The 121896-nt window shown below is 44.7% G+C and overlaps 2 protein-coding genes across 2 annotated transcripts in view; both read right to left on the bottom strand.

Moving 5' to 3' along the window:
* Window positions 1-4212: 4212 nt before the first annotated feature.
* LOC138661539 (class I histocompatibility antigen, F10 alpha chain-like) lies at window positions 4213-87145 on the bottom strand. The gene is made up of 7 exons (XM_069746337.1): window positions 87017-87145; window positions 52317-52577; window positions 41045-41323; window positions 32507-32779; window positions 28792-28890; window positions 22825-22854; window positions 4213-5741 (listed from the first exon to the last, which is right to left on the bottom strand). Exons 1-7 carry the CDS (start codon window positions 87108-87110, stop codon window positions 5680-5682), a joined length of 1098 nt encoding a protein of 365 aa, XP_069602438.1. The 5' UTR covers window positions 87111-87145; the 3' UTR covers window positions 4213-5679.
* Window positions 87146-111857: 24712 nt separating this feature from the next.
* LOC138661537 (HLA class II histocompatibility antigen, DM beta chain) overlaps window positions 111858-121896 on the bottom strand; it is a 19590-nt gene continuing 9551 nt past the window's right edge. The window contains exons 5-6 of the mRNA XM_069746335.1: window positions 112655-112703; window positions 111858-112330 (exon numbers count right to left, since the gene is read on the bottom strand). Of these exons, the coding sequence (XP_069602436.1) occupies window positions 112666-112703 (38 nt within the window). The 3' untranslated portion in view covers window positions 111858-112330; window positions 112655-112665. The remainder of the gene's footprint in view (window positions 112331-112654; window positions 112704-121896) is intronic.

The raw sequence follows: 121896 nt of genomic DNA, 5'->3' as shown, positions 1-121896 counted from the left end.
GTCCGTGATCCTCGTGGTCAGTGTGGTTACAGAGAACATGTCTTGCTCTTGCCTCCGGATGGCTGTTATACCCAGCAGTAACTGACAATCCACAGATATGAATAAGCGCTGTATTGTGAGCGGCAGCCAGGGCCGTAGTCATGGCCCACATAGGTGTCTGCTTTAGCGTGAGCTGACCACCCGCATCACATATATACAGTCCCACTGTCTCACTTGCCTGGTTCTCAGAGGCCTCCCTTAGACACAGGGACACTTCTTCACATAAAGAGACAGAGTCCAATTCCAACTTAAAACGTAGAACTTTGCTTGTTTCCAATCGCAGCACGTCCACATCAGTTACAGCATCAACACAGAGTGCTGCACAGTTCACATCCTTTGCTTTCCCTGTGCTCCTCCCTATGTCATTTAAGTTGTACCTGGTTTGTCCCGTCTCGACCAGTACTGCAGCACACTCCCTGTTCAGATTCACTACGTTCAGGTATTCCCCTGTCTGTTTCGCACAAGTAGAAAGCTGCCACATTTCAGAGTGACCTGCGTTTCTGTTCTGCGGTGACTTCTGCTATCACCTCTGCTCTCACTTCTGCTTTTTCTGCTGCTCTCACTTCTGCTGTCCTGGACGACTGGGCTTACGTGGTGGCTCCGCCCCAACATGGCGGCGCCCACTGGGTATTTCTGCTTGGCACTTACCCAGGTAAGATGCCTGAGTATCTTTGTCGCTGTGACTCCTGCTTCGTTCTAGGTGTTCCTCGTCGTCCCCAGGTAACGTTTCTGCTTGCCCACTCACTAGCCAGTGCTTTACCCATTCTGCCTAGCCAGTTACCTTTCCTCCTCTGATTGTGTTTTTGTACCTCGATTTACTGTTTTGTTTCTTTTTCAGCTCTCTGCCTTCAGCCATCTCCAGTCCCTGAGTCTTCCTTGTTTTCCAGCATTTTCACCTATCCGCGTCTTGATCCAGTCGTCCCTTTGGCTCCGGCAGTAGCGGGTCCATCCCCCTTGGGCCTGTTCCTAACACTCCCTGTATAAGGGGTGCATCCATCAGGTTTGCGCGTCCTCGGGGGCTCTAAGGCCGCGACCCAGAGGGTCCACTTTTGGGTTTACCTTCCCTTTGTCTTCTCTCCGTGATAGTATAATATGCTGTGGTACTTCAGACCACACGGCCCCTTCAGACGTTCTGACCCTCTAGGTCCGTCTGCTCTCTTCTGTGTCTGCAACTTTCTGAACCCTTTCCCTCCAGATCAGGATGTCGTTATAGGGGAGTTCACCTTAAACTAGGCTTAGAGCTCCCCCTTCTGGTCTGGAGTGTGAACATGTTGTATGCATTGTGGTTACCTGATAAAGATCTCCTTCATCGCTTCCAAATGTAACATCACTCTCCCCGTGAGGAAAGCAATGTCACTGTCACGACCAGGACCCTGGGGCATCACACCAGGAAGATACATTGCTGTGTAGGCTTGACCCAAGTTTTCACTAGGAGCACTTGCCTCCATAAAGCAGAGCCATTTCTTTGACCAGATTTAGTAAGTTTCTTGCATTAATCCTTTTAATTTTATTTAATTGTAGATATTGTATCGTTTTGTCCGCTTTGTAAAATCTTTCTATATTTTTATAAACACTGACAATCTTTCTGGATTAAATATCAAATTTAATAGCTTTGTTCCTTTTGTTTTGTAAACCGCACACTGAAGCCATACGTTACCTGTAACAGGTTTCCAATCGGCCTGTATAAACGATTAGTGGTGGCAGTGAATTGTTCTTTTTGCTTTTATGGAGCTGGCAGTGACTGTACTGGGGTATACATAAATCCATGCGTTGGAATCGGAGGTGTATATACCATACGCTCACTGTGAGTTCCCTGATATCCGGCCTTGCAGTGGAAGCAGCCGCCGCCTCTTCCATCACTCGTCAGATAACTAACTACATAATTGTCCAGACAATCTACAGTCTGGGTAGAGGCACAAAAAATGTAATGGGCCCCCAGACAAATTAAATCCGCTCCACAAATAGCATGCAGAACAAGGAGAACAAGGAACAAAACACGAAATTATATATAAACAATTACTTTTATTAATGCAAATTTAAAAAAATAGTTATCAGTAGTGAGTCATAGTAAAGACGTTTCCAATAAATAAGTGAAGCGGAAACCACCTCCCCAAAACACTCCTCACTGTCCGTCCCTAAAATAGGGGTAACATCATGCATCATGTAAGTAATCAGGGCAAGTCAGCAAAAGAGACGACCCCCGACGCGTGTTTCGCGGCGCTGCACGCCTCATCCCCTTGAGTAAGCGGCGTGCAGCGCTGCGAAACGCGCGTCGGGGGTCGCTTTCTGGCTGTGCCCTTCACTCCTCATCCCTCCTCTGGTAAGCCCATTCGTCTCTTTTGCTGACTTGCCCTGATTACTTACATGATGCATGATGTCACCCCTATTTTAGGGACGGACGATTTGTGGCATACAGTGCATTTACGCTTATATGGGTTCACTTACTGAATATCCCTGCAGGGATTATGCTCTGCTCTGCATTTTGGGCCATTATCTACGAACAGTGAGGAGTGTTTTGGGGAGGTGGTTTCCCCTTCACTTATTTATTGGAAACGTCTTTAGTATGACTCATTACTGATAACTATTTTTTAATATTTGTATTAATAAAAGTAATTGTTCATATATAATTCCGTGTTTTGCTCCTTGTTCTCCTTATGTTTATATGTGTCATAAGAAGGTAAGTGACTGTGGGAACATAGATGGGAGAAACTGGCGAGATGAGCTTGGGAGACAATCTGGAAATCAATCTTCCATACCATCGCTGTTATGGATTAGGTAAATAAATCAGTTATTACTTTACACCCAGCAATATCTACTGTGAGTAAATAAATTAGTGAGGATACGACAGTGACAGGAAGAACAAGCGTTATCTGTATTTTCTCACTATAAAAGCGTCCTAAACTACACCGGAGAAAATAATCCACCTAAAGCAGACGGTGCGTCTCCAGTCTACCCGGGACATCACATGGCAACGCAATATTTCCATGCCATAGCTCTCATACTCTGATATCAACACCATCCATAGATACATCTGTGATAGGGGAACATAGTCGCTTCTGCGGGTTCAGGTGCCAGGATTTTCGGCATTGGGTAACCACAGAAATATATATTAATTAACATGGATAGGTGTCACTGTTGTCTGTTTTTTTTTTCCGGCACCTTTTTAAATATGTTTTCCAATTGTTTGTTAAATTAAATTAATAAATATTTTTCAACCTGTTTGAAACATATACATTCTGTTTTCTCCTTTTTTTTGCAAAACCACAGAAATATAGTATCTCCCCAATTTATGGATATATTATAGTCATGTTTGGTGTGTCTAGGATGCTGACAGTATGATCTGAAATATGGTGGTCATATTATTCCACTACGAGGGTCCGATGAGAAATATGACATAAATGAGTATTTATGCCTTTCCACCCATGTTTTCTTGCATACAATTACTCCTCCTCCACTCACCTGCCCCGGAGGAGGAGGAGTGTGAATGAGATCCTATATAATATCTCATCGAGAAAATCTAATGTCGCTCCCAAATCTAATTGTAAGAACCTTCTTGAATTTTTCCTTCATGTTTTCTGCAGTTTTAGCCTCTTATTTATGTCTCTCTGCTATTTCATCTTATTATCAGTTTTTTATCACTGTCCTTTTTCCCCATATATTAAATCTAAAATGTAATAAGTGCTTGCTGCTCTAAACCTACCCACAACCTAGAAGAGGGCACTATCATCTGCCTGTGTTACCCCGTGTATGTCAGAGTGCTGGCTGTGTACCCGTCAGGTGCTTGGGAAAGCTGGGTGGCGTGTGTTACCCCGGGCAGGCATCAGCTGCGCTCACTGTAACCTGCAAAATGGTGATAATTACAGTCAAAATTATCTGTATAAGTTTCTTCAGTTCAAAATAAAATCTCGGACATCTTAAACATGTTACGGACAGTCCTGGAATTTCTGGATGGTTGATAACCCTTGTCCGGAGTCACATGTGTAGCAAGTGGGTGATGGTTGTGACATACAATGTGTCACAAGATACATTTCTCAGAATCACCGGAATGTGTTGAAGAATTTCAGAGTTATTCCCACAAAAAGTGACGCATATCGGATTTTAAAAATGGGGCTGCGTCATTAAGGTCAAAATCGTCTCAGCACCTAAGGGGTTAAGAAAAAACCACAAGAGAGATTTATTTTTGCAATCAATTTTACAGCATTCAGAATACGCAGAGTATCATATACAAACATCATATTCCGCAGCGCTTTACAGACGTTATCATCACTGTCCCCAATGGGACTCACAATCTAAATTCCCTATCAGTACGTCTTTGGAATTTATACACATGAGAAATGGCAAAAAAACACAAAACTGTATAAGGAAAAATGCAAGAAAAACAGTTCTCCGCACCTACTGCAATATACGGGATCAAAAAGTCACACTCAATGATCCAGCTGATTGCTTGTATCTGCCCAAACGGAGACCGGGTGCTCATTCATGGATGTAAAAATTCATGTCCAACAAAACAAAAAAAAATATGTCATAGTTCACGTTCTCCTTTTGTCCAATCACTTGTGTGGAATAAAGGACTGGAATTTTATGGATGGTGAGTGCTCTTCTTCATTGTTTTTTTTGTTTGGATAAAACTGTATAAGCTTCAAAATATTCCTCTTTATTTAAGTATATGCAGCTCAGTGGTTAGCACTATAAGTATATGCAGCTCAGTGGTTAGCACTATAAGCATATGCAGCTCAGTGGTTAGCACTATAAGTATATGCAGCTCAGTGGTTAGCACTATAAGTATATGCAGCTCAGTGGTTAGCACTATAAGTATATGCAGCTCAGTGGTTAGCACTATAAGCATGCAGCTCAGTGGTTAGCACTATGAGCATATGCAGCTCAGTGGTTAGCACTATAAGCATATGCAGCTCAGTGGTTAGCACTATAAGCATATGCAGCTCAGTGGTTAGCACTATAAGCATATGCAGCTCAGTGGTTAGCACTATAAGTATATGCAGCTCAGTGGTTAGCACTATAAGCATGCAGCTCAGTGGTTAGCACTATAAGCATATGCAGCTCAGTGGTTAGCACTATAAGCATATGCAGCTCAGTGGTTAGCACTATAAGCATATGCAGCTCAGTGGTTAGCACTGTTGCTTTGCAGCTCAGTGGTTAGCACCATAAGCATGCTGCTCAGTGGTTAGCACTATAAGCATATGCAGCTCAGTGGTTAGCACTATAAGCATATGCAGCTCAGTGGTTAGCACTATAAGCATATGCAGCTCAGTGGTTAGCACTGTTGCTTTGCAGCTCAGTGGTTAGCACCATAAGCATGCTGCTCAGTGGTTAGCACTATAAGCATATGCAGCTCAGTGGTTAGCACTATAAGCATATGCAGCTCAGTGGTTAGCACTATAAGCATATGCAGCTCAGTGGTTAGCACTGTAAGCATATGCAGCTCAGTAGTTAGTACTGTTGCTTTGCAGCGCTGGGGTCCTGGGTTCAAACTCGACCAAGGACGATATCTGAAAGGCATCTGTATGTTCTCCCCGTGCTGGTGTTGGTTTCCTCCCACTGATGATGGAGCTTGTGAGCCCCGATGTGGAGAGTGATGATATCTGTAAAGCGTTGTGATGCGGAGCAATATGCATTGTTTTTTCATATAAGCACCAGCTTCTTTATCTGTCTTTTTCCGATGGGTGACTCTTCTACAGTGTAACCTAAAATATTAAAATACAAGAAAACACAACGTTCAGCGTTAACCCTTCTCAAGTGTTCATCAGATTGGAAATTATATTTAACATTAGTAACAAAAGTTTTATAAATTACCGCACCTGTATATTTCCCCAAATCTGCTCTCATCTCCACGATTGTCTATTTAATCTCAATAAACTGATAAAGTCCAGGGGAAATGGGAGTATGGTGGTCTTAACCAGGTAGTGTCAGGGGAATTTAATGTAAAGTCTTATCCTTGTTTATAGAGTTAAAGTGAATTTTTCATCATACTTTGTAATCTGAGAGCAGCATGATATGGGGCAGAGACCCTGATTCCAGCAATATATCACGTATTGGGCTGCTTGCTGTAGTTTTGATGACCTTCTGCTGATAAAACATTGATTTTATCACTAGAGGACTAGTAAACCAGGTAGTCCATCCACGCCCTCACCACTGAGTGGCAGCTTTCTGTGTACACTGTTTATAGGCAATTAGTGGTGGTAGTGGGGTTATACACAGCTCAGCAATCAGAGCTCCGCTACATTTTCAGCAGAGGAAACAAGGATTTTATCACAACTGCAGCAACTAGTAAATTAAGTGACACATCATTGGAATCAAGGTCTCTGCCCCTACATAATGCTGCTCTAATTTAAGTGAGCAAAAACTTGGTGATGTTCCCTTTAATTTGCTTGAAGGATGCCTTTTAATGTCAGTGTTACAGTAATCTTTCGATGTAAGCACACTGCCAATCACACAATAAACGAGCATAACGCTTGTACAGATCAAAAGATCATTGTTCTAGGTGGTGCATCACCCTGTTACCGATCGCTCAGTGCGCATCACCCCATGGTTTCTGCCTGTGTAAACAGGTCATTAAAGTACCACTGAATGGTAAATGTTTAACGATATGTGGCCGTTTAGTGCCGCCGGTCGGTTTGTTAAAAGTTAATTTATTTCAGTTCTTCAATACAAAAAGTGAAACTCATATATAGAGTCATTACAGAGTGATCTACTTCACGTTTTTATTTCTGTTAATGTTGATGATTATGGCTTACAGCCAATGAAAACCCCAAAGTCATTATCTCAGTAAATTAGAATAATTAATAATAAACACCTGTAAAGGCTTCCTAAAGGTACCGTCACACTAAGCGACGCTGCAGCGATACCGACAACGATGTCGATCGCTGCAGCGTCGCCGTTTGGTCGCTGGAGTCGCTGGAGAGCTGTCACACAGACAGCTCTCCAGCGACCAACGATCCCGAGGTCCCCGGTAACCAGGGTAAACATCGGGTTACTAAGCGCAGGGCCGCGCTTAGTAACCCGATGTTTACCATGGTTACCAGTGTAAACGTTAAAAAAACAAACACTACATACTTACCTTCCGTTGTCTGTCCTCCGGCGCTCTGCTTTCCTCTGCACTGTCAGCGCCGGTCAGCCGGAAAGCAGAGCGGTGACGTCACCGCTCTGCTTTCCGGCTGGCCGGCGCTGACACAGGATGCAGGAGGAGTGCAGAGAAGCAGAGCGCCGGGGACCTATGGGCGTGGAGAGGCGTGAATACCATTTCTCTTTAATAGCGGGCAGCGTTAGCCGCAGGCTGCAGCTAACACTGCCCTCATGTAAAGCCGCACCACACACACACAGCACCGCACACATACACACACATGCAGGCACACAGACTCACACAGAGCAGCTCACCTCCCGGCGTCCTGCTTCCAGCCAGGAAGAGGCTGATGGGATGAGCTAATGCTGCGGGAAGGTGAGCTGTGCTGTGTGCCTGCATGTCTGTGCCTGTGTGTCTGTGCCTGCGTGTGTCTGTGCCTGCATGTGTGTGTCTGTGCCTGCGTGTGTGTGTGTGATGAGCTTTTGCTGCGGTGAGGTGTGTGTGTGGTGGTGAAGGACAATGATATTGGTGGGGGGAGACAATGATGGAGGTGATGGGCAATGATGGTGGTGGTGGGGAGACAATGATGGAGGTGATAGGCAATGATGGTGGTGGTGGGGAGACAATTATGGAGTTAATGGGCAATGATTATGGTGGGGGAGACAATTAAGAAGGTGATAGGCAATGATGGAGGTGATAGGCAATGATGGAGGTGATGGGCAATGATGGTGGTGGGGGAGGCAATGATGGAGGTGATGGGCAATGGTGGTTGTGAGAGGCAATGAAATGGGCAATGATGGTGGTGAGAGGTGATAGGCAATAATGGTGGGGAGGCAATGATGGAGGTGATGGGCAATGATGGTGGTGGGGGAGGCAATGATGGAGGTGATGGGCAATGTTGGTTGTGGGAGGCAATGAAATAGGCAATGATGGTGGTGGGGGAGGCAATGATGGAGGTGATGGGCAATGATGGAGGTGAGAGGTGATAGGCAATGATGGTGGGGAGGCAATGATGGAAGTGATGGGCAATGATGGTGGTGGGGGAGGCAATGATGGAGGTGATGGGCAATGGTGGTGGTGGGAGGCAATGATGGAGGTGATGAAATGGGCAATGATGGTGGTGGGGGAGGCAATGATGGAGGTGATGGGCAATGGTGGTGGTGGGGGGAGGCAATGATGGAGGTGCTGATGGAGGAGATGAAATGGACAATGATGGTGGAGAGGAGGCAATGATGCAGGTGGTGGGATGGGCAGTGATGGAGGTGGTGGGGGAGAATGATAGGGGTGGAGGGGGAGAAGGCAATGATGGAGGTGGTGATGAGGACAATGATGGGGGTGGAGAGGAGCTGCATTATACTTTATGAGGGGGCTACATTATATTCTGTGGGAGGACTGCATTATTTTCAAGGGACTATACTACATTATATTATGGGGGGCTACATCATACTATATGAGGGGGCTACAGTATACTCTATGAGGGCTGCATTATAGGCTGTGGTGGGGCTACATTCTTTCAGGTGACTACATTATATTCTGTGGTGGGCTGCATTATACTATATGAGGGGTGCTGCATTATACCCTATGAGGGTGCTACATTATATTCTATGGTGGGGACTGCGTTATACCAGAGGGGGTTGCATTATATTTTGTGGGTTGCTGCATTATATTCTATGAGAAGGGACTGCATTATATTTTATGAGGGGGCTACATTATATTCTGTGAGGGGGCTACCCCAACCCCTGCTACATAATTAAGACGTGAACTACCTTATATTATACCCTGATATTAGCGCTTTCTACCGCACAATTTGTGGTCTTGTATCTATTTCTATGTAGCTACATAGTGGGCCCCAAGAAACATTTTCTCTGGTGGGCCCAAGGTGCTCCAGTCCGACGCTGTGGGCATTTACTGAATATACATTTCAGTAGGCCAACATTTCGGATTTTAAAATCATTTTACAAGATGGTGTTATAAAGTATTCTAATTTACTGAGATAGTGACTTTTGGGCTTTCATTGACTGTAAGCCATAATCATCAACATTAACAGAAACAATCACGTGAAATAGATCACTCTGTGTGTAATGACTCTATATAATATATGAGATTCACTTTTTGTATTGAAGAACTGAAATAAATTCACTTTTTCATGATATTCTAATTTAGACAGAAGCACTTATATATTTTGCTACAATATAAATGGGAGTGAAAAGCCTTAGTGTCAAAACGTTGAATGCAGATATAGGGCTTGTTCACACGCTGCATCTTTTCAGCATTTTTTTTTTTCAGTCATTCTTTAAGGGTAAAAAACGCTGCACTTTACAGTTCTATAATAATGATTGCGACTTCTAACATATCATGCACATGCACTTTACAGTTCCATAATAATGAATGAGACTTCTGACATCTCATGCACATGCACTTTACAGTTCCATAATAATGAATGAGACTTCTGACATCTCATGCACATGCACTTTACAGTTCCATAATAATGAATGAGACCTCTGACATCTCATGCACATGCACTTTACAGTTCCATAATAATGAATGAGACTTCTGACATCTCATGCGCATGCACTTTACAGTTCCATAATAATGAATGAGACCTCTGACATCTCATGCACATGCACTTTGCTGTTTGATCCAGTGATTTTTCTAATCTGCAGCATGAGTCGATTCTTTAACTGTATTTGCAGTTTTTTTAATCCATTCAAATAAATGGAGAAAAATGCATCAAAACGTGAGGATGAGGATTTTACTGCAGTTTTTTGCCAACACTTGAGTATTTGCAAAAGATTTTTTTGCATCAAAAGCTAAACACGTGCACATAACCTTAAAGGGATTTTCCACAAGTTTTGTTTAGCAAAGTGAAATGCATGTAAAACAACAAAACCAGCTAGTACTCACCCCCGAGTCCGGCTCCTGCTTCTGTAGCTGATCTGTTCTCAGAGCTGTCACTATTCAGCCAATCACAAAGCTCGGCAGCTCTGCTGATGTCGATGGCACAAGCCGCTGAGCTCAGTGATTGTTGAAAGTTAACAATCACTTTAAGGGGATCCATCCCAAACCTTTATAGAACAAATGAGTCCATGCTGATATTAAAATGTAAAAAAAAATATGCTCCTATGTTCCTCGCTGGTCTTCTTTTCCTCTTTGGAAGAGGAATGGATAATCATGGCTGCACAGTAGCAGCTGACTGGCTGCAGCGTCACATGATGGTTCCTGCTTCGTGCCCTTTTGTTTCATAAAATGGTGTAGGGGACAACCACTTTACATGGAATGTGCCATCAGAATATGGCTTATGACTGACACCTGGAGATTTTGTAGACTCATACTTCATGTTCTTCTTTCTGTACTTGTATATAGAGGTGTTATCAGTCATTGTACAGGAGGAGGAGGTGACCTGTGACATCACCTATTGTGAATGGTGGATCCTGTGTTTTCTACTGTATTTAGAGGTGTTATCAGTCATTGTACAGGTCGAGGAGGAGGTGAGCTGTGACATAATCTATTGTGAATGGTGGATCCTGTGTTTTCTACTGTATTTAGAGGTGTTATCAGTCATTGTACAGGAGGAGGAGGAGGTGAGCTGTGACATCACCTATTGTGAATGATGGATCCTGTGTTATCTACTGTATATAGAGGTGTTATCAGTCATTGTACGGGAGAGGGAGGAGGTGAGCTGTGACATCACCTATTGTGAATGATGGATCCTGTGTTATCTACTGTATATAGAGGTGTTATCAGTCATTGTACAGGAGGAGGAGGAGGTGAGCTATTGCATCACCTATTGTGAATGGTGGATCCTGTGTTATCTACTGTATATAGAGGTGTTATCAGTCATTGTACAGGAGGAGGAGGTGAGCTGTGACATCACCTATTGTGAATTGTGGATCCTGTGTTATCTACTGTATATAGAGGTGTTATCAGTCATTGTACAGGAGGAGGAGGGGAGCTGTGACATCACCTATTGTGAATGGTGGATCCTGTATTATCTACTGTATATAGAGGTGTTATCAGTCATTGTACAGAAGGAGGAGGAGGTGAGCTGTGACATCACCTACTGTGAATTGTAGATCCTGTGTTATCTACTGTATATAGAGGTGCTATCGGTCATTGTACAGGAGGAGGTGAGCTGTGACATCACCTACTGTGAATGGTGGATCCTGTGTAATTTTATGTATATAGAGGTGTTATCAGTCATTGTACAGAAGGAGGAGGAGGTGAGCTGTGACATCACCTACTGTGAATTGTAGATCCTGTGTTATCTACTGTATATAGAGGTGCTATCGTTCATTGTACAGGAGGAGGAGTGGGTGAGCTGTGACATAACCTACTGTGAATGGTGGATCCTGTGTAATTTTATGTATATAGAGGTGTTTTACATCATTGTAATCCTGCTTGTGTGATTTCTTCTGTAAAAAGCAGGAAGTGCGAGTTTAAAATGGCCTCAGTGGTCAGTGTGCAAACTGAAAGATTTCTACATTTTTAATGCACATTGTGATTATTGACAATTCAATAATATGATAATATGGAAACAAGAGGAACAACCATTCATTACACAAATATACAGTAATAAATATGCAGCCTTAAGAGAACTTGTCAGCAGGATTGGGCTCAGTAGACTACAGACAGTGTCAGTTTAGCACCATTATAACTGATTGAAATGATACCGTGGTTGATGAATTCTGTCTTGTGGTTGTTGTTTAATCTTTATTTGTAACAAATACAGTTAGGGCCAGAAATATTTGGACAGTGACACAATTTTCGCGAGTTGGGCTCTGCATGCCACCACATTGGATTTGAAATGAAACCTCTACAACAGAATTCAAGTGCAGATTGTAACGTTTAATTTGAAGGGTTGAACAAAAATATCTGATAGAAAATGTAGGAATTGTACACATTTCTTTACAAACACTCCACATTTCAGGAGGTCAAAAGTAATTGGACAAATAAACATAACCCATACAAAATATTTTTATTTTCAATATTTTGTTGCAAATCCTTTGGAGGCAATCACTGCCTTAAGTCTGGAACCCATGGACATCACCAAACGCTGGGTTTCCTCCTTCTTAATGCTTTGCCAGGCCTTTACAGCCGCAGCCTTCAGGTCTTGCTTGTTTGTGGGTCTTTCCGTCTTAAGTCTGGATTTGAGCAAGTGAAATGCATGCTCAATTGGGTTTAGATCTGGAGATTGACTTGGCCATTGCAGAATGTGCTACTTTTTGGCACTCATGAACTCCTGGGTAGCTTTGGATGTATGCTTGGGGTCATTGTCCATCTGTACTATGAAGCGCCGTCCAATCAACTTTGCAGCATTTGGCTGAATCTGGGCTGAAAGTATATCCCGGTACACTTCAGAATTCATCCGGCTACTCTTGTCTGCTCTTATGTCATCAATAAACACAAGTGACCCAGTGCCATTGAAAGCCATGCATGCCCATGCCATCACGTTGCCTCCACCATGTTTTACAGAGGATGTGGTGTGCCTTGGATCATGTGCCGTTCCCTTTCTTCTCCAAACTTTTTTCTTCCCATCATTCTGGTACAGGTTGATCTTTGTCTCATCTGTCCATAGAATACTTTTCCAGAACTGAGCTGGCTTCTTGAGGTGTTTTTCTGCAAATTTAACTCTGGCCTGTCTATTTTTGGTATTGATGAATGGTTTGCATCTAGATGTGAACCCTTTGTATTTACTGTCATGGAGTCTTCTCTTTACTGTTGACTTAGAGACAGATACACCTACTTCACTGAGAGTGTTCTGGACTTCAGTTGATGTTGTGAACGGGTTCTTCTTCACCAAATTAAGTATGCGGCGATCATCCACCACTGTTGTCATCCGTGGACGCCCAGGCCTTTTTGAGTTCCCAAGCTCACCAGTCAATTCCTTTTTTCTCAGAATGTACCCAACTGTTGATTTTGCTACTCCAAGCATGTCTGCTATCTCTCTGATGGATTTTTTCTTTTTTTTCAGCCTCAGGATGTTCTGCTTCACCACAATTGAGAGTTCCTTTGACCGCATGTTGTCTGCTCACAGCAACAGCTTCCAAATGCAAAACCACACACCTGGAATCCACCCCTGACCTTTTAACTACTTCATTGATTACAGGTTAACGAGGGAGACGCCTTCAGAGTTAATTGCAGCCCTTAGAGTCCATTGTCCAATTACTTTTGGTCCCTTGAAAAAGAGGACGCTATGCATTACAGAGCTATGATTCCTAAACCCTTTCTCCGATTTGGATGTGGAAACTATCATATTGCAGCTGGGAGTGTGCACTTTCAGCCCATATTATATATATAATTGTATTTCTGAACATGTTTTTGTAAACCGCTAAAATAACAAAACTTGTGTCACTGTCCAAATATTTCTGGCCCTAACTGTAGATGAATGGCTGCACTCAATTGTACTAAAGCAAATGAATGTGCGATAGATGAAATGGGAATAGCATAATGGCTTGTGAAATCTATGAAAAAACACATGAGATGCCCAGCACACGATTTGGCCAAAAAATGTGAGCCCATCCACCAACGTCAAGGGAATCTCATGAATCGGATGGGTCCCTGACCTAACTGCCTAGTGTGAACACTTACCTCTGGCTAATGTCATGGTAAAGCCTGTATTTATAGGAAGGTCGGAACCAACTGTGTTTGGATGTAATTAAAATCATCTAATATATACAGTAATTGCCTAGAATACTACTTCCTGCAATTTGTGCCAACTTCCTGTCCGGAGCTAATGTCCGGAGCTAATGTCCGGAGCTAATGTCCGGAGATAAGTGACATCAACAGTGTCCAGTGTCTGATTGGTTGCCGCCTGCTGCGAGCGACCAATCAGAAACGTGCCGTACTGTGACACACTCCGCCCGCCATTTTGGTGTGATTTTTGAATTTTTACCTCACAGCAAGTTTCTACTGCGTGGAGGCGGGCCCAGTGACGTTGCTCTTCAAGCTCCTGCCGAATTTCGTCAAAAAAATTATAATACCATTTACCAAAACTATATATATTTAGTTGTGAAGTGGTTCAGTGACATTTTCACACCAATTTTGAACTTTTGTTTGGTGTTTTCTCCATATACTGCCTATTATTCACTGACTGTTATACTGAGAGACTGCGGTTTATTAACCTCTTCTTTGCCACATTGGGTATATTGCTCTATTATTTGCCACATAAGGACATTGTCCATTATTGCCCAGCAATTTCTCTGCAATATAAACTGCCTATTTATTAATATCTGCATTCCTGCAAAGAACTATTGCCTATTATTAACTGGCTATTTTCCTACTACCTGACACTGCCTCTTATTAACCTGTTGTTTGCCACCACCACGCTTAAAGCTGTTTAGCTTAGCCAACATGAGCTCTAATAGTAAGGATACTAATGACACAGAGCCCAAAGCTGCTGATGGCGCACGTAAGATTAGGTCTGATATAAAGTATACTGTTATGAAAGGCAATCCAGTGACACAGTGTACCAAGCGATCAGAGCACATACAGTGATCTGATAATAACCCAAAAACAATAGCACGAGCTCTGAGACGTGGAATCTCTGTAGATTGCAATACCTGAACCTATCCTAAACACAACTAAAGGCGGCTGCGGATTGCGCATGACAATACCTATGCAACTCGGCACAGCCTGAGAAACTGACTAGCCTGAAGATAGAAAAATAAGCCTGGCTTGCCTCAGAGAAATACCCCAAAGGAAAAGGCAGCCCCCCACATGTAATGACTGTGAGTAAGATGAAAAGACAAAACATAGGGATGAAATAGATTCAGCAAAGTGAGGCCCGATATTCTAAATAGAGCGAGGATAGTAAAGAGAACTTTGCAGTCTACAAAAAACCCTAAAGAAAAAACCACGCAAAGGGGGCAAAAAGAACCACCGTGCCGAACTAACGGCACGGCGGTACACCCTTTGCGTCTCAGAGCTTCCAGCAAAACCAAAGGACAAGCTGGACAAAAAATAAAACAACAAAATAGCAAGGAAGCACTTAGCTCAGCAGAGCAGCAGGTCACAGGAACGATCAGGAGAAGCTTAGATCCAACACTGGAACATTGACAGGGAGCAAGGAAAACAGTATCAGGTGGAGTTAAATAATGAAGCAGCTAACGAGCTCACCAGATCACCTGAAGGAGGAAGCTCAGAAGCTGCAGTACCACTTGTGACCACAGGAGTGAATTCAGCCACAGAATTCACAACAGTACCCCCCCCTTGAGGAGGGGTCACCGAACCCTCACCAGAACCCCCAGGCCGACCAGGATGCGCCACATGAAAGGCACGAACAAGATCGGGGGCATGGACATCAGAGGCAAAAACCCAGGAATTATCTTCCTGAGCATAACCCTTCCACTTAACCAGATACTGGAGTTTCCGTCTAGAAATACGAGAATCCAAAATCTTCTCCACAATATACTCCAATTCCCCCTCCACCAACACCGGGGCAGGAGGCTCAACAGATGGAACCATAGGTACCACATATCTCCGCAACAACGACCTATGGAAGACATTATGTATGGAAAAAGAGTCCGGGAGAGTCAGACGAAAAGACACAGGATTAAGAACCTCAGAAATCCTATACTGACCAATAAAACGAGGCTTAAATTTAGGAGAGGAAACCTTCATAGGAATATGACGAGAAGACAACCAAACCAGATCCCCAACACGAAGTCGAGGACCCACACGGCGTCTGCGATTAGCGAAAAGTTGAGCCTTCTCCTGGGACAAGGTCAAATTGTCCACTACCTGAGTCCAAATCTGCTGCAACCTGTCCACCACAGTATCCACACCAGGACAGTCCGAAGCCTCAACCTGTCCTGAAGAGAAACGAGGATGGAACCCAGAATTGCAGAAAAATGGAGAAACCAAGGTAGCCGAGCTGGCCCGATTATTAAGGGCGAACTCAGCCAACGGCAAAAAGGACACCCAGTCATCCTGGTCTGCAGAAACAAAACATCTCAGATATGTTTCCAAGGTCTGATTGGTTCGGTCGGTCTGGCCATTAGTCTGAGGATGGAAAGCCGAGGAAAAAGATAGGTCAATGCCCATCCTACCACAAAAGGCTCGCCAAAACCTTGAAACAAACTGGGAACCTCTGTCAGAAACAATATTCTCAGGAATGCCATGCAAACGAACCACATGCTGGAAGAACAAAGGCACCAAATCAGAGGAGGAAGGCAATTTAACCAAGGGCACCAGATGGACCATTTTAGAAAAGCGATCACAGACCACCCAAATGACTGACATCTTTTGAGAAACGGGAAGGTCAGAAATAAAATCCATCGAGATATGTGTCCAAGGTCTCTTTGGGACCGGCAAGGGCAAGAGCAACCCACTGGCACGAGAACAGCAGGGCTTAGCCCTAGCACAAATCCCACAGGACTGCACAAAAGTACGTACATCCCGTGACAGAGATGGCCACCAGAAGGATCTAGCCACCAACTCTCTGGTACCAAAGATTCCAGGATGACCAGCCAACACCGAACAATGAAGTTCAGAGATAACTTTATTTGTCCACCTATCAGGGACGAACAGTTTCTCCGCTGGACAACGATCAGGTTTATTAGCCTGAAATTTTTGCAGCACCCTCCGCAAATCAGGGGAGATAGCAGACAAAATGACACCTTCCTTGAGAATACCCGCCGGTTCAGATAAACCCGGAGAGTCGGGCACAAAACTCCTAGACAGAGCATCCGCCTTCACATTTTTAGAGCCCGGAAGGTACGAAATCACAAAGTCGAAACGGGCAAAAAATAACGACCAACGGGCCTGTCTAGGATTCAAGCGCTTGGCAGACTCGAGATAGGTCAAGTTCTTATGATCAGTCAATACCACCACACGATGTTTAGCTCTTCAAGCCAATGATGCCACTCCTCGAATGCCCACTTCATGGCCAGCAACTCTCGGTTGCCCACATCATAATTACGCTCAGCGGGCGAAAACTTCCTGGAAAAGAAAGCACATGGTTTCATCACTGAGCAACCAGAACCTCTCTGTGACAAGACCGCCCCTGCTCCAATCTCAGAAGCATCCACCTCGACCTGGAACGGAAGAGAAACATCTGGCTGACACAACACTGGGGCAGAACAAAAACGACGCTTCAACTCCTGAAAAGCTTCCACAGCAGCAGAAGACCAATTAACCAAATCAGCACCCTTCTTGGTCAAATCGGTCAATGGTTTGGCAATGCTAGAAAAATTACAGATGAAGCGACGATAAAAATTAGCAAAGCCCAGGAACTTTTGCAGACTTTTCAGAGATGTCGGCTGAGTCCAATCTTGGATGGCTTGGACCTTAACCGGATCCATCTCGATAGTAGAAGGGGAAAAGATGAACCCCAAAAATGAAACTTTCTGCACACCAAAGAGACACTTTGATCCCTTCACAAACAAAGAATTAGCACGCAGGACCTGAAAAACCATTCTGACCTGCTTCACATGAGACTCCCAATCATCCGAGAAGATCAAAATGTCATCCAAGTAAACAATCAGGAATTTATCCAGATACTCACGGAAGATGTCATGCATAAAAGACTGAAACACAGATGGAGCATTGGCAAGTCCGAACGGCATCACTAGATACTCAAAATGACCCTCGGGCGTATTAAATGCAGTTTTCCATTCATCTCCTTGCCTGATTCTCACCAGATTATACGCACCACGAAGATCTATCTTAGTGAACCAACTAGCCCCCTTAATCCGAGCAAACAAGTCAGATAACAATGGCAAGGGATACTGAAATTTAACAGTGATCTTATTAAGAAGGTGGTAATCAATACACGGTCTCAGCGAACCATCCTTCTTGGCTACAAAAAAGAACCCTGCTCCCAGTGGTGATGACGATGGGCGAATATGCCCCTTCTCCAGGGATTCCTTCACATAACTGCGCATAGCGGCGTGTTCAGGCACGGATAAATTAAATAATCGACCTTTAGGGAACTTACTACCAGGAATCAAATTGATAGCACAATCACAATCCCTATGTGGAGGTAGGGCATCGGACTTGGGCTCTTCAAATACATCCTGATAATCAGACAAGAACTCTGGGACCTCAGAAGGGGTGGATGATGAAATTGACAAAACTGGAACATCACCATGTGCCCCCTGACAACCCCAGCTGGATACCGACATGGAATTCCAATCCAATACTGGATTATGGGTTTGCAGCCATGGCAACCCCAACACGACCACATCATGCAGATTATGTAGCACCAGAAAGCGAATAACCTCCTGATGTGCAGGAGCCATGCACATGGTCAGCTGGGCCCAGTACTGAGGTTTATTCTTGGCCAAAGGTGTAGCATCAATTCCTCTCAATGGAATAGGACACCGCAAAGGCTCTAAGAAAAACCCACAACGTTTAGCATAGTCCAAATCCATCAGATTCAGGGCAGCGCCTGAATCCACAAACGCCATGACAGAATACGATGACAAAGAGCATATCAAGGTAACGGACAGAAGGAATTTGGACTGTACAGTACCAATGACGGCAGACCTAGCGAACCGCTTAGTGCGCTTAGGACAATCAGAAATAGTATGAGTGGAATCACCACAGTAGAAACACAGCCCATTCAGATGTCTGTGTTCTTGCCGTTCAACTCTGGTCATAGTCCTATCGCACTGCAAAGGCTCAGGTTTAATCTCAGGCAATACCGCCAAATGGTGCACAGATTTACGCTCGCGCAAGCGTCGACCGATCTGAATGGCCAAAGACATAGACTCATTCAAACCAGCAGGCATAGGAAATCCCACCATGACATCCTTAAGAGCCTCAGAGAGACCCTTTCTGAACAAAGCTGCCAGCGCAGATTCATTCCACTGAGTGAGTACTGACCACTTCCTAAATTTCTGACAATATACTTCTATCTCATCCTGACCCTGGCACAAAGCCAGCAAATTTTTCTCAGCCTGATCCACTGAATTAGGCTCATCATACAGTAATCCGAGCGCCAGAAAAAACGCATCGACACTACTCAATGCAGGATCTCCTGGCGCAAGGGAAAATGCCCAGTCCTGAGGGTCGCCGCGCAAAAAAGAAATAATAATCAAAACCTGTTGAATTGGATTACCAGAAGAATGAGGTTTCAAGGCCAGAAATAGCTTACAATTATTTTTGAAGCTCAGAAACTTAGTTCTATCACCAAAAAACAAATCAGGAATAGGAATTCTTGGTTCTAGCATAGATTTCTGATCAATAGTATCTTGAATCTTTTGTACATTTATAACGAGATTATCCATTGAAGAGCACAGACCCTGAATATCCATGTCCACACCTGTGTCCTGAAACACCCAAATGTCTAGGGGAAAAAAAAGACTGAACACAGAGCTGAGAAAAAAAAATGATGTCAGAACTTCTTTTTTCCCTCTATTGAGAATCATTAGTGTTGGCTCCCTGTACTGTTATGAAAGGCAATCCAGTGACACAGTGTACCAAGCGATCAGAGCACATACAGTGATCTGATAATAACCCAAAAACAATAGCACGAGCTCTGAGACGTGGAATCTCTGTAGATTGCAATACCTGAACCTATCCTAAACACAACTAAAGGCGGCTGTGGATTGCGCCTGACAATACCTATGCAACTCGGCACAGCCTGAGAAACTGACTAGCCTGAAGATAGAAAAATAAGCCTGGCTTGCCTCAGAGAAATACCCCAAAGGAAAAGGCAGCCCCCCACATGTAATGACTGTGAGTAAGATGAAAAGACAAAACATAGGGATGAAATAGATTCAGCAAAGTGAGGCCCGATATTCTAAATAGAGCGAGGATAGTAAAGAGAACTTTGCAGTCTACAAAAAACCCTAAAGAAAAAACCACGCAAAGGGGGCAAAAAGAACCACCGTGCCGAACTAACGGCACGGCGGTACACCCTTTGCGTCTCAGAGCTTCCAGCAAAACCAAAGGACAAGCTGGACAAAAAATAAAACAACAAAATAGCAAGGAAGCACTTAGCTCAGCAGAGCAGCAGGTCACAGGAACGATCAGGAGAAGCTCAGATCCAACACTGGAACATTGACAGGGAGCAAGGAAAACAGTATCAGGTGGAGTTAAATAATGAAGCAGCTAACGAGCTCACCAGATCACCTGAGGGAGGAAGCTCAGAAGCTGCAGTACCACTTGTGACCACAGGAGTGAATTCAGCCACAGAATTCACAACAGTATACTAATAATGCAGAGCAAAAAGACGCCGTTGCCGCACGTAAGCGCAAACAGCGTGCTAACAAGAGTACAGAGGATAGATGCAAGCGCCTGGATACTGTTAAGTATACTAATGACACAGAGTCAAAAGCTGCTGATGGCGCACGTAAGATCAGGTCTGATATAAAGTATGGTAATGATGCAGAGCGAAAAGCCGCCGATGCCGCACGTAAGCGCAAACAGCGTGCTAACAAGAGTACAGAGGAGAGATGCAAGCGAAGTTGTCGTCTGATGTCTTTCATCCCTCCCCTCATAAGCATGTTCATGGATCCTGTGTAACTGTACCTTAAATAACAAGAATTGTCAAGAGCTGGTGAGTGCAGCCATTTTTTGTTCTTTCTTACTATTATTTATTAATTGTATTATTCTTACATTTGAATAAATAAAGTATATATGGATTCTAGACTCCCGATTCTTTAGAATCGGGCTGCCATCTAGTAGTAAATATAGGTAAACTGACTGAACAGAGATCTAGTCTGAACTGGTGCATAACCAAAAACAACTTACATAGCAAATAGATAGTTGAGTGCAGCCATTTATCTATTTGCTATGTAAGTTGTTTTTGGTTATGCACCAGTTCAGACTAGTTCTCTGTTCAGTCAGTTTACCATTACTTGGTAATCTTTATTTGTATTTATCAGTGAATGAGATTCTCGTGCTCTTGGGCGGGACTGTGGGTGGGGCTGTGGGTGTGGGTGGGGTTGTGGGTGTGGCTGTGGGCGCAGCTGTGGGTGGAACTGTGGGATCGGCTGTGGGCATGGCTGTGGGCGGGACTGTGGGTGGGGCTGTGGGCGGGGTTTAATGTGGTGATCCGCTTACATTTTCATCTGTGTGGCTTATAACAGGTCGCTGATCCCTCACTGACTGCCCCTATTTTACATGCTGTATATCTTATTGTTTTGAAATACATTCATCATGCCGACAGCAGCGCCTGCGCTGTAGCATGATCAGATCTATAATATCCATATATTCATTTTATTTACTGATACAAATTTGTTGAGAAAATTAAAAACTCATACGATAGATGCTATTGCGCAGGCGCCACTGGTGCCATCTTGGTGGAGTCAATTTTCTTTTTTCCACCAGCGATGGCGCCTGTAGCATTTATCATGTTCCGAATTATGCTACTGCGCAGGTGCGGCCGGCACTATTTTGAGGGAGACATTTTTTTTTCTCAACAAATTTATATCACTAAATAAAGGAGTCAGCACAATATATACTGCAAAAATAAGTAATACATATCGGATAAGTCAGATACTCCATGCATATCAGGGCATATCAACAGCATAGCACAGTGTTGACTTGTGGTGTCACCCACCTATAGATTACAATCAAGAGTTAATCAGTAATCAGCAGATATTTACATACATATGATAGTACCATTGCCTCCTGCAGGATGCGCTGCCCAGCACCGACGTACGTTTCAGCACAACGCCTCCTGCTGGTCTTTTTGTTGTGATACCACTTGCTCGTTTCCCACTTTTTATTTATTTATTTTTGTAAACAGTTTCATTGTTTTCAGTACAGCTTCATTTTTTATTATATTCTGGTTCTTTGCCTATGATTTTTTCCTTATACGCTACAATTCATCAATGTAAAAAATAAACAGGTATTGCGGGACTTTTTACTGGCCACAGACTGCTGACATTTAGCTGACAATTAAGGACCTTGTCTTCTCTTTTATTAAACTTTTTAGGCAAAACATTTCTATTTCACATAAACACCAACACATAAGTGAGGGCCGAGACAAGTTTATTTCAGGAGCGATTCTGGTGACATTGGACATTCTCAGTAATGTCATTCACGCCACTATGGGCATGTTTGTAAAGCTGCTAACTAGTGATGAGCGAGTATTCTCATTGCTCGGGCGATCTCTGAGTATTTGGGTGTGCTCGGAGATTCAGTTTTCTTCGCCTCAGCTGCATGAGTTATGGCTGCTGGACAGCCTGAATACATGTGGGGGTTGCCAGCTTGCTAGGGAATCCTAACATGTATTCAGCCTGTCTAGCAGCTGTAAATCATGCAGCTGCATGGCCAAAAACTACCGTAAATCTCCGAGCACTAACAATTACTCGGAGACCACCCGAGCGTGCTCGTGAAAACCCAAGCAACAAGTATTCTCACTCATCACTACTAAAGACCTGAAACATCTGGTGTTTTAGCACAAATCCAGTGACAGGTTCCCTGTGGGGATATGTTCACAAAGTATTGCTAATGGGCAGCGCAAAGGGTAAAATATGCAGCTTAAACGCACCACTTCCATAATGAAATTTGCAGTTCTATTTACCTCTGCGGATTTCACTGCATTTTTCACTACAGGAGGTTTGCAGTGGATATCACTCATGTCCGTGTTCCCCTATACTGTGTAATGTTGTGAAATGTTAATGAAGTGATGTCCTACACTGAGTCCGGAGATTGCTCAATATACCCCTCAGCCTTCCCTATTGTCATTATTATTATTCACCCCTCACCATCACAGGGCGTGCAACATCTCGGCACAGGCACACAATACTCACCACTGGGCGCCTTGTACCGTCCTTTCCTTTCTATAATAACAAGAAAAGACAAAATTAGAACAAATCCCCACATCCTACTTGTCATCTGGTCCATCTTCCCTCCATTATCACAGCTGCCATTGAAAATAACAGAAACACAATGGACGCCGTGCACCAAGGCTATGTGCACATGTTGCGGATTTTGCTGCAGATCTGCAGCGGATTGGCCGCTGCGGATTTGCAGCAGTTTTCCATGAGTTTACAATACCATGTAAACCTATGGAAAACAAAATCCACAGTGCACATGCTGCGGAAAAAAAACACGTGGAAACGCTGCGTTGTTTATTCCGCAGCATGTCAATTCTTTATGTGGATTCCACAGCGGTTTACACCTGCTCTTCAATAGGAATCCGCAGGTGTAAATCCTCAGGTGGAATCCGCACAAAAACCGCGGTAAATCCATGGTAATTCCGCAGGAAATCCACAGTGCGGATTTATCAATATCAGTGCGGAAAAATCCGCACACCATTCCCGCAATGTGTGCACATACCCTAATAGGCAAGGCCGTACATATGGGTCATCATGTCGGGTGAGTAAAGGCACCATTTTTCACATTGTAAAAATTATTTGAAGTTATTATAAAAAATAGCTAAAAACTCTACAGCTCGGTGGAGGAAATATAAAAAAAAAGATGAATGCTAAAAATAAAATACCTTGATATCCAAAATATATATTATTGAAGAATTTTATAGGATCAGCTGCACACAGAATATACAGTATTTACAGATTGATAGCCAGTATTTTACTATATTTCAGTGACGCTATATCTTTCTGCACTGACTATATACTGTATCCAGGGAGGCCACATAATTATATACATCTGTCCTGATAGCAGAGCCATACATGGCTCTGGACTGATGGATGTCTCCAGTTCTGATCTCTGCAGATCTAAGACTCTAATGTCCGGTCCTAGCGGTAGAGAGCAGCGGAGGAGCACACTACAGAAATTTAAGGGTTAGTAAATCATTTGCTCTATACCAGGAAAGATCTTTAAACAAATTATTAAGCAACATGTATTCAAGTAACTTTATGAGAATTAAATGATTAACCAGAGCCAGCATGGGTTTGTAATTAAGTCACGTCAGACTAACTTAATTTCCTTCTATGATAGAATCACTGACTGGGTGGATCAGGGAAATGCAGTAGATAAAGTAGATCTTGACTTCAGCAAAATATTTGATAAAGTATCTCATACTAACCTTATTGAAAAAATGGCCAAGTATGGGATTGACAAGGCTACGGTTAGGTGGATGGATAACTGGCTCAGTTATCGGACACGAAGAGTGGTAATAAATGGTTCCACATCCAGTTGGAAGAATGTCTTAAGTGTGGTACCACAAGGCTCTCTCCTGGGCCCAGTGTCGTTTAACATCTTTATCAATGATTTAGATGAAGGCATTGAGGGTAAACTGATTAAATTTACTGCTGACACAAAGCTAGGAGGGATAGCTAATACTAGAGAAGAGAGAGAGGATTCAAAACAATCTAAACAAATTGGAACTGTGGGCAGAAACTAAGAGAATGTTTTTTAACAGGGATAAATGCAAAGTCCTACATCTGGGCAAGAAAATTGAAAAATGTATATACAGAATGGGAGGAATAGAACTAATCAACAGCACATGTAAAAAATACTTGGGTATACTAATAGATCACAGACTGCACATGAGTCAACAGAATGATGCAGCAGCAAAAAAGGCAAACACAGTTCTAAGATGTATTAACAGAAGCACAGAGTCTAGATCACATGAAGTAATTATCCCCCTCTACTCCTCCTTGGTCAGGCACATCTTGAATACTGTGTCCAGTTCTGGGCACATTTTAAAAAAGACAATAAAAAACTATAGCAAGTTCAGAGAAGAGCTACCAGGATGGTGAGCGGACTGCAAAGTATGTTCTACGAGGAACGGTTAAAGGGTCTGGGAATGTTTTGCTTGCAAAAGAGAAGGCTGAGAGCAGACTTAGTTGCTGTCTACAAATATCTGAAGGGCTGTCACAGTGTAGAGGGATCATTATTTTCATTTGCACATGGAAACACGAGAAGCAATGGAATTAAACTGAAAGGGAGAAGATACCGATTAGATATTAGAAAAAAACGTTTTGACAGTGAGGGTGATCAATGAGTGGAACAGGCTGCCACGAGAGCTGGTGAGTTCTTCTTCATTGGAAGTCTTCAAACAGATGGTTTAGTGAAGATGTCTGAGATAGTTTAGTGAATCCTGCGCTGTACTGAGTAGGGGGTTGGACACGATGATAGGTAATTGGGAAAAGGAAAAAAGAGGGGAAAGAATGTGATTAAAAATTAACTTTTATTTATTAAATAATATGTTTTATTAAAACAAATTCACATACATACATAGTAAGGATCCTAGTAAGGATGTATATTCAGTCACAGTTAGTTGTCTTGTTATATTCACAACTGTGACAGATTATAACGGAGTACCAGCTATATCATACCAGTTACATAATTTATTGATAATACATATTACTGAACACTGAGGTCAATAACACATCTTTGACCCTGTGCCATGCGTCTATTGGACATCATCAATTTATATATTTTATATCAGGCATAAAATCTGAGACTCTATTTATGGATATATACGAAACCCAACCAATAATTAACAAGAGATAATGGTTAGGGATCCTATCTAATTGTATCTCTGCAGTCAGGTTTTATATCAGGACCTTAGTGGGTCACAGTTGTGATTATAACATAACAAGACAACTAACTGGGACTTACTCAAATCCTTACTGGGATGCATGTGAATTTGTTTTAATAAAACATATATTATTTAATAATTCATTAATAAATGTTAATTTTTCTTCACATTTTTCCCCTCTTTTTACCTTTTCCCAAATTACATTCTACCTCTTGTTGGTGTCCACCTATGTGAATAATGTCTGATGAGATTTGACGACATAACTGCTGTTAGACATGATGACCCTGGAGGTCCCGTCCAACTCTACCCTTCTATGTAGCTAACATAAAATATAGAACTCAGAAAGTGACATGTATATGCAGTGCACAGCACCAGGTCTCACTGTAGGCACTGTGCATTTACAAAAATTAATTTAGAAAAATGCCTGGTGCCTACAGTGAGACATGGTGGAGGCACTGTCCTTACGTGGGGCTGCATGAGCGCTGCTGGTGTTTGAGAACTACAATTCATTGATGATATAATGAATTTTCAGATGTGGTGACTTTATAGTGAAAAAGAAGATGCCACCATCACTCTGGGCCTGTGGTAGACATATACCTCTCCAACATCTAAGGCCACTGTTGCATTTCTGAAAAAGCACAGGGTAAAGCGATTCAGTGGCCAAGTGTCTCCTGATCTTACCCAACCGAACATCTATGAGGAAGTCTGAAGAGATAAGTTGTCATATTTCTCCATCCAGCAACTGGGGTCTAAAAGAGCTCGTTCTTGTAGAATGGAGAAAGATAGGTGCTACAATATGTCACCAACTTCTTCATCAAAGGCCTAGAAGACTTGGTGCCGTCCTTAATAATCAGGAAGGTCATATGTGGCACCCCAGGAGTTTGGGTACCACAGTGATGCTGCCCTCCTCTCGGGGAGGGTAGTGCCATGCTTGGAGACAAGTGGAATCCCTTTGGCAGGTAAATCTTACACATAACACCTTCTCAATCAGGCCAGGAGGGGGAGCTCTAAACCCGGTTTTAGGGTAGCTTCCTTAAATAAAGATCCTGGTCTGGAGGAGGAGTCAGACAGTTGGTCCCAGGAGACCAGTGAGAGCAGACAGTGTGTGAGTGAACAGTGAAAGGGAAGGAGCAGAGGAGAGATTGAGAGCTCAAGGAGGCTGCAATTGGGCCTTCTAGGAGCCATAGCGCAGAGATCGGGTGCCGGGAGCCCGAGGCTGTGGGGAGCTGCAAGCCCCATAGCAGAACCGGAGGGCATAGAACGCTAAGCAAATTGCCCATACAATGCCTGAGGTACAACAACAGTTGGAGCCTGGAGTTACCACGTCAGAGACCCCAAGAGAACGGCTCAAGTTGCCTACCGTGCAGGTACTGTCCCAGGACAGGAGAGAAAGGGGTACCTTGCCTGCAAACTATAAGCAGCAAGGGACCAGAATACCAGCGCATAGTGGAAGGCTCTTAACCTGACCTGCAAAGGGGACTTCGACTTGTTTTCACACTGCCTGGACTCCTTCTGGACCTGTTGCCGGTACCCTGGACTGAGGCTGACAACAACTTCAGTACACCAGGTAAAGACTGCAGCCCTGTGTCCTCCGTTATTTACCGGCAACCCATCATCCTTGCCATACACCTTGGGAGCCCTGGGGACCCCGCTTCACCTGTGGGAAGCGTTACCATCTTGCTGCAACAACATCACCCCAGAGGACCCCTTTAAGCAGCGTTGGTCCCGTCTGAGCGAGATCCACAGGTAGCATCACGAACATAGACTTATCAAATCCCCTTAAAAGATCTTTCCCCTTTTAATTGAGCGCCCAGGGCCACGGACCGGGTCGCAGCCACTGTGACATCCCCTTTAAGTGCGACCGGACCCGGTACCGAGTATCCCCACAGCCCTGGGGGCGACTCACATACACAATACTAGACATAGGAGTATTTGATGTGGGTGTACTCATTTTTGCATCAACCAATTTCAGTAAAACAACATTTTGTAAAGAAAGTTATGTTATTAACCTCACTGTCATGTTATAAGTGAAAAAAATGTTTTATGAGACTGAGTTTTGTCAAAATTTGGAAAATTGTTCGTGTTCAGTGAGATATTGATTAAAATTGTACTTTTCGAAAGGGGTGTACTTATTTATGCTGATTGCTGTATATGACAATTACTTTTTTTCTAGAAATGCTCTTTGACAGTAATCCTAGTGTGGCACCCCAGGAGTTCGGGCACGACAGTGGTATCGCCTTCCTCTCAGGGAGAGTGATGCCATGCTTGGAAACGAGGAGGATACCTTTGACAGGTAACCTGTACATTCAACACGTTCTGATTCCAGGCAAGATGAGGGAGCTCTAGACCCGGTTTCAGGGGAGCTTCCCTATGTATATGTTCTGGCTTGGAGGAGGAGTTAGAGTAGTCTGTAGAGAGTGAGAAGAAGGAATGAGCAGAGGAGAAGTGAGGAGCTGGAGGGGAGCTGCGACTGGGCTCCCACCACGCTGAAGCGCAGGAACCGCACACCGGGAGTCCGAGGCTGTGTGGGACTGTATGCCCCACAGCAGAAACTGGAGGGCATGAGATTGAAAGTTACTTGCCCACAACTACACCCGAAGGCAGGGCAGCATACAGAGCCCGGTGTCACCGTACATAGAGACACCTGTAAAAAGGCTTGTGCTGCCTGCCATGCATGTACTGTCCTAGTACACAGAGAAAGAAAGAGAGAGGACCTTGTGAGAAGCCATAGGCAGCAAGGAACGCACCTTACAGCGCAGCAAGGAAGGCTCCTAATTCCACCTGGCTAAGGGGATCCCTAATCGTTTCCAGGCTGCCTGGACCTCACCATCACCTGTTACCGATACCCTGGACTGTGGCCGTAAACCATCAGTAAAAGGTAAAGAGACTGCAACCTTGTGTCCTCTAATTCTTTCTGGCACCATACCATCTATCATCTTTGCCTACTACACCAGGAGCCCTTGAGATCCAGCTTCACTTGTGGGAAGACAAACCATCCCTGCTGCAGTACCATCATCCCTAGTGGACCCCTTTAAGCAGTGTCGGTCATCCCTGACCGAATACCACAGGTGGCGTCACGAACATTCATTATTCTAAATAACCCCTTTAAAGATCTTCCCTTTAACTTGGACACCCAGGGCCACGTACCGGGTCACTGCCACCGTGACCTCCCCTTTAATGATGACCGGACCCGGCCAGAGTTCCCCGAGGCTCTAGTGGGTGCTCCACTAGTGTAGAAGAGAAGAGATGCGATATTACTGGCACTTACTTCTACACACGAGAAATCCAACAATGCTGACAATAATGACCATACCGATCAACACAATGATGATCACGATTATGACCTGGAAACTTGACGATATTGGTTCTGGTTATTAAAAAGAAAGATAAATATGAGCTGCAGATTATACTGAGAGCGTCATGTATCACATTAGTCTCCCCTGTGGTGATTATGTATGTGTAGTGTGTAGTATTACATACATCTCCATCTCTATATCATGTATCACTCACATTAGTCTCCTCTGTAATGATGATGTAGGTGTAGTGTATAGTATTATATACATGTACATCTACATCTCTCTCATGTATCACTCACATTAGTCTCCTCTGTAATGATGACGTATGTGTAGTGTATAGTATTATATACATGTACATCTCTATCGAATGTATCACTCATATTAATTTCTGTGGTGATGACGTATGTGTAGTGTACAGTATTATATACATGTACATCTCTATCTTGTGTATCACGCACATTAGTCTCCTCTGTAATGTTGACGTAGAGCAGATGAAATAAGTATTGAACACGTCACCAATTTTCTAAATAAATAGATTTCTAAAGGTGATATTGACAGAAAATTCTCACCAGATACTAGTAACAACCCATCCAATCCATACAGGCAAAGAAATCAAACCACAGATGTCAACAAAATTAAGTTATGTGTAATAATGAGAAATGACACAGGAAAAAAGTATTGAACACCTGACGAAATACAAGTGTTATAAGCCCTGCAAAGTGCTGGCACCAGCTGAAGCCTATCAGTAATTAGAAAGCAATCCTGCCATTTAGTTAAAAGTAATATCAGCTGGTTCAACTGATGGCCTATAAAAATATGTCTCATTACCAAGATGCTGTAAAAGAAATATCTTACGATGGGTAAAACCAGTGAACTGTGACAAGATCTTTGCAACCTTATTGTTGCAAAACTTGCTGATGGCATTGGTTACAGAAGAATTTCTAAACTACTGAAGGTTCCAGTTAGCACTGTTGGGGACATAATCCAGAAGTGGAAAGAACATCATTTCACCATAAACCGGCCACGACCAGGTGCTCCCCACAAGATTTCAAACAGAGGAGTGAAAAGAATTATCAGTAAAGTTGGCCAAGAGCCAAGGACCACCTATGGAGAGCTACAGAAAGACTTGGAATCAGCAAGTACAATTGTTTAAAAGAAAACAAAAAGTAATGCACTCAACCTCAATGTTGTGTATGGACGCTCACCACAGAAGACTCCATTGTTAAAGAAAAAGCATGTCCAGGGGAGTTTAAAGCTTGCTCAACAACATTTAGACAAGCCTGTGAAATACTGGGATAATATAGTCAGGTCAGATGAGACCAAAATGTAACTCTTTACAAGCCATAATACACATCATGTTTGGAGGCCAAAAGGCACGGCATATCAACTCAAAAACACCATACCAACAGTGAATTTTGGAGGTGGGAACATCATGTGGGGCTGTTTTTCTTCATACAGTACTGGCAAACTTCATATAATTGAAGAAAAGATGAATGGACAAATGTACCGAGACATTCTTGATAAAGATCTGCTGCCATCTACCAGGATGAAGAAGATGAAATGAGGGTGGACATCTCAGCAAGACAATGATTCCAAGCATACAGCCAGGGAAACTCTCAACTGGTTTCAGAGAAAGAAAATAAAGCTGCTAGAATGGCCGAACCAATTACTGGACCTGAACCCAATAGAAAATGTATGGAAGCAACTAAAGCTCAGAGCTCATAGAAGGAGCCCATGGAGTCTTATGATGGGCCGAGAGTTTGCATGGAAGACTGGTCCAAAATCCCACCTGAGCAATGCCTGTGACTAGTTTCTCCGTACAGGAGGCGTCTTGAAGCTTCATCACCAACAAAACGTTTTGTAAGAAGTATTAATTAAATGTCAAGAAAATGTATTCAATACTTTTTCCCTTTGTCATTCTCATTATTACACATACCTTAATTTATGGACATTTTCTATGGTTTGATTTCTTTGCCTGTGTGGATTGGATGGGTTGTTACTGACATCTGGTGAGAATTTCATGTCAATAGCATCTTTAGAAAGCTATTTACTTAGAAAATTGGTGACGTGTTAAATACTTATTTCACCCACTGTATATGTAGTGTATAGTATTTCATACATGTACAGCTACATGAATCACCCATATTAGTCTCCTCCACTGTAGTCAGGGCCGGCGTCAGCACCCGGCGCACCCGGGCAAATGCCGGGGCCCTGGCAAGACGGGGGGGCCCATTTGGTAGTACACGTGACGTCAGCCGCCAGCGCGCGTCACTCACTACATCCGTCCCCCGGCGGCGCCTTGGCTGCAGGGGGCACAGTCAGCTGTGTCTCTGAGGCCATTTAGCTGGCGCCTGACGCTGCGCAGCTGCAATAGCAGCAATACTCACCGCCGCCCGGCCCTCACCATGGATACAGAAGAGAGAAGACACTTCCGGGTCGCGACGCTGGGTCATCTCTCCTTACATCCAGTCGGCGGGCAGAGAGGACAGAGAGAGAGAGAGCTGCAGTTCGGAGTTGGACCGCGCCGCCTGAAGCCTTCCCATTCCAGGCACTGGTTCAGAATCTATCTGTCCAGGCTGCGTCCACCATCCAGATGATCCAGCACAGGAGAGGACAGATCCGGACTGGCAGCGCCAAGCAGGAGGAGAAGAGGACGAGTAGCAGCTGCAGCCTGCAGTGTGGACGGTGCACACCCTCTCCTGCTGTGTCCACAACGAGGGGGCCGGCGAAGCAGTGAGTAATGTCTCTCAGTGTGAGTCTGTCAGTGTCAGTGAATCATCTTCGGTGAGGGTCCGTCCCAACTCCCAACGCTGCACTTTGCGGGGGAAAGGGCGGGGGGGACCGGCCGGGGGACTGTGGAAGTAAGCGCTGCCTATAACTACTGAGTCAGTGGTGGTAGTTATGACTAAGTAAATGTGAATCTAATGTATTCAGCCACCTGTGATACTCGTACAATCTGCAGCTTTCATGTTTGTTTTTTTTTGTAACAGATTTAAATCGTGAACTGAAAGTCTGAAAGTCACATCTGTGCCCATATACATCATGGTTCGCTGACAGTGTAGACTCACGGGCTGTGCGTTATATACTGCGTGGGCTGTGTGTGTTATATACTGCGTGGGCTGTGTGTGTTATATACTGCGTGGGCTGTGTGTGTTATATACTGCGTGGGCTGTGCGTTATATACTGCGTGGGCTGTGCGTTATATACTGCGTGGGCTGTGCGTTATATACTGCGTGGGCTGTGCGTTATATACTGCGTGGGCTGTGCGTTATATACTGCGTGGGCTGTGCGTTATATACTGCGTGGGCTGTGCGTTATATACTGCGTGGGCTGTGTGTGTTATATACTGCGTGGGCTGTGTGTGTTATATACTGCGTGGGCTGTGTGTTATATACTGCGTGGGCTGTGTGTTATATACTGCGTCACAGACTCACGGGCTGTGCGTTATATCCTGCGTGGGCTGTGCGTTATATACTGAGTGGGCTGCGTGGGCTACGTGCATCATGAATCGTGGTATAAATGTGTTAAAGGGGGGTTTGGGGGGGCCCACTGAGACTCGTTCGCCCGGGGCCCTCAAAAACCTGGAGCCGGCCCTGACTGTAGTGATGACGTATGTAAAGTGACATCAGTCAATCCTCCCAAAAGACTATGTTGATGAGTTATCCTCCCGGTACGGACACTACTCACCCCATTGTATAAGGAGCGGCTCCTCCAGGCTGCTGTGATCCACATAACAGCCGTATCTGTCGCCATCTTTGGGGGTCACTTCCGCGCTGACCCTGATCTGATAGGTGCCGTCAGGATTGGGGAGGATGTTTGTGGTCTCATAGGAGTGAACCTCGTCCTCCCCGTTCTTCATCCACTTCACATCCACAGATCGGGGGTGAAATCCGTACACCTGGCAGTGAAGCTTCATGGCGTCTCCTTTCTCCTGACCGGACACCTTCACCTGGGGCCGAACTGAAAGGAAAGAAGAGAGAAATGGAGACCGTGGAGCACAGATCTGACCCGTCCTCCTGTCTGGGGGTCCGTACAATCATCAGAGCCCCCTGTACTGTGTATAACACTCAGGAGACCCTCGTGCTTTTGGGGTATAATAAGAATTAACGTTTCTGCCGTCAACCGATCGCTCTAACCTACGGCCATATGTTCACAATGGCTCACATTTATTATTCAGGCTGGTTCATTTTGGCAGAAATGCCATAGTACGGGTTATCCAAGAAGTATCGTTTCTCCTTGCGGAGAGTGACATGATAAGCATGTCGAGGTGAGGAGACTTAAAGCCGCAATGCTCCTCTGGAAAATATGCAAATTGTCTCTTCAGAGAGGAAGAGGACTAGAACTCTAGTGCCACCTATTGGAAGTAGCAATCCTACTTGACTGTTAGGATCGCTACTTCCAATAGGTGGCACTAGAGTTTTAGTCCTCTTCCTCTCTGAAGAGACAATTGGCATAGTACAGGTTAAAAAGAGGAATTGAAAATTACATCAAATTTGTACAAAAATTTGCAAAATTTCTCCCGGTGTGGTAAAGCTGTCAAAAAACGTTTACCGTATATACTCGAGTATAAGCCGAGATTTTCAGCCCAAATTTTTGGGCTGAAAGTGCCCCCCTCGGCTTATACTCGAGTCACGGTAGCGGTGGGGTCGGCAGGTGAGGGGCTGAGGGCGCTGAGGTATACTTACCTAGTCCCAGCGATCCTGGCGCTGTCCCTGCCGTCCCACGGGCTTCGGCACTGCAGTTTCTTCCTCTCTTCAGCGGTCACGTGGGACCGCTCATTACAGAAATGAATAAGCGGCTCCACCTCCCATAGGGGCGGAGCCGCTTATTCATTTCTCTAATCAGCGGTGCCGGTGACCGCTGATAGAGAAAGAAGCTGCGGCACCGAAGACAGGAGGGGACAGCGCGAGGATCGCCAGGACTAGGTGAGTATAGCATATTCACCTGTCCTCGTTCCAGCCGCCGGGCGCCGATCCATCTTCCCGGCCGGCGCCTCCATCTTCCCGGCGTCTCTGCTCTCTGACTGATCAGGCAGAGGGCGCGATGACGCATATAGTGTGCGCGGCGCCCTCTGCCTGATCAGTCAGAGCAGAGACGCCGGGAAGATGGAGGCGCCGGAACGAGACGCCGGGAGCTGCAATCAAGGGAGGTGAGTATGTGTTTTTTTTCTTTATTGCGGCAGCGGCGGCACAAATTTATGTGGAACATCTATGGGGCACAGTGAACGGTGCAGAGCACCGTATATGGCACAGCACAGCTATGGGGCACAGTGAACGGTGCAGAGCACCGTATATGGCACAGCACAGCTATGGGGCACAGTGAACGGTGCAGAGCACCGTATATGGCACAGCACAGCTATGGGGCACAGTGAACGGTGCAGAGCACCGTATATGGCACAGCACAGCTATGGGGCACAGTGAACGGTGCAGAGCACCGTATATGGCACAGCACAGCTATGGGGCACAGTGAACGGTGCAGAGCACCGTATATGGCACAGCACAGCGAACGGTGCAGAGCACCGTATATGGCACAGCACAGCTATGTATGGGGCACAGTGAACGGTGCAGAGCACCGTATATGGCACAGCACAGCTATGGGGCACAGTGAACGGTGCAGAGCACCGTATATGGCACAGCACAGCTATGTATGGGGCACAGTGAACGGTGCAGAGCACCGTATATGGCACAGCACAGCTATGTATGGGGCACAGTGAACGGTGCAGAGCACCGTATATGGCACAGCACAGCTATGGGGCACAGTGAACGGTGCAGAGCACCGTATATGGCACAGCACAGCTATGGGGCACAGTGAACGGTGCAGAGCACCGTATATGGCACAGCACAGCTATGGGGCACAGTGAACGGTGCAGAGCACCGTATATGGCACAGCACAGCTATGGGGCACAGTGAACGGTGCAGAGCACCGTATATGGCACAGCACAGCTATGTATGGGGCACAGTGAACAGTGCAGAGCACCGTATATGGCACAGCACAGCTATGGGGCACAGTGAACGGTGCAGAGCACCGTATATGGCACAGCACAGCTATGGGGCACAGTGAACGGTGCAGAGCACCGTATATGGCACAGCACAGCTATGGGGCACAGTGAACGGTGCAGAGCACCGTATATGGCACAGCACAGCTATGGGGCACAGTGAACGGTGCAGAGCACCGTATATGGCACAGCACAGCTATGGGGCACAGTGAACGGTGCGGAGCACCGTATATGGCACAGCAATGGGGCACAATGAACGGTGCAGAGCACCGTATATGGCACAGCACAGCTATGGGGCACAATGAACGGTGCGGAGCACCGTATATGGCACAGCAATGGGGCACAATGAACGGTGCAGAGCACCGTATATGGCACAGCAATGGGGCACAATGAACGGTGCAGAGCACCGTATATGGCACAGCAATGGGGCACAATGAACGGTGCAGAGCACCGTATATGGCACAGCTATGGGGCACAATGAACGGTGCAGAGCACTATATGGGGCACAGCTATGGGGAAATAATGAACGGTGTAGAGCACCGTATATGGCACAGCTATGGGGAAATAATGAACGGTGCAGAGCACTATATGGGGCACAGCTATGGGGAAATAATGAACGGTGTAGAGCACTATATGGCACAGCTATGGGGAAATAATGATCTATTTTTATTTTTGAAATTCACCGGTAAATGCTGCATTTCCACCCTAGGCTTATACTCGAGTCAATAAGTTTTCCCAGTTTTTTGTGGCAAAATTAGGGGGGTCGGCTTATACTCGGGTCGGCTTATACTCGAGTATATACGGTACATTAATTAAAATGCAAATTAAAAAAGATGCAAATGTCCACTTGCCAGCAATGAAAAAGAAAAAATAATCTCCAGCATGGATCTTCTAAAAAGTCAATTTATTGAAAACACTTTAAAATGCAAACATTTGCAAAAAAGAGATGGGGGTCCCAGGTGGTCAACGCCGACGCGTTTCGACCATCAGGTCTTAGTCATGGCATGAAAATGGAACCACATATTAACATTTTATACAACACAGAACACTAAAACAACAAGTGCTTAGATTAAAACTCAGGTGGGCAATCAGAACATTCATTAGATTAACCCCCTGTGAACCGCAAAAGAGAAAGACATGTCTATGGAAAAAGAACCACAACGGTGTATCAAAAAATTACATTAGCCGGAGTAATAGAACCAATTCACAGTGTGTACAATATTAAATATCACCTTCTTATGGAGGAAAAAAAAAAAAAAAAAAAAAGGGGTATGTTAAATAAAGATATGAAATTACTACATTAATCTAACTGCAAAATGAGGTCAAGACGTTTATTCAGCCCTAAGGGCACCCTTGACTGTAGAGAAAATATCCAAAAGGATTCACGATTTAATATCTTACGTCTATGGTCACCGCCTCTAGGAGGTTTATGCACTTTTTCAATAGCAGTCAGTTTAATCATGCTGGTATTACCTGCATGGATTGTTTTGCAGTGGTGAGAGACTGCAGAAATGTGATGTGACGTATTATTAAGTGCAGATTCTGAGATATGCTTACAAAACCTTCTTTTTAGAGGGCCCACTGTGCAGCCCACATATTGCAGTTTACATAAGTCGCATTCTATCAAGTAAATGACACCTTCTGAGTTGCAATTCATGTGCGTTCGAATCGGATAAGTAATGCCTGTCACACTAGAGGTGAAACTAGTAGTTTTTCTTACGAAATTACACGTTTTACACGGGTGGTGACCACATTTAAAAAAAACCTTATATGTTAACCAGGCACTATTTCCTGCAGTCAATTTACTGTGGAGATAAAGACTCGGGGATAGGATGTCACGTAAGGAAGGTGCTTTTTTGGCAAGATATCGTATGTGAGTACGATCTAAAATATGTGCTAGCTTCACATCATTATATAAAATAGGAACATACTTTTTCACAATTTGAATTATTTCTGCATACTGCGGACTATAAACTGTGGAAAAATTTATCGTACTCAGAGAGTGAGAGGCAGACTCTGTGTGTTTATTCTCATTAAGCCTTTTTCTTTTAATTTTTTTCATTTTATTATTATTCTTGTTGGGGTTCCTAGAAAGAGACCCTGAATCCTCATTATCACTCCATAATAAAGACTTCCTATCAATGTCTTTTGTCACTGATTTTGCTCTGTGTAGCATCCAATTAGGATAACCGCGATCTTTAAGTCTGAAAACTGCAGACTCAGTTTCCTGTGTGAATTGTGCATCTGAACTACAATTTCTTTTAAGCCTGATAAATTCACCCACTGGTATATTCTTATGTCCACTTGCTCACATAGAAGGAGAAAAGTGATTTACACAGGTAATTTCAGATGAACCAGATTTATTAAGAAGTGTGTAATTCTCTCCAAGTCCGCTCTCGCCATTACATTGCCCTCTCAAGGTACAAAAATAAAGTCTCAGTCAGACTGCAGGTAATCACATTTTTTTTTCATGCCACCTATGATGTATATTACCAGGTTGGTGGCTTCTTAATATACAACTAATATTCAAACTGAGGTCTTCGCAGCTGTCCTGGTACTGTATAACAGACCGTGACCTCACAGAGTTTTTTTTAAAGTTTTTAAAGTGGAAATCACTTCTGGAAATGCATCTTTGAGACTTTTCCAGACTGTCCCCTCATACATTTCCCCTCCATACTGTCCCCCCACACATTTCTCCCACATACTGTCCCCTCACACATTTCTCCCTCATACTGTCCCCTCACACATTTCTCCCTCATACAGTCCTCTCACACATTTCTCTCCCATACTGTACCCTCACACATTTCATTCCCATACTGTCCTCTCACAAATTTCTCCCTCATACTGTCCTCTCACACATTTCATTCCCATACTGTCCCCTCATATATTTCCCCTCCATACTGTCCCCTCACACATTTCTCCTACATACTAATTACAACAAAAGGTCACCACGGTACCTTATACAGAATGGGATAAGTAAGAAATTGGAAAAGACCGTTCCTATATGTACCTAAAGACTTGGGTGCACAAAAGGATACAACAAGTAATGCATAACCAATCTGGGCAGGATATATTGATTGCAAGTCACTACCAAACAATGATAATGTCGATCAAGCACCAGGGAAAAAGTAGCACAATATGTCCCAATCACAAAAAACTTTTTTCTATGTGTAAAAAGGGAACACTTACTGATGTGATGTGGTTGCAGTACCGGTACTGTGTCTTGTCTGCGTCATGGCGTGCTGGCGAAGGAGACAATCAGCTGACTCCTAGTGCAGGTGTGCACATTGCTGCGTGAAGCACACTGACGTGCAGTGCCTCCGTAAATGCCGTCCAGAGTCGGGGGTTCAATCGGCGATGCAGGGTTAGTGGAAGTCTGGGGAGCGTCCTCCCTTGCTGGACTGATACCACTGCGTGCGCCAGAAAGACTAGACGGCGGGCCTCGGCCGAAGGCGCCGCTAGACTGTAGCGGGGTGTGGAAGGGGCGTGGTCTGGGTAACATCACCAAGGGCTCCACGCCCCTTCCACACACCGCCACAGTCTAGCGGCGCTGATTGTCTCCTTCGCCAGCACGCCATAACGCAGACAAGACACAGTACTGGTACTGCAACCACATCACATCAGTAAGTGTTCCCTTTTTACACATAGAAAATGTTTTTTGTGATTGGGACATATTGCGCTACTTTTTCCCTGGTGCATGATCGACATTATCATTGTGTGGTAGTGACTTGCAATCAGTATATCCTGCCCAGATTGGTTATGCATTACTTGTTGTATCCTTTTGTGCACCCAAGCCTTTAGGTACATATAGGAACGGTCTTTTCCAATTTCTTACTTATCCCATTCTGTATAAGGTAGCGCGGTGACCTTTTGTTGTAATTTTTGTTTGCCTTTTCTTGGTACTGACAGACTGAGCGCAGCAGCTGTCTAGGCACCTGCAGCTATAACCTATATTCAACGCTTTTTGGGAGCGCCGGTGTGCCTAACATTGTTTACCTTTTTCTCTCACATACTGTCCCCTCACACATTTCTCTCCCATACTCTCCTCTCACAGATTTCTCTCCCATACTGTCCCCTCACACATTTCATTCCCATTCTCTCCTCTCACACATTTCTCTCCCATACTGTCCCCTCACACATTTCATTCCCATTCTCTCCTCTCACATTTCATTCCCATACTGTCCTCTCACACATTTCTCCCTCATACTTTTACATTTCTCCCACTGTCTCCCCTCACACTCTCCCCCCATACTGTCCCCTCACACACTTCTCCCACATACTGTCCCCTCACACATTTCTCTCCCATTCTCTCCTCTCACACATTTCTCTCCCATACTGTCCCCTCACACATTTCATTTCCATACTGTCCTCTCACACATTTCTCCCTCATACTTTTACATTTCTCCCACTGTCTCCCCTCACACTCTCCCCCCATACTGCCCCCAAAATATGGTATTAACAAAACATAATTCCTGCCTTTTTTTTACTTTTTTTACCCAGCTAATCCCTGACCTAAATAAATTATTTATACTGTATATTTTGTTTTAATTAGAGTAGTAATAAATTTCTGATATTACTGCTGAACCCCATACTAAGTGGTATGGTACAATGGTGTGATGCTGTGCTGACAGGGTTAACTTCAGAGCTCTTTCTCTCCAACAGCAACAATGTTCTCCCATTGGTTCTAAAATGAATTCTGGGTATCCAAAGTATATAAAAAAGTTTTAATATGTTGTAACTACCATCAAGGTGAAGTTTTAAGTGTTAACACCTCCCCTCGATTGCTCAAAGGAGGGCAGACTAGTATAAGGGGCTCAGCCAAAAGTCTATGGGTCTGTCCACAGTCCACTTACACCTGACTCAAGCACAGGTGCTCTTCCTATTTCGGGGTCTCTTTTTGTGTGTTTATTTGCTTTTTTTCACACTGCCAGTCTGGATGAAGCTTCAGTTATCTCCCATAGAGGCCTAGTCCTGACTACTTCCAAAGTTCTGGCTTTATTTCCTTAGAGATTTAGCAAGATGACAACCTTTCATAGGCAGCATTAGCCCGAACCATTTATTTATTTATTTATTATACATTTCTTATATAGCGCCATCATATTCCACAGCGCTTTACAGACATCATCATCATCATCATCACTGTCCCCATTGGGGCTCACAATCTAAATTCCCTATCAGTATGCTTTTGGTGTGTGGAGCAAACCGGAGAGCCCGGAGGAAACCCACGGGAAGAACATACAAAATCCTTGCAGTTATTGTCCTTGGTAGGATTTGAACCCAAGAATCGTAAGCAGGAGCAAAATTGAATAATCCCTAGAAGGGTAGAAGAACATTCTCCTGTTGTGAGATGTAATGACAGACAGCTGCTGTGTAGTATAGAGCAGAGCTGAGTGCAATTACAAACACTTCTCACAGCAGTCAGTGTGTATGTCGGGGAGGGGGGAATAGAACTGAGCTGGGTGTGATTCCAAACACATCTCACAGCAGTCTGTGTGTGTGGTGGGTTGGGGAATAGAACTGAGCTGAGTTCGATTATAAACACATCTCACAGCGGTCAGTGTGTGTGTGTCGGGGGCGGGGGAAATAGAACTGAGCTGAGTGTGATTCCAAACATCTCACAGCAGTCAGTGTGTGTGGTGGGTTGGGGGAATAGAACTGAGCCAAGTGTGATTCCAAACACATCTCACCGCAGTCAGTGTGTGTGTCGGGGAAAATAGAACTGAGCTGAGTGTGATTCCAAACACATCTCACAGCAGTCTGTGTGTATGGTGGGATGGGGCAATAGAACTGAGCTGAGTGTGATTACAAATACATCTCACAGCAGTCAGTGTGTGTGGTGGGATGGGGGAATAGAACTGATTACAAACACCTCTACAGCTGCAGCTCTCCTCTCACAGTGCTATCAGCTGTCCCCTTACACTGACTGCCCTGAGGTGTATCCCCTTCCTCTCCACTCTGACTGCAGTGATAAAAGTTTCAATAGGTGTTTGTAATCACATTCAGCAATGCCATACAATACACAGCAACTGCAGAGAGCAGGGCTATCATTACATCTCACAGAAGAAAGCATGTTCTTCTGACCTCCTGTGGGCATGTTCTTTTTTTACTCTGCATGATGCTTACTGCTTATAGACTATTCCTTCCAGAACTGCAATCACCGTTTCTCCTAGCAAGTTCTGGACCTTACAAGAGAAAACTATTGGGTGTAATGCTACGTGGTATGACGGTACCTCTCCTCTCCAGATCTTCTCTCCCGTACTCGATGTATTCCTCCAGAGCGCTGGTGCATTCATCCTTTAGATAATGTTTGCTGATTGTTACCGCTTGTACATCCGGATGGTTGGCTCTCTGTGTGGTGATCTGCGCCTGCGCCATAGTGGGGACATATGTCCACGTCTTTGTATCTAGCGCCATAAACTCTCTCCCGTCATATCCGTGCTGCTCGTATCCAGTGATGGAGCCGTCATCTCCCCGCTCACAGCCGTACATTAACTGATAGATATGGAAACCTGCACACAACACAGGGACATGTTACACGTCTCATACTACCTCATTGCTACGTTATTACTTGTACTTACAATTTTATGTGTAAAGTTCCTGAATATAAGCTCCAACAATGAGAAGGTGCAAACAAATGGCTAAAGAATAATCAACTTTATAGAGGCTTTATAGAGGCTCTCACACACACAAAGGGGCCCCAACTCTGTGTCATACGTGATGTAAGCCATGTCTGGTGTTGTTTCTCCTGCTGTCCAGTGTAAAATACTGCCTATACTTGAGTATAAGCCGACCTGAGTATAAGCCGAGACCCCTAATTATGCCACAAAAAACTGGGAAAACTTAATGACTCGAGTATAAGCCTAGGGTGGGAAATGCAGCAGCTACTGGTAAATATCAAAAATAAAAATAGATACCAATAAAACTAAAATTATATATATATAATTCTCCATACAGTTTATGATGGACCCCATAAGATGCTCAATATTATGTCCCATGTAATGCTGTAGAAAAACAGAAAAACTTTTCAGCTCACCCAGTAGAAACATTCGTCCGAGGTCCACATAATATCCGAGCAAGGAAAAAACATCTCTGTCTGACGTTGAAACGTGTGCACATGGAAAAAAAATCCAGCTCCAGAAATAAAAAGTATCAAAAATTTATTTAAACATATTAAAATTTGGGAAACTGCTGACAAGCGAAAAATTTTATCATTTGGATGGAAGCTACCATGTAGTCGCTGGACGCGTTTCTAGCACAAACGGCACTCAGCGTTTTTATTGGGAAAAACCGCGAAAAAACCGCAACGTGTGAACACAGCCTTAGACTTCAGCCAAAAGCAGTTTCCCAAATTTTAATATGTTTAAATACATTTTTGATACTTTTTATTCCTGGAGCTGGATTTTTCTTTCCATGTGCCCATATAATGCTGCACAAAGGTTAATAATGGCCCCATAAGATGCTCCATAGGAACATTTGCCCCATACAATGCTGCATAAAGGTTGACTATGGCCCCATAAGATGCTCCATAGAAACATTTGCGCTTACAATGCTGCATAAAGGTTGATTATGGCCCCATAAGATGCTTCATAGAAACATTTGAGTCGCCCACCAGGGCTTGGGGTACTCGGTGCCGGGTCCAGTCGCACTTAAAGGGGATGTCACAGTGGCTGCGAACCGGTCCGTGCCCTTGGACTCAAGCTGATGGGGATGGACTTTTAAGGGTATTTGGTAATAAAGTCTATTGTTCATGATGCCACCTGTGGTGTTCGGTCAGTAGGGACCGACGCCGCTTAAAGGGGTCCTCTGGGGTGATGGTATGGCGGGTGGATGGTGATGCTTCCCACAGGTGAAGCAGGGTCCTCAGGGCTCCCAAGGTGTATGAAAGAGATGATGTGTTGCCGGTGAATAACGGAAGACACAGGGTTGCAGTCTTTACCTGATTTACTGGTGGTAGCAGGCCACAGTCCAGGGTATTGGCAAGATGTACAGAAGGAGTCCAGGCAATCCAGAAACAAGTGGAAATCCCCTTGGCAGGTCAAGTTGGGAGCCTTCCACTATGTGCTGCTTTTCTGGTCCCTTGCTTCTCCTGTCCTGGGACTGTACCTGCTCGGTAGGCAGCTTGAGCCTTTCTCTTAAGGTCTCAGGCGCAGTGACTCCAGGCTCTAACTGCTGCTGTACCTCAAGTGTTGTACGGGCAGTTTGCATGTAGTTCTATGCTCTCCGCTTCTGCTATGGGGTTTGCAGCTCTCCACAGCCTCGGGCTACCGGTCCCTGGTCTCTGCACTGTGGCTCTTAGGAGGCCCACTTGCATCCTCCTTGAGCCCTCACTTTCTCCTCTGCTCCTCACTTGTTGCTGTCTGGTCCAGACTGAACTTGTCTCTCTTAGACATCTGCTGTCTCTGGTGTTGTGAATTCTGTGGTCGAGCTCCCTCCTGTGGTCACAAGTGGTACTTCGGCTGTTTCTGTCTATGGGCTTCCGTTGGTGGATGTGAGTGGTACTGCGGCTTCTGAGTTTCCTTCCTCAGGTGATGAGGTTAAGTCGTTAGGTGCTGCTCTATTTAACTCCACCTAGTGCTTTGATCCTTGCCTCCAGTCAATGTTCTAGTATTGGTCTTGCTTCCTCCTGGATCGTTCCTGTGGTCTGTCTATTCTGCAATAGCTAAGTTTTGCTTGTGTTGTTTTTGTTTGCTATTTTTTCTGTCCAGCTTGCTATATTGTTTTTCTTGCTTGCTGGAAGCTCTGGGACGCAGAGGGAGCACCTCCGTACCGTTAGTCGGTGCGGAGGGTCTTTTTGCCCCCTCTGCGTGGTTGTTTGTAGGGTTTTGTGTTGACCGCAAAGTTATCTTTCCTATCCTCGGTCTATTCAGTAAGTCGGGCCTCACTTTGCTCAATCTATTTCATCTCTGCGTTTGTATTTTCATCTCTACTCACAGTCATTATATGTGGGGGGCTGCCTTTTCCTTTGGGGAATTTCTCTGAGGCAAGGTAGGCTTATTTTTCTATCTTCAGGGCTAGCTAGTTTCTCAGGCTGTGCCCGAGGCGCCTAGGTCTGGTCAGGAGCGCTCCATGGCTATCTCTAGTGTGGTATGATAGGATTAGGGATTGCGGTCAGCAGAGTTCCCACGTCTCAGAGCTTGTCCTATGTCTTTTGGTTATTGTCAGGTCACTTTGTGTGCTCTGAACTTCAAGGTCCATTGTGGTTCTGAATTACCTAATCATAACAGTACTGGAGGCCCAAAGTACTAATGCTTCTCAATAGAGGGAAAAAAGAAGTTCTGAGACAATTTTTTTTTCTTTGCACTGTGTTTTGCCTTTTTTTCCCCTAGACATTTGGGTAGTTCAGGACACAGGTGTAGTGATGGACATTAAAGGTCTGTCTTCATGTGTGGATCATCTCACTGCAAGAGTACAAAATATTCAAGACTTTGTGGTTCAGAATTCTATGTTAGAACCAAGAATTCCTATTCCTGATTTGTTTTCTGGAGATAGAGCAAAATTTCTGAGTTTTAAAAATAATTGTAAACTGTTTCTGGCTTTGAAACCTCGCTCCTCTGGTGACCCAGTTCAACAAGTTAAGATCATTATTTCTTTATTACGTGGTGACCCTCAAGACTGGGCATTTTCCCTTGCGCCAGGAGATCCTGCATTGTGTAATGTTGATGCGTTTTTCCTGGCGCTCGGATTGCTGTATGATGAACCTAATTCGGTGGATCAGGCAGAGAAAAATTTGCTGGCTCTGTGTCAGGGTCAGGATGAGATAGAGATTTATTGTCAGAAGTTTAGAAAGTGGTCCGTGCTCACTCAGTGGAATGAAGGTGCGCTGGCAGCTATCTTCAGAAAGGGGCTCTCTGAAGCCCTTAAGGATGTCATGGTGGGATTTCCCATGCCTGTTGGTCTGAATGAGTCTATGTCTTTGGCCATTCAGATCGGTCGACGCTTGCGTGAGCGTAAATCTGTGCACCATTTGGCGGTATTATCCGAGCATAAACCTGAGCCTATGCAGTGCGATAGGATTTTGACCAGAGTTGAACGGCAAGAACACAGACGTCAGAATGGGCTGTGTTTCTACTGTGGTGATTCCACTCATGCTATCTCCGATTGTCCTAAGCGCACTAAGCGGTTCGCTAGGTCTGCCACCATTGGTACGGTACAGTCAAAATTTCTTTTGTCCGTTACTTTGATCTGCTCTTTGTCATCTTATTCTGTCATGGCATTTGTGGATTCAGGCGCTGCCCTGAATTTGATGGACTTGGAGTATGCCAGGCGTTGTGGGTTTTTCTTGGAGCCCTTGCAGTGTCCTATTCCATTGAGAGGAATTGATGCTACGCCTTTGGCCAAGAATAAGCCTCAGTACTGGACCCAGCTGACCATGTGCATGGCTCCTGCACATCAGGAGGATATTCGCTTCCTGGTGCTGCATAATCTGCATGATGTGGTCGTGTTGGGGTTGCCATGGCTACAAGTCCATAACCCAGTATTAGATTGGAAATCAATGTCTGTGTCCAGCTGGGGTTGTCGGGGGTACATGGTGATGTCCCATTTCTGTCTATTTCGTCATCCACCCCTTCTGAGGTCCCAGAGTTCTTGTCTGATTACCGGATGTATTTGATGAGCCCAAGTCCAATGCCCTACCTCCGCATAGGGATTGTGATTGTGCTATCGATTTGATTCCTGGTAGTAAGTTTCCTAAAGGTCGACTGTTTAATTTATCTGTACCTGAGCACGCCGCTATGCGGAGTTACGTGAAGGAGTCCTTGGAGAAGGGTCATATTCGCCCGTCATCGTCGCCATTGGGAGCGGGGTTCTTTTTTGTGGCCAAGAAAGATGGTTCGCTGAGACCTTGTATAGATTACCGCCTTCTAAATAAAATCACGGTCAAATTTCAGTACCCCTTGCCGCTGCTATCTGATTTGTTTGCTCGGATCAAGGGGGCTAGTTGGTTCACCAAGATAGATCTTCGTGGTGCGTATAATCTTGTGCGTATTAAGCGGGGCGATGAATGGAAAACTGCATTTAATACGCCCGAGGGCCACTTTGAGTACCTAGTTATGCCTTTCGGACTTGCCAATGCTCCATCGGTGTTTCAGTCCTTTATGCATGACATCTTCCAAGAGTACCTGGATAAATTCCTGATTGTATACTTGGATGATATTTTGGTCTTCTCGGATGATTGGGAGTCTCATGTGAAGCAGGTCAGAATGGTGTTCCAGGTCCTGCGTGCTAATTCTTTGTTTGTGAAGGGATCAAAGTGTCTCTTTGGTGTTCAGAAGGTTTCATTTTTGGGGTTCATTTTTTCCCCTTTTACTATCGAGATGGACCCTGTTAAGGTCCAGGCCATCTATGATTGGACCCAGCCTACATCTCTGAAGAGTCTGCAAAAGTTCCTGGGCTTTGCTAATTTTTATCGTCGCTTTATCTGTAATTTTTCTAGTATTGCTAAACCATTGACCGATTTGACCAAGAAGGGTGCTGATGTGGTCAATTGGTCTTCTGCTGCTGTGGAAGCTTTTCAAGAGTTAAAGCGTCGTTTTTCTTCTGCGCTTGTGTTGTGTCAACCAGATGTTTCGCTTCCGTTCCAGGTCGAGGTTGATGCTTCTGCAATTGGAGCGGGGGCTGTTTTGTCGCAGAGAAGTACTGATTGCTCGGTGATGAAGCCATGTGCCTTCTTTTCCAGGAAGTTTTCGCCTGCTGAACGTAATTATGATGTGGGCAATCGAGAGTTGCTGGCCATGAAGTGGGCATTCGAGGAGTGGCGTCATTGGCTTGAAGGAGCTAAGCATCGCGTGGTGGTCTTGACTGATCACAAGAACTTGACTTATCTTGAGTCTGCCAAACGGTTGAATCCTCGTTGGTCGCTGTTTTTCTCCCGTTTTGACTTTGTGGTTTCGTACCTTCCGGGCTCTAAAAATGTGAAGGCGGATGCCCTGTCTAGGAGTTTTGTGCCCGACTCTCCGGGTTTGTCTGAGCCGGCGGGTATTCTCAAAGAGGGAGTAATTTTGTCTGCCATCTCCCCTGATTTACGGCGGGTGCTGCAAAAATTTCAGGCTAGTAAACCTGATCATTGCCCAGCGGAGAAACTGTTTGTCCCTGATAGGTGGACGAATAAAGTTATCTCTGAGGTTCATTGTTCGGTGTTGGCTGGTCATCCTGGAATCTTTGGTACCAGAGATTTAGTGGCTAGATCCTTTTGGTGGCCGTCTCTGTTGCGGGATGTGCGTTCTTTTGTGCAGTCCTGTGGGATTTGTGCTCGGGCTAAGCCCTGCTGTTCTCGTGCCAGTGGGTTGCTTTTGCCCTTGCCGGTCCCGAAGAGGCCTTGGACATATATCTCTATGGATTTTATTTCGGATCTCCCCGTCTCTCAAAAAATGTCGGTCATTTGGGTGGTTTGTGATCGCTTCTCTAAGATGATCCATTTGGTACCCTTGTCTAAATTACCTTCTTCCTCTGATTTGGTGCCATTGTTCTTCCAGCATGTGGTTCGTTTACATGGCATTCCAGAGAACATCGTTTTTGACAGAGGTTCCCAGTTTGTTTCGAGGTTTTGGCGAGCTTTTTGTGCTAGGATGGGCATTGATTTGTCTTTTTCCTCGGCTTTCCATCCTCAGACTAATGGCCAGACCGAACGAACCAATCAGACCTTGGAAACATATCTGAGATGCTTTGTTTCTGCTGATCAGGATGATTGGGTGTCCTTCTTGCCTTTGGCTGAGTTCGCCCTTAATAATCGGGCCAGCTCGGCTACCTTGGTTTCGCCGTTTTTCTGCAACTCTGGGTTCCATCCTCGTTTCTCTTCAGGGCAGGTTGAGTCTTCGGACTGTCCTGGTGTGGATACGGTGGTGGACAGGTTACAGTAGATTTGGACTCATGTAGTGGACAATTTGACCTTGTCCCAGGAGAAGGCTCAACGTTTCGCTAATCGCAGACGCTGTGTGGGTCCCCGACTTCGTGTTGGGGATTTGGTTTGGTTGTCATCTCGTCATATTCCTATGAAGGTTTCCTCTCCTAAGTTTAAGCCTCGTTTCATTGGTCCGTATAGGATTTCTGAGGTTCTTAATCCTGTGTCTTTTCGTTTGACCCTTCCAGATTCTTTTTCCATCCATAACGTATTCCATAGGTCATTGTTGCGGAGATACGTGGCACCTATGGTTCCATCTGTTGATCCTCCTGCCCCGGTTTTGGTGGAGGGGGAGTTGGAGTATATTGTGGAGAAGATTTTGGATTCTCGTGTTTCGAGACGGAAACTCCAGTATCTGGTTAAGTGGAAGGGTTATGGTCAGGAAGATAATTCCTGGGTCTTTGCCTCTGATATCCATGCTGCCGATCTTGTTCGTGCCTTTCATGTGGCTCATCCTGGTCGGCCTGGGGGCTCTGGTGAGGGTTCGGTGACCCCTCCTCAAGGGGGGGGGTACTGTTGTGAATTCTGTGGCAGAGCTCCCTCCTGTGGTCACGAGTGGTACTGCAGCTTCTGAGTTTCCTTCCTCAGGTGATGTGGTGAAGTCGTTAGGTGCTGCTCTATTTAACTCCACCTAGTGCTTTGCTCCTGGCCTCCAGTCAATGTTCTAGTATTGGTCTTGCTTCCTCCTGGATCGTTCCTGTGGCCGTCTGCTCTGCATAAGCTAAGTTTTGCTTGTGTTATTTTTTGTTTTGCTATTTTTTCTGTCCAGCTTGCTTAATTGGTTTTTCTTCCTTGCTGGAAGCTCTGGGACGCAGAGGGAGCACCTCCGTACCGTTAGTCGGTGCGGAGGGTCTTTTTGCCCCTCTGCGTGGTTGTTTGTAGGATTTTGTGCTGACCGCAAAGCTCTCTTTCCTATCCTCGGTCTATTCAGTAAGTCGGGCCTCACTTTGCTCAATCTATTTCATCTCTGCGTTTGTATTTTCATCTCTACTCACAGTCATTATATGTGGGGGGCTGCCTTTTCCTTTGGGGAATTTCTCTGAGGCAAGGTAGGCTTATTTTTCTATCTTCAGGGCTAGCTAGTTTCTCAGGCTGTGCCTGAGGCGCCTAGGTCTGGTCAGGAGCGCTCCACGGCTATCTCTAGTGTGGTATGATAGGATTAGGGATTGCGGTCAGCAGAGTTCCCACGTCTCAGAGCTTGTCCTATGTCTTTTGGTTATTGTCAGGTCACTTTGTGTGCTCTGAACTTCAAGGTCCATTGTGGTTCTGAATTACCTAATCATAACAGTTGAACCCCCAAGTGTTTCACTACTGTTCATAACGCAGAGCTGAGAAAATAAAAATTCTTTTTTTTTTCCACAAAAATTATTTTTTAGCCCCCAGTTTTGTATTTTCCCAAGGGTAACAGGAGAAATTAGTCCACAAAATTTGTTGTCCAATTTGTCCTGAGTACTGTGATACCCCATATGTGGTGGGGAACCACCGTTTGGGTGCATGGCAGAGGTCGGAAGGGAAGGAGCGCCATTTGGAATGGAGACTTAGATGGAATGGTCTGCAGGCGTCACGTTGCATTTGCAGAGCCCCTGATGTACCTAAACAGTAGAAACCTCCCACAAGTGACCCCATATTGGAAACTAGACCGCCCAAGGAACTTATCTAGATGTGTTGTGAGAACTTTGAACCAGGGCTTGGTCCCACAGAATAAATGGAAACATAAGTCATATCTTCCTGACACTGCTGATTACCTATTGTGTCAGTCCTGGCAGCTTATTGTTCTGCTATTCTTAAGGCACAAAGGCGCAGGTTAACTCTAAAGAGAGATTCTAGAGGACAGCAGCCAAAGCACCATTGCTCCAACAGGAGGATTACAGATTTCATCTACTGCCCATCACTGAACCTACGGAGACATTTGAAGACGCATGTTGGGACATTCAGATCACCTGTCCACTTACCTCAATGTACTCCATCAGCTTCCTAAGCTTGCCGCTACCTCCTCTCTGTGGGTGACCATGTAAGGGGGTGCCACGTCCTTACCCCCTTACAGGTGTATAATAGTTATGCTACTATGTATTTCTACGTGTTAGATATATATATATATATACTCTATTTTGTCATATGTATATGTCAGTAGTGTTAGGGTAAGTGTAGGACCCTACATCGGACATAAGATGGGGCATCACATTATACATAGTTTTCTAGGAGGGACTGTCTGAGTCTAGAGCAAAGTATCTTCCTGCAAGTAGTCAGTAGGGGCCTAGTGCCCGTGTTGGGCGGATAACTCCATAACATTAAGCCTGATATCCAGCCATTGAAATCGCAAATGTTCTAATTTCCGGCGAACCAGCGGAAGGGTAAGACTCTATCATTTGCACCATCTTATGTACTTGCTGGGACTGTACTATATGTTTTTGACAGATGGTGATCCAATAAATTATTACTGTAGTATGTACCCTCACCCCATGTTGTCTGAGTAGTATTTTGCCCATGGGGAAGAAGGGGCGTTCAGTGGGATGAGCCCTGGTTCATGCGGTCTTTCTAAAGACAGCCAGGCCAGCAGACAAGAGCATCCACTGACTCTCATGTCTCAACAATTTTGTTTATTTAGCTCAAAAAGTTCCACTTTAGTCTCATCTGACCAGAGCATCTACACATGCTCATTGTGTCTCGTACATGGCTTTTTGCAAACTGCAAACGGGATTTCTTATGGCTTGTTTTAAAAAATGGCTTTCTTCTTGTCACACTTCCATGAAGGCCAGATTTGTGGAGTATACAAGTAATAGCTGTCCTGTGGACAGATTCTCCCACCTGAGCTGTGGATCTCTCCTGCTTCTCCAGAATGAACATGGGCCTCTTGTCTACTTCTATAATTAATGCTGTTGTTTCTTGGGATGTCAGTTTAGGTGGATGGGCATATGTTGGAAGGTTTTCAGTTGTGACATACTCCTTCCATTTTTGGATGATGGGTTGAACAGTGCTCCGTGAGATATTCAGAGCTTGGCTATTTTTTTTATAACCTAATCATACTTTACTCTTCTCCACAACTTTATCCCTGACCTATCTGGTGGGCTCCTTGGTTTTCATTATGCTGTTTGATCACTAATGTTCTAAAAAAAACCTCTGAGGCCTTAACAGAATGGCTTTAGTTATAGTTAGAAGAACTTACACACAGGTGGACTCAATTTACTAATTACCGTATTTTTTGCTTTATAAGATGCTCCGGATTATAAGACGCACCCCAAATTTTGAGGAGAAAAATATGAAAAAACTTTGCGGTGCTTCGCTGTGTCCCCGATGCTGCAGGGGCGGGCTCTGCTGACATTTTGTGAAAGGCCAGAGCCCCCCACAAGTTCTTCCATGGTTTCCTGACTCCTGTGAGGCAGTGGACTCCAGGAAACTGGCCGGGAAGAACTTGCGGGGGGCTCTGGCCTTTCACAAAATGTCGGCAGAGCCTCCCGCAGCACCGTGGACACAGCGCAGCACCTCCATCGGGACACAGCGCAGCACCGCCACGGGGACACCCGCAGCGGAACAACGATAAGGTATATCCTCATTATAGAAGCACCCCCATTTTCCCCCCAAATTTGGGGAGAAAAAGTGCATCTTATAATACGAAAAATATGGTATCTATCTCAACGATACTACATGTTCAAATTCTAGAAAAGAACCTACGAAAGGTAACATTGTGATCAAGGCCACTGATTGGCCGAAACGTCTACCGAAATCTCGATCTGCACATGCGCCGCCTCCCAGCGGCCATCTTCCCAGAGTCCACCGCTGCACAGGAGTTAGGAATCCATTAAAGAACTTGCGGGGGGGCTCTGGCCTTTCACAGAATGTCGGCAGAGCCCACCGCAGCACAGCCACCGTGGACACAGCGCAGCACCGCCACCGGGACACCCCCATCGGCACTTCGATATGGTACATCCGCATTATAAGACGCACCCCCATTTTCCCCCCAAAATTGGGGGGAAATAAGTGCGTCTTATAATCCGAAAAATACGGTATGTGACTTCTGGAGGCAATTGGTCACTCAGAATTTTATTTAGGGGTATCAGACTACAGGGGGCTAAATACACATGCAACTCACAATGTTCTGATTTATATTCTTTAAATATTTAAAAAACATGTTTAATTTTTTCCTTTATACTTTACAAATACTTGCTACTTTTGTGTTGGTATCACATAAAATGTCAAAATACATTTAAGTTTGTGGGTGTAACATGAAAAATGTGGAAACGTTTACAGGGTATGAATACTTTTTCAAGGCACTATATATCTATGTATATATATGCATATATATCTGTGCTCTACTTCTGTATGACACAAATATAAGCTTCCACCAATATAGAAGAGGATTCTTTACTGTTAGGACAGTGAGAATCTGGAATTGCTTGCCTGAGGAGGTGGTGATGGCGAACTCAGTCGAGGGGTTCAAGAGAGGCCTGGATGTCTTCCTGGAGCAGAACAATATTGTATCATACAATTATTAGGTTCTGTAGAAGGACGTAGATCTGGGGAATTATTCTGATGGAATATAGGCTGCACTGGACAGACAAATGTCTTTTTTCGGCCTTGCTAACTATGTTACTATGTTGCTATAAGCTCACCTTCTGTTTGGTTGAAGCGGCTCATTGCTGTCCTCACATCATGTCTGAAAAGAACTTCAGAACTTTTTGCAATCTTCGTCTCTCTGCTCCAGTACTCATCACCCTTCCTCTTCATCCATGATGCCATGGGAATGTTCCTCCCAATATCACTACTGTATAAATCAATCTGCTGATCATCCACATATCCAACTATGGAGAACTCCGGTATCCCGTATCCTGGACCTGAGACCCCCGTGTAATAATAGCGCAGAGAGTGATGGTCTGAGAAAGATAAATGGTGCATTAGATAATACATCACTATCAGATATGATATTATTTAGAATACAGATTTTTAGGTCAATGCTACATCATCTTCTGCAAGATTACACTTCTGTGTAAGGCCAAATTCAGACATCTGTCATACAAGGTCTGTGTATGGGCTTGCCTCAGGTCTACCAGCCTGAACCGAACAGCCTCATGCACAGTATGTCTATGAGGTTATTAAGTTCGGGTCGGGAGATCTACTCAGTTGTCAAATTACTCATAGATATGATGCAAATCATCTCTTTCCACCCCTGTCTAATCCACAGCGCTTGGAACCGCCAAGCGTGCAATGCTGCGGATTAGTTTCTAAATTTACACAGCCAACAAATTCCTACCTGTGGACACGTGTTTTGGGCTTTAGGCCCTCATCAGCACAGGGCTGGAATTGGTTGGCTGTATGGAGTGGGGCTCGGTGTGCAAGCGATACATACATGCTAGCCACCTTAGGGAGAGACCCAAGTTGGGCTTAATGTAGCGGGACGAAAGAAACCGAAAAGCCCTCTACTTAAAGGAAATACATAGTGGATGCTTTCCTGAAACGGAAAGTACTTGCAAGCAGCATAATACAAAGAATAGCAGGTTTACCCAGAATCCTTTGCAGTAGGCGGAGCTATGCAAATCATCTCTTTCCACCCCTGTCTAATCCACAGCGCTTGGAACCGCCAAGCGTGCAATGCTGCGGATTAGTTTCTAAATTTATTCTTTGTATTATGCTGCTTGCAAGTACTTTCCGTTTCAGGAAAGCATCCACTATGTATTTCCTTTAAGTAGAGGGCTTTTCGGTCTCTTTCGTCCCGCTACATTAAGCCCAACTTGGGTCTCTCCCTAAGGTGGCTAGCATGTATGTATCGCTTGCACACCGAGCCCCACTCCATACAGCCAACCAATTCCAGCCCTGTGCTGATGAGGGCCTAAAGCCCGAAACACGTGTCCACAGGTAGGAATTGGTTGGCTGTGTAAATTTAGAAACTAATCCGCAGCATTGCACGCTTGGCGGTTCCAAGCGCTGTGGATTAGACAGGGGTGGAAAGAGATGATTTGCATAGCTCCGCCTACTGCAAAGGATTCTGGGTAAACCTGCTATTCTTTGTATTATGCTGCTTGCAAGTACTTTCCGTTTCAGGAAAGCATCCACTATGTATTTCCTTTAAGTAGAGGGCTTTTCGGTCTCTTTCGTCCCGCTACATTAAGCCCAGCTTGGGTCTCTCCCTAAGGTGGCTAGCATGTATGTATCATAGATATGAAGAATGAATCTCGTAGGAATGGAACAACACAGAGGTGTGAGAATAGAGAATTGCTATTTCACATGGAACATAATTATTAACAAAAACATGCTAGTTTGTATTGTGTTGCATGGTGTAGGAACAGACTGTGGGATTAGGTAGAGATAGGCAGGGTTTCATCCACTACCATATGTGAGGCAGTGACCCCTGTTACAGCTAGGGGGTGCTGTTTGCCTCTATGCGCATTCTGGAGAGCACATAGTGAGGCCATGAGGGTGTACTGCAGACACAGGTGTAGCTGTAATTAGAATGGTGAAGCAGTGACTGATTAAAAGCCCTGTAGTAGAGGGGGAGGTGTGTCAGTGTTGGTTTGGAAGCAGACAGAGCAGTTGTCTGCAGAGCACTCCCTGTGTGAAGCAACACAGGGACAAGAGGAACCAAACAGACTGACACCCTGCTGTTATTCAGGCAATCCAGTAACACAGTGTGCCAGCAATCAGAGCACATACAGTGATCTGACAATAACCCAAAAACAATAGAACGAGCTCTGAGACGTGGAATCTCTGTAGACTGCAAACCTGAACCTATCCTAAACACAACTAAAAGTGGCTGTGGATTGCGCCTGACACTACCTAGGCAACTCGGCACAACCTGAGAAACTGACTAGCCTGAAGATAGAAAATTAAGCCTGGCTTGCCTCAGAGAAATACCCCAAAGGAAAAGGCAGCCCCCCACATATAATGACTGTTAGCAAGATGAAAAGACAAACGTAGGGATGAAATAGATTCAGCAAAGCGAGGCCCGATATTCTAGATAGAGCGAGGATAGCAAAGAGAACTTTGCAGTCTACAAAAAACCCTAAAGCAAAAAACCACGCAAAGGGGGCAAAAAGACCCACCGTGCCGAACTAACGGCACGGCGGTACACCCTTTGCGTCTCAGAGCTACCAGCAAAACGAATGGACAAGCTGGACAGAAAAAGTAGCAACAAAAACAAGCAGCACTTATCTAAGCAGAGCAGCAGGCCACAGGAAAGATCCAGAAGCTCAGATCCAACACTGGAACATTGACTAGGAGCAAGGAAGACAGAATCAGGCGGAGTTAAATAACAAAGCAGCCAACGAGCTCACCAGAACACCTGAGGGAGGAAGCTCAGAAGCTGCAGTACCACTTGTGACCACAGGAGTGAATTCAGCCACAGAATTCACAACAGTACCCCCCCCTTGAGGAGGGGTCACCGAACCCTCACCAGAGCCCCCAGGCCGACCAGGATGAGCCACATGAAAGGCACGAACAAGATCTGGAGCATGGACATCAGAGGCAAAAACCCAGGAATTATCTTCCTGAGCATAACCCTTCCATTTAACCAGATACTGGAGTTTCCGTCTAGAAACACGAGAATCCAAAATTTTCTCCACAATATACTCCAATTCCCCCTCCACCAAAACCGGGGCAGGAGGCTCAACAGAAGGAACTATAGGTGCCACGTATCTCCGCAACAACGACCTATGGAACACATTATGTATGGAAAAGGAGTCTGGGAGGGTCAGACGAAAAGACACAGGATTGAGAATCTCAGAAATCCTATACGGACCAATAAAACGAGGTTTAAATTTAGGAGAGGAAACCTTCATAGGAATATGACGAGAAGATAACCAAACCAGATCCCCAACACGAAGTCGGGGACCCACACGGCGTCTGCGATTAGCGAAAAGTTGAGCCTTCTCCTGGGACAAGGTCAAATTGTCCACTACCTGAGTCCAGATCTGCTGCAACCTGTCCACCACAGAATCCACACCAGGACAGTCCGAAGACTCAACCTGTCCTGAAGAGAAACGAGGATGGAACCCAGAATTGCAGAAAAATGGAGAGACCAAGGTAGCCGAGCTGGCCCGATTTATTAAGGGCGAACTCAGCCAACGGCAAAAAGGACACCCAATCATCCTGGTCAGCAGAAACAAAACATCTCAGATATGTTTCCAAGGTCTGATTGGTTCGTTCGGTCTGGCCATTAGTCTGAGGATGGAAAGCCGAGGAAAAAGACAAGTCAATGCCCATCCTACCACAAAAGGCTCGCCAAAACCTTGAAACAAACTGGGAACCTCTGTCAGAAACCATATTCTCAGGAATGCCATGCAAACGAACCACATGCTGGAAGAACAAAGGCACCAAATCAGAGGAGGAAGGCAATTTAACCAAGGGCACCAGATGGACCATTTTAGAAAAGCGATCACAGACCACCCAAATGACAGACATCTTTTGAGAAACGGGAAGGTCAGAAATGAAATCCATCGAAATATGTGTCCAAGGCCTCTTTGGGACCGGCAAGGGCAAAAGCAACCCACTGGCACGTGAACAGCAGGGCTTAGCCCTAGCACAAATCCCACAGGACTGCACAAAAGCACGTACATCCCGTGACAGAGATGGCCACCAGAAGGATCTAGCCACTAACTCTCTGGTACCAAAGATTCCAGGATGACCAGCCAACACCGAACAATGAAGTTCCGAGATAACTTTACTAGTCCACCTATCAGGGACGAACAATTTCTCCGCCGGACAACGATCAGGTTTATTCGCCTGAAATTTTTGCAACACTCGCCGGAAATCAGGGGAGATGGCAGACACAATGACTCCTTCCTTGAGGATACTCACCGGCTCAGATGAACCCGGAGAGTCGGGCACAAAACTCCTAGACAGAGCATCCGCCTTCACATTTTTAGAGCCCGGAAGGTACGAAATCAAAAAATCGAAGCGGGCAAAAAATAACGACCAACGGGCCTGTCTAGGATTCAAGCGCTTGGCAGACTCGAGATAAGTAAGGTTCTTATGATCAGTCAATACCACCACGCGATGCTTAGCTCCTTCAAGCCAATGACGCCATTCCTCGAATGCCCACTTCATGGCCAGCAACTCTCGGTTGCCCACATCATAATTACGTTCAGCAGCCGAAAACTTCCTGGAAAAGAAAGCACATGGTTTCAACACTGAGCAACCAGAACCTCTCTGTGACAAAACCGCCCCTGTTCCAATCTCAGAAGCATCAACCTCGACCTGGAACGGAAGAGAAACATCTGGTTGACACAACACAGGGGCAGAACAAAAACGACGCTTCAACTCCTGAAAAGCTTCCACAGCAGCAGAAGACCAATTAACCAAATCAGCACCCTTCTTGGTCAAATCGGTCAATGGTTTGGCAATGCTAGAAAAATTACAAATGAAGCGACGATAAAAATTAGCAAAGCCCAGGAATTTTTGCAGACTTTTCAGAGATGTCGGCTGAGTCCAATCCTGGATGGCTTGGACCTTAACCGGATCCATCTCGATAGTAGAAGGGGAAAAGATGAACCCCAAAAATGAAACTTTCTGCACACCGAAGAGACACTTTGATCCCTTCACAAACAAAGAATTAGCACGCAGGACCTGGAAAACCATTCTGACCTGCTTCACATGAGAGTCCCAATCATCCGAGAAGATCAAAATGTCATCCAAGTAAACAATCAGGAATTTATCCAGATACTCACGGAAGATGTCATGCATAAAAGACTGAAACACAGATGGAGCATTGGCAAGTCCGAACGGCATCACTAGATACTCAAAATGACCCTCGGGCGTATTGAATGCAGTTTTCCATTCATCTCCTTGCCTGATTCTCACCAGATTATACGCACCACGAAGATCTATCTTAGTGAACCAACTAGCCCCCTTAATCCGAGCAAACAAGTCAGATAACAATGGCAAGGGATACTGAAATTTAACAGTGATCTTATTAAGAAGGCGGTAATCAATACACGGTCTCAGCGAACCATCCTTCTTGGCTACAAAAAAGAACCCTGCTCCCAGTGGTGATAACGATGGGCGAATATGTCCCTTCTCCAGGGATTCCTTCACATAACTGCGCATAGCGGCGTGTTCAGGCACGGAAAAATTAAATAATCGACCTTTAGGGAATTTACTACCAGGAATCAAATTGATAGCACAATCACAATCCCTGTGCGGAGGTAGGGCATCGGACTTGGGCTCTTCAAATACATCCTGATAATCAGACAAGAACTCTGGGACCTCAGAAGGAGTGGATGACGAAATAGACAAAAATGGAACATCACCATGTACCCCCTGACAACCCCAGCTGGATACCGACATAGAGTTCCAATCCAATACAGGATTATGGGTTTGCAGCCATGGCAACCCCAACACGACCACATCATGCAAATTATGTAGCACCAGAAAGCGAATAACTTCCTGATGTGCAGGAGCCATGCACATGGTCAGCTGGGTCCAGTACTGAGGTTTATTCTTGGCTAAAGGTGTAGCATCAATTCCTCTCAACGGAATAGGACACCGCAAAGGCTCCAAGAAAAACCCACAACGTTTAGCATAATCCAAATCCATCAGATTCAGGGCAGCGCCTGAATCCACAAACGCCATGACAGAATACGATGACAAAGAGCATATTAAGGTAATGGACAGAAGGAATTTGGATTGTACAGTACCAATGACAGCAGACCTATCGAACCGCTTAGTGCGCTTAGGACAATCAGAAATAGCATGAGTGGAATCACCACAGTAGAAACACAGACCATTCAGACGTCTGTGTTCTTGCCGTTCAACTCTGGTCATTGTCCTATCGCACTGCATAGGCTCAGGTTTAATCTTAGACAATACCGCCAAATGGTGCACAGATTTACGCTCGCGCAAGCGTCGACCGATCTGAATGGCCAAAGACATAGACTCATTCAAACCAGCAGGCATAGGAAAACCCACCATGACATCCTTAAGAGCCTCAGAGAGACCCTTTCTGAACAAAGCTGCCAGCGCAGATTCATTCCACAGAGTGAGTACTGACCATTTCCTAAATTTCTGACAATATACTTCTATATCATCCTGACCCTGGCACAAAGCCAGCAAATTTTTCTCAGCCTGATCCACTGAATTAGGCTCATCGTAAAGCAATCCGAGCGCCAGGAAAAACGCATTGACATTACTCAATGCAGGGTCTCCTGGCGCAAGAGAAAATGCCCAGTCCTGAGGGTCGCCGCGCAAAAAAGAAATAATAATCAAAACCTGTTGAATAGGATTACCAGAAGAATGATGTTTCAAGGCCAGAAATAGCTTACAATTATTTTTGAAATTAAGAAACTTAGTTCTATCACCAAAAAACAAATCAGGAATAGGAATTCTTGGTTCTAACATAGATTTCTGATCAATAGCATCTTGAATCTTTTGTACATTTGTAACGAGATTATCCATTGAAGAGCACAGACCCTGAATATCCATGTCCACACCTGTGTCCTGAAACACCCAAATGTCTAGGGGAAAAAAAAAAACTGAACACAGAGCTGAGAGAAAAAAAAAATGATGTCAGAACTTCTTTTTTCCCTCTATTGAGAATCATTAGGTTGGCTCCTAGTACTGTTATGCAGGCAATCCAGTAACACAGTGTGCCAGCAATCAGAGCACATACAGTGATCTGACAATAACCCAAAAACAATAGAACGAGCTCTGAGACGTGGAATCTCTGTAGACTGCAAACCTGAACCTATCCTAAACACAACTAAAAGTGGCTGTGGATTGCGCCTGACACTACCTAGGCAACTCGGCACAACCTGAGAAACTGACTAGCCTGAAGATAGAAAATTAAGCCTGGCTTGCCTCAGAGAAATACCCCAAAGGAAAAGGCAGCCCCCCACATATAATGACTGTTAGCAAGATGAAAAGACAAACGTAGGGATGAAATAGATTCAGCAAAGCGAGGCCCGATATTCTAGATAGAGCGAGGATAGCAAAGAGAACTTTGCAGTCTACAAAAAACCCTAAAGCAAAAAACCACGCAAAGGGGGCAAAAAGACCCACCGTGCCGAACTAACGGCACGGCGGTACACCCTTTGCGTCTCAGAGCTACCAGCAAAACGAATGGACAAGCTGGACAGAAAAAGTAGCAACAAAAACAAGCAGCACTTATCTAAGCAGAGCAGCAGGCCACAGGAAAGATCCAGAAGCTCAGATCCAACACTGGAACATTGACTAGGAGCAAGGAAGACAGAATCAGGCGGAGTTAAATAACAAAGCAGCCAACGAGCTCACCAGAACACCTGAGGGAGGAAGCTCAGAAGCTGCAGTACCACTTGTGACCACAGGAGTGAATTCAGCCACAGAATTCACAACACCCTGCGTCTTGGACTGTCTTATGTTTACCCGGCTGCAATCCGAAGGATGAAGAGTGCTGTGCACTGCGTGAGTAGAGAGACTTGGTACCGGCGTGCAGTCGCCCAGGGAAACTGGACAAAGGGAAGTCCGGTCTGTTTATTGACTGCAAACTAAAGCTGTGTATTTCTAATGTACTATATGAAGAAGCCGTGTATTGTATAGACTGTGTGAAGTAACACAATAAAGGAACGTTTTGTTTGAACTTGCTTGGGTCACTGCCGTTTTACTGCGTATGTTCCTACTGCTGCATCACACATAATATACACAGCAGCTCTTTTTAGAGCCAAATAATATTACTCAGTACCAGCATATACTAAACAATTTTTTTTTGGAGCTACATAATATTCCTCAGTGCCAGCATAGACTAAACATCTTTTTAAAAGCTAATTGCTAAATAATATTCCTCACCTATTGCTGAAATAGCTAATATTTATCTAGCAGTTGTGCGACTGGCGCAAAACCTGCAGAGATACTCAAATGTCACTATTTACCAGTAATTTCCTTGAGTCTGCCATTGGCGAGTGTCAAATTGGTGATATTTAAAAAAAAAAATTCTATTAGGTAAATAAAAAGAGTACATTTATCTACCAGTTGTATGACTTGCGCAAAGCCTGCAGAGATGCGCAAACGTCACTATTTACAAGTGGCAATAATTTTCCTTCCTCTACTTTTGGCGTGTGTCATAAAGGCGATATTAAAAAAATAATAATTTTCTATTGGTTAAATAAATGGAGTATATTTATCTAGTAGTTGTGCAACTGACCTAAAGCTTGCAGAGATATGCAAACGTCACTATTTACCAGTGCGAATAGTTTACCTTACTCTGCTGTTGGCGTTTGTCATAAAGGCGATTATATATATATATATATATATATATATATATATATATATATATATATATAAATTCCATTGGTTAAATAGCAGTTGTGCTACTGGCGCAAAGCCTGCAGAGATACACAAACATCACTATTGACCAGTAATTTCCCCGAGTCTGCTGTAGGCGTGTGTCATAAAGGCGATATAAAAAATAAGATTTTATTGCTTAAATAGCGTCTATCTATCTAGGAGTTATGCAACTGGCACAAAGCCTGCTGAGATATGCAAATGTCACTATTTACCAGTAATTTCCATGAGTCTGCTGTTGCCGTGTGTCATAAAGGCGATGTAAAAAAAAATGCCGCTATTTACCAGTGCCACTAATTTTCCTGTGTCTTCTGTTGGCGAAAACTCAGGTGATATAAATTTCAAAAATTGAATGTTTGACTCTTTGTAGTCTGCCACACCTGTCACAGTTCATGTCCAGATGCCTTTCCCTTGTATGAAAGACATTTTGTCCACCATGAAATACTAGCGGTGCACCTTCCTTGACCCACGGTACAAGGAGAATTTTCCTTCTCATGTCAGAGGCAGACATGCCATTTTCAGTGCAGCATGCCAGAGGGCCGTTGTTGAAGAATTGCTGAAAAGATTACCCTCAGACAACACTGCTGGCAGAGGTACAGGCTCTTTTCACCCACAAGGATTACAGGGGAGGGACACGCACACCATGTGCAACTTGTCTATCAACTGGGCCATTTTCATGAAACCGTCACATCAGCAAGGGCTATCTGTGGGTGTAACTGTGACAAGGAGGGAGAAGTTGACCAAGATAGTGAAGCAGTCCTTAATTGACCATACCAGCATCCCTCCTTATTCTTCAGTGCCCTTTAAATATTGGTTGTCCAAACTGCACACTTGGCCCGACCTCTCCTTGTACGCCATGCCCTCCCGCAAGTATATTGTCTGAGCAAGTTTTTAGTTTGGCCGAAGCAATCATAACGGGTAGGTGCACAGGCCAGTCAACGGAAAATTCAATCAGGCTGACTCTTCTAAAACTGAACAAGGTCTGGATTTCCTCCGACTTTGTAAGCCCTATGGATGACAGCAATCTAACATAAATGCAGCCCAAATGTTCTTTTTTGGAAGTTGTCTTAACGTCCATCCCAACCCATTTTGTTCTGGAAATCACGTCTTCCTCCTCCTGCTTTTGCTACAAGTACTTAGTGGTCATATATGTATACCCCATGAGGGTATTGTTTTTAAATTTATAATCCTTTGTGCATTGTACAATGGTGAAATTTGTACTCTCTATCTCTACCTATTCTAATAACTGCAAAATGTATTGTGAGGTCCCCATGACGGTCTCTTTCGGCGTGTATGATACAGACCCCTTGAGTAATTTTTGGGAACGTTTGTACATTGTGCAATGGTAAAATTTCTACTATCAATCTCTGTATATTCTATTATTATTATTATGTTATTGTGTTGCCCTTCTCACAGTCTCTTTAACCCCTTAGCGACCGCCGATACGCCTTTTAACGGCGGCCGCTAAGGGTACTTAAACCACAGCGTTGTTAATTAACGGCGCTGTGGAAAAAGTAAATAGCGCCCCCCAGAGTCAGATTTTCTCCGGGGTCTCGGCTGCCGGGGGTAGCCGAGACCCCAGAGAACATGATTCGGGGGGGGGGGGTTTCCGACCCCGCATTTGCGATCGCCGGTAATTAACGGTTTACTGGCGATCGCAAAAAAAAAAGAAAATGCAATTTCTTTTTAATTTCAATGTCCTCCGATGTGATCGCACATCAGAGGACAGAGAAAAGGGGTCCCAGATAGCTCACCGATACTCACCTATCTCCCCCGGTGGTCCTCGTGGCTCCCGGTGGGCGCCGCCATCTTCAAAATGGCGGGCGCATGCGCAGTGCACCCGCCAGCCGGCACCGGGAGAATCTTTGGGGTCTCGGCTGCCGGGGGTAGCCGAGACCCCAAAGAACATGATCGAGGTCGGTTTTACCGACCCCTGTATTGCGATCGCCGGTAATTAACTGTTTACCGGCGACCGCAAAAAAAAAAAAAAATCAAAGTGTAATTCTCTGTCCTCTGATGTGATCGCACATCAGAGGACAGAGAAATAGGGGGATTCGGGGACCCTATCATACTCACCTGTGTCCCTGGGTCCTCCTGCTGCTCCTCCTGGCCGCTGGCAAAAGAAAATGGCGGGGGCATGCGCAGTGCGCCCGCCGTCTGTCGCCATCTGCCGGCCAGCAGGAGAAGAGCAGTTGGGGCTAAAATTAGGGCTAGGGTTAGGGCTAGGGTTAGGGCTAGGGTTAGGGTTAGGGCTAGGGTTAGGGCTAGGGCTAGGGCTAGGGTTAGGGCTAGGGTTAGGGCTAAGGTTAGGGTTGGGGCTAAATTTAGGGTTAGGGTTGGGGCTAAATTTAGGGTTAGGCTTCTTTCACACTTACGTCGATACGGGGCCGTCACAATGCGTCGGCCCGACATACCGACGCACGTTGTGAAAATTGTGCACAACGTGGGCAGCAGATGTAGTTTTTCAACGCATCCGCTGCCCAATCTATGTCTTGGGGAGGAGGGGGCGGAGTTACGGCCACGCATGTGCGGTCAGAAATGGCGGACGCGACGTACAAAAAAACGTTACATTGAACGTTTTTTGTGCCGACGGTCCGCCAAAACACAACTGGTCCAGTGCACGACGGACGCGACGTGTGGCCATCCGTCATGATCCGTTGGCAATACAAGTCTATGGGCAAAAAAAACGCATCCTGTGGGCACATTTGGAGGATCCGTTTTTTGTCCAAAACGACGGATTGCGACGGATGCCAAATGACGCAAGTGTGAAAGTAGCCTTAGGGCTAGGGTTAGGGTTGGGGCTAAAGTTAGGGCTAGGGTTGGGGCTAAAGTTAGGGTTAGATTTGGGATTAGGGTTTGGATTAGAGTTGGTATTAGGGTTAGGGTTGGCATTAGGGTTACGCTTGGGATTAGGGTTAGGTTTGGGATTAGGGTTAAGGTTAGGGTTGTGATTAGGGGTGTATTGGGATTAGGGTTAGGTTTGAGGTTAGGGTTGAGATTAGGATTAGGGGTGTGTTGGATTTAGGGTTTTGATTAGGGTTATGGTTAGGGTTGACATTAGGGTTGTTTTGGGGTAAGGGTTGTGATTATCGTTAGGGTAAGTGATTAGGATTATGGTCGGGTTGGGATTAGGGTTAGGGGTGTGTTGGGGTTAGGGTTGGAGCTAGAATTGGGGGGTTTATCACTGTTTAGTTACATCAGGGGGTCTCCAAACACGACAGCCAATTTTGCGCTCAAAAAGTCAAATGGTGCTCCCTCCCTTCTGAGCTCTGCCGTGCGCCCAAACAGTGGGTTAACCCCACATGTGGGGCATCAGAGTACTCGGGATAAATTGGACAACAACTTTTGGTGTCCAATTTCTCCTGTTACCCTTGTGAAAATAAAAACTTGGGGGCTAAAAAATCTTTTTTGTGGAAAAAAAAATATTTTTTTATTTTCACGACTCTGCATTCTAAACTTCTGTCAAGCACTTGGGCATTCAAAGTTCTCACCACACATCTAGATAAGTTCCTTGGGGGGGTCTAGTTTCCAAAATGGGGTCACTTGTGGGGGGTTACTACTGTTTAGGTACATCAGGGGCTCTGCAAACGCAACATAATGCCCACAGACCATTCTATCTAAGTCTGCATTCCAAAACGGCGCTCCTTCCCTTCCGAGCTCTGCCGTGCGCCCAAACAGTGGTTTACCCCCACATGTGGGGCATCAGCATAGTCGGGATAAATTGGACAACAACTTTTGGGGTCCAATTTCTCCTGTTACCCTTGTGAAAATAAAAACTTGGGGGCTAAAAAATATTTTTTTGTGGAAAAAAAAATATTTTTTTATTTTCACGACTCTGCATTCTAAACTTCTGTGAAGCACTTGGGCATTCAAAGTTCTCACCACACATCTAGATAAGTTCCATGGGGGGTCTAGTTTCCAAAATGGGGTCACTTGTGGGGGGTTTCCACTGTTTAGGCACATCAGGGGCTCTCCAAACGCGACATGGCGTCCAATCTCAATTCCAGACAATTCTACATTGAAAAAGTAAAACGGCACTCCTTCTCTTCAAAGCTCTGCGGTGCACCCAAACAGTGGTTTACCCCCACATATTGGGTATCGATGTACTCAGGAGAAATTGCACTACAACTTTTGTGGTCTAATTTCTCCTGTTACCCTTGTGAAAATAAAAATTTTGGGGCAAAAAGATCATTTTTGTAGAAAAAATGCGATTTTTTATTTTCACGGCTCAACGTTATAAACTTCTGTGAAGCATATGGGGGTTCAAAGTGCTCACCACACATCTAGATAAGTTCCTTAAGGGGTCTAGTTTCCAAAATGGTGTCACTTTTGGGGGGTTTCCACTGTTTAGGCACATCAGGGGCTCTCCAAACATGACATGGCGTCCGATCTCAATTCCAGCCAATTCTGCATTGAAAAAGTCAAACGGCGCTCCTTCTGCTGTGCACCCAAAAAGTGGTTTACCCCCACATATGGGGTATTGGCGTATTCAGGAGAAATTGCATAACAAAATTTATGGTTACATTTCTGTTTTTACACTTGTGATGCCTCCTGTCCACAATCTACAGTTGTACAGACACAACAGTCAGCAACCACGTCCAGTTCATTGTCCCAGTGCAGCATTCAGTTGTCCCTTGTCATCATATATATTGTCTCTTCCCAAATTGTTAGCTAGATAGGGCATACATATTCGTTAATACTTTACATTGTCCGGTGCTGGACAAAGACCATTCCTGACTTTTCCGGGCTCCTAAATGAGACTTGTGTCTCTTTATTAAACTATTGCTTCCCTCAAATTTTATAAATTGTGATAAAGAAAAATCGTGGTGAGATGTTGGCCAGTTCCTGTACATTTTAAGCACATCTAAGAGATTGGGTAAATATGTTCCACAGACCTATTCAGGCTGCAGCCTTACACATATTGGAACATGGTCATTGTCACACTAAGGCCTTTACCTGAGCTCTGTGCACGGCCTGTCACCTGAGTAATACACTCCACAGACCTCGACACTCTCTGGGACATATCCTGTAACTACTCCATTGTTGCTCAAAACCATGCAAAAACAAAAAATTCTGCCTGGTTGGGTAGTTTCCAGAAGAAGTGTGTAGGCTTGTGCAGATTGGTCAATGGCACTCCTGTCTCTTTCCCTTGAGGAGGCTGTTTCCGAATGAAATGAGGCTTGTACATGTTCCTGACATGAGTTTCAGGCCTGACAGACTGAGCACAATACCGGCCCTCGCTTACATATACTGTATTCAGAATTTAATTCTAATGCTCTTAGTGTCTGGTAGAATCCAATTTACTTGCAGTGATAATATAGCTCCCCAACTCCTGTATTATATTCACCTTACAGCGGCTTCACCCACTATGACAGCGGCTCCATTGGGAGTCGGTGGCCAAAATGAACTATGGAGTTCAGAAAACTAATGTTTTATGGCACCTGCTGACCCTCTGAAAATGTCAAGTGAGGGCCACATAATGACATGGCGGTGGTGGTGGTGGCGGGCAAAGCCCAAAATTCAAATGGACTTGTTTTAGTTAGCATTGTAAAGGGTTGGGGATATGTATTCCACTATCTAGCTAACAATTAGGAATGAGGGAGGGACCGCCCAAATGTAGGAGTGAGAGCCCTCACAAATGTAAAAGGAAAACTAAAGCCAAAAATTCTCCGTGTGAACATATGCTAAAGGGGAGGTATAATTTTTTTAAGCGTTATATACATGTTATGAAGGAAAAAATGTTTCTTGGCATTTTTCCCTTACAAAAAAATTAGGTTTGGTAGGTCTTATAAATCCGTAAAACCGACGTAATAGTCTGACAACATTATTCCCAGATACCATATGTGAGTCATAAAGGCATGCAGGCATCTTCTCCGTGCAGCTCCCATTTAGTTTTATTCTTTCCCATCAATTTCAGTATTTTTCTCATAATAATAAATAATAATAATAATTTTATTTATATAGCTCCAACATATTCCGCAGCGCTTTACAAATTATAGAGGGGACTTGTACAGACAATAGACATTACAGCATAACAGAAATACAGTTCAAAACAGATACCAGGAGGAGTGAGGGCCCTGCTCGCAAGCTTACAAACTATGGGGAAAAGGGGAGACACGAGAGGTGGATGGTAACAATTGCCCCCAGACCTGTTTGTTGGGTCGAACAGAAAAATATTCGGCTTTCCCATTGACTTGCATTGGATTCGTTATTCGGTACGAATACACGGATATAGGAAATTATTCGTGCCAATTTTCCTGAATCTGAATATTTCACTATTCGCTCATCACTGGTTATTTGACATCTGGAGGAGCCTGGACTGTGACTACAGACTATACTGGCATGGGATACAAAATCTGTGGGCCAATGAAAAGTTGGGAGACAGTATCGTCTGGTATGGGGGTAGTGGGACTATTGGCCCCAGTGAGGGGATCTTGTAGACAATCTACCTGGTCTACCTGTATTTCGACCAGCTTCATGGATTTGTTGTAAAACATGGAAGTAAGGAATAAAAAAATATGAATATGAAGAAATACGGCAGCACTCACCAATCTTCTGTGCAGGTAACTTTATTAGTGCATAAACTTCACGGCACAGGGGTGTATACCAAGGTGATGTGAGGGCTAAACGACGGCCGTTTCGCACCTGACTGGTGCTTCCACCGGAACCCGTGGAAGCACCAGTCAGGTGCGAAACGGCCGTCGTTCAGCCCTCACATCACCTTGGTATACACCCCCGTGCCGTGAAGTTTATGCACTAATAAAGTTACCTGCACAGAAGATTGGTGAGTGCTGCCGTATTTCTTCATATTCATATGCACGTTCTTATGTTCCTGCGGCTACAGCACCCGATATCCAGAGCAGACCAGCAGAGGTCCATTCACCGGACCGTTCATTGTGAGCCTGGACTCAGTGGTGCGGATCCTTCCTCCCTTTTTCTTTTTTTGCAAGGAATAAAAAAATAGTTGCATCGCTAACCTGCCTAGGTGATTATTACAACTAACAACTTCAAATCTTCATCACAACCTAATGTTATCAAATAATTCTGTGTCATACCTGTGGGTTAAAAATGCTCATTATACCTCTGGATAAAATCCTTGAGGAGTATGGTTTCCAAAATGGGGTCACTTGTAGGGAGTTTCCACTGTTTAGGCACATCAGGGGCTCTCCAAACCCGACATGGCGTCCGCTCTTGATTTCAGACAATTTTGCATTCAAAAAGTAAAACGGTGCTCCTTCCCTTTCCGAGCTCTGCCGCGTGCACAAACAGTGGATTTCACAACAAATTGTGTGGTCCATTTTTGTTGGAATATGTTTGGCGCAACAACTCCATTCCTGTCTATGAGTGTTTAGTTGCTAGATTTATATGCTGTTTATAAAGTTAGAACAAAAAAAAGGGGGGAACTCCCAGAGCCTCACACAGGGAAAGCATGACTGTATTTCCTGTTTTTCCTGTGTCTGTGTAAGAAAGGAGAAGCAGCCTGCTGTAGATGCACAGATAAAGACAAACAAATGATTTATTCCTGATCTATTAAGCTTATAAATTGTTCCTGAATAAACAAGTTCTGCTGTCACGTGCTTGGAGAGTATCGTGAGTAATCCGCTGCTAACAATTTTCTCTTGTTACCCTTGTGAAAATAAAAAAAAATTGGGTATATGCAAGTGTGCAACTGCAAAGGAGATGTGGGATGAGTTACAGAAAGTGCATGAAAGATCAAATCTCAGTAATAAGCTTTATCTCATGAGAAAGCTGTATCAGTCTAAGCTAAGTGATGGAGAGAATATGCAGGACTATATAGGAAACACCCTAGATTGTGGAGCACCTCGGGTATTGGAGAAGAAATTAAAGATTTTAATGTTGCTGCACTTCTATTAAGTAATTTTCCAGAGAGTTATGACACTCATGACTGCACTAGAGGCACGGCCAGATGATGAGCTGACACTAGAGTATGTTAAAGGCAAACTTGTGGATGAATTCAAGAGAAAAACGCAGCATGTAATTAGCAGTAATGAATCCAGAGCAGCAACAGCATTAAAGACACAGGATTTCCCTAAATATAAGAGCAATCTAAGAGAAACTTGTGAATGTTTTGCCTGTAAAAAGCCACCTTAACCCCCAAGGGTGTTTTGCACGTTAATGACCAGGCCAATTTTTACAATTCTGACCACTGTCCCTTTATGAGGTTATAACTCTGGAACACTTCAACGGATCCTGATGATTCTGACACTATTTTCTCGTGACATATTGTGCTTCATAAAAGTGGTAAAATTTCTTTGCTATCACCTGCGATTATTTGTGAAAAAAAATGGAAATTTGGTGAAAATTTTGAAAATTTCACAAATTTTCCAACTTTTAATTTTTATGCCCCTAAATCACAGAGATATCTCACACAAAATACTTAATAAGCAACATTTCCCACATGTCTACTTTACATCAGCACAATTTTGGAACCAAAATTTTTTTTTTTAAGGAGTTATAAGGGTTAAAAGTTGACCAGCAATTTCTCATTTTTACAACACCATTTATTTTAGGGACCACATCACATTTGAAGTCACTTTAAGGGGTCTATATGATAGAAAATACCCAAGTGTAACACCATTCTAAAAACTGTACATCTCAAGGTGCTCAAAACCACATTTAAGAAGTTTATTAACCCTTCAGGTGTTTCACAGGAATTTTTGGAATGTTTAAAAAAATGAACATTTAATTTTTTTCACAAAAAATTTACTTCAGCTCCAATTTGTTTTATTTTACCAAGGTTAACAGGAGAAACTGGACCCCAAAAGTTGTTGTAAAATTTGTCCTGAGTACGCTGATACCTCATATGTGGGGGTAAACCACTGTTTGGGCGCATGGCAGAGCTCGGAAGGGAAGGAGTGCGTTTGACTTTTCAATGCAAAATTGGAATTGAGATGGGACGCCATGTCGAGTTTGTAGAGCCCCTGATGTGCCTAAACATTAAAACCCCAAAAGTGACACCATTTTGGAAAGTAGACCTCCTAAGGAACTTATCTAGATGTGTGGTGAGCACTTTGACCCACCAAGTGCGTCACAGAAGTTTATAATGTAGAGCCGTAAAAATAAAAAAAATCATATTTTTTCACAAAAATGTTCTTTTCTCCCCCAAATGTTTTATTTTCCTAAGGGTTACAGAAGAAATTGGACACCAAAAGTTGTTATGCAATTTGTTCTGAGTACGCTGATACCCCATATGTGGGAGTAAATCACAGTTTGGTCGCATGGCAGAGCTCAGAAGGGAAGGAGAACCATTTGACTTTTCAATGCAAAATTGACTGGAATTGAGATAGGACACCATGTCGCATTTGGAGAGCCACTAATGTGCTTAAACATTGAAACCCCAACAAGTGAAACCATTTTGGAAAGAAGACCCCCTAAGGAACTTATCTAGATGCATTGTGAAATCTTTGAACCACCAAGTGTTTCACTACAGTTTATAACGCAGAACTGTGAAAATAAAAAATCTTTTTTCCCACAAAAACTATTTTTCAGCCCCAAGTTCTATATTTGGGCGCATGGCAGAACTCGGAAGGGAAGGAGCTCCGTTTGGAATGCAAATTTAGATGGAATGGTCTGCAGGCGTCACATTGCGTTTGCAGAGCCCCTGATGTACCTAAACAGTAGAAACCCCCACAAGTGACCCCAAAATTGGAAACTAGACCCCCCAAGGAACTTATCTAGATGTGTTGTGAGAACTTTGAACCCCAAGTGTTTCACTACAATTTATAACGCAGAGCTGTAAAAATAAAAAATCTTTTTTTCCACACAAATTATTTTTTAGCCCCCAGTTTTGTATTTTCCCAAGGGTAACAGAAGAAATTGGACCGCAAAAGTTGTTGTCCAATTTGTCCCGAGTACGCTGATACCCCATATGTGGGGGAACCACCGTTTGGGCGCATGGCAGAGCTCGGAAGGGAAGGAGCACTGTTTGGAATGCAGACTTAGATGGATTGGTCTGCAGGCATCATGTTGCATTTGCAGAGCCCCTGATGTACCTAAACAGTAGAAACCCCCCACAAGTGACCCCATATTGGAAACTAGACCCCCCAAGGAACTTATCTAGATGTGTTTTGAGAACTTTGAACCCCCAAGTGTTTCACTACAGTTTATAACACAGAGCCGTGAAAATAAAAAATCTTACGCTGATACCCCATATGTTGGGGTAAACCCCTGTTTGGGCGCACGGGAGAGCTCGGAAGGGAAGGAGCACTATTTTACTTTTTCAATGCAGAATTGGCTGGAATTGAGATCGAACGCAATGTCGCTTTTGGAGAGCCCCTGATGTGCCTAAACAGTGGAAACCCCCCCAATTCTAACTGAAACCCTAACCCAAACACACCCCTAACCCTAATCCCAACCATAACCTTAACCACACCCTTAACCCTAATCCCAACCCTAATCCCAACCGTAAATGTAATCCAAACCCTAACTTTAGCCCCAACCCTAATTTTAGCCCCAACCCTAACCCTAACTTTAGCCCCAACCCTAACCCTAACTTTAGCCCCAACCGTAACCCTAATGGGAAAATGGAAATAAATACATTTTTTTAAATTTTATTATTTTTCCCTAACTAAAGGGGTGATGAAGGGGGGTTTGATTTACTTTTATAGCGGGTTTTTTAGCGGATTTTTATAATTGGCAGCCGTCATACACTAAAAGACGCTTTTTATTGCAAAAAATAGTTTTTTCGCGTTGCTCTGAGGGTCTCAGGGAAGCACGCAAGGAGCCCCCTCCCTGTACGAATCTTCCCTGTGCTGCCGGAATGCTGCGATCATCTTTGATCACAGTGTTCCGGGTATTAATGTGACAGGAGCGGTCCGTGACCGCTCCTGGCACATAGTGTCGGATGTCAGCTGCGATAGTCAGCTGACACTCGGCCGCACTCACCCCATAAGTACGGCTGATCGTGCTGGACATACTATCCCGTCACTGGGAATTAAGTCCCAGGTCACCTCGACAGGATAGTACGGCCAATGGGATTAAGGGTTAAAGCAAACTGCAGAATTTGGAAAGCAAGAATGAGTCAGCTTAAAAAGCAGAAATCATCAAAGGGTTTGGTTATAACAGCTATAAAGGAAGATTTGCATGTGTTGAAGCTGCATTTAATGCCAGTACAAGCCCATCTGCAAAGCATATATGGTGTATAGATTCTGGTGCAAGCTGCCATATGACAAATAACAAGGATTTCTTCACTGACATTAATGAAAGCTAGTCAGAAAAGGTCTTTTTTACTGTCAAAGTGGCACTGCTGTACAGGGAGCTGCTCCGTTCACATACATAGGGCTGTGTTGCACTTTCCTACACTGCAGATAGGTGGCAGTGCTGCTGATGAGGGGAAAAAAATGCTGCTGCCCCTGTTCTTTTGCAAGGTCCTGACAATCAGACCCCTTCTGATCAGTAAGTAAAGTACCATTATGTTTAATGTTGGGGGATCTCATTCATCCGTGTGCAATGTGAGGATGCAATTTTCTCGCATGTAAGCATCCTTGTGACATCCGTGCGACATCCGTATGGCGAGATTTTCTCACCGGCTTGCAAAATGGACATAAAATGGATCCATGGGCTCAAATATATATATATATATATATATATATATATATATATATATATATATATATATATATATATATATATAATGTCAATGAGACATATACCTCTCTGTGTTCATCATCTCATTAAATACTTTTACATTTGACCAGCTTAATTTTCCTGCAATTACCTGCGCCCCCGACAACCAATGTGCAAAAATTTCGACATATTATTTGGGAATCCAAATCCAGAGAGAGGCAGATGGGAGTTTTCTTCTTAACCAAAGTTCTAAAATTTCCACAATCCTAAACCAGTTTGGAATGTCAGAAGCCAAAGGTGCGTCAACACCAATGGATCCATCCTACTTGGAAGGAGAAGATCTGCTACCCAGCAATGAGAGTTACAGGCAAGCAGTGGAGGCGCTTCTGTACATAGCAACCACAACTCGTCCGGATGTCACAGCCACAGTCAGAATTCTCTGCCGACGTGTAAGCAGGCCACGCCAAAGAGACTGGGATGCAATAAAGAGAATTCTTCAATATCTTAGGGCAGTCCCACACAACCAGATAATTCCGGTACCGGAATTATCCGTGTCCGTGTGCCCGTGCGTTTCTGTGGCACATCAGTGTGGCACACGTGCAGCACACGTGTGCCGCCCGTGTGCCCACTGGGTACCACACGCACCGTGCAGTAGACAGCGCTAAAGTTTAGCGCTGTCCCCTGCATCTGGTGCTGAAGCCGCCATTCATATCTTCTCTGCAGCAGCGTTTGCTGTAGAGAAGATATGAATAATTGTGTGTAAAATCAAGATCCATGTCCCCACCCCCCTCCCACCCCCTGTGCGCCCCCCCGCTGTTATTAAAATACTCACCCAGCTCCCTCGCTGGCTGGCGCTGCTTCCTGTCCTGGCCGCACCTTCTACTGTATGAGCGGTCACGAGGGGCCGCTCATTTACAGTAATGAATATGCGGCTCCACCCCTATGGGAGGTGGAGCCGCATATTCATGACTGTAATCGGCGGCCCCACGTGACCGCTCATACAGTAGAAGGTGCGGCCAGGACAGGATCTTGATTTTACACACGATTATTCATATCTTCTCTACAGCAAACGCTGCTGCAGAGAAGATATGAATGGCGGCTTCAGCACCAGTGGGGGGGACAGCGCTTAATGTAGCGCTGTCTCCTGCACGGCACACGGACTGCACATGGACAACGTCCGTGTGCGGTACGTGTTTTACACGGACCCATTGACTTTAATGGGTCCGTGTAATCCGTGCGCTCCCACGAACACTGACATGTCTCCGTGTTTGGCACACGGAGACACGGTCCGCAAAAAATCAATGGCATCTGAACAGATGCATTGATTTCACTGTGTCTACGTGTGTCAGTGGCTCCGGTACGTGAGGAAACTGTCACCTCAGAGGTTCTGTGGATGCAGATTGGGCTGGAGATTCAAGTTGAGGTTCAAGTGGAGATTTACTTGTTCAAGTTAGGAGAAAATTCAATTTCTTGGTCCAGCAGAAAACAAGTGTCAGTTGCATTATCTTCTACAGAAGCAGAATATATGTCTGCTGCTTATGCAAGTCAGGAAGTAATTTGGTTGAAGCAACTTTTGGAAGATTTCATCAAGCCACTGGCTCAACCAACAGTTACAGTATCTATGAGGACATCCAAGGATGCATTAAACTTGCCAGCAGTGAGAAGATTAGTGCAATGACTAAGCACATCGATGTAAAATATCACCACATACGTGACTTAGTAGAACGTGGTGTACTCGAGTTTGTTTATTCTGAGTCTGACAAGATGATAGCCGATGATAGTCATTATCAAGAACCGCAATGGGACTAACAGGATAAGTACGGTAGTTGTTTATTGGAGGTGTTGAAATATGTTTGGTGCCACAACTCCATTCCTGTCTATGAGTGTTCAGTTGCTAGATTTACATGCTGTTTATAAAGTAAAAAAAAAAGAAGGGAACTCCCAGCGGCTCACACAGGGAGAGCATGACTGTATTTCCTGTTTTTCCTAAGCAGCCTGCTATAGATGCTGCTCTATTAAGCTTATTATCATATATTGTTCCTGATTGTTCATTAATAAACAAGTTCTGCTGTCACGCGCTTGGAAAGTATCGTGAGTAATCCGCTGCTAACAATTTTCTCTTGTTACCCTTGTGAAATTAAAAAAGTTTGGGTCTAAAGTACAATTTTTGCAATGTTGCTGTAATATCTGTATACTATTTTGTGTCCTCGCCTGCCCAGGTGCTGTGGTATGATCAGACCATGTTCCTGCACGATCAGACACAGCCATTACACAGTACACAGCAGGGACACATTTATAAGATTATCTCAGCACAAAAAATGTAATTTAAACACATCCAATTGTGGAAATTATTACTATTCCAAGATCTATTGAATAAAATAAACTTTTCTTAGTGGGAAAACCCCTTTAAGCTAAGATTATGCTACTGAGGACAATGGTACTGCTCCACATCGGGAGCAAAGCCACAATCTCTAAACGATCAGATTCTGTAAATGTCACTAATGATTTTGTTAATGGCAGGCACGGTACTGCATAAGGAACGTGCCTCTGTGGAGCCCATATGACAAAACGACAATAAAATACAGTCAGTGCCCAGTTCCCCCCTCGCACCACCCCCCTTGGTGATGCACTAATTTGGATGCCCCTGCCAGCCAATGGTTCTTAAAGGGGAATGCTCCTACTGCCACACCTACAGGGGTTAAATCCTGGTGTCTGGGTTAGTAACTTCCTCTTTCCCACTCAGCGGACACCTGGAAGCTTTTGTCCTACCCTCCCTCCCTTATAGACATCAATGAGGTGTGAATCGCTATACTAACTGGCGGGTGAAAGTATATACAGCACCCCAGAGTCCTGGTCGTTGCAGTAATGTTATTCTTCCACCAGGGGGAGTGATGTTGCGTCTGAGGGCAAGGAAGGAGATCTTCTGTCCAGGTATCACAACCACATAACACACTTCACACTCCAGTCCGCCAGGGAGAGCTAAGCTTCTATCTATTAGGGCACTCCTCACAATTAGGTAAAACTGGCGGGTTGGTTAGGAAGTTAGTCAGTCAGTCCCGACCGAGTTTGACAGAGGCTGGTTGAAGTGGGTTCCAGCCAGCTCCAGACTGCGGCCTGCGGAAGGCGAGGGTACACGGAGCTGCGCCTGCATCCCATGCGGCAGCATCTCAAGACAGAGACATTGAAAGGAATTGTGTTGCAGTGAGTGAGCAACGAAGTCATAGCAAAAGGAGAAGAATATCAGAGGGGGACCAGCTAGAAGCAGGCTGCCTCCTTCTGAAGCGCAGTATCGGTAGCCAGAACACCGAGGGAGTAAGGATCTCCATGCTTTACTTCAGAGACTAGCAGGACAGTTGATTCTACGTTGGCTGCCCGACCATATAGCCAGGAGGCAGGGTGGCAACTTGTGGGGGCCGGGGCATCTCTAGGGTCCCTATAAAAAGCCTCAGGCCACCAGTCATAAGGGTTTTGTCCTATCCGTCAGGGGGACAGAGAGGAAGAGACTTAATATCTACAATAGTTGTGAGGACCTTACCGAGTTGCTCAGCAGGAAGGTACTACAATAGCAGGAAGGCTATTGAATTCCACCTGGATAAGGGGAACTCTGGAATTGCCCTCAGACCGGCTGGACTCTGCCTACCCTGTGGTCTGTACCCTGGACTGTGGATGCTGAAGCCTTCAGTAAAGGTAAAGAGACTGCAACCTTGTGTCCTCGTTATTCACTGCGCCTTAATCATCTACCATCCACCATCTACACCTCTGGGAAGTCCTGAGGAAACACTTCACCCGTGGGAAGGTATACCATCTGGCTGCCATAACATCACCCCAACGGACCCCTAAGCAGCGTCGGTCACCCTGACCGAATACCACAAGTGGCGTCACGAACACTATAATTCCTATAAACATTCTCCCTTTCATTTGGGCGCCCCTCAAAGGGCCACGGGCCAGGTCGGGCCGCCATGACATCCCCCGAACCGAAGGACCCGGTACCGAGTACCCCATTGCCCTACACGTGGGGGGCTGTTGTGAATTCTGTGGCTGAATTCACTCCTGTGGTCACAAGTGGTACTGCAGCTTCTGGGCTTCCTTCCTCAGGTGTTCTGGTGAGCTCATTAGCTGCTTCGTTACTTAACTCCACCTGATGCTGCTATCCTTGCTCCTAGTCAATGTTCCAGTGTTGGATCTGAGCTTCTCCTGATTGTTCCTGTGTCCTGCTGCTCTGTATAGCTAAGTGCTTTTTGCTATTTTGTTGTTTTTTTTCTGTCCAGCTTGTCTTTTGTTTTGCTGGAAGCTCTGAGACGCAAAGGGTGTACCGCCGTGCCGTTAGTCCGGCACGGTGGGTCTTTTTGCCCCCTTTGCGTGGTTTTTGCTTTAGGGTTTTTTGTAGACTGCAAAGTTCGCTTTACTGTCCTCGTTCTGTCTAAAATTATCGGGCCCCACTTTGCTGAATCTATTTCATCCCTACGTATTGTCTTTTCATCTTACTCACAGTCATTATATGTGGGGGGCTGCCTTTTCCTTTGGGGTATTTCTCTGGGGGCAAGTCAGGCCTATTTTTCTGTCTTCAGGCTAGCTAGTTTCTTAGGTTGTGCCGAGTTGCCTAGGTAGTTGTTAGGCGCAATACACAGCCACTTTTAGTTGTGTTTAGGATAGGATCAGGTGTGTGGTCTACAGAGTTTCCACGTCTCAGAGCTCGTTCCTTTGTTTTTGGGTATTTGTCAGATCACTGTGTGCGCTCTGATCGCTAGGCACACTGTGTCTCTGGATTGCCTTCATAACACCTTTCATTAGCAGACATAACAGTACTAGGAGCCACCTAATGATTCTCAATAGAGGGAAAGAAAAAGTTCTGACATCAATTTTTTTTTTTTTCCTCTGCTCTGTGTTCACTTTTTTTTTTTTCCCCTAGACATTTGGGTGTTTCTGGACACAGGTGTGGACATGGATATTCAGGGTCTGTGCTCTTCAATGGATAATCTCGTTATAAATGTACAAAAGATTCAAGATACTATTGATCAGAAATATATGCTAGAACCAAGAATTCCTATTCCTGATTTGTTTTTTGGAGATAGAACGAAGTTTCTAAGTTTCAAAAATAATTGTAAGCTATTTCTGGCCTTGAAACCTCATTCTTCTGGTAATCCTAGTCAACAGGTTTTGATTATTATTTCTTTTTTGCGCGGCGACCCTCAAGACTGGGCATTTTCTCTTGCGCCAGGAGACCCTGCATTGAGTAGTGTCGATGCGTTTTTCCTGGCACTCGGATTACTGTACGATGAGCCTAATTCAGTGGATCAGGCTGAGAAAAATTTGCTGGCTTTGTGCCAGGGTCAGGATGATATAGAAGTATATTGTCAGAAATTTAGGAAATGGTCAGTACTCACTCAGTGGAATGAATCTGCGCTGGCAGCTTTGTTCAGAAAGGGTCTCTCTGAGGCTCTTAAGGATGTCATGGTGGGATTTCCTATGCCTGCTGGTTTGAATGAGTCTTTGTCTTTGGCCATTCAGATCGGTCGACGCTTGCGCGAGCGTAAATCTGTGCACCATTTGGCGGTATTGCCTGAGGTTAAACCTGAGCCTATGCAGTGCGATAGGACTATGACCAGAGTTGAACGGCAGGAATACAGACGTCTGAATGGGCTATGTTTCTACTGTGGTGATTCCACTCATGCTATTTCTAATTGTCCTAAGCGCACTAAGCGGTCCGCTAGGTCTGCCGTCATTGGTACTGTACAGTCCAAATTCCTTCTGTCCATTACCTTGATATGCTCTTTGTCGTCATTTTCTGTCATGGCGTTTGTGGATTCAGGCGCTGCCCTGAATCTGATGGATTTGGATTATGCTAAACGTTGTGGGTTTTTCTTGGAGCCTTTGCGGTGTCCTATTCCATTGAGAGGAATTGATGCTACACCTTTGGCCAAGAATAAACCTCAATACTGGGCCCAGCTGACCATGTGCATGGCTCCTGCACATCAGGAAGTTATTCGCTTTCTGGTGTTGCATAATCTGCATGATGTGGTCGTGTTGGGGTTGCCATGGCTACAAACCCATAATCCAGTATTGGATTGGAATTCCATGTCGGTATCCAGCTGGGGTTGTCAGGGGGTACATGGTGATGTTCCATTTTTGTCGATTTCGTCATCCACCCCTTCTGAGGTCCCAGAGTTCTTGTCTGATTATCAGGATGTATTTGAAGAGCCCAAGTCCGATGCCCTACCTCCGCATAGGGACTGTGATTGTGCTATCAATTTGATTCCTGGTAGTAAATTCCCTAAAGGTCGATTATTTAATTTATCCGTGCCCGAACACGCCGCTATGCGCAGTTATGTGAAGGAATCCTTAGAGAAGGGACATATTCGCCCATCGTCATCACCACTGGGAGCAGGGTTCTTCTTTGTAGCCAAGAAGGATGGTTCACTGAGACCGTGTATTGATTACCGCCTTCTTAATAAGATCACTGTTAAATTTCAGTATCCCTTGCCATTGTTATCTGACTTGTTTGCTCGGATTAAGGGGGCTAGTTGGTTCACTAAGATAGATCTTCGTGGTGCGTATAATCTGGTGAGAATCAGGCAAGGAGATGAATGGAAAACTGCATTCAATACGCCCGAGGGTCATTTTGAGTATCTAGTGATGCCGTTCGGACTAGCCAATGCTCCATCAGTGTTTCAATCCTTTATGCATGACATCTTCCGTGAGTACCTGGATAAATTCCTGATTGTTTACTTGGATGACATTTTGATCTTCTCAGATGATTGGGAGTCTCATGTGAAGCAGGTCAGAATGGTTTTTCAGGTCCTGCGTGCTAACTCTTTGTTTGTGAAGGGATCAAAGTGTCTCTTCGGTGTGCAGAAAGTTTCATTTTTGGGGTTCATCTTTACCCCTTCTACTATCGAGATGGATCCAGTTAAGGTCCAAGCCATCCAGGATTGGATTCAGCCGACATCTCTGAAAAGTCTGCAAAAGTTCCTGGGCTTTGCTAATTTTTATCGTCGCTTCATCTGTAATTTTTCTAGCATTGCCAAACCATTGACCGATTTGACCAAGAAGGGTGCTGATTTGGTTAATTGGTCTTCTGCTGCTGTGGAAGCTTTTCAAGAGTTGAAGCGTCGTTTTTGTTCTGCCCCTGTGTTGTGTCAGCCAGATGTTTCTCTTCCGTTCCAGGTCGAGGTTGATGCTTCTGAGATTGGAGCAGGGGCGGTTTTGTCACAGAGAGGTTCTGATTGCTCAGTGATGAAACCATGTGCTTTCTTTTCCAGGAAGTTTTCGGCCGCTGAGCGTAATTATGATGTGGGCAACCGAGAGTTGCTGGCCATGAAGTGGGCATTCGAGGAGTGGCGTCATTGGCTTGAAGGAGCTAAGCATCGCGTGGTGGTATTGACTGATCATAAGAACTTGACTTATCTCAAGTCTGCCAAGCGCTTGAATCCTAGACAGGCCCGTTGGTCGTTATTTTTTGCCCGCTTCGACTTTGTGATTTCGTACCTTCCGGGCTCTAAAAATGTGAAGGCGGATGCTCTGTCTAGGAGTTTTGTGCCCGACTCTCCGGGTTTATCTGAGCCAGCGGGTATCCTCAAGGAAGGAGTCATTGTGTCTGCCATCTCCCCTGATTTGCGGCGGGTGCTGCAAAAATTTCAGGCGAATAAACCTGATCGTTGTCCAGCGGAGAAACTGTTCGTCCCTGATAGGTGGACTAATAAACTTATCTCTGAACTTCATTGTTCGGTGTTGGCTGGTCATCCTGGAATCTTTGGTACCAGAGAGTTAGTGGCTAGATCCTTCTGGTGGCCATCTCTGTCACGGGATGTACGTACTTTTGTGCAGTCCTGTGGGATTTGTGCTAGGGCTAAGCCCTCCTGTTCTCGTGCCAGTGGGTTGCTTTTGCCCTTGCCGGTCCCAAAGAGGCCTTGGACACATATTTCGATGGATTTCATTTCTGACCTTTCCGTTTCTCAAAAGATGTCAGTTATTTGGGTGGTCTGTGATCGCTTTTCTAAAATGGTCCATCTGGTGCCCTTGGCTAAATTGCCTTCCTCCTCTGATTTGGTACCTTTGTTCTTTCAGCATGTGGTTCGGTTGCATGGCATTCCTGAGAATATTGTTTCTGACAGAGGTTCCCAGTTTGTTTCAAGGTTCTGGCGAGCCTTTTGTGGTAGGATGGGCATTGACCTATCCTTTTCCTCGGCTTTCCATCCTCAGACTAATGGCCAGACCGAACGAACCAATCAGACCTTGGAAACATATCTGAGATGTTTTGTTTCTGCTGACCAGGATGATTGGGTGTCCTTTTTGCCGTTGGCTGAGTTCGCCCTTAATAATCGGGCCAGCTCGGCTACCTTGGTTTCTCCATTTTTTTGCAATTCTGGGTTCCATCCTCGTTTCTCTTCAGGACAGGTTGAGTCTTCGGACTGTCCTGGTGTGGATTCTGTGGTGGACAGGTTGCAGCAGATCTGGACTCAGGTAGTGGACAATTTGACCTTGTCCCAGGAGAAGGCTCAACTTTTTGCTAATCGCAGACGCCGTGTGGGTCCCCGACTTCGTGTTGGGGATCTGGTTTGGTTATCTTCTCGTCATATTCCTATGAAGGTTTCCTCTCCTAAATTTAAACCTCGTTTTATTGGTCCGTATAGGATTTCTGAGATTCTCAATCCTGTGTCTTTTCGTCTGACCCTCCCAGACTCCTTTTCCATACATAATGTATTCCATAGGTCGTTGTTGCGGAGATACGTGGCACCTATGGTTCCATCTGTTGAGCCTCCTGCCCCGGTTTTGGTGGAGGGGGAATTGGAGTATATTGTGGAGAAGATTTTGGATTCTCGTGTTTCTAGACGGAAACTCCAGTATCTGGTTAAATGGAAGGGTTATGCTCAGGAAGATAATTCCTGGGTTTTTGCCTCTGATGTTCATGCTCCCGATCTTGTTCGTGCCTTTCATGCGGCTCATCCTGGTCGGCCTGGGGGCTCTGGTGAGGGTTCGGTGACCCCTCCTCAAGGGGGGGGTACTGTTGTGAATTCTGTGGCTGAATTCACTCCTGTGGTCACAAGTGGTACTGCAGCTTCTGAGCTTCCTTCCTCAGGTGTTCTGGTGAGCTCGTTAACTGCTTCGTTACTTAACTCCGCCTGATGCTGCTATCCCTGCTCCTTGTCAATGTTCCAGTGTTGGATCTGAGCTTCTCCTGATTGTTCCTGTGACCTGCTGCTCTGTATAGCTAAGTGCTTTTTTGCTATTTTGTTGCTTTTTTTCTGTCCAGCTTGTCTTTTGTTTTGCTGGTAGCTCTGAGAAGCAAAGGGTGTACCGCCGTGCCGTTAGTTCGGCACGGTGGGTCTTTTTTGTCCCCTTTGCGTGGTTTTTGCTTTAGGGTTTTTTGTAGACTGCAAAGTTCGCTTTACTATCCTCGCTCTGTCTAAGATTATCGGGCCCCACTTTGCTGAATCTATTTCATCCCTACGTTTTGTCTTTTCATCTTACTCACAGTCATTATATGTGGGGGGCTGCCTTTTCCTTTGGGGTATTTCTCTGGGGGCAAGTCAGGCCTATTTTTCTATCTTCAGGCTAGCTAGTTTCTTAGGCTGTGCCGAGTTGCATAGGTAGTTGCTAGGCGCAATCCACAGCCGCTATTAGTTGTGTTTAGGATAGGATCAGGTGTGCAGTCTACAGAGTTTCCACGTCTCAGAGCTCGTTCTTTTGTTTTTTGGTATTTGTCAGATCACTGTGTGCACTCGGATCGCTAGGCACACTGTGTCTCTGGATTGCCTTCATTACACCTTTCATTAGCAGACATAACACCACTCTAGCTAAATAGGACAGGATAGGACAGAGTTCTGTGCGGTCAGTATTAAAACCCTTCAAAAATATCCACAGCAGAATATACAAAAACTTCCTCCATCTAACTAAAGACGTAGGAGATTAAATCTGCAACTCCAGCGAATCCTACATTCAGAGCAGGAATACAATCAAAAGCAAGCACACAGCCTGTGTGCCACAGAAAAAGAAACAGACACTTATCTTTGCTGAAATGGCAACCAACCAGGAGAAGCCAGAAAGAGATCCATCATATCCCAAAAAACATTGACAACTGGCAAGGACTAATGAGTCCTGCAAGCCTAAATACCCCAGTCAGAACTGCAATTAGCAGATACACCTGTCCAAGACTGCAGCCCAGGAACAACTGCATTACCATCTACTACCACCAGAGGGAGCTCAAAAGCAGAATTCACAACAGAAAACGCAATATGACGCCTGCAGACTATTCCATCTAAGTCTGCTTTCGAAACGGCGCTCCTTCCTTTCCAAGCTCTGCCATGCGCCCAAACAGTAGTTTTCTCCCACATATGGGGTATCAGCGTACTCAGGACAAATTGGACAACAACTTTTGGGGTCCAATTTCTCCTGTTACCCTTGGGAAAACACAAAACTGGGGGCTAAAACATAATTTTTGTGAAAAAATAAGAATTTTTATTTTCAGTGCTCTGCGTTATAAACTGTAGTGAAACGCTTGGGGGTTCAAAGCTCTCACAACACATCTAGACTACTTTCCTTAGGGGGTCTACTTTCCAGTCAATTTTGCATTGAAAAGTCAAATGGCGCTCCTTCCCTTCTGAGCTCTGCCATGCGCCCAGTGGTTTACCTCCACATATGGGGTATCAGCATACTCAGAACAAATTGTGCAACAAACATTGGGGTCCAATTTCTCCTGTTACTCTTGGTAAAATAAAAAAAATGGAGCTGAAGTAAATTTTTTGTGAAAAAAAGTTAAATGTTCATTTTTTTTAAACATTCCAAAAATTTCTGTGAAACACCTGAAGGGTTAATAAACTTTTTGAATGTGGTTTTGAGCACCTTGAGGGGTGCAGTTTTTAGAATGGTGTCAAACTTGGGTATTTTCTATCATATAGACCCCTAAAAGTCACTTCAAATGAGATGTGGTCCCTACAAAAAAATGGTGTTGTAAAAATGAGAAATTGCTGGTCAACTTTTAACACTTATAACTCCCTAACAAAAAAAAAAAATTCCCAAAATTGTGCTTATGTAAAGTAGACATGTGGGAAATGTTACTTGTTAAGTATTTTGTGTGACATAACTCCGTGATTTAAGGGCATAAAAATTCAAAGTTGGAAAACCGCAAAATTTTCAACATTTTTGCCAAATTTCCGTTTTTTTCACAAATAAACACAGGTAATATCAAAGAAATTTTACCACTATCATGAAGTACAATATGTCACGAGAAAACAATGTCAGAATCATCAGGATCCGTTGAAGCGTTCCAGAGTTATAACCTCATAAAGGGACAGTGGTCAGAATTGTAAAAATTGGCCCGGTCCATAACGTGCAAACCACCCTTGGGGGTAAAGGGGCTAATTCCTCTTTCCTATATTATTATCATTATGAGATCTCTCTTGTTTCATGCAATAGGCTATAATCTGATATAATTATTTTCACCTGCCTATATTACATTCTTTAGCTTGACAGTCCTGTGGTAGACAATATTATTTAATAGAAAGGGATTCCCAGGGTCAGGCGCCGTGGAGCGGGGGCGCCATATCTGCTGGCAATCAGGGTGCCAACCTCCGCTGGTATTAATAATAATATCGCACGCCCCACTTTTCAGTTTTTGAATTTCCACAAAAATTTTAAATAACCAATAAATTTCGTTCAACTTAACAATTGTGTTCCACTTGTTGTTGATTCTTCACCAAAAATTAACATTTGGTATCTTCATGCTTGAAGCATGATATGTGGGAAAAGGTTGAAAAGTTCAAGGAGGCCGAATACTTTCGCAAGGCACTGTATCTCTGAACCTCCACCATATTTGACTGTAACTACTGTGTTCTTTTACTTGTAGACCACATTCCATTTACAATAAAGAGTAGAATGATGTGCTTTACCAAAAAACTCTATCTTGGTCTCATCTGTCCACAAGATGCCCTCTGGCCCTCTAAAATGCATGGGGGCTTTTTTTGTTGGCCATCCAAGTTTCAAATTTTACAGTACTAATATGAAGAAGAAAATTTACTCACGTCAGATGGATATATTGATAATGAAGTTATATTGCAATAGCAGTATACGACTATGCAAAGCATAGCTATCTGCTGTCCCTCCAAAAATGCTTAGTGAGGGCTGGCTGCTGGCCCTCTAAAATTAGAGTGAGGGCTGGCTGCTTGATGGCCCTCTGACAATAGTGATGGCCCTGAAAAAAAATTGTGACTTTCAGAGTCGCTTCTTTTTAAATCAAACAGGATGTGTCTGAAAACATTTCACACCCCACATGCCGAGATAAGGTATTAAAATGAGGAAATTACATTTTCTGTTGAATGTTTTTTCCACCATTGACAGCAATGCAAACGTGCAAAAAAAAGAAAAAAACACTTTGCATGAACATAGCCCAAGGTGTGGAGGAGCATTTTTTTCCTCTTATTTATTTTGCTGCATATACAAGTCATTATCCTGGAAAGAATGTTTCTTAATGTTTTTTTCCAGTAAAATCCATTTTATCTTCAGTTTTGTAAGTTTTATTGTCAGTTCGTAAAAGTGGCGTAATACTCTGACAACATTGTTCCCAGGAGCGACCTGGGACTCAGAGATGCTTCCAGGGGTCCATGCTGTTCCCATGCCATTTCAGCACTGTTTACACCATTTACAGCAATTTTTTAGACCCCCTCCAGACCTCCGAGGGGTGGGTCGGCAAAAAAAACGACTTCCATTATACTCGTTACTTGGGTCGAGCGCCCGAGCACTACAATTTGCTCAACTTGAGTAACGAGCACCTGAGTATTTTAGTGTTCGTTCATCACTACTACTGATCCCATTATGGAGCTCGGACTACTTTTTGATCACTTTTTAGACAATACTTTTGGAAGATAAAGTGAAAAAAAAAAATCATGGCATTTTAAATATATTCTTTACAGTGTTCATTAAATAATATGATAACCGAATAGTTAGGACTTTATGGATAAATCAATACAAAAATAGTATTTTTAATTATTATTTATCAAAACAATCGTTATTTGAATGTGTCTATATATTTTTAATAAACATATCTACTGTATTTTTTTTTTACTTTTTTTTTTTAGTTCCACATGTGATGAAAAATTGCAGAACAGGGTCCTTTCATTATACCCCCGGCTGTCCGGGTCACCAATTGGCCACCTCTGATCGTATTGGGTTTTGGGCCGATGTGGTGACAAAGGACTGCGGCATCTGAAGGGGTTAAAGTGTCAGATGCATAAATCAGCCACGATCTGATATCGCTCTATACAACTCCTTCCATGTTACGCCGATCATATACAGCGGATGTCAGTACGGGGTTAAGAAGAAACGGTGCACAGGACAAGATGCTATAGAAATAGGAAATGGAGCGACAGATGATGACTACAATCATGTTACAGCTTATTCCTATATACTCACCAGACCACACTCTGTATATACCGTATATATACTGACCAGACCACACTCTGTATATACCATATATATACTCACCAGACCACACTCTGTATATACCGTATATATACTCACCAGACCATACTCTATATATACCGTATATATACTGACCAGACCACACTCTGTATATACCATATATATACTCACCAGACCACACTCTGTATATACCGTATATATACTCACCAGACCATACTCTATATATACCGTATATATACTCACCAGACCACACTCTGTATATACCGTATATATACTCACCAGACCACACTCTGTATATACCGTATATATACTCACCAGACCACACTCTATATATACCGTATATATACTCACCAGACCATACTCTATATATACCGTATATATACTGACCAGACCACACTCTGTATATACCATATATATACTCACCAGACCACACTCTGTATATACCATATATATACTCACCAGACCACACTCTGTATATACCGTATATATACTCACCAGACCACACTCTATATATACCGTATATATACTCACCAGACCACACTCTATATATACCATATATACTCACCAGACCACACTCTGTATATACCGTATATATACTGACCAGACCACACTCTATATATACCATATATATACTCACCAGACCACACTCTATATATACCGTATATATACTCACCAGACCATACTCTATATATACCGTATATATACTCACCAGACCACACTCTATATATACCGTATATATACTCACCAGACCACACTCTATATATACCGTATATATACTCACCAGACCACACTCTGTATATACCATATATATACTCACCAGACCACACTCTATATATACCATATATATACTCACCAGACCACACTCTATATATACCGTATATATACTCACCAGACCATACTCTATATATACCGTATATATACTGACCAGACCACACTCTATATATACCATATATATACTCACCAGACCACACTCTATATATACCATATATATACTCACCAGACCATACTCTATATATACCGTATATATACTCACCAGACCACACTCTATATATACCGTATATATACTCACCAGACCACACTCCTGTCCACAGACACAGGAGAAGCAGAGCATAGACGGCCATGGTCCTTGTTACAAACGTGAAGGTCGGACAGAGACAAGACATGAAATGTGAAAGTACAAGAACGAGTAAACAGGAACCAAAACAAACCGTGACCAATAAGAAATCATGAGACTGGTGATCAGCAGTTACCAGGCAAACAGGCAGACGAAAACCAGACGGCTAGAAGATGAGGAGGAGAACAGCGTGGGGAAGACCCCGGGAAACATCTCTGACCGCAGATCACTGATGAGAACATTGGGGTCACACTTTACTCCACTTTAAGGACTGACAATAAACCATTCAAAATCGAAAGAGAAGTTGCACGAAAAAAAAAGTTACGAAGCATTCTGTCCTGTATAATGACTTGTATATCAGGCAAGATTTAAAAAAAAGATTTTAAATAATTATAATTTAAGTAATCCAAAATTGTTTTTTCAAATTAAAAAATAGAAAATTTCAGTGTTATTTATGACGGAAACAAGAACTGACAAAAATTAGGGATTCAGATACATCATGTATTAGACCGCACATGGAGTACTGTGTCCAGTTTTGGGCACCGGTGCTCAGGAAGGATATAATGGAACTAGAGAGAGTACAAAGGAGGGCAACAAAATTAATAAAGGGGATGGGAGAACTACAATACCCAGATAGATTAGCGAAATTAGGATTATTTAGTCTAGAAAAAAGACGACTGAGGGGCGATCTAATAACCATGTATAAGTATATAAGGGGACAATATAAATATCTCGCTGAGGATCTGTTTATACCAAGGAAGGTGACGGGCACAAGGGGGCATTCTTTGCGTCTGGAGGAGAGAAGGTTTTTCCACCAACATAGAAGAGGATTCTTTACTGTTAGGGCAGTGAGAATCTGGAATTGCTTGCCTGAGGAGGTGGTGATGGCAAACTCAGTCGAGGGGTTCAAGAGAGGCCTGGATGTCTTCCTGGAGCAGAACAATATTGTATCATACAATTATTAGGTTCTGTAGAAGGACGTAGATCTGGGGATTTATTATGATGGAATATAGGCTGAACTGGATGGACAAATGTCTTTTTTAGGCCTTACTATGTTACTATGTATTAGACATATAGGAGCCTCGTACATCCTGCTCATATTGTCAGGTGTTTGTCTCCTGAACTCGACACTTTTGCGGGTTATTAATCAAGGAAATGTCCTCCGGGATTTGAGTTTTCCATCGAGCAACGGCCATTACTCGCCGAGTATCGAGCACATCCGAGCACCATGATACTCGAGTGATAACCGAGTATCACCCAGCACGTCGCTCATCCATATTTCTTATTCGTTCAGTTTCTTATTCAGCAATTTATTTATTTATTTTTTTTCCACAGGTTTAACAACAGAAATAAAAAATTACAATAATGAGATACACCGCAGCGAGGAGCTTCATGTGAAAAGTTATCAAAGTGGCTCAAAATATGGGCATCAAAGTGGGCACTGAAGAGCGTTATTGAAAGGGTTAAATTAATTTGGGGCCCTGATCTCCCCCCACCATACATACACAGCGATGGCTGCATCATGTCCAGGTCACTCCGGCCCAAATGTGTTCTGGGCATGAAAATTGTCATCACAGTGGGCAGACTGGCAATTTTGATAATTTGAGTAAGTAACTGGTGTTTTTCAGGGGTTATATGACTTTGGGCCACTGATCTCACACCAGCATTACATACATAGCGACGGCGGATGTTGTGAACGGGTTAAAACCGCCACTTATTCAAATCTATGAAAAGTGGCTATTTGCCCCCTTTGATGGCCGTTCTAATGCCCAGGACCCGTTTGGACAGGGCTGTAGTGACCTGATGTGATGCGTTCATCACTATGTATGTAATGTGGGGGGAGATTTGAGGCCAAAAGTCATCTAACCCTTTCAGTGATGCCCTTCAGGGCCCACTTCGATGCCCATTTTTGTGCCAGTTTTAGCATTTTTGTAGCCTCTTTTAAGCGCATTCTCATCTCGCTGTATTGTATTTTATTATTGTGATTTTTTATTTTTGTTGTTAAACCTGTAAAAAAAAACAGAAAAAGAAGAAACTGACGAATAAGGAACCAACTTCAGCGTCGTCGGAAGAGAAGATAAAAGATCTGGGGAGAAACACTGACTCACTGTTACACATTGGTGAGTTTTTGATGTTGCAGATTTTCTGCACCATTTCTGCTCCCATTACGTAAAATAGTTTTTATTTTTAAATTTCTTCTGAAATACGCAGCGAAAAATACCCAAATCTCATTGTGAGACCACAGCCTTAGGTGTTTTGATGCTGTGTATTTTCCTTGGTTCAAAAACATTGCATCTTACAATTCAAGCAAAGTGGAGGGGATTTATAGCCATCTCACGGCCTCTGGGCTTCTTTTTTTTAACGCAGCGTAAACTGATCTGCGGTTCGTGTTTCCAGTCTGCAGCATGTCAATTTGTCTTGTGGTTACGCTGAGTTTTATGTGCGGATTTTCCCTATAGACTTACATTAGATGCGTAAAATCCGCAACAAAAAGATCCACATGCATTTTAGCGCATTTCCGCAGCGAAAAAGCATAAAAAACATCTTTAATCAGCTCCTAATTATATCTATAAAGTTTTCTCAAATCAAAAAAACCAGGAAGTATCAAAAACAAAGCAGCTTCATTTAAAGTATTGCACGACAAAAAACTTGATGAAAACCATGTTAAAAACGCAATGAAAAAACACAAGCAACTTAATTTAAATAAAATTTGCAAAAATTCTGCAACATCAAAAACGCAGCAAGAGCTCATTGTGGGATCGTAGAGATACGGCTGCATTCACACTCAGGGGTTTTTTCAGCTCAAAAACCGCAAGGTTCAAGCAGAAACTGCTTCAAGAATCTCTCGTTTCGGATGAGTTTTTCTTTTTGGTAACTGTTTCTTGAAACTATTTTGAAAAAGTCTTGGAAGAGGGATTTTTTTTTCTGAATGTATTTTTTTGCAGCTTCTTTATTAGTCTCGTATGATGAGATTTCCTTCAGGATCCGCTATAACAATGTCACATGCACTTTCTTCTTTTTCAAAACCTTTAGGAAAAAAGAAGCTAAAAAAACTCCTGACATGCATGTGACATAGAAACAAATTGTGAGAGTTTTTCAAGTGTTGTTTAAACAGTTTTCAGGAGGATTTAGAAGAGGATAAGCTAAAAAAAAGAACATCTCCCCCTCCCACCAAAAAAAACAACAACAACAACAACTCTGTGTGTGCATAGCCCAAGATAAGTCCTAAGCGTTATCACCATCCAGGACACTAATAACAACCTGTGACAAACATGTTTACGCCTTTTCTTGTGCACATTGCGCCCCCTGTGGTGAATCCATGAATTACTGTTTCTGAGAAGTGAGCTGCTGATTTCCCGTAAATGAGGCCCTGCAGCCAAATTGAGCGTGGGGTAACATCGCCACCTAGCGGCCAACAATGAACACAGCTACAAAGCAAGGAAACAAGTTGATGACTGATTAATTCATTTATAGAGGTGGGACATTAATTTTCATTAATCCAATACATTTCAGATGTATTTTATGTTTATTAATTAAGCAAAGCAATTTTTTTTTACTTAAAGTGAAGTCATTTATTTTTCATAATCTTGCAGTTGGTACAACTCATCTATGTAAGCTTCATTAAAATGGCACAAATAGCGCAGTAGCTTTACTACATCTGTCAATCTCACCAATGTCATCACTGTGCGTACTATAATTTATTGGGTAAATCATATTCCTTTTTAATTAAAAGATGCCGATCTTTGGAGTTATATACAGTATATGTGCATGTATTATAAGCAATGACGGGTCATGGCGGCTTCATATTGTGACCCAGGACACAACCCCATCAGAGCTCAGCAGGAGGCAATGGCTCCACATCCACCATATTTTTTTGCACTTTGCAATTTGCAGCTGTTTTGGATTTTTACACTGGTTCTCTAGAGACAAAGGGTATGTTTCCACCTTCAGGAAACGCTGCGTTTTTGACGCTGCGCTTTTCCGCAGCGTCAAAAACGCAGCGTCCAGATGTTACAGCATAGTGGAGGGGATTTAATGAAATCCCGTCTCCACTATGCAGGAAAAAACGCATGCATTTTTGCCGCGAAGACGCACATGCGGCGCGTTTTTTCAGAACGCATCATGTTGCTACAATGAGCAAAAAAAGCCAGAACACCGCAGGTGACCTGCCAGTGACCTCACAAGCAGATTTGGTCAGGATTTTACCTGCATAAAATCCTGACCAAAGCCTGAAGCAATCCTGAACGTGGAGGCTCCACTACAAGCACCAGCAATCCCAGAAGGTAACAACTGTTATCCATGTGTGTAACTGGTTCAGATGAGAGCAGCGCTTTAACATGTTTCTTCCCACAAGATTATTGCTGCATTAGTTTTTTTTTCACTTTTCACACTGATGCTAAGAACCTAACAGCTCAGGCAGATTCAACCCGTCCCAATCCTGCAAGCAAACGAGCAGCCAGAAGCATCAGCTATTTGTCCAGTTTTGATTTTGCAGATCATCCATGCTGTATCCTAGTATTGTCCATTTTTCACTGTTTGGTAAGAGAAGCTTGGTAACTTTTACTGGAATAAAAACAGATTCTACTACAGTAATGTCACAACCAGCACAGACAAAAATAATGGATGAAAACTGGATAATTGCACACTGATAAAAATCTGATCCGTTTATGTTGTACACTTAACCTATTACTGGAGATACCAGGGTGCTGCTGAGGTAAGAAGAGGCTGCTCACACTGCTGTCCACCATGTCTATCTGATCTAATACTAGAGATACCAGGGTGCTGCTGAGGTAAGAAGAGGCTGCCCACACTGCTGTCCACCTGTCTATCTGATCTAACACTGGAAGTATCGGGGGCACTAAGGTAAGAAGAGGCTGTTCACACTGCTGTCCACCCTGTCTATCTGATCTAACACTGGAGGTATCAGGGGCACAAAGGTAAGAAGAGGCTGCTCATACTGCTGTCCACGATGTCTATCTAATCTAATACTGGAGATACCAGGGGTGCTAAGGTAAGAGGAGGCTGCTCACACTGCTGTCCACCATATCTATCTGATCTAATACTGGAGATATCAGGAGCACTGAGGTAAGAAGAGGCTGCTCATACTGCTGTCCACCCTGTCTATCTGATCTAATAGTGGAGATACTAAGGGTGCTGAGGTAAGAAGAGGCTGCTCACACTCCTGTCTTCCCTATCTGATCTAATATTGGAAATATTAGGGGTGCTGAGGTAAGAAGAGGCTGCTCACACTGCTGTCCACCTGTCTAGCTGACCTAATTCTGGAGATACTAGGAGTGCTGAAATAAGAAGAAGCCGATCACACTGCTGTCCACCTGCCTATCTGACCTAACAATGGAGATATCCGGGATGATGAGATAAGAGGCTGCTCACACTGCTGTCATCTCTTGTCTATCTGATCTGATACTGGAAATATCAGAAGTGCTGAGGTAAGAAGAGGCTGCTCACACTGCTGTCTACCCTGTCTATATGATCTAATACTGGAGATACCAGGGGTGCTGAGGTAAGAAGAGGCCACTCACACTGCTGTTCACCCTTTCTATCTGATCTAATTATGGAGATATCAGGGGCATTGGAGGTAAGAAGAGGCTGCTCACACTGCTGTCCACCCTGTCTATCTGATCTAATACTAGAGATACCAGGGGTGCTGAGGTAAGAAGAGGCCACTCACACTGCTGTTCACCCTTTCTATCTGATCTAATTATGGAGATATCAGGGGTGCTGAAGTAAGAAGAGACCGATCACACTGCTGTCCCTCCTGTCTATCTGATCCAACACTGGAGATATCAAGGGTGCTGCAGTAAGGAGAATCTGCTCACACTGTTGCTCCCTGTCTATCTGATCTAATACTGGAGATATCAAGGGTGCTGTGGTAAGAAGAGGCTGCTCACACTGCTGTCTACCCTATATGATCTAATACTGGAGATACCAGGGGTGCTGAGGTAAGAGGAGGCTGCTCACACTGCTGTCCACCTGTCTACCTGACCTAATACTGGAGATACCAGGGGTGATGAGGTAAGAGGCTGCTCAGACTGCTGTCCCCCTATCTATATGATCTAATATTGGAAATATCAGGGTGCTGAGGTAAGAAGAGGCTGTTCACACTGCTCTCCACCCTGTCTGTCTGATCTAATACTGGAGATACCAGGAGTGATGAAGGAAGAAGAGGCTGCTCACTGCTGACCATCATGTCTATCTGATCTAATACTGGAGATGCCAGGGGTGATGAGATAAGAAGAGGCTGCTCACACTGCTGTCCAGCATGTATATCTGATCTAATACTGGAGATACCAGGGGTGATGAGGTAAGAAGAGGCTGCTCAGATTGCTGTCCCCCCTGTCTATCTGGTCTAATACTGGAGATACCAGGGGTGCTGAGGTAAGAAGAGGCTGCTCACACTGCTGACCACCATGTCTATCTGATCTAATACTGGAGATACCAGGGGTCCTGAGGTAAGAAGAGGCTGAAAAACACCAAAAAAGGACACATTCAAGAAAAAACACCAAAAAACAGGCAAAGATGCTTACCTGTCTAAATAGGCCTCAATACAAATGCACAAGCAGGGTGCAGCGGACCCAAACAAAATAGCAAATGCACAGGTGCAATACCTAATGAAACAGCCAGCCTTCAATAAGGGTTTGGCCGTGTGGTACACCAATGCACTAAGATAAAATACTCTGTATGTGGCGTGTTCACACAAGGAATACAAAGCATCTGGATACAGCCTATTAGTAACGCCCTATGGCGGGTTGCCCAGTGCTAAAATGCATCCTGTGTGAACAGAGGCCACAGTGTACAGAACAATTTGGGCCCAGCTGCACCCTGCAAACAATATACGTGCAAAAAAAACATATAAATATATGTAAGGTATTAGTTGATATTAGGGCCATAATATGGAAGCTGGCAACCCACGCCAAGGGTCCTTACTTATTACTTATTACCAGTCCTACTCTAACATGAAAAGCACCAAAAAAGGACACATTCAAGAAAAAACACCAAAAAACAGGTAAACAGGTAAGAAGAGGCTGCTCACACTGCTGTCCTCCATGTCTATCTGATCTAATACTGGAGATACCAGGGGTCCTGAGGTAAGAAGAGGATGCTCATACTGCTGTCCACCCTGTGTATATGATCTAATACTGGAGATACCAGGGGTGCTGAGGTAAGAAGAGGCTGCTCACACTGCTGACCACCATGTCTATCTGATCTAATACTGGAGATACCAGGGGTGCTGATGTAAGAAGAGGCTGCTCACACTGTTGACCACCATGTCTATCTGATCTAATACTGGAGATACCAGGGGTCCTGAGGTAAGAAGAGGCTGCTCATACTGCTGTCCACCCTGTGTATATGATCTAATACTGGAGATACCAGGAGTCCTGAGGTAAGAAGAGGCTGCTCACACTGCTGACCACCATGTCTATCTGATCTATTATTGGCGATATCAGGGGTGCTGAGCAGAGGCTGGCTGGCAAATTTTAGCCTGGGGGCAAGCACCATGCAGTGTCCCACTGTGATGTGGGCCGTGGCCCATCTTAAGGCTTGAGTCTCCTGTAGTAGCCCCCCCTCGATGTAACCTGAAAGATAAGAAAAACAAGTTATATTATACTCACCCAGGCGGTCCGATGCGCTCCGGTCCGATGGGCGTCGCAGGTCCGGGTCCAGCGCCTCCCATCTTCATGCGATGACGTCCTCTTCTTTGCTTCTGTTGCAGCTCCTGTGCAGGCATACTGATTTGCCCTGTTTAGGGCAGTGTAAAGTACTGCGGTGCACCACTGACACTGTTTATAGGACACACTGGCACTTTTATAGGGACATCCTGTTTATGTGTACTCTCTGGCACTGCTTATGCGTTCTGACACTGTTTATTGGGGCACTCTGGTACTGTTTGTGCACTGTCTGACGCTGTCTATGGGGACAATATGACATTGGGGACAATATGGCACTATTTATGGGGGCACTCTAGCACTTATGTGTATTCTCTAGGGCTGCTTATGATTAAGGTCTGACACTGTTTATATGGACAACCTGACACTGCTTATGTGTACTGTCTAACACTGGTTATGGGGGCGCTCTGGTATTGTTATGTTTACTCCCTGACTCCTTATGGAGGCGCTCTGGTATTGTTATGTTTACTCCCTGACTGCTTATGGGGGCGCTCTGGTATTGTTATGTTTACTCCCTGACTGCTTATGGAGGCGCTCTGGTATTGTTATGTTTACTCCCTGACTGCTTATGGAGGCGCTCTGGCATCGTTTATGTGTATTCCCTGACTGCTTATGGGGGCGCTCTGGCATCGTTTATGTGTACTTCCTGACTGCTTATGGGGGCGCTCTGACAGTTGAAGCTTTCTCAGTGTCACCAGTGATTATACCATTCTTACATGATATTATGTGATGACTGTAGTCACCATGTGACGCCGCTCACCGGCAGTGAGTACCCCTGAGCAGCAGTGTCCGGTGTCTTTCTTGTGAGCTCGTTATGTAAGTGGCTCCTCAGTGATTCTATCCTGCGTGACCCAGCACCAGCTAATAGCTGCAGTCCCATTATAATAATAATAATAATAATTTTATTTATATAGCGCCAACATATTCCGCAGCGCTTTACAAATTATAGAGGGGACTTGTACAGACAATAGACATTACAGCATAACAGAAATACAGTTCAAAACAGATACCAGGAGGAATGAGGGCCCTGCTCGCAAGCTTACAAACTATGGGGAAAAGGGGAGACACGAGAGGTGGATGGTAACAATTGCTTTAGTTATTCGGACCAGCTATAGTGTAAGGCTCAGGTGTTCATGTAAAGCTGCATGAACCAGTTACCTGCCTAAGTATGTAGCAGTACAGACACAGAGGGCTAATACTGCATAAAGTGTATGAGAACATGATGCGAGGAACCTTTTTTTTTTTTTTTTTTATTATAAATAGGCCACACAGGGATCGTTAGGTTAATGCGTTGAGGTGGTAGGCCAGTCTGAACAAATGAGTTTTTAGGGCACGCTTAAAACTGTGGGGATTGGGGATTAATCGTATTAACCTAGGTAGTGCATTCCAAAGAATCGGCGCAGCACGTGTAAAGTCTTGGAGACGGGAGTGGGAGGTTCTGATTATTGAGGATGCTAACCTGAGGTCATTAGCCCCTTAATGACCGCTGATTCATCTTTTAACTGACCTGAGATATTATATAATATCATCCCCATACAGGAGACAATCCAGCAGCTGTCGGCTGGACACTATAGCTGACAACTTGCTGCATCAGCCATGATCAGTGTTGTCATCGTCCATATCTGTTTAACCCCGTAGATGCTGCTGTCAATAACGACTATGTCATATAAATGTTTAAAAGAGTGTGGCTTCTCCCTCTTTATCCCCATCAGCCCCCTGAGATCACGATTGTGTGGTCCTGATGTTTCTCATGGCAATTCACAAGCAAATAGCGGCCTTAGAGTCTGCCGGCTACACTGTCAAAAGTCAGCGACATTTAGGTTGTAAAAATCAACTTTTTTATTCCTATCATGCCACTTTGTATTAATTCCTGAAAAGCGCCTGAAGGGTTAATAAACTGTCAGCAGTTTTCAGTATGTCAGGAGGTGTTGTCTTTAAAATGGTATCAGTTTTGGGTGTTTCCCAATATATAGGACCCCCAGAGTCACTTCAAACCTGGATAGGCCCCTAAAAAAATTATTTTGTAAAATTCCTTGAAAAAATAAAAAATTACTGCTACATATGTAAACCTCCTAAAATGCTAACAAAAGAAAACATCATTTAACAAATGGTGCTGATGTAAAGCCGACATGTGGGAAATATTATTTATAAGGCTATGTGCACACATTGCAGAATGTTTGCAGAATTTTCCTGATAAAAACCGGACTCCTTTCGCAGGAAATCCGCTCAGGCTTTTTTTTCGTGTTTTTTTTTTCGGAGCTTCCCAATACAATAATATAGCGGCAAATCCGGCAAAATTCCGCAAAATTAATGAACATGCTGCGTTTTTTTCCACGATGCGTTTTTTTCATGGAAAAAAATCGCAGCATGGGCACAACAATGCGGAATTCCATTAAAAATAACGGAAAGCGTTTTGTAAGCTTTTTTAAGCGTTTGCACCGTGAAAACACGCAAAAAAAACAACGCAACGTGTGCACACAGCCTTAATGTTCTGCTATGGTATGACTATCTGAATTAAAGGGATAATCACTCAAAGTTTCAAAGTTGCTATTTTTTTACATTTGTCAACTTTCTGATATTTTTTATAAATAAACACAAAACATATCAACTTAAATTTATCATTTTCATAAAGTATAACGTGTCACGGAAAAACAATCTCAAAATCACTGATATTTGTTGAAGCCTTCCAGAGTTATTAACACATAAAGTGACACTGGTCAGATTTTTAAAATTTGTCTCTGTCACTAAGGGGTTAAGAAAGGATGCATAACAAGTCACGCATTCCCCGCCCCCGCAGCCAGGTCTTGAAAAGACAGGACAGCTGCTGGGAGGGCGGGCAGCCCTGTCTCTTGATAATTAACCGGCCCAGGGGGCAAATGCCTCCGCCTCCCTGTCCAGTCCGCCCCTGCTGAGGTAAGGCTACTTTCACACTTCTGTGAGTTTTCCGTGAAAACTTCCGTCTCGATGCGTCGGGCTGACATTCTGCAGTCCGGGGAGGAGGAAGCGGAGTTTTGGCACGGTCGAAAATGGTGGACACATCGCAGAAAAAAACGTTACATTGAACTTTTTTTGTGCGTCGCGTCCGCCAAAACACGACGTGTGCCCATCCGTCGCTAATACAAGTGTATGGGCAACAGACGGAGGACAACAGACGGAAGTGTGAAAGTAGCCTAAGAAGAGGCTGCTCATGCTGCTGTCCACCTTGTCTACCTGATTATTATTTACTAGATGGCAGCCCGATTCTAAAGAATCGGGAGTCTAGAATCCATATATACTTTATTCAAATGTAAGAATAATACAATTAATAAATAATAGTAAGAAAGAACAAAAAATGGCTGCACTCACCAGCTCTTGACAATTCTTGTTATTTAAGGTACAGTTACACAGGATCCATGTTGGCTGTGTAAATTTAGAAACTAATCCGCAGCATTGCACGCTTGGCGGTTCCAAGCGCTGTGGATTAGACAGGGGTGGAAAGAGATGATTTGCATAGCTCCGCCTACTGCAAAGGATTCTGGGTAAACCTGCTATTCTTTGTATTATGCTGCTTGCAAGTACTTTCCGTTTCAGGAAAGCATCCACTATGTATTTCCTTTGAGTAGAGGGCTTTTCGGTCTCTTTCGTCCCGCTACATTTAGCCCAACTTGGGTCTCTCCCTAAGGTGGCTAGCATGTATGTATCGCTTGCTCACCGAGCCCCACTCCATACAGCCAACCAATTCCAGCCCTGTGCTGATGAGGGCCTAAAGCCCGAAACACGTGTCCACAGGTAGGAATTGGTTGGCTGTGTAAATTTAGAAACTAATCCGCAGCATTGCACGCTTGGCGGTTCCAAGCGCTGTGGATTAGACAGGGGTGGAAAGAGATGATTTGCATAGCTCCGCCTACTGCAAAGGATTCTGGGTAAACCTGCTATTCTTTGTATTATGCTGCTTGCAAGTACTTTCCGTTTCAGGAAAGCATCCACTATGTATTTCCTTTGAGTAGAGGGCTTTTCGGTCTCTTTCGTCCCGCTACATTTAGCCCAACTTGGGTCTCTCCCTAAGGTGGCTAGCATGTATGTATCGCTTGCTCACCGAGCCCCACTCCATACAGCCAACCAATTCCAGCCCTGTGCTGATGAGGGCCTAAAGCCCGAAACACGTGTCCACAGGTAGGAATTGGTTGGCTGTGTAAATTTAGAAACTAATCCGCAGCATTGCACGCTTGGCGGTTCCAAGCGCTGTGGATTAGACAGGGGTGGAAAGAGATGATTTGCATAGCTCCGCCTACTGCAAAGGATTCTGGGTAAACCTGCTATTCTTTGTATTATGCTGCTTGCAAGTACTTTCCGTTTCAGGAAAGCATCCACTATGTATTTCCTTTGAGTAGAGGGCTTTTCGGTCTCTTTCGTCCCGCTACATTTAGCCCAACTTGGGTCTCTCCCTAAGGTGGCTAGCATGTATGTATCGCTTGCTCACCGAGCCCCACTCCATACAGCCAACCAATTCCAGCCCTGTGCTGATGAGGGCCTAAAGCCCGAAACACGTGTCCACAGGTAGGAATTGGTTGGCTGTGTAAATAAAGAAACTAATCCGCAGCATTGCACGCTTGGCGGTTCCAAGCGCTGTGGATTAGACAGGGGTGGAAAGAGATGATTTGCATAGCTCCGCCTACTGCAAAGGATTCTGGGTAAACCTGCTATTCTTTGTATTATGCTGCTTGCAAGTACTTTCCGTTTCAGGAAAGCATCCACTATGTATTTCCTTTGAGTAGAGGGCTTTTCGGTCTCTTTCGTCCCGCTACATTTAGCCCAACTTGGGTCTCTCCCTAAGGTGGCTAGCATGTATGTATCGCTTGCTCACCGAGCCCCACTCCATACAGCCAACCAATTCCAGCCCTGTGCTGATGAGGGCCTAAAGCCCGAAACACGTGTCCACAGGTAGGAATTGGTTGGCTGTGTAAATTTAGAAACTAATCCGCAGCATTGCACGCTTGGCGGTTCCAAGCGCTGTGGATTAGACAGGGGTGGAAAGAGATGATTTGCATAGCTCCGCCTACTGCAAAGGATTCTGGGTAAACCTGCTATTCTTTGTATTATGCTGCTTGCAAGTACTTTCCGTTTCAGGAAAGCATCCACTATGTATTTCCTTTGAGTAGAGGGCTTTTCGGTCTCTTTCGTCCCGCTACATTTAGCCCAACTTGGGTCTCTCCCTAAGGTGGCTAGCATGTATGTATCACAGGATCCATGAACATGCTTATGAGGGGAGGGATGAAAGACATCAGACGACAACTTCGCTTGCATCTCTCCTCTGTACTCTTGTTAGCACGCTGTTTGCGCTTACGTGCGGCATCGGCGGCTTTTCGCTCTGCATCATTACCATACTTTATATCAGACCTGATCTTACGTGCACCATCAGAAGCTTTGGACTCTGTGTCATTAGTATACTTAACAGTGTCCATGCGCTTGCATCTATCCTCTGTACTCTTGTTAGCACGCTGTTTGCGCTTACGTGCGGCATCGGCGTCTTTTTGCTCTGCATTATTAGTATACTTTATATCAGACCTAATCTTACGTGCGCCATCAGCAGCTTTGGGCTCTGTGTCATTAGTATCCTTACTATTAGAGCTCATGTTGGCTAAGCTAAACAGCTTTAAGCGTGGTGGTGGCAAACAACAGGTTAATAAGAGGCAGTGTCAGGTAGTAGGAAAATAGCCAGTTAATAATAGGCAATAGTTCTTTGCAGGAATGCAGATATTAATAAATAGGCAGTTTATATTGCAGAGAAATTGCTGGGCAATAATGGACAATGTCCTTATGTGGCAAATAATAGAGCAATATACCCAATGTGGCAAAGAAGAGGTTAATAAACCGCAGTCTCTCAGTATAACAGTCAGTGAATAATAGGCAGTATATGGAGAAAACACCAAACAAAAGTTCAAAATTGGTGTGAAAATATCACTGAACCACTTCACAACTAAATATATATAGTTTTGGTAAATGGTATTATCATTTTTTTGACGAAATTCGGCAGGAGCTTGAAGAGCAACGTCACTGGGCCCGCCTCCACACAGTAGAAACTTGCTGTGAGGTAAAAATTCAAAAATCACACCAAAATGGCGGGCGGAGTGTATCACAGTACGGCACGTTTCTGATTGGTCGCTCGCAGCAGGCGGCAACCAATCAGACACTGGACACTGTTGACGTCACTTATCTCCGGACATTAGCTCCGGACATTAGCTCCAGACATTGCCACGGAAGTTGGCACAAATTGCAGGAAGTAGTATTCTAGGCAATTATATATTAGATACTAGATTGTGGCCCGATTCTAACGCATCGGGTATTCTAGAATATGCATGTCCCCATAGTATATGGACAATGATGATTCCAGAATTCGCGGCAGATTGTGCCCGTCGCTGATTGGCAACCTTTATGACATCATCGTCACCATGGCAACCATTATGACATCTACATCGATACTGTGCCCGTCGCTGAATCAGAAACGTGGGATTTCTACGTCCTTTATGACATCATCATCGCTGTGCCCGTCGCTGATTGGTCGAGGCCTGGCGGCCTCGACCAATCAGAGACGCGGGATTTCCAGGACAGACAGACAGACAGAAAAACCTTTAGGCAATTATATATATAGAAGATATAGAGCAGGGGTCCCCAATCTTTCTTATCTTGAAAGCTACATTCTGCTATGAAAGTTGGTCGAGAGCCACATTGTAGTACAGAGTATAGTGTCAGTGTACAGGTAACACACTGTGACCCAGTGGCGTCTCTAGGTGAAGTCCTTCATCTTTGCTTTTCATCTTTATCCAGCACAGACTGCCGTCACTTCTTCCAGCCAGGGCTTGTTTAAGCAGGAAATAACACAGTTATCTAGAGCTCCGCTTGCAGAACACATTACTTTTACTTTTTTCCCCCCAAATTCTAAACTACACCAGATGAAGAAAAACAGGTGACAGTGTTGCTCTGCACAATAACAGGACCGCATCCCCATTTAAAACACTATCCTCAAAAAATTGAATACCTCACTGCAGTAATAATATCCCCCATTCTGGCCCCCGTGTGTCTCATTCTTGGCTCCAGCCATATGTTCTCCCATCCTGCCTCCATGTGATGTCCCATCCTGCACCATCTGATCTCCCCATCCTGCCCCATCTGTCCCATGATCCTGCCCCATCTGTCCCATGATCTTGTCCCACCTGTCCCATGATTCTGCCCTATCTACCCCATGATCCTGCCCCATCTGTCCAATGATCTTGCCTCATGATCCTGCCCCATCTGTCTCAATCATATCCATTCTGACCCATGATTCTGCACCATCTGTCTATATCCTGCCCCATGATCCTGCACCATGTGTCTCCATCCTACCCCATGATCCTGCCCCATCTACCCCATGATCCTGCCCCATCTGTCCAATGATCTTGCCTCATGATCCTGCCCCATCTGTCTCAATCATATCCATCCTGACCCATGATTCTGCACCATCTGTCTCCATCCTACCCCATGATCCTGAACCATCTGTCTCCATCCTGCCCCATCTGTCTCCATCCTGCCCCATGAATTCAGAGAGATCCATCGGTGTTGTGAAGGCCATTTTCTCCTTGTCCGCCTCTGTTACGGGAACCTGCCAGTACCCACTAGTGAGATCCAAGGTAGAAAAGTAGTTAGCAGATTTTAAAAGCAGCTAATGACTCTTCTATTCTGGGCAGTGGGTATGCATCCTTGTGTGTAATACGATTTATCTGTCTATAATCTACATACATTCTCATTCTTTCTTTTGAGCAAGAACTAGTGGAGTTGCCCAGGGGCTTTAACTATCTCTGATTACCCCAGCCTCCTTCATTTCTCACAACATACTTTTGGCACATTGATAATGAGCTGGAGGTACAGGTCGATATCTCTCCTTAATGGGTGGATGACTACCCGTGGGGATGTGGTGTTGTACCCCTTTTACCTGCCCAAATTCTATTGGATGTTTACTGAAGACTCGTTCATACTCTTGGACCACCCTGTAAGCCCCTTGCCAGCTTGATCTTCTCCTTGGGGGCCTTCTGTAGAGACTGCACGGTCCAGGCTAACGCAGCAAAGTTCTTGGTCAGCTCCTGCATCTGGAGGCATAGTCCTGCGGGAGAATCATCATCGAGGACCTGGGCATCGGCCTCAGCAGGGACCTGAGGATATGACACCACCTCCTGGTGGAACGTGAGGGCCGGACGCTTAGGAGGTACTGCACGGCTGGGTGGAGGTTCGTGCAACACCCGGATGGCGCTGTCCTTAAATTGCGCAAAGTCTAGGTCAGGGTTTTGCAAAGCCAGCATACGTAATTGAGTCCTGTGGGTGTGAGATAGAAGTCCCTCAATGAACTGCTCCTTCAAAAGTTTATCTGCATCCTGTATGCTGTTAGGATCCACTTGATTAACAGCCCGGAGTGCCTCCTGCAAATTAAGAGCATAGTCCTGTATAGGCCTTGGGCTTTTTGCTTACATCTGAAGAACTTCATTTTTATCTCTGCAGCGATGAGGGTGTCAAAGGTAACTTTGAGCTTAGCAAATATCTGCTGTACAGTCCCTTTATCCACATCTGGACAGGATTTTACCTCCCTCAGGGCCCCTCCAGACAGTTGGCCAGTTAGAATATTAGTCTTCTGATGCTCTGTCAGGGGATACACTTCAAACAGGCTACAGAGTCTTTCTTTAACGTCGGTTAATGTATGTGACTCTCCAGAGTATTGTGGAAGCCATGCTGCTCCAGGTATGTACGGCATGAGAGGGGCATGATGATGGCCGCTGCAGCTGTGGCGGTATCCGACTAGCTTACTGGAGCTGCGGGCTCCACGAGACCTGGCGGCGTTACAGGGCCTGCGCCTGCGTCTGCTGCAGGGCCAGGGGGTGCTATGAGGTCCGCGGCAGCGACCGCCGCCAACTCCCCTCCCTGGTTAGACATGGCTCTTTCCCCCCGCTAACCTGATAGAAGTCGTCTCTCTTCTCTGGAATCTGCGGTGGTTCCTCCGGTGCTCTGCTCGGCACTTTGCAGCGTCTTTTCTTCCGGCTTTGCTGTACGAAGTCTTCATTCCCGGCTTTGCGCTCTTTCCGGCTGACTCCGCTCACAAAGGTATGTTTCCTCCTCCCCACGAGCTCCACGCGGTGTGGCAATGGCGGATTTTGGCAGCAAAGTGTAACAGTCTCACAATAAAGCACGGTTCAGGCACAGTTCTGGTACAGTCTTTTAGGCGCAATTGGCCCGATTTGTGGGGTCAGTCCATCCTGTTCGTGACGCCAAGATGAGTCGCCCGCCTGGGCCGTGGGTACTCTGTACCGGGTCCTGCGGTTCACAGGGAGATGTCACGGTGGCTGCGACCCAGTTCGTGGCCCTGGGCGCCCATATAAAAGGGGAAAGGGATAAAGTTTATGTTCATGATGCCACCTGTGGTATTCGGTCAGGGTGACCGACGCTGCTTTAAGGGGTCGGCTGGGGTGATGTTATGGCAGCTACATGGTATAACTTCCCAAGGTGAAGTATATCCCCAGGACTTCCGGTGTGTAGATGGTGGTATAGTGAGAGGTGCAGAGAAGAACGAGGACACAGGATTGCAGTCTCTTTACCTTGTTTACTGTTGGTTTCAGCAGCCACAGTCCAGGGCGTCAGATTACAGGGCAGGCAGAGAAGTCCGGGCAGTCCAGAGACAAGCAAGTTTCCCTGGGTAAGTCAGGTGGGAGCCTATCACTCTGCGCTTTCTAAGTCCCTGCTGCCACTAGGTGTCTCAACAAGGTCTTTAATCGTTCTGTTGTCCTAGGATAGGTACCTGTATGGCAGGCAGCTCTAGCTGTAGCTTCTGGGGTCCGTTCTTGGTGACTCCGGGCTCCTAAGTGCTGCTGTGCCACAGGTAATTGTGGGCAAAGTTTTGGTAATACAATGCCCTCCGGTTCTGCTCCGTGTCATAGAGTCCACGTGAGCATCGGGCTCCTGGTTCCTGGCTCCTTGCACCTAAGCCCTTCAGAGGCCTACTCATGACCTCTTGGGGTTCTCACTTTCCTCTGTGCTCCACTCCTGTCTGTCCTTGCACACAAACTCCTATTCCAAACTGAGCTCACTCCGCCTCCAAACCAGGATCTTTATTGAGGGAAGCTGCCCTAAAACAGAGTTTTGAGCTCCCCCTCCTGGCCTGGAATTGGAAGGTGTTGTGTGTGTGTAAACCTACCAAAGGAAATCCCACTTGTCTCTGGACATAGCACTACCCTCCCACGAGAGGAAGGCAGCACTACTGTGGTACCCGAACTCCTAGGGTGCCACAGCCCCATCTATCTCCATCCTTCCCCATGATCCTGCACCATCTCTCTCCATCCTGCCCCATATTCCTGCGCCATGTGTCTCCATCCTGCCTCATGATCCTGCCCCATCTGTCTCCATCCTGCCCCATATTCCTCCCCATCTGTCTTCATCCTGCACCATGTCTCCAATTCTGCCCCATGTCTCCCATCCTGCCACCATGGCTCCATTCTGCCCCCTTGGCTCCATTCTGCCCCCTTGGCTCCATTCTGCCCCCTTGGCTCTATTCTGCCCCCTTGGCTCCATTCTGCCCCGTGTCTCCAATCCTGCCCCTGTGTCTCCATTCTGTCCCTTGTCTCCATTCTGCCTTGTGTCTCCCATCCTAACTTCGTGTCTCCATTCTGTCCTTTGTCTCCATTCTGCCGTGTCTCCAATCCTGCCACCATGTCTCCCATCGTGCCCCAGTGTCTCTATTCTGCCACGTCTCAATGCGCAATTGCCGGCAAATGACAATGATGTCATATGCCAGTGATGTGCATGCTGACGTCAGCTGCCAGCCTCCGATTGGCTGGCAGCTTTAACTATTGCCATGGCCCGCACTGCAATAGAGTAACTGAACCTGTGTTTCGGACTCAGGTTCAGTTACTGCACGGAGCAGAAGCCTGCCGCTGGAGCCTGATCAGCAGAAGAGACGGGGCGATGTGGGCCTCCTCTGCTGATCAGGCCCCATACGTCAGTCGGGGCAGTAATGCCCTGGTGGCGCGAGTCACTGTGCCCTATTGAAGCTGCAGTAACCAAAGTTTTGCAAGATTTGTGAAGTCTCGTGAGACTTTGTGTGGCTTCAATAGAACACAGTGACCAGTGCCACTGCGCAGGCGTGAATGCAGTCACTGATTAACATACATACACAGAAGGGGCGGCATATTACAGGCGACGGGGCGGGTATAACAGGCAGCGGGCTGGCTCCCTGGGGACTTAACACAGTCTTCTTTACGGTGACAGTCGGTGAGCCACATTTCAGGAGCAGGCGAGCCACATGTGGCTCGCGAGCTACAGGTTGGGCACCCCTGATATAGAGGACCATTGATTCCTCAGTGCTGTATATGAGAAGGGGTTACATACAATATACAAATATAAAATACAAATATAAAATACGGTGAACAAACTAACAGTGACAGAGTGAAGCAGAAAGGAGGGGGCCATGTCCTTATGGGCTTATGGTAGTGTCCTCCATTGTGCTCCTGCGCAGGTTTATGTCTCTCTGCCTTGCTGAAGGCAGAGCAAAACACTGTGGTAAGCAAATGCTGGGAAAGTTCAAAGAGTTCCGGCACATGTGCACTACAATACTTTGCTCTGCCCTCAGAAGGACAGAGAGAAGAACGCGTGCCCAGGAGCACGATGGATGACACTGTGTGGATGACGCAGGACATGTTATCCACAAGAAGCCAGAAGGAGGATAGCGATTCACGGAAGAGAGAAGGCCCCAGATCAAGACCAGAGACTCCCATCGGACCAGACGTAGATGTGTATAATAAAAGCTCTTTTTTGTGCTGTACAGAGCGCATTGGATACTGCGTTCTATATTGCTGTGTATAAGGGCGTACCGGTGCTGGCTGTACTTAAATAATGGAAAAAATCCTGGTGCAGGTTCCCTTTAAAAATAAATTTTTTTTAACTCATTTAAAATTCTTTAATGTTTTACACAAAGGGATTATCCAGCTTGTAAAAAAAATCCACACAGAACTTTTGTGTCCCCTACCGATTTAGCACAGAAACTTCAGCAGACCCGATTGTCTCCTTCACAAAAAGTGTGATCCAAGAAATAATACGATCTCCACTATGGTACTATGGTAAAATATCAATTTTATTGAACATATTATTAAAAAAAATATATAAAAGTATGAATTACTACATCAAAGAAAGGTGCAAATCCTCACAAAAGAGGGACTATATTGCCATAGGTAAACACCAAAAGCCTAGGCCAAACATGAAAAAAAATATGGATCACTAGATCATGATGGAGAAAAAGTCTGTATATATCAAAGTACAATGAGTACACATAATATTGAACTCTCTAAGTGTCAGTATATTAGGGCATAAAAAAACGCCAGTATCCCTAAATGAGAGAGACATGAAACCATGCCGTAATCTTTAACCACAGACTCCCCACATGCTCAGTGCTTATATAAAGTGGTGTAATGATAGACTATATTACCTGGTTATTGGCCTGGTGTGCGTACCTCGGCGTCCCTCTGCCCCGACGCGCGTTTCGCGTTAGCTTCTTCTGGAGGCGTGTCAGGGCAGGGGGTGAGCCGGTTTAAATATAGTAAACCCTACCGTTCTTTGGGCGGTCTAAGTATATCAACGCTGCACAGCTGTGCGGGAGCGGTATGTCTGCGCAATGTAGTATGGGTAGTTCCTGTCCGGCACCATGGCGAAAGTCGCCACCTCCTGTACGGAGTCCGGAAGTGCCACACAGGAACCCCCTGTATATGCGCCGTACAGAAGCTCCTGTCCGGCTCAGTGATCTCCGCCTCCAGTACGGAGACCGGAAGTGCCGGAAGTACTAAGGAGCTTACCATATGGGCGTTGTACGGAAGAATAATATCCCAGGGAGAAGCGGCGCATGCCCTGATTTACGGATCCAGCAACAATGGAAAGTCGGATCACGGTCACGGGGTTAGGAGCGCTGAGTCGTCCAAAAGTCCGACTCCGCAACTCCGTACCCCTAATGTCCGCTAGCCGCCCTCTCCTCTGGTCCGCATTCCGACCATGCGCACACCCTGGCATATAAGGAGAATTTAAATGTATATATATATATATATATATATATATATATATATATATATATATATAAAAGATGCGCCTAATTTAATAAAGTGTCATGTGCAATAACCCATTATGTGCATTTAATGACCCCACTGGTGACTAATTACTAGAATTATGGCTTTAAGTAATTATAGTGTGTGATCACAACAGACCCTACATGAGGGGTAATAGAAAATAGATATAATAGGGTCTTTGTTATAAACTGGGGAGTGCAAATTTGTGGTGATACATCACATATAGTGTCATATAGACGTCTCCATAGCACTATGTGTCCCTTTACAATACCTCATTCTATCATGTCCTTACGGTCCATCTATACAATATTAAAAGATAGTGTAATATATCAATATATATAGATACATAAAAGCTAACAGCCAGAGTATGCAAATATAAAGATAATGCTAAACAGGCTATATCCTAAACAAAATATCCCACCATAGTGCAGTAATAAAAGCGCATATTGCAACAATATTATGATGATTCTCCCCCCAAAGACATGAATAGCCAGAAAGTAGATTTATATCTTTATCTTGGAGTCCTTGGATGTAAGTCCCGCTCTTCCTTAGTAGTTTCTGTGATATTCATGCTCCACACGGGAATAATGGACCCCATCGCTCCCAAGGCTGAAAGCAGCAGTCATAAGAAGGAGTATTATGCTGTAGCAAGACATATAAAAATAAAATGAATAAAAGACCAACAAACAACATATAGATAAAATATGTTACTGGTGTGGCTAGGGCCACCCAGCAATATAACGAATAAACCCCCTGCCTATCTACTTCCTCTCTTTTACAAAAATTCACCAAAACCAAAACCCTCATTCAGGCCCTGAGGTACCAGAGTTCCCAATCAGTATATCCATTGGCATTCCTTCTTGGCCAATCTTTTGCCCACATCTCCACCTCTTGGTCCCAAATCCAGCATATCAATACCTGTGAACACTAGCAATCTAGAATTACATTGATGGTATCGCTTAAGGTGTTTTGGGAGGGTCTTTAGTGTGGTATCATCAATGGCTGTTTTTGCCTTGTCTATATCTAGACAATGTTCACGCACTCTAATTTTGAGCTCGCGGCTAGTGATCCCGATATAAATTTTGCCGCACGGGCACTCAGCATGGTATATGATGCCCTTAGATGAGCATGTAATATGTGTTCTGATGTCAAATACTCTAGAGTTGTCATGATTTTTGAAGGTGGTACTTTTTTCATATTGGCACAGCCCTTGCAGATGCCACACGGAAACCCTTTCTGGTAGTGGCTTTGTTATTCCTAGCTGCTCTTTTCGGGTCATATGTGCTGTGTACCAGCATGTCTCGTAGACTGGGAGCTCTTTTGGCTACTAAGGACGGTCGTACAGGTAAGATTTTTTTGAGAATAGGATCCGTGAATAGGATCTTCCAATGTTTTTGTATTATTTCTAGTGTTGAGCGATACCGTCCGATATTTGAAAGTATCAGTATCGGATGGTATCGGCCGATATCCGAAAAATATCGGATATCGCCGATACCGATATCCGATACCAATACAAGTCAATGGGACACAAATATCGGAAGGTATCCTCTATGGTTCCCAGGGTCTGAAGGAGAGGAAACTCTCCTTCAGGCCCTGGGATCCATATTGATGTGTAAAATAAAGAATAAAAATAAAAAATATTGATATACTTACCCTCGGACGCGCCCTGGTTGTCACCGCTGCAACCGCCATGATTCCCTTCCTAAGAATGAGCGCATTAAGGACCTTCGATGACGTCGCGGCTTGTGATTGGTCGCGTGAGCGGTGACATGACGCTCACGCGACCAATCACAAGCCGCGACGTCATCGAAGGTCCTTAATGCGCTCATTCTTAGTAACGGAAGCATGGCGATTGCAGCGGTGACAACCAGGGCGCGTCAGAGGGTAAGTATATCAATATTTTTTATTTTTATTCTTTATTTTACACATGAGTCTTAATCCCGATACCGATTCCCGATATCACAAAAATATCGTAACTCGGTATTGGAATTCCGATACCGCAAATATCGGCCGATACCCGATACTTGCAGTATCGGAATGCTCAACACTAATTATTTCACGTAAATCATCCCATTCACTGCTGTAATTGGTAATAAATCTTACCTGATTGTCCTGTTCTGTATTTGTTGATATTGATTGATTCTTATGTAGTAGTTGTTGCCTCGGAGTGTTTTTTGCCCTCCAATATCACTTTTGTATGACACGCCGGTTGTAGCCTCTATCTTGGAATCTGCTTCTTAATGATTTGGCTTGCACTTCGAATTGTTCATCTTCTGAGCAAATTCTTTTAATCCGGAGATATTGACCAATCGGTATGCTATTAGTTGTTGATCTGGGATGTAGTGATGATGCATGTAGCATTTTTACGTCCAAATTTATATGTTAACCTGATGTTCCTGTCATTTTGATTCAATCTAATCATAAGGGCCTCAAGTTCATCCACCGGACCTTCCCAGATGAACAGAATGTCATCGATGAAGCGAATCCAGTTATGGATTCGCTCCATGCCCTCAACCTCATTTTCTTGAAAGATGGACCACTCCCAGGCGCCCATAAATAAATTGGGATACGAGGGGGCACAAGAGGCCCCCATCGCAGTACCCTGCAATTGTAGGTAGACCCTCCCCGCAAACATGAAGGCATTATGTGTTAAGATAAATTTGAATAGTTCCAGAATGAACTCAGACGTATCCTTCTCAATATTGCTCTGAGCTAGATATTTACCCGCTGCCTATAGGCCATCCGTATGTCTAATACTTGAGTATAGAGCCTCAACATCGGTCGTGACTAGGACCATATTCTCCTTGAGTTGTATGCCCTCCAGATGGCCCAAGGCAGCGGTAGTATCCTTGATGTATGAAGGTAATTGCACCACCAGTGGCTTTAGATAGTATTCCACAATATCACAGATGATCTCGCACAACCCTTCATTGGCGGCCACAATTGGTCTGCCCGGAGGATCCTCCGGGTTTTTGTGGACCTTGGGCACCAGATACAGTGTCGCCAGTCTCGGGTGCAATTTGGTATATGTATCTAGGAGGACCTGATTGTCTGCAGCGGTATTGGACTGGTGACTTTTTACGAAAGACTGAGAGGACGCCTGGAGCTTCTGTGGTGGACTGAGGTGGAATAAGGGAAGTGAGAACATTTTCTTTTTTGGTTTTGTAGCATATGGTGATGTGTCAATTTTACATCTATATTTTTCTGTACAACTTACCGAGAAATGATCATGCGGTTCCGGCCTCAGGCCTCGTTCAGACAACTGTTACTACAGTCAGTGTACAAAACGGATAACACATGGACGGCGCGGGGGTCAATGTAAGTGAATGGGATCGTTAAGATGAGCATTTTTCCACATGGCCTGAATGTATCAGTCTGTCTTACATTTTCTGGATAAGACTCGTCCATAGAAGTGCACGAGAGTGTAAGAGAATGGATGCCGTATTTGCACCATAGGTAATTCATCCATTTTTAGTTGATTTATTGAAAAAAATATAGGAATTTATATATTTTTTAAAATTATGGCTGTGAAAAAACAGATGAAATACGGGTATAAAAAATGGACAATTTTCCATGGACTCAACCTTAGAGACAATTCCATTGGCCTCCAAATTACCATTATGCATTTCCTTCAAGGATAGAATCACAGATGTCGTGTAATACCTCACCAGTAGAGATGAGCGAACCCGAACTTAAAAGTTTGTGGTTTGTACCGGGCAGTTAGTGTCCGGAGGTAAATGCCGAACACGAACTTCTCCCGGAAGTCAGGTGCAATATTCATAGTTCCTGGGAAGTCCGGGAAGGGAGAGAAAATGTTCCAGCTCAAAAGTTCAGATCCTCATTTTTTTCAATGGGGTTCAGGTTCTGGTTCAACTTCGGTTAAAGTTACGGTACCTGAATCAAACTTTGGAAAATAGTTCAGGTAGGGGTACCAGAAACGGAACGTCCGCGGGTCCGCTCATCCCTACATATCAGTCATAAATTACACACATTACGGAGACGAGGTACAAATCTATGTCCACTGTGCGTTTTCTTTATTGATTCTGAAAAATATAAAAATAACATAAAATTCTTTCAAAGATATTGGAGCCTTTAATGGTGCAAGAGGCGTCTCCGAAACCATCCGGTGACGAGTCCTAGGAGTTTCTTATCCAGAGAAATAGAAATGCCGCTCTGTGACTGCGGAGTGATTGGTGCACAGATCTTTCTAAATGCAAAGTGTCTTCTTTTATCATAAACATAAAAAATGAAATACTTAAAAAAAAAAATTAAGAAAATGAAATGAAAGAGAAAACATCCTGGAAAATGCTAACGCTTAAAATCAATTTCCAAATATGAGTCATCTGCTGTCACTGAAAAGTCCAGATTCAACGATCCCGATGGTTCTTCTGTCCGCCCCTGTCATATTTGTAGGAATCTGTCGCCAGTCGCCCGGGTCCGTACAGTGGAGATCTGTTATAGCGGAAATCCCTGCGGACCTGGAACTGAAGGAACAAGGTGATCACTGGGGAACCTCATTTTCTATATTTTTTAATACCTGCATGGATGCATCATATCAGAAAACAATGGCAGATATTTATCTTTATTTCCTCATTTACTGATTAGATATAAGGGAGAGGAGAGAAAGACGCCATGAGGGATAATACAAAAGGAATTGTGTACAAGGACTTAGATTGTGCTAAAGCCACAAAGTTTCTCTCTAAAGCGAGACCCCCAGCACTTCTAGATATACTAATAGATGTACAGCGGCTTGTGAAAGTATTCACCCCCTTTAATAGATGTATAAAATACTCGAGCTTTTATTTTACCTCCTGGAGCCTCAGTTTACATCATTGTATCCTGGGATTGGAGTGTAACCTACAGAAGAAGGAAAGAGAAAAGATCCTGCTGAAAACAGTATATTAATATCACAGATTATCCCGCTCGCCAGTCAGATGTAATAATACAATGCTCAGCAATGACAATGAATTGTTAAAGACTCTCCTAGTTGATAATGCAGCTGGACTCACTATCCCCCTGTCAGTATCTAGTCCTGGAATCAGTTTCTCTTGCCCTTAGCCTTGCCCTCAGTTAACATGGATCTTGATGTTTTACGTCGGCCATCTTGTTTCCTGCCAAAGCTGTATATAAAGCCAGCACCTGTTCTGTTTCATTGCTTGTGTATTATGTTTTAGACCTTGTTCCTCTGCAGTCTCTTTGACCTAGCCACTGGTGTCCAGTTGTATCCACCAGTATTGTGACACCCCCACTACTCTCCAGTAATTTTCTTTTTTCCTCGTCTCTCTACAGACTTCTCAGCCACCTACAGTATGAATCAGATATAAATGACCATGTTTTACCCTCCTTTCCTCTTCCCTGAATGTTCCCCGATCTACATCTCCACCATTATTCACAGATATTCTCCTAATCGTCCTCTCTGCTGACTTTCTCCTTTTCCCTTCTCACATATACAGGGTTTCTCTTGAGCTGCCCCATTTCTCTGGATTGCTCTCTCTACTTTTACAAATATTATCTCACCTTCTCTTATTTTCTAACTTTCCCTCTTCCTTGTCTCCACCTAAAGTTAACATAAACACGACCCTATTTTACCCTTTTTTTCCCATTGCTTCGTGTACCCTATGTCAGCCACAGGTCTTCTATTGGAGTTTGCACCAACCAGAGCTCTGTCAGCGCAGCGCTGCGGGTTTCTATGTAAAATATGTTGGATAATGCCAAGGATTCATCTAACACTAGGTTCACCAAGAGTATTTTGAGGAATTTGAAGCAGATCTGCTCCAAAGTCTTAGGAAACTAAAACGCTTTAAAGCCCTTTATATAAAAAAAAGAAGGAAAAAAAACACTTATTGAAGTGCACTCCTTGAGAAAACTCATCTGATTTTTCTACTTTGAAAAAACTGGATGTGAACTTTGTCCAATAGTTGAAGTTCTCTTGGTCTTTTTTTCAAAAACCAATGGACATATTGCTGGGGGAGCCATAACTTTCTCTTACTGCGATCGTAAAGGGAAAGGGACACCAGACCCCTATTTTCTTTTCCCCAGCACAACCATACTCTGCTGGTAATGTTACTCAGCCCCATATATTGCATGCAGATTTCTCCATAGCACGTGATTGTGGGGATCTGTGAGAGTCCCGGGACTCATCATGCAGGAAGAAGCTGTGCCGTATTTATCACAGTGACACGTGTGTGATAATTTGGCGCTCCCGTCTAGACATGTCACACACTTACCTCTTACAAAGGCAATGTTCACACACTCAGTATTTGGTCAGTATTTCATGTCAGTATTTGTAAGCCAAAACCAGGAGTGGACGATTAATGCAGAAGTGGAGACATGTCTCTATTATACTTTTCCTCTGATTATCCCACTCCTGGTTTTGGCTATAAATACTGATGTAAAATACTGAACATGTGAACGTGGCCTTACATACAGGTGTTTCTCACAAAACTAGAATATCATCAAAAAGTTAATTTATTTCAGTTCTTCAATACAAAAAGTTAAACTCATATATTATATAGAGTCATTACACACAGAGTGATCTACTTCAAGTGTTTATTTCTGTTAATGTTGATGATTATGGCTTACAGCCAATGAAAACCCAAAAGTTATTATCTCAGTAAATTAGAATACTTTATAACACCAGCTTGAAAAATTATTTTAAAATCTGAAATGTCCTACTGAAATGTGTGTTCAGTAAATGCCCTCAATACTTGGTCGGGCTCCTTTTGCATCAATTACTGCATCAATGAGGTGTGGCATGGAGGCGATCAGCCTGTGGCGCTGCTGAGGGGTTATGGAAGCCCAGGTTGCTTTGATAGCAGCCTTCAGCTCGTCTGCATTGTTGGGTCTGGTGTCTCATCTTCCTCCTGACAATACTCCATAGATTCTCTATGGGGTTAAGGTCAGGTGAGCTTGCTGCCAATCAAGCCCAGTGACACTGTTGTTTGTAAACCAGGTATTGGTACTTTTGGCAGTGTGGACAGGGGACAAGTCCTGCCAGAGAATGACATTTCCATCTACATAAAGCTTTCGGCAGAGGGAAGCATGAAGTGCTCTAAAATTTCCCGGTAGACGGCTGTGCTGACTTTGGTCTTTATAAAACACAGTGGACCTACACCAGCAGATGACATGGCCCCCAAACCATCACTGACTGTGGAGACCTCACACTAGACCTCCAGCAGCTTGGATTGTGGCCTCCACTCTTCCTCCAGACTCTGGGACCTTGATTTCCAAATGAAATGCAAAATTTACTTTCACCTGAAAACAACACCTTGGACCACTGACAACAGTCCGGTTCTTTTTCTCCTTGGCCCAGGCAAAACGCTTCTGGCATTATCTATTGGTCATGAGTGGCCGGACACAAGGAAGTGACACTTGTAGCCCATGTCCTGGATACGTCTGTGTGTGGTGAAGCAATGACTCCAGCAGCAGTCCACTCCTTGTGAATTTTCCCCATATTTTTGAATGGCCTTTTCTTAACAATCCTTTCCAGGCTGCGGTTATCCCGGCTGTTTGTGCACCTTTCTCTACTACACTTTTTCCTTCCACTGAACTTTCCATTAATATGCTTGGATACAGCACTCTGTGAACAGCCGGCTTCTTTAGCAGTGACCTTTTGTGGCTTCCCCTCCTTGTGGAGTGTCAATGACGGCCTTCTGGACATCTGTCAGGTCAGCAGTCTTCCCCATGATTGTGGAGCTACTGAAACAGATTAAGGGACCTTTCTAAAGGCTTAGGAAGCCTTTAGAGGTGTTTTTGTTAATCTAATTTACTGAGATAATGGCTTTGGGGTTTTCATTGAATGTAATAAATTAGAAACAAACACGTGAAATAGATCATTCTGTTTGCCTTCACTCTGCAGGCTCCTCTCCTTAAGTGACTGTGCCCTACGGGGTAACATTTTTCCTTGTGGAGAGTGACAAGCCAAGCCTGGCTTGTCAGAGTGAGGAGACTTATAGGCCATGTAGGCTCCTCTCTTCAGAGATCAAGAGGACTAGAACTCTTTAGAAAACATGAATTACTGTATTCAAAGAAGACATTAGATTTTTCGTCTTGAAGCACAAGTCAGCCATGAGGACAGAGGGGGCTTCTCTCCTGCCAAGAATTGGAGAATAAATTCTTATAAACCGAGGTGAATTGTAAATGGTAAAAGCGTCCTCCTCTGCAGGGTGATCTGTGCCCTGAGCTGACATTACTGCTGGACACATGTTGGGGTCCACATTAGTGATTCCTAGGTGAAGGTTTGGGGGATGCAGACTCCGTTATCTGTCAGAGCCGAGGGTCCTTCTTTATATGTAGGAAGTAGCACAAGTTCTGAAGAACCTCAACGGTTATCACACGATGGATGAAGACGAGGACAAACACAAAACACAGAAATGTGATATATTTATAGACTAGAGATAAACAGACATTGTGACACATACAGGAAGCGACAAACATAAGAAATGACAAAACACTGACGAGGTGAAATGAATATGACAACATGGGGTCTGTAGAAAATGGGGGGGACTCCAAGCGCAATGGGGTCTTATCCGAGGGAGGATTATATGACGGGTGAAGAATAGGGATCTGCTCATCTATCGGGGTCATATTATCCCACAATACTGAGGTTCTTTGGAGGAAGAAGTTGGTCCAAGTTCGAAATGCGCAGAGAATAAACTGCAGGAACCAATATGGCTGTTTCTTGGTTTCTTGCCATCCACATCAGCAGCGCGGACTATCACCCTCATTCTCCCACTAATTGCTGAAAATGACCCATGTAACAGACATACAGTCAGGACTGGTGCACTATAACTTCAGAGATTTCACTCTTCTTTGCTATATCTTCATAGATGGATATTGTCGGACAGAACCTGTAAACACAAGCACTTTTGCAGTTTACAGCTTATTAAAATTTGTAGCCGTTCTTGAGTTACGGTATGAGCAATTTTCTGTTATTTTTCAGCTCGTTGCCTAGGAGACCGACCACCACTATTGTCTAGCTTGTAAGCACTTCCCTAAAGATGTCTGATATTAGGAGGTAAGGGCGCGTGTCAGGGATCCCAGCCAGTTTCAGAACAGTGGATATAACTGTATAACACAATAGGAAAGAGCTTGTAAGCGCTGTGCATGTTCTGCTGTCTAGCGGCGGGGGTCGGTCTCCAAGGCAACGAGCTGTAAATAAAACATATTGTTAATACGGCTGAACATTTTAATAAGCAGTAAATTGCAAAATTGCTTGTATTTACGTGCACTATCCAACAATACCCGATTATAAAGACGGGAATAAGCCTTTAAGCTTAGACTCCTGCTAGTCAGTGTGGCTAACAGAGAATAAAGTTTATATCTCTGCCCAGTTCCCCCCATGCTTTACTCTGCAGCCTTGCTTTTTCAAATTGACTACTATAAGCACAAGCCCATCACAAGCACCCTGGCTCTGTAGATCAGAAGGGTCCGGCGATCAGACTCCTGCTGATTTAACATGATTAAACTATGGCATAATTTGACAGATGAAAGTGGAAATATCCCGCTGTCTCGCCATGAGACAACCCCCTGCAGCCATCTATACCAGGTCCGCTGTAGGGGTCACAATGAAGCCCTCTGGACAATGTACAGGAAAGGATCATCATGTATAAAGTATGGGCTCCATTACAAAGTTAATCAGGGCAGCGGCGGATATCACCATCATCATCATCATCCAGGTTTGGTACAGCGCTCAGTGCACACCCCTGGTGAAAGGGCGCAAGGGGCTCAGACCCTACTATAAGCCGCCCATCCATAGAGTCTGTCTCACTGTCTTCTCCAAGATCCCTCTCTTCATCCACGAGTGACTGTGATTGACAGGAAAGTAATGACGATGCGCTGTCGTTAGTGATGGACCCCTCTCTGCTTAAGGAAATTACTGAGAAAGGCAAACATGGTGCAAATATGTGACGCCAAGGACGGAAAATGGTGGGTAAGAAGTGACAGTCATCTACAAGACATGAACAGAACATCCACTGTGAGGACAACAACAAGAGGGGTTAGTAATACAGACAATACAGGTGAGACAAGGATAAAAGAAATGGCGCTTGCCGGAGATGACAGAACGACACTTCAACAACAAATATGTCTGATAGCAAAACATGGATCCAATACCTGGTGCATCTGTGGTAATAAGCCTTGTGTCCAAAATGTTATTATGTCTCAACTCACTTCCATTATTCTGCAGTAATCCAGCAAAATGTCTGTGAACTGTATGTCAACTAGGAGTCCTGCTGTCCTGTGACTCAGAGCTTAGGAGTCCTGCTGTCCAGTGTGTCCGAGCTTAGGAGTCCTGCTGTCCTGTGACTCAGAGCTTAGGAGTCCTGCTGTCCAGTGTGTCCGAGCTTAGGAGTCCTGCTGTCCCGTGTGTCAGAGCTTAGGAGTCCTGCTGTCCCGTGTGTCAGAGCTTAGGAGTCCTGCTGTCCCGTGTGTCAGAGCTTAGAAGTCCTGCTGTCCTTTGTGTAAGAGCTTAGGAGTCCTGCTGTCCTGTGTGTCAGAGCTTAGGAGTCCTGCTGTCCTGTGTGTCAGAGCTTAGGAGTCCTGCTGTGTTGTGTGTCAGAGCTTAGGAGTCCTGCTGTCCTGTGTGTCAGAGCTTAGGAGTCCTGCTGTCCTGTGTGTCCGAGCTTAGGAGTCCTGCTGTCCTGTGTGTCCGAGCTTAGGAGTCCTGCTGTCCTGTGTGTCCGAGCTTAGGAGTCCTGCTGTCCTATGTGTCAGAGCTTAGGAGTCCTGCTGTCCTGTGTGTCCCAGCTTAGGAATCCTGCTGTCCTGTGTGTCAGAGCTTAGGAGTCCTGCTGTCCTGTGTGTCAGAGCTTAGGAGTCCTGCTGTCCTGTGTGTCAGAGCTTAGGAGTCCTGCTGTCCTATGTGTCAGAGCTTAGGAGTCCTGCTGTCCTGTGTGTCCCAGCTTAGGAGTCCTGCTGTCCTATGTGTCAGAGCTTAGGAGTCCTGCTGTCCTATGTGTCAGAGCTTAGGAGTCCTGCTGTCCTGTGTGTCAGAGCTTAGGAGTCCTGCTGTCCTGTGTGTCAGAGCTTAGGAGTCCTGCTGTCCTGTGTGTCAGAGCTTAGGAGTCCTGCTGTCCTATGTGTCAGAGCTTAGGAGTCCTGCTGTCCTATGTGTCAGAGCTTAGGAATCCTGCTGTCCTGTGTGTCAGAGCTTAGGAGTCCTGCTGTCCTGTGTGTCAGAGCTTAGGAGTCCTGCTGTCCTGTGTGTCAGAGCTTAGGAGTCCTGCTGTCCTATGTGTCAGAGCTTAGGAGTCCTGCTGTCCTGTGTGTCCCAGCTTAGGAGTCCTGCTGTCCTATGTGTCAGAGCTTAGGAGTCCTGCTGTCCTATGTGTCAGAGCTTAGGAGTCCTGCTGTCCTGTGTGTCAGAGCTTAGGAGTCCTGCTGTCCTATGTGTCAGAGCTTAGGAGTCCTGCTGTCCTATGTGTCAGAGCTTAGGAGTCCTGCTGTCCTATGTGTCAGAGCTTAGGAGTCCTGCTGTCCTGTGTGTCCCAGCTTAGGAGTCCTGCTGTCCTGTGTGTCAGAGCTTAGGGGTCCTGCTGTCCTATGTGTCAGAGCTTAGGGGTCCTGCTGTCCTGTGTGTCAGAGCTTAGGGGTCCTGCTGTCCTATGTGTCAGAGCTTAGGGGTCCTGCTGTCCTGTGTGCCCGAGCTTAGGAGTCCTGCTGTCCTGTGTGTCAGAGCTTAGGAGTCCTGCTGTCCTGTGTGTCCGAGCTTAGGAGTCCTGCTGTCCTATGTGTCAGAGCTTAGGAGTCCTGCTGTCCTGTGTGTCCGAGCTTAGGAGTCCTGCTGTCCTATGTGTCAGAGCTTAGGAGTCCTGCTGTCCTGTGTGTCAGAGCTTAGGGGTCCTGCTGTCCTATGTGTCAGAGCTTAGGGGTCCTGCTGTCCTGTGTGCCCGAGCTTAGGAGTCCTGCTGTCCTGTGTGTCAGAGCTTAGGAGTCCTGCTGTCCTGTGTGTCCGAGCTTAGGAGTCCTGCTGTCCTGTGTGTCAGAGCTTAGGAGTCCTGCTGTCCTGTGTGTCAGAGCTTAGGAGTCCTGCTGTCCTATGTGTCAGATCTTAGGAGTCCTGCTGTCCTATGTGTCAGAGCTTAGGAGTCCTGCTGTCCTGTGTGTCAGATCTTAGGAGTCCTGCTGTCCTGTGTGTCAGAGCTTAGGAGTCCTGCTGTCCTATGTGTCAGAGCTTAGGAGTCCTGCTGTCCTGTGTGTCCCAGCTTAGGAGTCCTGCTGTCCTATGTGTCAGAGCTTAGGAGTCCTGCTGTCCTGTGTGTCCCAGCTTAGGAGTCCTGCTGTCCTGTGTGTCAGAGCTTAGGGGTCCTGCTGTCCTATGTGTCAGAGCTTAGGGGTCCTGCTGTCCTGTGTGCCCGAGCTTAGGAGTCCTGCTGTCCTGTGTGTCAGAGCTTAGGAGTCCTGCTGTCCTGTGTGTCCGAGCTTAGGAGTCCTGCTGTCCTGTGTGTCAGAGCTTAGGAGTCCTGCTGTCCTATGTGTCAGATCTTAGGAGTCCTGCTGTCCTGTGTGTCAGAGCTTAGGAGTCCTGCTGTCCTATGTGTCAGAGCTTAAGAGTCCTGCTGTCCTGTGTGTCCGAGCTTAGGAGTCCTGCTGTCCTATGTGTCAGAGCTTAGGAGTCCTGCTGTCCTGTGTGTCAGAGCTTAGGAATCCTGCTGTCCTATGTGTCAGAGCTTAGGAGTCCTGCTGTCCTGTGTGTCCGAGCTTAGGAGTCCTGCTGTCCTGTGTGTCAGAGCTTAGGAGTCCTGCTGTCCTATGTGTCAGAGCTTAGGAGTCCTGCTGTCCTATGTGTCAGAGCTTAGAAGTCCTGCTGTCCTATGTGTCAGAGCTTAGGAGTCCTGCTGTCCTATGTGTCAGAGCTTAGGAGTCCTGCTGTCCTATGTGTCAGAGCTTAGAAGTCCTGCTGTCCCGTGTGTCAGAGCTTAGGAGTCCTGCTGTCCTGTGTGTCTGAGCTTAGGAGTCCTGCTGTCCTATGTGTCAGAGCTTAGGAGTCCTGCTGTCCTGTGTGCCCGAGCTTAGGAGTCCTGCTGTCCTGTGTGCCCGAGCTTAGGAGTCCTGCTGTCCTGTGTGCCCGAGCTTAGGAGTTCTGCTGTCCTATGTGTCTGAGCTTAGGAGTCCTGCTGTCCTATGTGTCAGAGCTTAGAAGTCCTGCTGCCCTGTGTGTCAGAGCTTAGGAGTCCTGCTGTCCTGTGTGTCTGAGCTTAGGAGTCCTGCTGTCCTATGTGTCAGAGCTTAGGAGTCCTGCTGTCCTGTGTGTCAGAGCTTAGGAGTCCTGCTGTCCTGTGTGTCTGAGCTTAGGAGTCCTGCTGTCCTGTGTGTCCGAGCTTAGGAGTCCTGCTGTCCTGTGTGTCAGAGCTTAGGAGTCCTGCTGTCCTGTGTGTCTGAGCTTAGGAGTCCTGCTGTCCTATGTGTCAGAGCTTAGGAGTCCTGCTGTCCTATGTGTCAGAGCTTAGGAGTCCTGCTGTCCTGTGTGTCCGAGCTTAGGAGTCCTGCTGTCCTATGTGTCAGAGCTTAGGAGTCCTGCTGTCCTATGTGTCAGAGCTTAAGAGTCCTGCTGTCCTGTGTGTCCGAGCTTAGGAGTCCTGCTGTCCTATGTGTCAGAGCTTAGGAGTCCTGCTGTCCTGTGTGTCTGAGCTTAGGAGTCCTGCTGTCCTATGTGTCAGATCTTAGGAGTCCTGCTGTCCTGTGTGTCAGAGCTTAGGAGTCCTGCTGTCCTGTGTGTCAGAGCTTAGGAGTCCTGCTGTCCACTATGGTTCCTCCGTGCATCGGTGATCACGCCATGTAAATGCCACGGACAGAGATCTGCTGTTACAGACTGGTGTTCCCTTCTTACCCCGATTGTGACCACGTGCCGTAAGATTACAATATTTGGTTGAAGAAACAAATATCCCAAAAATGTAATTCTTCTAGCTGTCCAGCAGGTGGCGCCATGGTTCCTCTAATGCTCAGTCCTGGCGCTGTGGTTGCATTTTACCTGCAGTTTGTGTATAAACATGTGCGGTAATTGCCGCGTATTTGGAGCATAAAATACTCAGCGTTTTACAGTATCAGCAAA

This window comes from Ranitomeya imitator, chromosome 2, assembly GCF_032444005.1.
Source record: "Ranitomeya imitator isolate aRanImi1 chromosome 2, aRanImi1.pri, whole genome shotgun sequence".
In the NCBI taxonomy this organism is placed as follows: Eukaryota; Metazoa; Chordata; class Amphibia; order Anura; family Dendrobatidae; genus Ranitomeya; species Ranitomeya imitator.
The sequence above is the reverse complement of the archived record's forward strand: the minus strand, read 5'-3'. Positions and strand labels throughout refer to the sequence as shown.

Bases quoted from the DNA above. Each gene is read 5' to 3' on its own strand.
- LOC138661539 (XM_069746337.1), bottom strand. From the start codon at position 87,110: ATGTCTTGTCTCTGTCCGACCTTCACGTTTGTAACAAGGACCATGGCC. The intron at 28,891-32,506 runs GTGAGTAGTGTC...TTTAATAACCAG, and splicing joins GCCGCTCCTTATACAATGGG to AACCAATATCGTCAAGTTTC. The intron at 5,742-22,824 runs GTGAGTATTGTG...TTAATATTTTAG, and splicing joins ACGGTACAAGGCGCCCAGTG to GTTACACTGTAGAAGAGTCA.